Here is a 140,067-nt window from a genome sequence, read left to right as displayed (position 1 = left end):
GCTGTACATAAAACGAAGCAATCCTTTAAGGGCTACCCAAGAGGTCAGATACTCAGATTTGCAAGCTGTAAGACGAATTCATCAGGAAAAAAAAACATGGAACACATATGGGACAAAAGCACAATCTCTCATATCGATACCCTCCAAATAGCGGTAGCCAATATTCCAAGAAATTCAAATCTGGTTGCAGCTTTAACAAAGGAGCAACCTTAAATCATTTAAAAACAGGTAAAGCACCAGGCCTAGACTGGCTGCAGACTGAAATTTCCAAAATATTTCAAGCTCATCACATGATGAGCGCATTCATTCGCAAGCTGTTAATAGCAGCGCTCACGCCGACTAACTCAACACACGGGCTCGCTCACGAGTTAGCCACCTAACAGGCAGCCGACTCCGCACCCTCACTTGCTGACGCCCACGTCACTCACGAATTTAGGCCCCACCTTTTAACGCCACTCGCATTGAAAGTCACAGATACTACAGTGTAGAATGTGAGTATGGCAACCCCGCTGCAACTCGACGGAATATCCAGTATTTCCATGTCAAGCTGAGGTCAATGGAGTCTGCTGAAGTTATTGCGTCATCATGTGCCGGCGTGACCTTCTGTTGTCTCTTCTTTTTGCACAGGAAGCTTCTGGACGCCAGTCTGTCAACGTCCACGCGTCAGAACATGTTCCTTAACCTGCTTTTCAAATCCCTGAAGGCCGACACGGTGCTTCGGCGCATCAGAGCCTTCATCAAGCGTCTGCTCCAGGTCAGCGCCGCACAAGGACCCAACTTTGCCTGCGCCGCCCTCGTCGTCATCTCAGGGGTCATGCAGGCCAAGCCGGAACTCAAGACCTTGCTGCAGGAGGAAGAAGTACGGCCGCCTTCCAAAAGCAACATTACACATGCAACATTTCGTGACGTTTAATGTCCAAACCGTTTTGTTTGACCGAGGATGGAGACGAGGCCTTCATGGACCGCCCTGAAGAAAAGCTTGACGACGACGATGACGAAGCGGAGCGCTTCGCTGACATCGACAAGATGGAGGCCGCGACAACGAGCGAGCTGGAGTCCAAACCCGTGGCATCGTGGATACATCATCAGAACCTGCGAGGTCCGCTTCACGCACACACTCGACACTTCAGTTGCCGTGGGCCCCCTTTGAATTGATTGATTGCCTCGATGTCCGCAGGCGCGCGCAAACAGCAGAAGTACGACCCGTTGCATCGCAATCCGTTATTCTGCTGCGCCGAACGCGCCACGTTGTGGGAACTTCGCCGGGTGAGAAGCATACAGCGCACACACACACGCCATGCTTGCAGTTCTTTGCGATTCAAAAGCGCCAAACCAAACTCGATTCAAGAATCCATTTTTGTCGTCTTTGAAATGTTTTCCTGTTTGCTTCCTCAGCTGGCGCTGCACTTCCACCCGTCCGTGTCGCTCTTCGCCAAAACTCTCCTGCAGGTGAGAAAACAAATTCAGAACTCTCACACAGTGGTACCTCTACTTACAAAATTAATTGCTTCTGGAAGAAATTTCTTAACTAGAAAATGTTGTAAGTCGAGATGCGTTTTCCATGTAAATGCCCTAATCCGTTCCAAGCCCCCCCAAAATTCAGATATAAATGTTTTGTAAAGCATAAAAATGCATCAAAATATGTGACAAATACATGTTACAGTTCGATTATTGCACAACAAATGAGAGTTGTGCATAATGTAAAAAAAAAACAAAGAATAGAGTACAGTAAAGAATAAAAATGATGATCATTTAACTGCGTCCTCATCGTTTTTTTGCCCTCTTTAGTTCATGTTCTCTCTCAGAATTGTTTTTTTCCTGGCGTTTTGTAAAAAACTGATGCAAGGACGTTTGCTTTTGTCGGCTTTTAACAATCCTTCGAAGATGTCCAAGGCAAAAATCAGCAGAGTGAGCGATTGCCCGACTGGTGAAGACTTTTTCTGGGTGATTCACATTTGCGTAAAACTATCTTAACCCCTCATGGCCAAGGGGCGAGTGACAAGGACGCAGCATAGACACATAATCGATCTGTCTAACACATTGACACATTCAGTAGAGGTCCCTCTTAGCCAATGGGATGCCAGGAAGATGCTGGGTAACAGCCAATGGCAGAGCAGCTAGAAGTATGTTGCGTTCAGGAAACTCGGAGCTGCGAGTCGCAGCCCATACTGTATTTTTACCTTTCGTATCTTGACATTTCTTTCGGAACGAGAGGCAATATTTTCCTGTTGAGGCGTTTCGTAACTTGAAAATTTCGCATGAAGACACGTTCGTAAGTAGAGGTACCACTGTATTGTGATTTCAATTTGTTCGTCTCCAGTCCGGCGTAAATTGATGGAAAATGTGTGAAATGCGGACAGGGGGACTTGATCCAGTACTCTGGCGACCCCTTGCAGGACTTCACCCTCATGCGCTTCCTCGACAGATTTGTCTTCAGAAACCCCAAACAGATCAAGCGCAAACGTAATCATCTCAACCATTCAAAAAAATAAAACAACAATAACCGAAGCATGAATTTGAGGGGGAAAATATGTGCCGTTTTTTTTTTTTGTCATGTAGAGAACACGGACACTTCGGTGTTGCAGCCCAAACAGAGACCGCTTGGCAAGTCGTTAGCAGGTGACTCCTTTGAGTATCTTTTCAAATCGAACCACGTTTTGGATTCTGTTGAATAAGCGGACCAGAGAGTCTTTCTTTTCATTTTGTCAATGTTTCTTGTTTTGTTTTGGGGTTTTTTTTTGTGCATGTCAGTGAACAGCAAAGAGTTTCTGCGTCAAGAAGAAAGTCAGATTCCCGTGGACCAAATCTTCTTTTATCGGTGAGTTTGTCTTCTCGTTTGGTGTCAGCGTCAGAAACCCTTCTTCCCTACTTTGATGAAGCCTCACCCCTAAATTTCTTGACTAAATTTACCCGGCAGCTTTTTCAAGAAGCGGCAGCAGGAGAACGCACACCGCCGGCCCAAAATTGACAACGACAACGAGAGCCTGGACGACGTCGACGACGACGAGTTTGAGAAGATGCTCGGTTGGTCGCCTTTCACACACTCCCTCTTTTCCTTCTTCTCATGGTTAACAAATCTTCCTTCAACAGACTCGTGCGAAGGGGACTCGTACTTCACCGAGTTCCCAGACAAAGATTTGGACTTTGCTGGGTGAGCTAAACTTTTTCTTTTTTTTTTTTTCGTGTGTGCGTGCTTAAAAATAAATATGACACAGGAGGGAAATAACTGAAGTCACCCGACAAAATTCTTTGAAGAAGGTTGCGTTTACTTTTCAGAGGTGCACCGATTAATCCATTAACGGATCATCAAGAATAGCGTATTGGCCCGAATATAAGACGACCCCCTCTTTTTCAAGACTCAAGTTTGAAAAAAGACTTTTTGAACACCAAATTAATTTTTATACAGAAAATAATTACAGTACATCTGAAACAAATGATTCTAACAATATATTTGAGAGAAAAAGCATGTTATTTTGCCTCATTCAAATCTTAAGTGCAATCACATCCGTCAATGAATGGCTTCTGGTTTTTGAAATGTAAATGACGTCATAACTTCTCCTCAGCTGCAGGTTAACCTGGCCGATCTTCGACACACTTTTCTCCAGATTGTCGCTACGTTTCTCCATTTTCTGTTATCTCTTCTATTATTTTCTTCTCTTTTCCTTCTTACCGCCATTTTTTATTTTTCTTCTTCGTGCTACCGCTATTTTTATTTTTATTCTTCGTGACAGGGGTTCACTTTGGCCTGTGGAGTCAAGTTCAGAATTTGCTTCATTGATATCTGGCGCCATCTAGCGTCGTGAATGGGTATAATGTCTAGATCCCTAATATAAGACGACCCCCACTTTTTCAGTCTTATTGCAATGCAAAAAACACCCTCTTATATTCGGGCCAATACGATAATTATCAATGAATGCGATAATGGACTATCCTATTCACAATTCACTTTTTTAAAAAACGTTCTTACAAGATGTTGCGCTTATCACGTTGTCCGCCTCTGCCGCCGAGCTAATCGTGCATTACTTGATATGGCAGCAACATGTCGGGCGACCAGAAAAAAAAAGCCGCAAGAAAGGACGTGGATGAGTCGGATGAGTCAGGCGACCTGGACGACGAGGAAGTGTCCCTGGGCAGCATGGACGAGGAAGACTTTGGAGAAGAAGTGGGCGGAGAAGGAGGAACCTTCATGGAGGATGAAGATGAGGACGGTAAAGAGAGATTTGTTTTGCTCTCGCGAAAGATCCAAATTGAGCAGATTACAAGTAGCATTGATTTTGGGGGGGGCTGAAAGACCACTTGAATTGTTCCGTTGTCTTTTCAGTTCCAGAACTTGAAGACGACATCAACGATAATGACAAAGATGTCCCCTTTGGTGAGTTCATGACAATGTTCTATTTATTTCAGCCATTTCGTTCGGTAGTTTCATTGGGTTCATGTGAATCATCCATCCATCCATTTTCCGATCCGCTTTATCCTCACAAGGGTCGCGCGGGCATGCTGGAGCCTATCCCAGCCGTCCTCGGGTAGTTGGCGGGGGACACCCTGAACTGGTTGCCAGCCAATCGCAGGCAATAGACAATCACAATAATACATCGGGACAATTTGGAGTGTTCCATTAACCTGCCACGCATGTTTTTGGAATGTGGGAGGAAACGGGAATACCCGGAGAAAACCCGCACAGGCATGGGGGGTACCATGCAAACTCCACACAGGAAGGCCGGAGCCAGGATCGAACCCACAACCTCTGCACCGTGATGCCGAGGCACTAACCAGTCGACCACCGGGCTGCCCTTAATGTGAATCGTAAAATAAAAAAATAGTTGAGATTGAAATGAAATATTTCGCATATAACCGGCCACCAGTCGCAAAAATCCACAAATATTTGCCGCTCATTCCAAGTGAGCACAGAGGTTTGCCCGCCGCCACTTTCCAAAAGGTCGATGTCTTCCAACATGTCGTCGTCTCCTCTTCCTCAGATGAAGATGAGGTCCCAGATGTGACGCCGCCTTCCAAGAAAGTCAAAAGGAAGTCGAGCCAAATGGAGCTGGACTTCTCGCAGAGTTTTGGTTTGTTCTCATTTGGCGACTTTGGAAACGATTTTAACAGTTGATGTCACCTTGCATTGCACGTTTCTGCGTCTTCCCGTCAGCCTCCAAAGCGGGAAAGAAGAAAAAGAAAGGTGAAAAAGGAGCAGCCATGTTTGCAATGGCCCAGGAGGTCAGAGGTCACACACACACACACACACACACAAAACTCATCACAGCTTCTTGCATCAATAACATTTTTTTTTCTTTTGGGGATGAAGTTTGGCTGCCTGCTGGACGACAACGCCGGCGCCAAGATTGACAACATCGGACTAAACGCCATGGCCAACACCGACAAAGCAGGTAACAACTAAAGGCGAAACCCGAAAATCGTTGAGAAGAATTTCAAACTGGAGCTTTATTGGCCCTTCAGCACCCCGCGAAAAAAATCCAATCTCAACAACCCTATATAACTTATGATTTTAAAAAAAAAATATATATATATTTTATTGCAAAGCTGCTGGTAAGTCGTCTGCTGCACACCCGTGCAGCTCATTGCGGGTTAATGGTTCAAAAGTCGCTGGGAATAAATGACTGGCACAACGCAGACAATATAACAATATTCACCGGCATGTATTTTTTATCCTCTGCACAAAATGAGTAATACGAAAGCAAATTACGGAATACAGTCGAACCCCGTTTCAACATTACCCCGTTTACATTTCCGCCCCCATAACATTCACAAGTCCCGATTTCACGTAATTCATGATCCATTTGCCGATTTTGCTTCCAACGAACACCTTTATATCGACCAGATTTTTCCCAGAACATAGTGAAAAGGCCTTCGTTACAACGAACCAAGGGAAGCTAACTGCCGCCTCGACCTTGCTTATGAACCAAATGTAGATCTTGGGATTCCCCTCCGTTGATTAGCAACGCTACTGATCGGTCCTGAGCACATGGTCTGAAAATATCTTGCCGACTTTGAAGGCTGAAAAGTGTCTCTCACATTCAAAATGTGAGACACTAAATGTGATAACCATTTGCTGACCGAATGTTTTCAGAAATGAAGTAAGAACGCTGCAGTGGTTTCGTGTCTTCTAAAATCATTTTTACTTCACATACACGCATTTGTACCTGACTTGTTTATCCTGTTTTACATGTTCATATTGTTGCACCTGTCAATGTTCATACTGTATTATACATCGTAGTTGGCGGCCATTTTATTGGAAATGGTTAGAACAAACTAGCTTTATAACGTACAGATTCGTTATGTCCCTCGGGGTACGTTGAAACGAGTTTCAACTGTACAACTAGTAGTAGTCGTCTTCTTTTTAGTTTGAGTTTGGATTATTGTACTCTACAGTAGTGCCTCCGGTTGGCAATAAATTTTACTTTCAAGGTCCTTTAAAAATGAACTTCAGAGTAGTAGTGAGCCCAAATTTTCCTCGTGTCGGAAAGTTGATCACAAAATTGGGCGACGTGGTGTGCAGGCGTGAAGCAGCTAAAGTGGGAGAGCCAACGCGACGACTGGATCCACGACCGGGACGCCAAGACGCTGCGCAGGAAGAAGGCCGCCTTCAACAAGAGGAAGCACGTCGGACGCGGCGTCAAGACGACGACGGTCATGATGGGCAACAAGAGGAAGAGGAAGTAGTCGTCAGCGGCCACCGGCGTCGGTCGCCCAATCCAGTTGATCTCTCTGCCGCACACCGTACTCGCCCGCCAGCTCGTTGGACTTGTAGTAAACTATCGACAGGAGAAAACGTAATTGATTGGATCTCAATAGGAAGTGTGCAAGCTGATATGACATTTTCTGCCTACGAACGACTGCTGCCGACATCTTCGTGACCGAAAGGCATCATGTATGTTCTTACCTTCCAGAATGGATGGAAATCTTCGCTTCATTGTGCTCCTGAAATCTAAAAAAAAATCCATCAACTTGTATAACAGAACGAGGATGAAAGACTGATACTGAAATGTGGATTAAAACTCAAGTCATTGATGTTCTATATTTATGGAGGAATAACATACTGTGTGATTTTCTACAGACTGGAATTGATTATTTGTGCGTGTTCGTGCGTGCGTGTCCACACCTTGGCTCGTGTTCATGGCGTGGAAGAGTGCATATGCACCAAAAACGCCAAGTAGTTCAATGACAATGATGCCTTTCATCCACTTTTTGGCCAAAGGTGCGAAAGGTTTTGGAGACATTCTATAGATTCCACATTTCACACCGTGTGAGTATATTTGATTTGGAACTGTAGCTCACCGTTGCTTGAATCAAAAGTTGATGACATTTTTGATGAAGTTGCGTCGCGGCATTCGTTCCGGCTTTATGTCTCAAGTGAATTAAACTCACCTCGCGGTGCCGACAAAAGGGCCAAATAAGCATCAGAAAATGAACCTGCTGGGTTAGTAAAAACAAGCCCCCAGTTTCGTTGGGAAGCTGAAGAGCTCCGTCGGGTCAAATGGACAAGCTAAAAGAAACCTAACACGCTGCACTAACGCTCTTTGCTAACTACGGAAGCCCGCATGGTGACTTTGGGCACACGTCAAGAGAAATTTCCAATTCCGACACTATTTTTGTGTTAGTGCAGTGGTTGTTAACCTTGTTCAGAGGTACCGAACCCAACAAGGACATATGCACGTTCATCGAACCCTTAATTAGTGAAAAATAAAAACCGCATTCATAAAAAACAAACAAACTGAAAAAGTATATAAAATGTCAAGACATGCGTTTTTTTAATCGGATAGACAATGAACAAAATAAATAATGGAGTTTCATGAACTGTCTCTTCCGTTTTGCCGCTGCAAGACTAGAATTGCTCAATTTGGCATGACAAATCATGCAGATTGGACGCTGAGTCCCATCACAGTCCGTAATGCATGTTAATCCATGTTGTACATATTCGTCCGACCACTTTTTTCCCCCGACATAGTTAGCATGTATTAAAACATTTTTCTTTTTTTTTTAAATGACACGACGTACTGTCACGACAGTCACACGTTGACTACTGAGCGAACAAAATGACAATTCTCCAGTCCGGGGTCAACGGAAGCACTGTGCTGCAGTTCCATTTTGAGACAACAGGTAGCAGCATTACTTCACAGTTGAACTTAACTGACCTATTAACTGCACTTCAATTTGATTTTAATGTGGCTTGATTCGAAAAGGTACATTGATACTTTTCAATTCCGTTTTTTAAAATGTTTTTATCTGCCTGTCTCATATTATTCTCGTACAATAATGACGAAATTGTGAAGATTAAGTCTTTCTTAGAAATTGATGCATTATTATTAGAACAATTGTGTATCAAATCAGAGTTAAACAACAAGGGCACATTCATGTTTTCAGTTATAAACGCGCCAATATGTGACACTTTTTTCGATACTTTTTAATTTTATTATCTATTGCATTTTTTTGTATTTCCATTTGTATTTTTAAGTTGAGAATATTAACATGCATTTTCTTATTCTTACAAATGTTGAAATCACCTAGGAGTGTGTGTGTGTGTGTGTGTGTGTTAGTTTGTAGTCATGCAGTCATGCTTCAGTCTTCATGTTCCTTGTTTTCTTTCCATGTCAAGTTAGCGTGCGTGTGCCTGCCTGTAAGTGTGTGTGTGTGTGCCTTTATGGGGTGGGTGGTGTGTCCTCAAAGCCCCTTTTTTATGTCCTTGGCCCTCCCCTGCCATCATGTTTTCACGTAATGAGCATGCTAGGCGTCCATCCGCCCCCTCTCCGCCTGGCCTCTAACGAGACCAACCCAGCTCGTTTGTAAATGAGCCGCTAAAAAGCCTCCAGCTCGCTCAGCGGAGATAAGAGGCGACAATGACGGCTGCCGAGACGGTAGCAGCGATGGGCCTACGCCGAACCTCGGCCCACCCGCCGACAGCCGGCCGAGCTTTGATGCGACGGCTAATGGCGAGCGGTGGCATTTCAAAACGCTCGCCAACGGCGACTCAGCGCGGCTGTCACAAGTTTCTTTTGCTGTACACAAGATCACGATTGAGGTGCTGCATGGTCACTTTTGAAGGTCATCATGGGAAGTGGAAGTCGACACCTTTAAGGTCAAAGGACATGATGGCATTGAACACCTTCTCACTCATAATAACAACTTTATTTGTTCCATATTTGAAAACCAGTAGAAGAAAGTCTGCCCCTTCTTGCATGTACTTAAAACCAGGGACGTCAAACAAATATAGAGAGAATACATTCACTGCAGTTTTTCCATAAAAGTCACAGTTGTTGATTTTGTCCACTCCACTGCCGACCACTTAAATAACCTCTGAGTACCGATACTTCAATAAATTTGATTCTGAAGTTTGCTCCGCATCATTTGATGGCTCGAAGGTGCCACGTTTCAGGAGCAAAGTAAGCCTTCTTAAAATGCCGCTCTGCCACCTGCCACCTGCTACACTTCCCACATGCATATTTTTTTTTTCAAGATATATTCTGTTTTGCCCTTATAGGAGTTCAGTCTGGGGTTGTTGTTTTTTTCTCTCCGACTCCTTTATTTTTTTTTTTCATCTGCGATTTCATGTTTATCCCCCTTATTGAGCATTCTTTTTTTCTATGTTTCTCGGACAGGTTACGTCTGCTGCAATTTGTTGTTGCATTCTGTGGTACAATGACAAAGCGATTTTGATTCTGAATGCCAATTAGAATCGCCACCGATTTCTGCAGCTGCCTGTTTTCAGCTCAGGTCTAGCGGGAGCCAACGACTTTTCTGCCATCACGAAGTACCCAAACCATATTGCAGGGGTGTCAAACTCATTTTTGTCATGGGCCACATTTTAGTTACAGTTTCCCTTGGAGGGCCATTATGACTGAAACCATATAAAAAAACTAAATAATAACGGTTTATTCAATTTGTGTTTACGTTCCTGTAATGAGGGGTTTGGTCACAAGAAAATGCTTACAAAAATGTCTCTAATTTCTTAAATGTGAGAATTCAAAATTTTGGTCGAGATTTCAGCAAGCATCATGGAAGTTGACATGTTTGATTTGCTTTCGTGGGCCACATAAAATTATGTGGCGGGCCACATCTGGTCCCCGGGCCTTGACTTTGACACCGATGCCATATTGGCAGATACCTCAAATCAAGAGGCACAAACTTGGGGTAAAAAAAAAAAGTTGATAGTGACAACCTTAGTAAGGACGAAAATAATCACTGGACCCATTCACGTCGGATTCCGTGCTGCGCAGAATGTTTTCAAATCAGTTTGAGATCAGTTGACAAGCCGTTTGTGACTTTGAATCAAAAAGCTGCTCATCCTACGCTTGTATTTTTTTTATTGGAAACTGCAAACTGCCAAATGGATTGGTTGACCTGCCTGATCCTCATCTGCCCAAAGACAATTGAATAATGAACAGCTTTCGAAGCTCACACCCTTTCCATCTCGAAAGGCGCATACAGGAGTTGCAATGTGAACTTCTTATTTGGCTTTACTAAGCCATCTTGTCTTTCGCTGAAATATCGCTATTTATGGGACTTTAATACAGTGGTACCTCTACTTACAAACGTCTGTTCATACGAAATTTTCAAGTTACGAAACGTTTCAACAGGAAAATATTGCCTCTTGTTACGAAAGAAATTTCAAGATACGAAAGGGAAAAATACAGTATGGTTTGCTACTCGCCGCTCCGAGTTTCCTGAATGCAACGTATTTATAGCTGCTCTGCCATTGGCTAAAACCTAGCATCATTCTGGCATCCCATTGGCAAAGAGGGACCTCTACTTACAAAATTTTGTAGTTAAAAATTTCTTCCAGAACCACTTAAATTCGTAAGTAGAGCTACCACTGTAGTTCCAATAAGAAGGATACATGTAGCGATCCTAATGACCAACTGAAGGTTCATCTGTGTGTGTGCGTGCGTGTGTGACAATAGAAAGCGTGTGAAAGAGTCTCAGATGTGAAGACGCGCTGAGGCCTGCATGACACCATGTGACTTCCTGCTGAGCTTTTCATGTCTCAACTGAAGGGGCGGACTCATGAAAGAAAACCAAGAAAAAGAGTCCATGTTCGGTGTGTGTGTGTGTGTGTGTGTGTGTGTGAGTTTAAATAAGATTAAATGTTGTATGAATACTTAAGCGGCAGCTTTGTGTGAAATGTGTCCCCCACCAGCCTCCTGCTGCTTTGCCTCCATGGAGAGTTGCTGCCTTTGAAATGATCTGAAGGCCATGTGTTGTTTCTTAAATGACCATTTTCCTTTTTTTTATGCCATCCATCCAGCTGGGTTGCCAACCATCAGTTTGACATTATGTGTGATTTGCTTTTTCGGGGTTAAAACTGATAGCAACACCTGCCAGGGTATTGCAATCGGCAAAAAAAATAGTTACATTGTTCAGTGTCAAACATTTGGCTCTTGAAATACATGTACAGTAAGTAATCCCTCGTTTATCGCGGGGGGTTACGTTCTAAAAAGTACCAGTGATAAGTGAAAACCGTGAAGTAGTGAACATTCTTTTTTTACAGTTACTATATAATACTTAACTATACTGTATATACAATGAAGTCAAAGACTACAAAGAAACAAACGTTTTCAACAACTATCATAGTTTTTGGAAATACTGTACTGCCAACACGCGGCACCGCTGATGCGTTCTGATTTAAAGGGTTAAAAGCATTAAAAACACACAGCATTAAAAAATCCGTGAAACAGCGAAGCTGCGGAAAGTGAACCGCGTTAGAGCGAGGGATCACTGTACTGTATAAAGTATGCAAAATTGAAAATACACATGCAGGTCAGACCGCTAACACAAGATGGCACCATTACACTTCACAGCATCCGGCCACCATCCCTTCACATATGTTTTGTTGCAGTTCAAGGACAACGTCAGTGGTCCGTCCTTTGTCAGACATTGACCGTGAGGCAAACGTGCTCACCACTCGGGCCCATTCGTCACTTCCCACCGGAGCAGGATAAGTGCTTTCCATCCTCTGAATGAATTCGCCCTGCGTGGAAAGGCCAAACAATTACGATTGTCCCAAAAGTCAAGTACTACAAGTGTCATGTGCATATTTTTTTCCAAAATGTCATTCATTCATTTATTTAGCTGCAATTAGACTTGGTACATACTTTTGTCACATTAAATATTTGTTGCTATGTCAAAATTATTTTTTAAAATGAAGTTGTAAAATAAAATGTATTCAATTTTGTGCGTTTCAGATAACAGATTTGTTTGTGTCTTGCTTGGTTATCTAAACGAATAAGTCATAGCGTCAGACCATTTTGCAATACCGCTTTTGGCCGGCTCCGTCGCTATGGCAGCACCATGAAGCGTCTCCAAGAATTCCCCGGAAGTGGTCAACAGCGTGACCCGGAAAAAGTACATGATTCCTGACGAGCATGTAGACACGAGCTAGATTAATTTCACACTCGATTATTTTGGAAAGTTCGTGTTTTAGTTAACGTTTTTAGGGAATTTCGTTGCCGTTTGTACAGTTTTTATTGCGGGGAAAGTGATACTTTAGCATAGATGGGAGTCCCGGCATTTTTCCGTTGGCTGAGTCGGAAATATCCCTCCATTATTGTACATTGTGTGGAGGAGAAGGTAAGCGTTTAGCATAGTAGCATCACAGTTTGCGTAGCAAGTCCAAGTTTGTATGAAGACTGTTTTGAATGGAATCTGACTGAGATGTAAACTAGGGTTGCCACGTTTCAGATCTGGAAATAAGCGAAACTCCTCACGACGTCGCGGCGCAAAACCACGCGGCGAAAGAAATATGAGAATTTGGCTCCCCACGACCAAGAAACGCATCGAATCACGTGTATTTTTTTAATATGAAAAAAACAAAATGCTTTGACATGATCTAACCTGTCATATTAGCCCCTGGTCCCTGGCGTCACTTCGTGGTCAGTAAGGAAGGAGAACGTTAAGAAAACATTGAGACGTACTTAAAATTGAAAGTGCTTTCTTAGCAATGAACATTTTTTATAGACTGAAGTAGCCTGAAACTGAAACGCAAAGGGGCTGAGCTGCCTCTGTGCGGGATTTGGTACAGAACAGAGGAGAACGCACCAGACGTAGGCTGAGGACGTATTTTACGGGACGGGTGGCGAACGTCTTGTAAACGAAAGCACCTGGAGCGCGCTTCAGCATTCCCGGGAGATTAGGTTTTACTTTCACTTGGGCTCCAAGTTGTCCAAATATTAACCAATTCAGCTCTGAATTTTTTTAATTTTTTACTTTTATTCGGAGGTTGAACAACAAAGCAGCTGCCTTAATTTGCTCCAAAACATATCAGAACTAGTGTGGTTTTCGCCAGTGTCGTACCGTACCTGAAATCAAGTGTAAAATAGAAGACACATTTCTCCAACTTTAAAATGGATTTGGGATTTAAAGCCTGACTTGCAAGGAATCTAATGCGAATCAGCATCGGATGATGTGTTTTTGTCATAACCCCTGAGGTTCATTGCCTCTTTTGTGATTTCATAATAAACATGTCATGTTTGTGTCTTCCAGGGTAGGGAGTGCAATGGAGTTCGCATCCCTGTCGACACAACCAAGCCAAACCCCAATGAGGTGGAGTTTGACAATTTATATTTGGACATGAACGGCATCATACACCCTTGCACGCATCCAGAGGACAAGTATGAAGTGTTTTTATTTTATTTTATTCTATTTTATTTATTTATTGTGGTGCAATGTGACAGGATTTCCATGAAAAGACAGTCTGTAGTCAAGTGCAAAGAATTTTGAAAAGAGGATGCCGGTTTCTGGAGATGGGGCAGAACAATGTGCTACTGGTTAGCACATTCGACTCACAGGACAGCGGTCCAGAGTTTGATTCCGGACCCCGGCTTTCCTGTGTGATGTTTGCATGTTTTCTCCATGCCTGCTTGGGTTTTCTCCAAGTATTCTGGTTTCCTCCCACATTCCCAAAACATGCACGGCAGGTTGATTGAACCCTGTAAATCAGGGTTGCCCAACCACGGTTCGGATAATGGATGGGTGGGTAGTGGTCATTCCATGTTTTGTTTTTTTGTTTGTTTTTGTGAGCAATATCCACAAAGATGGCGGCCACTTGTAATTTTGCCGTTTGTAGAAATTGTTCCTCTTAAATGTATCAATTGCAATAAGCGTTCGTGGTTGTTCCGTAGCTCCTCCCACGTGTCCGGTTTTTGTCGTAATGTCTCTTTTGATGTTTGCACAGACCGGCGCCCAAAAACGAGGATGAGATGATGGTGGCCATCTTTGAGTACATCGACCGTCTGTTCAATATTGTACGTCCAAGAAGAGTTTTGTACATGGCCATCGACGGTGTGGTAAGTGACTCTGATGGGGCGCAGCGTTTTCTGCTCGAACTGAATGAACCCACCTTTCAACCGAATGATCCCACTGTTGAACTCGCGACCAGGCTCCACGGGCCAAAATGAACCAGCAGCGCTCTCGCCGCTTCCGCGCCTCCAAAGAAGGCATGGAGCTCACCGAGGAAAAGACTCGCATGCGCGAGGAAGTCATCCAGAGAGGTGTGTGTGTGTGTGTGTGTGTGTGTGTCCTCTGCATCACAGAAAAGCGCCTCCGACATGTGACATGCGTGTCTCTCACACAGGAGGTTACCTGCCACCTGAGGAGATTAAGGAGAGGTTCGACAGCAACTGCATCACGCCGGTAAGGGGGGGGAATACTTCTCTTAAAAATTTTGGGGGGTTAAGGGGGCGCACTGTAATTGACTGCGGAGTAAATAATCAAATATCCTCTCATTATCACTGTAATATCGATTAAGGCTTTGACAATAAATGCAGAAAGTGCAATGTTTTAAAATTCACTTTTTTTTTTTTTTTTTTTTTTTGAGGCAACCAAAACTTATTACACAAGTGCAGCTGAAATAACAAAAATGTCAAGTTAAAGGCCTCAGCAAATGTTATGTGTAGCGCATCCTGTGAGTATCAAGAGCAGGTTTGTCAGTTCATTTTTTTTTTTTTTTTTTTAAAGTAAGGTCTCTCGTGTGTTTCTAGGGGACGGAATTCATGGACAACCTGGCGCGTTGTCTTCGCTACTACGTCGCTGACAGGCTCAGCAACGACCCGGGATGGCGAAACATCACGGTGAGCACATCTCCGCTGCTAAATGTGATCCGTTGAGTGTGCGTTGAGTCCACGTCGTCACGAACGGACCTTTCGCTTTGAAGGTCTTCCTGTCTGACGCCAGCGTCCCGGGCGAAGGCGAACATAAGATCATGGACTACATCAGGAGACAAAGAGGTTTGCCGCTCGCTCTCGTGTTAAGATACACTTTTTACATGTTCTACCAATGACAGATTGTGATGAATATGGACAAAAGTATTGGGACACCCAGCGAAGGGGAGAAACGGCTTCTACATGTCTCAGGAGGGCCGTGTCCAAATGCTTTTGTCTGTACAGTAGAGCGGCATTTTTTATTCAATTAAAAAAAATATTATTATTTTTTTTTAGCTATAACATTGTGAGGCAACTTTTTAATACCTATTTCATCTGGGTACATACGTTTTTAAAAAATTATAATTGACCCTTTCGGGGACATCGGTCACTATAGTGAACAGCTTATGCTATCAGGTTACAAGATGACCAAAATATTATAAAATTATTTTTAAAAATAACCTGAAAAATATTGCCATTGCCAGAAGATGCAACAAGATCGTGGCAACGCATTACTTGTTTTCAAAATGAAACTCCTCAACTCAATTTACCACACAATACATCCCGATTTATATAGTGCTTTCACAACAGCTGCAGCTGTAACAAAGCTCTTTACAAAACAGTTAAGGTAAAATCAAATAGTAAAATAAAATAATAAACACAACACATAACATCAAAACACGGACAATCGTCCAATCTTAATCACTTTTCACTTATACGCTTTGTTGTTTGAAGCAGTTCGAGATGAACGAGGAGAGAATCAAAGTGTCTCTCTGGATCAGCGACGTCATGTTCAAAATGTCCACACGTCTGCTACAAGCTAAATTTGAAAGTCAACAAGAAGCTGTAGCGTCCAGTGACGAAAAAAAGCGATTGGTTCACCTCTCCCGTCCCATGTAAATCCGCTTCAATTCTAAGCGCCGACTCTCAGTTCTAAATACGCATCCGTGCACCGCGCCGACGCTCCTCTCTCCTCATCCTCGGTTTCCTCCGTCCAGCCGCACCAACGCAGACTGTCCAACTGCGCCCGCCATCTCCACTGAACAAAACGGAGCTGTGAAAAAAGCTGCCCTTCACAGGCGCAAAAAACACAAGCGCCCTCTGGGGCTGTCCGGCACCGACAGTCAAATGGCGCTGACATTCCTCCTTTACATCTAGTCGTTCCTTGGAACCAAGATCGCGGCAAAGCTCACTTTTCTCTAAACGAATCTCCTCAATTCATTCCTGCCTCGTTCGTCTGTGCCAAAATTAAAACTTTTATTGCACCCACTTGAATGCAAAAAACAGTCTCCTCAATGTAGGCTTTGTATTTTGAGCTCATCGCAAATATTTTCTCTGTCATCCGCAGCTCAGCCCAACCACGACCCCAACACACATCACTGCCTGTGTGGTGCTGACGGTCAGTTTTCAACACACATTGGAGAAAAAAAATTGGGGTGGCGGGGGAGAGTCAAAACAACTTCCCATCAGTAGGACATTTCTATTTTATATATTTTTTAAATAATACCTGTGGCTTTGTCTCTGCGCGGCGGCCAAAATCAGCGGACCTCATCATGCTGGGCTTGGCCACGCACGAGCCCAACTTCACTATCATTCGGGAGGAGTTCAAACCCAACAAGCCGCGGCCGTGCGCTCTCTGCGGTCAAATGGGCCACGAGATCAAAGAGTGTCAGGGTGTCGCCCGAGAGAAGCGAGGCCAGGTCAGATCACGCCTGACCGTCTCCATGCCATCAGGAAGACCTCCAAATTAAAAGCCCGCTGTTGACTTGTTGCTCTCCCAGCACGATGAATTTGCGGACGCCATGCCAGTGTCTGAGCAGGAGTTCATCTTCATCAGGCTGTGTGTGCTCAGAGAGGTAACATGTCAGTGTGTGTGTGTGTGTTTGATTCGATTTGAATAATTCAATTTCAAAGTAAGGTTGAGGTCAAGTCTGCAGTCGGCAAGACACTTTGGAAACATATTAGTGGATAGTTACTGTTGTGTCGCCTTACCTGGCCAGTTAGAACATATCGAACCAAATCGTAATAAGCGCATTCGCTCGCCAGCTGCCAGTCGCCACAACTGACTCAGAGAAACTCGACACTCGGACAGCCAGCCAACTGCACTATAGTTCGCTGACACCCATATCATTCACCAGACCGGGCTCCGCCTTTTAAAGCCATACACACTAAAAGGTCACTGGTAAAACAATACAATTTGAGGTTGGCAACCCCAAGTGGACAAAAATAATAAAAAATCCAGATTGTATTTTTAATGCAAAACCATTTGAAAAATATTTGTGGGCTTCACCCCGAGTGTTTGTGTGTTTGGGGGGGGGTGGTCTCTGGACCCATTTAGCCTTATTTGTGTGTTTTGCTGTTATTTTGGTTGTTGGTGTGTGTTTCTATCACAGTTCCACATTAACGGCACTGTGTTACGTTTCAGTATCTCGCTCGAGAGTTGACCATGGCCAGTCTGCCCTTCCCATTTGACTTTGAGAGGAGCATCGACGACTGGGTGTTCATGTGTTTCTTTGTCGGAAATGATTTTCTCCCTCACCTGCCGTCCTTGGAAATCAGGTCCCAACTGCCGTTCTCGTAATCCATCCGTGTCTGTGAAGATTCAAAAGTCACAACGAATTTCATACATGGTGCTGTTCCATCACCTTCCAGAGAGGGGGCGATAGATCGCCTGGTCCGGATCTACAAAGACGTGGTGCACAAAACCGGAGTAAGTGTGGTCCCAGCCGGCAGTGTGGCCTCCTGGCTGCCGTGCATGCTGGGAAATGTCGCCAAATTGCAGGGCTCTGGTGACAGCTCCGTGTGTGCGTGTAGGGCTACCTGACGGAGAACGGCTTCGTCAACCTGGCGCGCGTCGAGATGATCATGCAGGCCGTGGGCGTGGCCGAGGACAACATCTTCAAAAAGCGCAGAGAAGACGATGCAAGACATGTTTTCAACTTTAAAAACATGACAAGTCACACTTGAGCGATCGGGTTGATTCAAACATTTTTTTCCTCCTCTCTTTTAGGAGTGCTTTAAAAGAAGGATGAAAGAGAAACGACAAAGGATGAAGGCAAGTGACTTGGACTCAGTCATCACGACAATATTCAACCCTTTTTTTTTTTAAACTGAGCACAGAGGGAGCAGCAAGGCCCCGCCTACCTCACCGGGGGCCAGTTCGCCCCTCACGCGCTGGGCAGAGGACTCCAGCCGGACGCCGTGGAGAACGCTCGCCACCAAGCCTACGGCATGAGGATGCAGTCCAATAGGGTGTGTCCTCAAAACTCACAAACTCGCTTGAGTCTCCGTCCTTGCTGCGTGTTTTCAGTGTGTGTGTGTGTGTTGTTCAGGACGCTGCTCAGTCCCTGAAGGCCATGATGAGGAACGGGGGCGGCGGCAACGTGAGTTTGAAATGTGCCGGAATGAACACGCGTTATTGACAAGTGTCAAGGAACAGCATATTTCTGACGGACTGGCAGCAACAAATGAAAACTAAAGATACAAAAAAATACAACTGCACTTTACGCTGACTGTCGTCGTATTTGGTGGGAGCGCCGCACCTTTTTCTTTTCAATGAGCTGGCCCCATCTTGGGATAAGACAATGACCCCTCAAGACCGTTGTCCAGTTTACTGCATTCTATTGTGTTTGCCGTCATTGCAGCTAGCTTTGGAAATGGATGCAACAATTTTTTTCCTTTATGTATATTTTCATATTAGCCAAGGGGGAGGGGATTTCAAATCAGCAGTCGGAAAACAAATCAGGTTATTTTTTTTTAGTTCATGTGGGCCAGTCTTTGATAGTGTCGTAAGACTAGTGAATAGTCATCAATGACCGTTTGTTTATTTGTCGTGTTGATTTGTGGCGTCAGCAGTTTCCAGGCCCCAGCGACGACAGCAACAGCCACGGCGTGAAGAGGAAAGCAGACAGCGACGACGAGCCTGAACCGGAAGACAACGTCAGGTAGGTGCAGTGGGTCGGCATGCAGAGTCAACGGAACACTTGACTGTTGAAGGAGCAGACAGGAGTCTATACACACACACACACACAATTAAAATGGAAAGCAGTCAATTCCTGTGTGACGCGCTTAACAAATCTCCTAAATCCGCCAGAATGATTTGGTATTCATGGCGCGTTCGCCTTCAGGAGGCGGCGCTCCCGGCAGGCCGCGCCAGGCCTCTGCGGTGGCACAGATGCCGCGCGGCCTCCATTATTTGAATTTCCCAAGGTGTCAAAAGCGATAAAAGAATTCCGGTCACGCAGGGAGTGGAGGCATCTTAGAATGGAAGCCATTTGATTGACGCGCCGTTGGCAGGTTGTGGGAGGACGGCTGGAAGCAGCGCTACTACAAGACCAAATTTGACGTGGACGTTTCTGACGAAGGCTTCAGGCAGAAGGTGGTCCAGTCGTACGTGGAGGGCCTGTGCTGGGTGCTGCGCTACTACTATCAGGTGAGACGCTGCACCCGCCAGCAAACTTCCATTTGGTTCGCAATAGGGTATCCCCCAATCAAGATTTCTTAAAATCACAAGTGTTTTCAAATGTCAAAAAGTCGTAAGAGGCGCCGTCTTTCCTTGCGCAGAGGTGGATCAGCCTGGGGAGGAAGGGTGAGGAGAATCAAGGGTAGGGGTGGGGGGGGGGGTTCTTCACATGCTCAGCAATCTAATGCTGGTCTCAGCGGGCCGCTCTGAATTGATTAAAAGGTCCTCGGCAGACGGGACGTGTCTGCGCGGCGCTGCCGCGCATTCACGGTGCCACCGCCGACAGCGTTAGCATCACGTGCGGATCGCCAAGTGACCCGCGCGGGGGAGGAAGGAGGGGAACGAGGGCTTCAGCCAAAACACTGAAGACGTGTTTCACACTTTGCTCCCGAAATCACTTTTGATGAGGACCTTCTATTTGTTTTACGTCTATTGCGGGGAGCTCAAACGGGCTGCCGCCATTTGAGAGCTGCAATTTGACACGCTTTCTTTCACATCCTAAAATAATAAGGGGGGGGGGAGTGTTGGCAGAGAACTCAATTGAACTCGTTATCTTTGTGCTTCATAAACGGTGTTTTGCATCTCTGTGGGGTTTTGGTTAAATGTTTGATAAAAGTCAATGTAAATATGCAAAACGCGGTTGAAACGGTGAAGCGGAAATGTTTGTGTTGGTCTACTTTTCGACCCGTCGATGTGCTTGCAGGGCTGCGCCTCGTGGAAGTGGTACTTCCCCTTTCACTACGCCCCCTTCGCTTCAGACTTCCAGGACATTCAAGGAATGTTCAGTGACTTTGAGAGAGGAACCAAGCCGGTAAGCGAAACATCGATTGATGACACCCGGATGAAGGCAGTCTGAAATTGCTTGCGCCTGTGCACAGTTCAAGCCCCTGGAGCAGCTGATGGGGGTGTTTCCTGCCGCCAGCGGCAACTTCCTGCCAGAAACGTGGCGGAACTTGATGATGAGTCCGGTGAGTGTGCCGCGCGTTTCAGTGCGAGGGTCCGCAGAGTCTCTTTTCATTTCGAGAAAGGTGGACAGCAAAGGATGACAATGAAAGCAGATTTATTGAATGGACTCCGTGCTCATCAAAAATGTTAATTCCATGGCATAGTCAAGGATTTATATATTTTGTTGATGCTTTATATGGCCACAAAATACAGAAGAATCTAATTTCAGTTTCTTTTAAAAAAATGAATGAGAAGACATTGGCTTTGCACACAAAAAAATAGTAGAGCCTCGGTTGTCATTCACCTTTTTTTTTTTTTTTTTTTTTTTTTTTTTTTTTTGCTTTGGATTTTAGATTAGAAGATGAAAAAAAAGAGCAGTTAAGGGACTGTAATGCCCTAGCATGTGGGCAAGGAGAGCCACAGTTGCCGGGACAAACAGGCAATCACCCACATGCAAAATACACTGCTCCTGATATAGTTCACTAGGCCACGCCCCTTGAAGGAACACACCCACACATACAATCATACTTTACATAATTACATATGATAAAACTAGTTTCTTTTCATTCTCATCTTTTTTTACAAGCTTTGTCACAAACCAATAAAATCGAGCTCCCACTATATACTGTCTAAGGATGGTGCCCATATAGAAGTGTAGGGAATAAATATTTGTTGTCATTTATTGATCATTGACAGAGATGTTTCTATCAAGTTCCTTTTAAATGAGTTGAGTTGTAAAAAGAATGAAGACTGATGGAGCGCCTCTATTTTGTAAGTCAGTGTATAAGGAAAGTGTTGTTGTGACACAGGACTCTTCCATCATCGACTTCTACCCTGACGACTTTGCGATTGACCTGAACGGGAAAAAGTACGCATGGCAAGGTGAGACATCCGCCGCCCGCTTCCCGGCTACTCATTGTGTAGCTCCGCTGACTCTTTTTTTTCCCGGTGCGCTTCTGTTTCCTCCTTGAAGGCGTGGCCTTGTTGCCGTTTGTGGATGAGCGGCGTCTGTGGGCCGCGCTGGCCGACGTCTATCCCGACCTCACGTCCGAAGAAGGTCAGTCGCATTTTGGCGCCCCTTATTGCACCTCGCATTTGAACACACATTTTCTCATCCTTGTGAAGCCACTTCCATTCATCAGAGTTGTTTTTGTTCTGTGACCTTTTTTTCCTCATAGTACATTGGATGTGTGCAACATAGAGTAGTGGCTCAAGAAACAAGCGACTTGACTGAAGAGTTTTTTTTTTTTTTTTAAATAGGAGCCGTCAACTTATTGATTTGCTTTGGCATGCGAGTGCAGATGTGAGATGCGCGTGTAGGGTGGCACTGAACACTTTACAATAAGCAGAAATTGGGCAAATCGTGAACTGTTCATCAAAAAGAAGCTTTAAGCGGTTTAAGTCCACTCCCAGTTGAACTTGACTGTCAAACTAAACAAAAAATAGTTCCACCTTGTGTGAACAACTGCCGAAAGAAAAGCCCTGCTGTCCTAATGCTAATGCTGGTGAGCATCCATATTGCAGTGCTTCAACCATTGAAGCAGTCGATTGACCACTAATAGTTCAGTATCATGTAGGCAGACAATATAAAACTCCATGGTCATATCTTCTTTATCATCCACATACAATGATTGATAATGCCGTTCTGATGAGCTCCGAGAGGAGATGTTTATTACATTCTCCTCAAGACCTCCACCGCTGTGATGTGGTTGGCTGCTGCAAGGACGCAAGCACATTCGTGGTATTTTGTAATTAATTCAACGGGTGTTGACGTTCCAATGATGTTGACGTTCCAGTGAGGAGAAACAGTCTGGGAAGCGACTTGGTGTTTGTCGGCAAGTCTCACCCACTCTCGGACTTCATCCAGGAACTCTACCGTGCACAATGCAATGAGGTAACGCCAACATATGTCAGGCTTGAAAAAAAAGAACAAAAAATATGTGTGTGGCGCTCGCATCGACCGGGCAGATGATGTTGCCGTTGTCTTTCAGCCCACTGAGGTGCCTGCAGAGCTCTGCCATGGAATCCAAGGTATATTATCTCTTGATGACGACCCTATCCTACCAGATAAGTAAGGACCACTTGCTCATGCTCCCTCCCGCACATTCCCGGTCAGAAGGCGAGCCGTCCTCCTGTCTTGAGCCACTCGCACGCTCACTGGCCTTCGACCTTTTTGTCCCTCAGGATGGTGAGCTCGCCCATCCCCATGCTGCGTGACATCGGGCAGAACAGTGCCATCGGGTGAGAACTTCATGGCCTTCGACTTGTTTCCGTCACTGTAGCTCCAGTACAGCGCCGATTTTTTTTTTTTTTTAATTACAGTGGTGCCTTGACCACCATCGGCATGACTCAAAATCCTTGTAATCCGTCCAAGCCCCTCAGAAAATACCACCAGAAATGTTTTGGAGCATTTTCTATTGCAAGGAAAATATCACCGCGCACAATTGCACTTTATGGAAATCGTCATCACAAAACGTCATGGACTGTAAAGAATGAAACGGGGCCTTCTGATTTCATCCATGCAATCAATTTTGCGTTGTCTGTCGTGCCTGTCTTGGCCACCAGGGAGCATTATAACACATTGAGATACCAAATAGATTTCATGGGACAGTCACAAGCTTCATGACAGTTTGTCATCTATGCAGAGGATAAAGAATATATGCACGCATGCACTGTGATATCATGTGTCTGCATGTGTTGCTACGCTTTGTGTTCAAATATAAGTTAAAGGCTTATAAAAACAATATCGGCGCTCGTTTCGTCAGCCTCTTGATGGCGTTTCCAATTATGTGTTCGCATGAAGCTAGCCAACTTTCACTCAGTAAGGGTATCTGTTTTTCTTAAATACACAAAGTTTAATTGTCGTTATATTACGTATGATAGTCCACTCCTTGAAAACAAAATTTGGTTCCATTGTAATCGAACACATTTGTGTTCTGTCTTGCAGAGTGAAGTTCAAGGATCCCCAGTTTGCCGAGGGTTTTGTGTTCAAAGCTGTTCTCCTTCCCGGAGCAAAGTTAGTAACACTTTCACATGTAATATTTCCGATTGAAATGTCAGTGTCGTTTGGTACTTTTATTGCCTAGTGTGACAATGCACTGTCTTGATTTTGTGTGCGTGGCCTTCAGGCTTCCCACTAACGTGCTGAAGCCGGAGGACTGGGATAGGCGGGAGAATCAGCCGTGGAGACCTCAGCTTGGCTTCAACCCCAACAGGCAGCAGGCTCACTTGGACCATTCGGGCTTCCGGGCTTTAGGGTGAGTTTTTCTTGACGGACACCACCTGGAAATATCGGTCAAATATGAAATATGAAATGACTTGTGCTACACGGCACCGCTGCTAAGTTACGCAAATCCTACATGCCAAATGTAATGCAAAGGGTTTCATTACACAGTCAAACGTTGCCAGTGTGAGCTTTGCTATGCGTCTGTATAGCCCTTTTGAAAATGTGTAAATGTTTGTCCACCCCCCACAACACCCCCTCCCACACACACACATACACACACACTGGCCATTAAGCAGCCATGCTTGATTATGAGCTCCACTTCCTCCTCCACACGTCCACATTATCATTAAGAAACGGCAATAATTGAACATCTGGCAACCCCCGAAGGCGCCGTGTTTGGAATTCATAATGAGCACCCCCCCCCCCCAAAAAAAAAATTCTCCCCCAAAGTAGAGCATGAATTTGCCAGACTGCAGAAAGCATGTTTGACATCCTCTCGTTCTTCTTGCAGTCACTCGCTCAGAAACCAACATGGTGGGCAGTACAGCAATGCCCCACCGCCCAACAACTACCAACAGCAAGGAAACTACCGCTCACCCCGCACCGGCCATCATCAGGCCTTCCAACGTAAGAGAGACACACACAACCACACACACTTATACACACACACACTCTGCAGTCACAAGTTGGGGTTTAGGTCCAAAATGTTGTGGCAAGCAGGCTTTGGCCCTCCTTCCAAAAGTTACATCAACATGTCAATGGCAAAATACACATGCAATAAGTTTTTAAAAAATCCTATCATCGAAAACGTTTTTTTTTTTTTTTTTACCCATCCCACATTCTTTGAACACATTTAAACATGTTCAACTCAATGAAACTTCTTGAAACACAAAAGTGTTTCTCAGTACCTGTTCTGCAAATAAAGGCAAAACGTTGCTCGCCTCAAGCTTTTTGATTGGTCACTCCCAGGTGAGGTTTACTGGGAAAGTGACACTCAAAACACAGATTAAAGATTTCAGCGACAAAATGTTCCACCAAGCCATATTTATTTTAACCCTGGAGAACCCACGGGGTCAAATTTGGCCCCTATAAATTCTGCTACTCAAATGCTCCCCTTAAATCCCAAAGGGTCAAATTTGGCCATAATCGTAAATTAGGATTAAAGCAATACATTTTTTAACAAACATATAATTTGGTGTTCAGTGAACATATAGGTGTCATTTAATGTATAATTCATCATTTTCCAAAGAAGAAAAGGGTTCTTGGGTTCTCCAGGGTTAATTAATGAGCTTGCTAGCCTCATGCTAACATAGAAAGAGAACTGCCATTGACAAGCTAACTTGTGATTCCAGCCTTCAAACAATTGCTCGTTTAACCCTTTCATGCGCCATGTAACCCGATCACATGATAGGCTGCCCACTATCGTAACCGCTGTCCCTGAAAGGGTTAATACGCAACGCGCTTCATTGACCCCGCCGCACCCCTGTAAGATTCCTTCTGACACGCATGCTCTTCTAAAGACGGCCACTTTTGAATGGCAACAAAATGAAGTGAATAACTCGATGCAATAATTGCGCTGACTGCGCGCCCCATTCACGAGTCAAAGCGACGTTGCCACACGTGGCGTCTCCTAATCACCTCGCCATCCTCGCCACCGCGCTCAGACTTTGATGTGTCAATTTGCAAGTCGATGAAGCCTGTAGTGTGTGCGGGGGTGGGGGGGTGGATAGCCAGCTCCTCTGCTGCTTCTCCACGGAAGGATGCAAATGACCCTCTTTTGGCTCCTCACAGTTTTTGTTTGGATGTCCAATGCCACTGTGAGACCCCCGCGTAACATTTTTTTTCATACATTCCGAGTGAGAAATTCCATTTCATTAGCAGCTCATTTTACCCCATAAATGTTTAATGGCTGAGTTTCAGTTCGTGACGGTGCGGCATTTAAACTTAAAGGGTCACACACAAAATGGCGGCACTACTTAACGAATAACGTTTTCACTGTGTTATGATTTTTTTTAATGTTGTGGATAGACACGACTCTGACGCAGTTACATCATCGCTGTCACATAATTGCGACTTGCTGGAACGACATCAGCCGATGAACCTTCTGGAGTAAATATTGAACAAGTAAATCAGTTATAAAGTCGAGATGCTCGATAGCAATTAGCATTTTCAGACTGATGCTAGCACAAGATTTTACTCTGGAGTACTCACCAAACTTTTAAAACCGTGGTCTACTTTGAAACCGCTAAAGTCTCATTGAAAAGTATCACAAAATGACCACGTGCGCGGAAGTGACACATGCTGACTTGCGAGGGGATGTTGCCGCAAAGCATTATGGGTCTCCCTGCACAAACAGTCTGAAGGACCTTGAAAGCCAAGTTAAGTTTCCCCCTTTTGACGGCGCGTCCACCCCCCGCCGAGAGGCCGGCAGTGGGTCTTTGTGCGCGGGTCGTCCCGCCGTTTTGTGTCCGCGGAGCAGCTGCGCTCGAGCTCTGCTGGTGGCCATTGTGGAGCTCAAGCTACAAACTAACAACTCCGCCCAACCTCTGCCCCTGTCGCACTGAGAAAATGCAAGTCAATTCTTTTCGGCCATCGCGTCCTTTTGCACTTTGTCCACGTTACAGCAAGGCCAGCGGATGTGAGCATATTTGGTTGAATTGGCGTTGAATGAAGTGTTTGCCTTAGCAAACTTTTATCGAGCCATAGCGCTTATTGTCTAGCAAATGTTTTATTGTGATTTAACCTTTTGAGGGACAGCGGTTACTAAAGTGGACAGCTAATCATATTATCAGGTTGCACTCGAACCACCACTCAGCCCACCTAGCTAGCGTCAATCGCTAGTAGCCTCCTTTAGCCGTTTGCGCATTTATCTTTACCCTTAGGATCCGGTCATCTGAGAATACCGTATTGGCCCGAATATAAGACGGTGTTTTATGCATTGAAGTAAGACTGAAAAAGTGGTGGTCGTCTTATATTCGGGGTCTAGACATTATACCCATTCACGACGCTAGATGGCGACAGATATTGAAGCGAATGCTGAACTTGACTCCCCAGGCCAAAGTGAACCCCTACCATGAAGAATAAAAATAAAAATAGCGGTAAGAAGGAAAAGAGAAGAAAATAATAGAAGAGATAACAGAAAATGGAGAAACGTAGTGACAATCTGGAGAAAAGTGGGTCGAAGATCGGCCAGGTTAACCAGCAGCTGAGGAGAAGTTATGATGTCATTTACATTTCAAAAACCAGAAGCCATTCATTGACGGATGTGATTGCACTTTAGATTTGAATGAGGCAAAATAATATTCTTTTTCTCTCAAATATATTGTTATAATCATTTGTTTTAGATGTACTGTAATTATTTTCTGTATAAAAATTAATTTGGTGTTCAAAAAGTCTTTTTTTCAAACTTGAGCCTTGAAAAAGAGGGGGTCGTCTTATAATCAGGGCCGTTTTATATTCAGGCCAATACGGTACTTACCGTCGAGAGGCTGGAGTTCCGAGGTTTTGGACCATTTTAAGTTCATGTCTAGAATGGATAGATTGCCGATTTGAAAGGTTTGTTGATTTAAGAGATAATAGATTAGTCGTCGATTGTTGCACCGCTAGTTGCCGGCAAAGATGGAGATGCAGTATTATGAATGGCAACGGGTAAGTTACATTCTGGCATCCCGGTCAAACAGCATGACATTCTTCTGCACTGTCACTCTATGTCGCTGGCATAGATAGACGAACAAAGTTACATTTGCAGTGACTCATTTTCGGACCAAATTGCAAATTTCGGCTTCATCTCGGAACAGTTTGTGTTCGGCGTTGACTGCATCGCGGACATCTGCAAACAGAACGTCCCCTCCCCACCAAAAAAAGCGCCTCTGTGTTTTTGTTTGAGCTGAGTCAAATAGTCGGCGTCGAAAATTGAAAAGGGGCGTTTAGTTGCCGAGCGGCGCGTAATCCGTCCCTAATGCAGTGGCCAGTGCGCGCTTGTCGGGGATTGGAAGGCGTAATCCTTTTGTTGGCCTTTGTGCGCGTACACGGGAGGCCCAGACGTGCTCAGATCATGGCTAATTAAAGAGATTGACAGGTGTCCACTTGTCATTCCCTCTCTTTTGAGGCGGGCCGGCGCCTTGTGGCGTTCTAATTGCGAGCCGACTGGGTGGTCCACTTGAGCCGCGTTGGTGGAAGAGATCATCAAACGGGAAAAGTCGGACCACAATAACGGCGGGGGCCGAGCGTGGCGCCGCCGCTCGGCCCGCTTGACGCCAAATCTGCCCCGGCGCCAATATTTCCTACTTGACCTCCGATTCGAGCCCTTTTTCCTTTCTCAAAAGATGTGACAAATGTAACCAAAACCGAGAGTTATTAGTTGAAAATTCCATGTGCCCCCCCCCCCCCAAAAAAAATCTGATTTTAATCGATCCTCCCCCGGCGAAATGCAGCTCCTGCGTCACAGGCTTGAACTTCCACAAAAAATAGTACAACCCCCAAAAACCTTGACGGTGTAAAAATAAGCCCTTCCTTTCGAAACACAAAAAAGTCTCAGCGCACCCAAATTGCAAGTGAACGGAAAATCCCCCCTTTTGGTTTTGAAGGACCCGTTTGCCCCCCTTTCCAGTTGTTCAAAAATGACCAAAATTCAGCTCTCGTGTCATGAAATTCGGGGTACGTCTTTCATAAGAGGCCACGACAAAATCTCAAGGCTCCGTGAATGAAATTGACCAAAAAGTCTGCCTTGTTGGACTTGAATTTTGACAAACGGTTATGAAGGAATTTGGCCAAATACGCTCCTTGGGGGATGTGCCGCAGGCTTTTCTCGCTCGCACGGCCTCTGGCGTCAATGTTTGTTATTATTTTGAGGATGAACCACGAAAAAGGAGGCACCGGGGGCCCCTTGATTGCTTCTTAGAGCTTTATTAGTTTAGTTGTCGTTTCAAACTTGTGCGATTTTTTTGGTCAATATTTCGAACATGAAACCGTTTTTCTTTGTGTGAGGATCAGCTCCCTAACATTTAATGATTTTTTTTTTTTTTTAAAAAGGATTTGTGGGCATGTCACATGATGTCCACGGAGGTGCCTACTTCCTGGCGTGCAGGTGGACTGGCTAAACAAGGGCAGCTGGTCATCACCATGGCAACTGCAAGAAGCCTTTGGATACTTTTTCTTTTTTTCCCCCCCATCTCTCAAGTGGCTCTTTGTGAAGGCTGCGCCACTATGGAAGCGAACCACTTGAGGAGTCCACAATGCTGATGGCTCAATGCTTTTTCTTTTTTCTTTTCTTTTCTTTTTTTCCATTTGCTCAACAAAACATGCAAATGTCGCCACCGGCCCTTCCAAGCTCACAAAACCTTGATTTGATCTCCGCTAATGTCGCGCATCGGGTCTGTCGTGGCAGCCCGGGTTGTGCGGACGCGGCCCGTTGTGACGCCTCCTTTTGTTGTGTGCAGATTCCAAATCGGGGGGCCAGTTGGGAACACCGCCGTCCTTCCATCACCAGCCACACTTTCCACGGTGAGTCCACTTTTTGGGACCATTTCAAAACCCACCTGGGCCCGGACCGGAGCCCTGCGAAAAGTTATTTGAGCATTTATTCGACAGCCAGTTTGAGGTCCATCTAATAGCATTCAGTTTGTCCTCACTAGTAAGACAATTCAGGAAACTTATAGGTTAACGATCTTACTATTTTTTTTTCCACTACTAGTGATGACAAAGAGCCTACTAGTGCATGGATCTTAACGCTTTCACCCACCCTGTAACCTGACAACATGATGAATTTTCCAGTCTGAAATGTTTTTCCACAGTGTTACTAGTTTGATATTTATGCTCACGGGTCGTACAGCTGCTTGTTATTAGTGAGGCATAACTGCAAGTTAACATCTAGTGCACATGTGTCAAACTCAAGACCCGGGGTGCCAGATCTGGCCCGCCACATCATTTTATGTGGCCCGCAAAAGCAGATCAAACATGTCACCTTCCATGATGATTTCGAAAATGTCGAACAAAATTTTTTAATTCTCATATGTAATAAAGAAGAGAGATATGGGAAGCATTTTTTGTTGCCAAACCCCTCATGATAGTAACTTAAAAAAAAGTTGATTCAACAGTTATTCTTGACTTCTTTATATAGTTTCAGTCAAAACAGCCCTGAAAAGGAAACGGTAACTAAAACGTGGCCCGCGCCACAAATGAGTTTGCCACCCCTGATCTAGTGCTTCACAAAGAGTACTAGTAGCGTGCTGGTCTACTAGTGCAGAATTTCGCCTGATGAGTAACGTAGCTGTTCTACTAGTCTGCTAACGTTATCCTCCAAGTGGGCATAATGTCATAAAGTTGGGGAAAAAAAACATTAGTAAGACGAGTGTGCTAGTCATTCAACTTGTGAGCTTCACCACCACAACAATGCAGACGAGTATGGATACTAGTACCCGAGTCTTAACCTGGATCCAAAGGCTAAAGATCAATGCTCAAATGGCTAAAGGAGGCTACTAGCGATTGACGCTAGCTAGGTAGTTTCAAAATTACCGGTGGCATTTTTTTTTCCCCAACATACTTGGCAATAATGCCAATTCAGTTTCTCAGGCGAGATTTTGAAGTGGGCGTGATGTTTGGGTTTGCAGGCACCAACAGCAGCAGCAGCAGCAGCAGCAGCAGCAGGGGTACCACGGGAGGGGCGGCGGCGCTCACGGCTGGGACCGGGCCATGCAGTCGCAGCGGGCGGCGTACCAACACAGCGCCAACCGTGGCGGCGGGCCTGGGCCCAGCGGCTACCAGCAGCGCTTCCACCAGCAAAGAAGCGACTGGCGCGAACAGCGGGATGAGCGCGGACAGCAGTACCAGGTACCAAAATGCACTCTGCCCGGAATGCTCGTCCCCTCACTAGTTTCTCTTGATGGGTTCAACTTTAGCAACTAAATTGCAATTTCTTTATTGTGCATCAACTGTCACTCGGAACCAATCTCATTATTGGACTACTAATAATATAAATGCATGTGACTCAGACTCATGTAATCATTTTGATTGTGAATATGGAGTTGGCCCGTGAATTTCAGGTTGCATGTTGAGACCGAATTTACGTGATGGTGAAGAAGATTATAACAAGTTTTGTCTTCCTACTCTTGTTTTGGGAAGGGGGGGGGCCGCCCCAAAAAGTTCAGTCTTCTTACCCCCCCCCCCCCAAAAAAAATCTATAAACACACACATCTTCTGTTTTTAACATTTGGGAGAGTGTCATACTTTTTATATCATTATGGGTTTGTATTTCATATTTGGTCCTTTTAGTTCATGAAAAGTCATCTCTGCCACAGGAGTGCAAAACGTGGAAGAAAAAAATCATTCAGAGTATCCATTGGGGGGAAAAAAAAGTCTCATATCGTGGTACTTGGTTGATTTTGCTGCTCAGATGAAACTTTGAAGCCCTGGCGGAGGTCCCCGTGCAAATCAATCTTATTTTGTACATTAACTTCCTTGCTTGCTGATGTAGTTTTGCATTTTCAGGCATTGGACAGCCTCCCAATTTTTGTTGTTGTCATCTTTTGTTTGTTATTGTTTTCAAATAAATGCCCTGTGTTTAATTTTTAGGCCCACAGCAGCTCCAACAGAGGAAGTTACCCTGCACCACCGCCATCCAGAAGATACGTGTGGAAATGAATTTTTTGTTTTTGTTTTTGTTTTTTTAAATCCTTGTCCTCTTGTAACATGAGTTTCCCCCCCCCCCTTTATCTTCTGCTTGGAAGTAAAAGCTAATTAGAATTTTTAAACACAGTCAATGTTGTAGACCTTTGAGAGATTCTCCAACGTCGCCTTTTACAACTTGTCCAATAAAAGAATAAGTCATGTGGAAAACTTTAATTTCATCCGAAACCTCAAAATGTGTTTTCATGATTTAGAATTGAGTTTTGTAATTTCATTTAGAGTCGGTTGTCTACAATAAAGAATGGATGGCGAGCTAAAAATTCAAATATTTATTGACAATCGCAACGAACTACAAAGAACATTTAATCTTGAAAGCCGAAATAATTCAAGAGTCTGGAATCTTCTCACGTTATCAAGGCAGCCCAAACTTTGCCTCCAAGTCTGTCTTTTATATATACATAAAATGTTAATCCATCCATTCACCCACCCGTGATCTGAAGCGCTTTATATCAAATGAAAACTTGCAGTGTCCTCAGTCCGGTTCTGTCCTACCAAGTTCTGCCGTAGAGCAAAGTGGATCCCACCGAGGAGCCGAGCACGCCACCGGCGTAGTCGAGCAGCGCCGTGTCCGTGTGCGAGCGGCCCCCTTTGCTCTCCCGGTGCTCCCGGCCCTCCGGCTCCTCCCGAGCATCTCGCTCCAGCTGCTGGCTGGCGGTCGTCTTGGCCTCCTCCGCCGCCGGCTCGGAGTCGCCTCGGCCGGGCTTGGCGAGCACCGCGGAGGGGCGGCGGGCGGACGGGCACAGGCCGCCCGCGTCGTGCTGCAGCTGGGCCGCTTTGTCCTTGAGCTGCCGCTTGAGTTTGTAGCGGTGGTTCTGGAACCAAATTTTGACCTGGTTGGGGCTGAGGTGGATGAGGCCGGCCAGGTGCTCCCTCTCGGGGGCCGACAGGTACTTCTGCTGCTTGAAGCGGCGCTCCAGCTCGAATACTTGCGCCTGCGAAAAGAGCACCCGACGCTTCCTCCGCGGGGCCGCGGACAAGGCCGCCTTGGCGCCGCCGTCCAAGGCCGACAGGCCGCCCGGCATCCCGCCGCAGGAGCCCATCAGCCGGGAAACTGGAAAGCGACAACGCACGTGGTCGTGCGAAAAAGTCAAGATCCGCGTGATGTTATTGCAAGATTTCGACAATTAATTGCCCAGCAAAGCATTGAAGGGGGAGAACATGTATCATCGATATTTATTTATTCAAACACGAACAACACGGATCGACTCAAAGGGCCGATCAAAATAATTCAAAAATCTACAATGATTCCACGTATCTTTTTAAATATATCTTTCAGCTGGGAGTATGAAATTATACTAAAACTCAAATTACGACTCGGTTTGAAGTACAATATTACAGTATTTCCTTTTTATGCAACGTAATTTGTCCTATAACCGTAAGTTAAACAAATTCACTACAACGCAGCGAATTGAAACGAAAACGGATTTGTGTCGTAAGAAATTTGACAACTAAAAAGGACTGACATTAAATTTGGGAATAAAGCCGAAAAATGTTGCTGAAATATTGTACGAAATTTGTGTCGTAATGTGAGTGAATGCGGCAACAATTAAGTAACTCACATTTCAGCATTTTCAGTTTTTTTAAACGCCCTCGATGTTGAAGTCTGGTTCGATCACAAAACGATCACCAAATTGCCCATAAGCAAACTGAAAGTAATCAAAGAACCTACGAGATTTTTTGCTTGTTTTTTTACGGGGGAAAATGTAAACAAAACATTTTTCCCTGAAATTTTTTAACATTTTAGTAAGGCATTTTTCAATATTTGTGAACGAACGAATCCTCAGCTCTTGAAAATCACGAAAGATGAATGAAAGTAAGTTTTTGTGACTGCTGAAAATAGTCCGCTTGTTCTTTTCAATACCCAACAATAGTTCTCGAATCTAAATCATGGAAACTAAATATTAATATTCGTAAAAGTGAAAAAAATAGAAAATTAATCGACCTTTGGGTCCTTTGGTCACTTTCAGTTTTGAGTCTTTCCAACTTGTAATCATTTGTCCGTCAAATTAAAGTTGGGTTATTTTTGTGATGCAATTTTAAGCGTGGTTTGTGGATCCGTTTTGCCGTGTCGTCTTCATTTGAAAACAACAAAAAATGCATGAACTGGGAGTAAGTCTCCCGCAATGAATCCCCTCACGCTCATAGTATTTAAAAGGAGTTGCAGTTTGAGTCTCAATCGTATGTGGCAAAGTGGATTGAAATGAACTGAACTAACTTGGTGCGTATCTTGTTTCGGGGCCGCCGTACCAGGCCGCAGCGGTAGGGGCAACACCCCTCAGCGTCTCCTGATAGGCCGGCATCTCCCCGCCGCCTCCACAGAACCCCCCGATCGACCCCGAGAAGGGCGGCACGGCGGCGGCGACGGTGCTGTAGGCCACGGAAGATGCGGAGGAAGTGGACAGGTGCTGTTGCTGCTGCTGATGATGGTGATGCTGCTCCTGCTGGTGATGATGGTGGTGGTGATGGTTGTGCTGCTGCTGGTACCGGTACAGGCTGGTCGGGCTGGGCTCCTGAACGGCGGCGCTGCCACCGAACCTCCGGTAAACGTCGTCCATGGGGCTGTGCTGCAGGATGTCAGTGACCGAGAAGGGGGTGGAGTGTCTCGGGGGGCTCAGGGACATGCTGGACGCGAGGTCGCCTCCCTCCCTCCCACCACCTCGTCCCTCCTGTTGCACGATGAGACCGGGACGTGCTGCATGCGAGACCTTATCCCACCCGTGGAGGGTGGAGGGGGCGGAGCGACGGCGCTGATTGACAGCTTCGACTTGAACGCGCATTCCTCAGCAACTTGACATGCAGGTGAGTCAGCTAAGCTAATTTGTGTTCGATTTGTGTGTGTGTGTGTGTGTGTGTTGAAGCTCATTTAATAATGTGAATAGAAAAACAAGTAGTTCCAACTCCAACAAATCTCAGTTTAATTTATTTACAAATATGTTTTCGACACATTTAAAAAATGTTGTCGTCTGAACAAGAAGTCATTTTTCCGTATCTACGTCATAATTAGATGCCTTACATTTTCTATAGCTTGAAAAAAAAATGGGACGGTTGACAGAAAGTGTTGCCGTGTCCAAAATTGTTCTTGTAGCTCCTCCTACATCCGGTCTTTTACCTGATGACTTCCTGCCTGCGGAGAAGGTTTGCTCGTCTTCCTTTCATTTCCTCAAGCATTTGAAAATGCGAATTGTGATGGTTAACTGAATCGCGAGTGTGTCATGACTGTCACTTGTGTATAAAATAACGTGTCAGTGTAGCCTTTATTCGAAAAAAAAATAGAATGGCCTTCAGGTGTAAAAAGCCTTAAGAGATGAGCTGAAATATCTGTTGGCAATGGAAGCAGCTTTATATAGTCTTTAAAACTAAAAATGATGATAGAGTTGATGAAGATATTAAATGGCCAATGGCAGACTTGAATATACTTGAATATTTGCAAGCCCCGATGCCACCACCCTCCCCTCCCACTTTTCACCTTCTCCCAGCAGCCAGTCGAATGGTCGCACTTTCATGCTCTCTCAATTCGGACCAATAACCTGAGTAGCATTCAAGAGTGGGAGACCACTGTAGTGGTGGTGGGAGGGCGGTCGGGGGGGGGGGGGGGTTGTAAGGACCCCCTCCACACCACCTGTCTCCAGCTGGGAGGCGGGGTCACTGTTTGGACACAATCAAGTCATCGTGTTCGTTTCGATTGATATTACAGCTGCGGTGGTTGTTGTTGTTGTTGTCCTTTGAAGTGCTGTCGAAATGAAGTTGAGTTGAGTTAAATTGTGTTAAGAGTCAATCTCCATCCGCGAGAGAGCCATTTTGTCGTGTTGTGGAAATGTGTAGTGTAGTAGGACGTATTCCCTAAGGGTGTCCATTCAAGTTGGGTCCCCGAGAGCCTCTTTACAGCCTGTTTTAGATGATTCCCTCCTCCAAATACACCTGATTCAAGCCACGCCCCCAAACCAAAACAGACTTACGGAGTCGTCAGTCTTTGCATAAATTATCTGACTGACGGAGTCGTTTTCTGAACCTTCTTCCTCTGCAACCTGCTTGGCCATGTGACCTGGCCTCCGTGTAACCATGGTAACGGCAACCAACATCTTTGTTGCCACTCCGCAGCCATGCGCTCACGCGGGGGCAGAGCCCATCTGCCAGTCCCACTTGCCGACTAGCTGTGAGACAAACCACTGAGTGGTCGCCAGTCAAATGTCAACAAAGGAATGGAGAGGAAACAGATGGCGTGATGTCGTGATATCATTTCCTGTTTGGCCGCTGAGTTGTAATTATTATTATTTACTTGGGTGTCTTCAAAGGCGCTTATAAATAAAATCTATTATTATATTATATTATTATTAACAATAACACCGGTCAACACGTTTTTACTCATTTTTCTTAAAATCATATAAAACTAAACGTTTCTTAATCCCCCCCCCCCTGGTTTCAAATCTGCCCTTGTTTTTTTCCCAGCAGCACATCAAGTTTTTATAATGATTGTAGTAATAGTAATAAGTGAAGTATGTATTAATATTTATGAATGAAAGGGATATGTTCAACAACAGGTGGATTTTTTTTTCTGCAGCGTCACAGCTATAAATAACAACGCGTTGTAGAATGCGTATTTCGAAAGCTTTTAGAGGTCAAACTTAAACATTCAAATGAAAAGAGCTCCAAAACTCAATGTGCGAAAAAAACAATCAAGACCATTTTTAGACCAGCCTCAAAAATCGTCTAGACTCGGATTCAAATTTGATTTGTGCGTGTGTGTGTGTGTGTGTGTGTGTGTGTGTGTGTGTGTGTGTGTGTGTGTGTGTGTGTTTTAATTCCACTTATTGTTATTTGGTCACTGTTGCTGACGACTGTGGAGTTTTGATGGCTTGGTGCTGCGTTTTCAAAGCGAGTCATTGGTCAAGGGGCTGCTGCCACCTTCCGTCAGTTCGGTAAACTGCATGTTTGTGTCGTGCAACTGAAAATACGAAAAACAATAATAAGGAGAATTATGACAGCATGAACGTAACTAAATGAATACGTTGCAATATTTGGTATGACTAACGGCACTTTTTTTCTTTCCTATCGCCCACATGCAATCACAACTGGATGAATCCTCGTGACGTTACAGGCCTACACAGTGAGTCTTTTCAGCGATTGTCTTTTTACAATCAACTTTTCTGAGTCTTCCCTCCTATAGTGTGTTGTATTTCTCTACGTTTACATAGCTAGACTTGCGCATAATTTATTTTAAATTTCAGTGATCATTTTCACAGCCACGTTTTTTTTTCATTTCCACTGTATATTTAATTTTCAAAGAAATGTCCATTGCTGTTGCTGATATTTCGTCTGCACTTTCTACTCACGTTCCTCCCATGAATTGGAGCGTGGAGGTTTGTTTGTTGATGTTGCTGCATTTGTCATTGTGTGTCTGTTAACATAACACGTTCTGACGCATTGTTCCGTGATCTTTAGAAAAAAAAAACACAAAACTACACTGTGCTCACTTCACGATTATTTGTCTTTATTTCAAAAGCAAATTGAGAGTCTCAATTCCCAACCGAGCATTAGGATGCGTGAATGCCTTCAATGTATTTGATTTCATCATGATATTGATCATGTAAGAAATGAAAGATATTTATGAGCTGAGATATGATCAAACGTTTCGGAGTCCTAATGATGGCTCATCTTTTCGTTTGGCCCAGCTCGCATGGAAAGTTTTTTTTGAGGCGGGGGTTGGGGGGGGGGGCTTCCTCACCCCCCACTGTCACCCCCAGTAAAGGCTGACTTCAACCATCCTCCCAACCCACGTACACATGTCGACCACAAAACATGCAACACAACACACATGACACAATAAGATTTTGCCCTCATCAAGAATTCTCATGGACAACATTAACATCTTAAAAGGTCAAATTTCAAGATGGGGTTTCTGTAGCATTTTGTTTAAAAAAAAACAAATGCCATTTTTATTTTAGGGATAGCTTTTACACATCACTCCACATCAAAAAGCAGCTTCACTTGAACATGCAAGGTCGGGTACATAATTGAAATGTGTTCAATTGAAACGCCAGTTGGGTCAGCAACCCTGATCGAATTACTTTTTTGTTCATCACATGAATACAAACATTTTTTTTAAGTACAAAACCGTCTCGATTGATACGTTGCGCAATATTAGAAATAATTTAGAAAAACACATTTACAGTAGACGTGAAATCTACTTTACAATCTGTCAACGTGAAATAAAACATGTTTTTTTATTCAGATTAAAAAATACGAAAAGAACAATGGAATGAAAAGAGTGCTTCAAGAGTGCTTGTATCCGATGACGTGTGCGCGCTCGCGCGGCTCAGGTCCAGTTGCCGTTCCAGCAGGTGAGCCTCGCGATGGCCCGCTGGCTTAGGTGGGCGTGGGCCCATAGCGGAAAGGCCAACCGGAGGTCGAGCAGGCCGCTGACCCGCTCGCTCGGTTTCCCGTCCCGCAGCACAACCGTCGGGATGGCAGTGGAGGCGAATCCGCGATGAGCTTGCCGCAGCGCCTCCAGGCTCCGCTCGGCGCGCTCGGCGCACTCCCGCTTCATCTTGTAGCGGTGGTTCTGGAACCAGATCTTCACCTGGTTGGGGGTCAGCCGGATGCGGCCGGCCAGGTGCTCCCTCTCGGGCGCGTTCAGGTAGCGCTGCTGCCGGAAGCGACGCTCCAGTTCCGACGTTTGCGCTTTGGAGAAGAGGACGCGACGCTTTTTACGGCCACCGACGTCGCGCGGCTCGTCCGGTGACGCGCCCGCACGCTCGTGCACTGCGGAGGACAAAGTCGCCGTCAAACGAACTGCGGTCATTCATCATCGAGTTCATTTGGCAATCAATCAATCGAATTGGAGCACATGCAAACAGAGCCGAGATTCGAACACCGAACTGCCTCAGAACCGGCAAGCGTGACTTGTCCGCCTACAGCTGACCATCATTTGTGTTGTAAATTTGCGCTCACGTGACAAGTTGAGGCGAGACTCGGCGCGGTTCTTCTCGGCCTCGGCCTTGGCGTCGGCCTCGTCTTCTTCCGGGTCTTCGGCACCCGAACCGCAGCACGTCCCCGCAGCGTCCGGCAGGTCCAGAATGTCCCGCACCAAGAAGCCGACGCGTCCCAAAGACATGGCGCGCGCGCGCGCGGGAAACATGACAAATAGCCGAAGAAGAAATTTGGAATGCGGGGAAAAGTTCCGAAGTACAATAATTTGTGTTTGTATTCTCCTACGGGTTCCTGTGTTTTCTTGTTCGAGAAGCGAGCATGGACTGCAGCGCAGACACGAGCACGCACGCACGCACAAACGAGAGGCGCGTGCTCGTTAAAAAGGCGCGAGGCCGAGGAGGTGGGTCAATGTCGTCACTCGGCCACTTCCGCTTGTTTTTTGACCAAATTTGGAAGGCAGGAGCCACCACGCAAGCAGGAAAAAACAACCAAATAGTTATTTTCGAACAAATACATGCATGACGTCGATTCTAGTTGTGAGCTATCAAGCTAATCAATTCACGTTAGACTGAAGACTTGATTGACATGTCCTAAATGCAGTTTAAGGCACCTTCCTTTTCTCCTTTTTTTCTTTTTATCAGAAAAAAAGAAGGCAACCAGAAAAAGAACAACAATATGTGTCATGTTTTGTCTAATATCAAAGTCACAACGGTAAACAAATGTCATAATAAATAACATCATCAATCTTAGTGTAAAAAAAAACATCAGCATTTTTTCTCTTTTTTAATGTGTCACTAGGCAATTGAGTGATAAATAAATGGTTTCATAAAATAAATATAAAAAACATCTTTAGGTAATCTATTACAAACAATTAAGCGGTTATGTTGGTTTGTTGCAGGGTGAACTTGTCTTTGTAGCATCTTTGTTCCACCGCGAAATAAATGATTTATTCATGAAACCTTTTAGGAAGCTTTTCTCAAAAGAAAAACCTCTTACACAGTATGAAAGCAAACGATCACGTGTCTTATTCAGATTTGATTCAATAACATCAGTTGAGGGGTGGTTTTGAAACATTGATAATTCCGTCATTCACATCATAATCATGTCATCTATCAGCCACAAGAAAGATTTTTTCTCTCTCTCTTTTGTTTGCATTTGTCAGCGTTTTGGAATTAATGTTTGATCATGTTTACGTCTCATTGCACTTAGGATAAAAGAAGGAATGTCAGTAAATAATTGTTTTTGATTTTCTGATTCATTGTCAACATTGTGGAGGACAAACGCACACTTTTGCTACTTTTTCTTTCTTTTAATTAAGGCCTATTATTATTATTATTATTATTATGCTTATGCATTTTGACTTTCATGTAAAATATCTTACATACTGTATGTGTACGCGTGCGTGCGTGCGCCCGCCCGCGTGATAGAGAGAGAGAGAGAGAGAGAGAGAGAGTGAGTCGTGTGTGTGTGTGTGTGTGTGTGTGCGTGTGTGTGTGGGTGTGTGTGTGTGTGTGTGAGAGATCTTGCTGGGTGGTCGAACTGTGCAAACAAACACCCGATAACACACAAAGCCACAAAGGCGGCACAGCCTCCACATTTAAAGCATTTATTCCCCCTCAATACTTTTTAATGATCTCTCTCACACAGACACACACACACACACACACACGCATATACGGATACATGGTCACGCGGGCAGTTGTCATGGTATTCTACTTCAAATGGATGATCATTGCTTGTATTCATGACACACTCACACACACACACACACGCGCGCGCACACACACACACACAGACACTATATGTACTTTGTCTATGATCGAGGCCGTGCCATTGTAAGTCAATGTGTTTGCTAACTGGCAACCATTGCATGACTTGCCTGTCATCGACCTAAGATTGATTGGCGACCAGGCCACAGAGTGTCTATGTCTTCTCTGTGCTTGTGTGGAGACTCTCGGCCAAAGTCAGATTGACTTCATCATTCATTGGGTGGGGGGATACTATCGAAAAGGGACGGAGGGATTTCAAGCGTGCCGGTGACATGAAAAGGTAGATTACAAATGCGGCCCATCCGCTTTGGGCTTTGGTGCCGCCTCCCAACGTGTCAACAGCGAGCTTCGCTTCCCGCCGGGGAGCAGAGCGCCAACGCCTCCCGCTGCTCCGCCGCACCGCGCCGCGGGTGGCGAGACAAACAAAAGCACAAAGCCACAATGATGCCGCTTTGTAACCACTGTGGAACATGGAGGAACGATGGTGAGAAAAGCAATGAGTTGAGGAGGCTGGTGACAAGGAGTTGAGGAATGGATGAGGAGTTGTGGAGAGAGGAGAAAAGTTGAAGAGAAGACTCGGATTGGCCCAGGAGTTCAGGAGGTGAACAGGGATGAGGTGAGCAGGCATTGAGAATTGGGTGGGGAGTTGAGAAAAGAAGCAAACAGTTGGGGAGGGAGGTAAGCATTTGAGAAAGAGGTGAGGACAAACAATTTACTGGTACTCGAAAGAACGGAAGAGTAATTCTTAATAGTGGCACAAATGTGCATTCAAATGGTTACAGTGTTTAAAACTCACAATATGAATACATGGATAGAAAAAAGATCACAGACGCACGTAAATAGGAGTAAGAAGAGGCAGAAAAAGTCCCCAACTATGATAATCTCCAGCGTGGAGTTCCCCAAGGGTCAATGCTGTGACCCCTTTTGTTCAATGTGTAAATGCTTCCATGAGGCCAGTTAATATGTAGTTCGATGGTGCCCTACCATAGCTACAGTATGCGGATGACACTCAGATCTTGGCCTGTAGATTTATTGAATTGAATACAACTTTATTGTCAAATGTGCTGTACATATGTGTAACATACAGACTGCTAATTTTCATTTGCGATGGCATTTCACATTTTTTGTTTGCATTAAGTTTTGGTTAGACTTAGAATTATAGAATGAAGGCCTAGACTAAGATAAAAATGAAACAACTTTTTTGCTTGACATTTTAATGGTTTTGTACATTTTTAATTTAGTTGTACGTAACGTTAGTGACTTTCTTTTTTGTTGTTGTTATTGTTGTTATTGTACACTGCAAATTGTTTTGCACATTGTTGTGGACTTTGTTGAAAAATCTAATAAGCATATATAGTAAAACATTGTACAGTACTGTTCACTTTTTCACTGTTCCTTTTAGTCGGCCCAGAGCAGTGACCATGACAGTGAGTTCCAAAATTTGGTATTTGGGCTTCCTCTAGTGGCACTTGAAGAAATACTTAAAATAGTGTACTAATATTTATCCAGTACGGTACATTTGTGAAGATAAATGTAAATATCACTGGCTCCCTATACATTCTAGAGTTCTCCTTAAGATCCTATTATTTGTTTTTAAATCTGTAAATGTCCTCGCACCACCGGCTCCATTCTGTACTGTGTACAGTTGATTTTTTAAATGTATTACTTTGGTTTTCCACTTTCTTCCTTTCAAAGTTTTGCTGCTGTAAATTGCGAATTTTTCCATTGTGAGACAAGAAAGGTTATCTCCTTCTTACCTCTCTGAGCTCCTCTGTTCCTACACACCTGCCCTGCCTCAGGTCTGCGGACCAGACACTATTAGAGGTACGGAGAGCTCAGCTTTACTGTTTTTGTGCTTTCTCCTGTCTTCGTTATTAATTTATTGATTTATTGTTGTGTATATATATATATATATGATGTTTCATCCATGTACAGCACTTTATAAAGAGCGGCGGTTGTTTTAAAGTGCTTTATACATACAGTTGAGTTGATATGTGAACACTTATGTATTATTATTATTATTATTATCATTTCTTTACGCAGAAAAGTTAAATAAATCAGACATTTTATTTTGGGGGATTAGAGGGTTTTATTTCAAAGCCATATCGTGTCATCCTATTTATTTATTTATTTATTTATTGCTTTCTTTTAGTTTAGTTTCAAGTACTTCTAGAGTCAAGTACTGTACTACCTAAATAGAGATATAATTATTTGGGCGTTCTATGATTAACTGCATCAAAACCAATCCAGAGGAAGCCACAATGAAAGTTCCGCCACCATTGTTAGAAGATGTAAAGACACAATTGATCTCCATGTCAATTGGATTCCTTGTTGAACAACATTTACAGCTACAGTAAATACTTTTATTTCAATACAATTAAAGGCAAAAAGTTCACACGCGTTAGGTTGGTACGGTGGATGCTGAGTTGGAAGAACATAAAAGGTTGTTACTTAAAATTGCAGGGAATTTGTGTAGGTACAATGTAAAAGCAAAACAAAAGAAAAAAATATTTGTACGTACAGTATGTAGTTTATGCACGCGCGCAGACGCTTTGTTTTCTGTCCCTTTGGTGCCACCTACTGGTATTGCCATGCAAGCGACACACTCGCAAGATGAAATACAGTACAGAACTGGAGAGCTCGACTTCCCTCTTGTGGCTGACCGCGGTATAGCCCTGGGTCGCACACAGTCCACTTGAAAATGGATGAGCAACTTTCAAAGTGTTTGTCGTCAGTACCGTAATTCAAGTACCATAATGTGAAAGTTAAGCAACACTACTTAAAGTAGTTTTACATGACTTCAACAACAAATATGCTGGTAAAGACAAAGTAAGACAAACAACCATACGCATGGTTTTATAAATAAATAAATAGATAAATAAATACTGTATGTATATATATACACAAACAAACAAAAGAGTGGGTCTGTTAAAATGAAATGTGGTAAGGATGACTATTTTTGATAATGTAAGATATAAAGATGTAAATGTCTAATATCTGTATTATCTCTCCACCTGATCCCTCACAATGTGTACATTTGACACTTTTTTACACGCGTATCAGCCTGCGTGTGTGTGTGTGTGTGTGTGTGTGTGTTACAAAGAGATGGTCCATTGTGATCGTGTTTGCTGACACAGTACATCTGTGCTGTTGTGATCCCTGCTGCAGCACAATGAACAAAACCAGGCAGAGATGCTGAGGCACATACCCTGTTGCTTTCAACACACACACACACACACAAAAGCATGGCACAGATTCAGATTCATGTGCAATTCTGAAATACTTTGTCTAAATCGACTGGAATCAGTTAATTTCTGGGGATAAACAATTTATGAGAGCAAATAGGACCGAATCTGCCCAACTATCACTTTAATCATCAGCACCTAGAAAGAGGAGGAATGGAGGATGGAGGGGAAGCAGAAGTAAAACAGTCCAAAATCTGGATGTCATGGATAAGGAAGAGCAAAAACGGATAAGGAATGCAGATCGCCTGAAGTTTAATAAATGCAAGAGTGTAAAACTAAGTCTTACATTGGCATGAAAACACTTCTTTAGTATAAAACAGACAAATGATCCAGGTCTTTAGGTGAGTTAAAAAAACATGTTTGGTGAGATTCCAACTACAAATTATGTCACTAAATCTCATGTTGCTCAGTGAAATTGGCTTCAGGGGCTGTATTTCCCCCAAATTCCAGATGGGCAAAAGAAATCAAAATTTTGAGTCACACCAAAGACAAAAATATGATCTATCCCAAAACCAGGTGGTGACCCATGTGAACCTAGAAACTGGTTTGACTGGCTTGGCCGACATCTCCGGTTGCCCACGAGCGAACACGCAAAGACTGTTGGGAGGCAATTCGCAGCCTCGGCATAGATACTGCGATAAACAAAATGGCAATCATCGTAAGTGGAATGTATTAAGCCAGTTTACGGTCAGATTTTGGAAAAATCTGTCTCATGAGTCAAAATTTGGCCTTCAGAGCATCATCATGCATGAGGTCGGAAAATGTCGGGAGGCTGATAGTCACGTCTACCAAATTTCTTGTTGCAATGTGAAGTTTTCAAACTCAATAATAATAATGTCATTTTATGCTTTGCCACCGCAACTTGTGAAAATTGGGGAGTTTCGTTTAAGGTAGTACTACAGGCTCAAGGGGAAACGTTACTCAACATTAGAAACTGCCAATTGAAATTTTAGTGACACAAAAGTCTTTGCGAAGACATTTTTAAACAGGCGCAAAGGGCTGATGACCATAACAGCAAATGTAGCGTCATGCAGTCTTGTTTATGTTCCATTTGTGAGGAAATAAATGGCTGGTGCATGACTATCTTTAGATGGTGACATCAGGGAGCACCCGGACGGAACGCCCATTATCATTTAAAAAGGACACAAAGGCCTTGTGGCACCGTAAAATGTCAATTGAATCAATGCAGCGCGACGACAACGTTGCTCAACGGTATTATCCAACATGCATAATTAAGCCTATCGATAGAACATACAGCAGCATCTCTGTGGAGTCAAAACACTACTTTGCTCCGGGCTGCCGTGTGCACCATAACGTTGTAATAGGTGTGAAAAAGGAAAATCAAACCGAAAAATTAATCTGAGATGTGATGGACTGTTTGGGACATGTGTGGCTCATCTGTTATCTATCAGTGCACCTTTTTTTTTTAACCCTTTCAGGGACACCGGTTACTACAGTGGACAGCTTATCGTGTTATCAGGTTATAGGGTGCATGAAAGGGTTCATGATCCGTCGAGCTCTCATGCCGCGTATTCATCATTTATCTCAGGAAACATCTGCTCAGCGCAGGATACGCATGCCAAGAGTTCATCGTAACCAATTTTGAGGTGTGAACAAATGAACACAGTATGCTAAGCTAACAAGCTTCTCCGTCTGTAATTTCGATTTGTCGTGCAGGCTTAATGGTCCGCAGTTTGACAAAGGCCGGCAACGACTTCAGCACCATTAAACAAGCAATTCGACCTGGTCTTTTGTTTGACATCCCCAGTCCTTCGAGCCTCATTGACTTCACGTCGTTAACATCTCGCGAGGACGAGAGCGGGTGCGGCCCAAGTTGGAGTCTTGTGTCCCGTACGTCGCAAACTACAAGCATAACAATAAAGCTTTTCTTTTTTTATACAGATAACTCTGCGATGATGTCACCTTTAGGGGAATTCCACATGGCCAGAAACTCACCAAATTTGGTAAATATGCTTTTGAAAATGTATTTTAACTCATTCACTCCCAAAGACGTTTTTAAACATCTTTTCAGACTTGGTCTAGAATTGGCTGGTCCTGAATGAGTTTTAAGGAGCCCTCATTGTCACTCAGTTATGCCCACAGGATCATTAAAAAAAATAAAAAATAGCCCACCACGTGTGTTTCACCAATAGTCACGCGGCGGCACTTTATGTTCTTCGTTACATTTTGGGCCTTTTTTTGAAGCTTTTATGATGCCATATTAGTATTAGCTTACGATGTCACATGTACACGTTGTTGTCTATGCGTTTGTGTTTGCGTTTGCCTTGCTTCGTTCTGTTCTCGATTGCCTCGTCGTGAGCATAAAGATGAAATAAAAGAACATACATTTGGGAGTAAATTCGGACAAGATATCGTACGTTTTGTGACATTTTGTTTTGGTGGTGTGCTGTGAGATTTTTCAGCTTTTAAAGGGGTGACTTAGCTCTATAAATGTTGGGGAAACATTTGTTCTGGACAGACGGGTGATGCTGAATTAACTTTTTTTACTTTTTCATTTTGCCTATGCCATCGAATATGGACAGGTGTCACATTTGATGATTCCAATGATTTCTTTTCATTGGACGTCACTGGCTTGTGTACCTAATGAGGTGGCCAGCTCTGCATTGTGTGTGCGTGTTTGCGTGTGTGTGTTGTGTCTAGGGTTTGACACAATGCATTTTGTTGTGTGGGAGCTTGTGTTGTGTGGGTGCCTGTCACAGTGCACGCTTGACAAAGGCTGACTTAATGGACTAGTGCTGAGTGGTGGTGGCGGCTGACCCGCGTGCGCACACACACACACACACACACACACGTCTCAATAGAGCCAATGGGATGATGTCATGACCATAATTACTTTTCAAATCTCGAGTACACGACATATGTTGGATGTAATTGTGCTCTGCATTAATGGCACCATTGAAATGAATGTCAAGAATGAAAATATTTTTTTTCTTCAATTCTATGGAGATTGTGCTGCTCCTTGTGGTGTGCACTGCTTGACCACCTGCGGGCAGTCAATAACAGACATACGGGTACGACAGCTGCATTAGTCATTCTTGGCAAAAGATAAGAAAAATAAACGATACGGCTGTGAGTATTGCCGTGTTGGTCGACTTCCTCGTTTCCGGTTAGACGGAGTCACTCAAGTGGCAGGAGGATTACGGTGCTTGATGAGGGCGGGTGGCGGTGAAAAGCAAAATCTGCGATAATCTAAAAATAGAAGTAGCAGCTTTGCTCATGCGTCAAAAGATGAGGTGCTGACTCCTTCTCCTCTTTTCATTGCTGTGACTTCTTTTTTTTTTTTTTTTAACATGGTTTCTTGCACTTAACTCATTCACTCCCAAAGACGTTTTTAAACGTCTTTTCAGACTTGGTCCAGAATTGACTGGTACTGAATGAGTTAATATCTTTGATTTTGATTATTTACAATAACGGATTGAACAACCAATGATTCAGAAAAACATAATAACTCAACATAAAATAAAGTACAAACCATAATTCATTTAGTTACAATGATGCAATAAATTATTTTATATAATTTAACAAATAACGGATGTCTAAAACTGTTTATATTATGAATTTGTTTTATTGAATTATTTTCAATTAAATTAGATAGACCGATAACAAAAATTATTAAATTGTAAATAAATGAAGAAAATGGTTTATCATCCTATTTTTTTTTAGAATTCAGCAACTGTTTAATGGAATAAATGAATTAAAAAAAAAGAATGAAAGGCTTGGTCAGAAATAATCAACATGTTATTATCCAAATGTCCCCAAAATAGTTTGAATGAGTCAAGTGGACGCCCACCTGTTCCCACAGACCGCATTGGAGGGACTTCCCTGAAACAGACACACACGCACCATGAGTGTGTTGCTGACATCATACATGAGTCACAACCTAAAATGAAAAGACGACTTAATGCATATGTCACCCCCTCATAACCTCTTTGTCCTCACTTGTTAAACAATTCCACTACGAGCGCAACTTTCAGCCTTCTCCTATGCAATGCACACACGACTGATTCCAAGCATGTGTCATGCACTAGTAGCCACTTTTTTTTCCCACTACTGCCTTCCCCTGAGCCTTGTAATGTCACAAGGACAGCCTACTCGTAAGTTTTAACTGCATACTAGTAGGCCAAATGCCAATAGCACAATTTCCCCTCTGTGGTACTAAGAAAGGTGGAAAAACCATCCCAGCTGTGATATTCTACTAGTGCACCAAATTATTTTACAAATGCAGACAAAGAGCATACTACCACTGTGAACTGCAGCGCTACTGAAATTCAGAAGTAGCAAAACCAAAAGAGGAAACCAACCCGGTCAGATAACGCTACCACTTCCTGTGTGATTGTCACAGCGTTGCACTGATTATGCGTGTGTGTGTGTGTGTGTGTGTGTTTCTACTACAACACACATTTTGAGTCTGCATAATACAGTAAACGCACCACATTTGCTGCTTTCATCATTTTCCTCACACGGACGAGTATTCCGTGACATTTTGATGTCCTTATCAATGATTGTCTTTCCCTTTGACCGCAGAGTGCCTCTCCTTATCTGTTTTCATGCTCCATAGAGATAGCGTGTTCATGGAGTTTTATTTCTTATCGTTTCACCACCACAGCTGTTGCAGTGTTTGTACATATTTAGCGTAAATATGCCAGCGTTTAAGATTAAAGTGCGTTTATTGTTTTTTCCCCTACTGATAGTAAAAAGCCCGTCGAGGGCACTCTTAAATTTCTAGTTTTGCAGCAAACTTACAGTTGGAAGTATATGATTATTTTTGTTTAATTCACCCCCCCCCCCCAGCTAGCACAGAAAAAAAAGATAAAAGCAATGCGTTTCAGGACTTTCATGTGGTGCCAGGCAGAGTTCACATCAGGCTTAAGCATAACTGACCTAAACACTGCAGTCCAGTTACTGTTGAATATAAAACAGATTGTGCTATATCATGTCTAAACAGGACAGTGCAGTACTTACAGATAAATTACCTTATAGTCAAGTTTGGGTGAAATTTTCCAAATTACCAGTTTTGTTGAATGGGGCAATAGGCCTATGAAAACAGAGTCACGAAAAGGTTTGGAAATTGTTTACAAAAAACAGCTCTATATGGAACAATTGACCCCTTCATGGTCTTTTTGCGCGAAGTGTCCTCGGTTGCCAGTTTCCTTAATTGCGGCAATAATGTCATGGAAAAGTGGCCTCAAATCAGACAGGCACACTCAAAACAGCAGATTCCAGACTTCAATTGCCTCTACTCCGCTTTGCATGCACTGCACTGTAACATTTCCAATAAAAACAGCGACACTTAGTGGTCTCCAATGGACGATTGCTATTTTTATTTACGCGTGAAAATTAAATGAAATTGTAGATACAGTATCTGTAACCGAAATTTGACTAGTCAGAATTGTATTGTAGATATCCCTAACGTTGAACTCAAACTTCAAAGACATGAAAGGCAAACTCGACGTCATACTGTATGTCCGTGGCATGCAGACATCAGACTGGCGATAATAATTAAGGAATGTCGGCAACCTCTATCCACTGTCGCTGTTAAATGTTTGGTCTTGCCGCATTCGCAACACGTCACTTCCCATGTGACGTCATGACTATGGACTTTAAACAGTTAAGCCCAACGGGGCGCGTGCTCGCGTACTGTTGATTCGGGGGCGCGCCTAACCTCACCGCTGCTGGCCAAACTCAAACCCAGCACACACACACGCGAGTACACACACAGACGGGTCGAGGCGGCGAGGACAAAACGACAGGACGCACTCGGACTTTGGAAAACGTCGGCGTCTGGAGCAGCCACCCACCTCCTTGGACTATCGTATTTTATTTTATTATTTTTAAATACACAAATTCATCCAGAGAGCCTCGGAGAGACGGTGCAGCATGTCGGGCAACAGGGAGGAGGAGAGGCGGAAACTGGCCGACATCATCAACCACTGGAACGCCAACCGGCTCGACCTGTTCGAGATCAGCCGGCCCACAGAGGTAGGCAGCAGGCCGGCGTCGGGGCAGCACGATAGGCCGCGGTGCAGCGGGGCCTGGACCCATTTCCAACCCAGCTCGCTCCGCGCCTCGGGAATGCCGAATACGAACCGCGGTCGGCGGCGTGCTGTAGTCGCTGTGCTCCCTGGGAATTCCCTCAAGTTCCACGCTTGGAGGAGCAGAATGTACACCAGACTCCGTTGGAAAACCGGCCATTTACGATGGCGTGCTTTTGGAGTCGTTCAGCTAAATAACGTGAAAGATGTTTTACATTTGAACTTTAAAAAAAACGTAACCGGTCATTTAGGCTTAAGTTTTGGCGTATTTAGAGTCGAAATCACGCGGTAATTGTGATTTGACGGAGCTAGGTAACAGCTCCTTGCTACCGGACACAGCTGTGCGTTGAGGAGGTGAAGAGGGAATAACAGGGACAGCCTTCCCTAAACACAACACAGACAACAATTCCAAACTAAGTCGCTCTGAGAAATAAACGCTGTGTTTTGTGGCAAAAGAAACGGGCCGAATGTGCAGGGAACAGCAGCCAAGTCTTTTCAAGTGTTCAAATGTCATGTTGGACGGTGGCGAGCCGCCGTCGAGGCCACGCAGCTCTTAAAAGTGGCACATTTTCCAAGCTACTCTGGCGGTGTTGTTCTCTGCTAACCGAGGAGACACTGGCTCAGCCGCTAGTTAGCTTGGTTAGCTACGTAAACATCTCCAAACCACACTTACCAAACCCCTTCAATAATATATAATGTAAACGTTCACATTGCCTATAAATGTAATGTTACCGCGAAGATAACAGCGGCTAACGCACTCAGCAAGCAGGAGTAGTAGCAACACAGGCGGGATTTTATTTAATACTCTTGATACATAGATGCAAGTCTGAAGTATTAACCAAGAACAAGAGGTCCCTGTTTATTCGCCGTAAGGTGTTTTTGTCCTGTGAAGACAAGCTAGGCGCAAGACACAAGCGCCCTGCTAGGCGCAAGACACAAGCGCCCTCCTACCCCTCACTTGTCAGTGCATTGTCTGTTCTGACACGATTCACCACTAAATGCAGCATTTTGTCTTATTGGCGCAGTAATACCTGCAACATATGATCTTATTAACTCACTCTAGTGGGCATTTAGGATGATAACTAACAAAAACCATGTAGCATTTGTGTTCCAGCAAGGTCTCAATGCTGCTTCTAACAAGTTGATCAAGAACGTCTACCTAACATGAACTTCTCACGGCTGACTGTTTTGGATTTATGACCGTGATTGTGATTGTATCAGCCGCTGTGTTTTAAGCAGCGCCCCGCCCCCCCAGACCACTCCTTCCTTCCTCCTCCATTTTGGATAAGGAGAGGGGGGTCACGGGGTCCCCTCCGCTCCCCTTGAGCCGATTAATTCATCGGGATTGAAGCTGGCCGTCCAGCCAGCCAGCCGTTGGCCAGAGTTGTGTACGCTGATGATTAACTGACTCGCTGCCAGCTCTCAAGGCCTCTCGTAAGTCTGTTACTATACGTGAGCCAGCACAACAAGTTGCTTACTGCGCACTACGAGGGACACCGCGACAATAATAACATTACTCCTGTACGACTGCACGGCATGGCCATTTCTCAAGCCCTCGTTAAGTCTGTCACTTTTCAAGGGGCAGTAATAAGACGTCAGTTGCTGGACATACAGTATGAGAGGCGGGGGGGGGGCAATGGTAACACCACCACAGCAATATTAGGCAGGGCGAATGTATTTAGATAGCACACTTCGAACACAAGATGACTCAGTGTGCTTCACAGAAACAGAAAGCACCACAACTAGATATCTGAAAGCAAAAGAAAGAATTAAAAAGTATCTTTCTGAAATTCTGAAAAGATCGTGTCGTAAAATTGAATAGAAAATGCTTAAAAAAATCTGAATCAAAGCACCATTTTCCACCTGGATTTAAAGGCATTTACACTTGGGGCTGACTTCACTTCTTTTGGTACCTTATTCCCTTCGCGTGTAGCATAACAGCTAAATGCCGCTTCACCATGTTTGCTTTGAAACCCGGGCTCCATTATTTGACTTGAGTCCGCAGCCCTCAGAGTCTTACTGGGTTTATAATCGTCTTAACGTTTCCTTCATGTATTCAGGACCCAAACCATTCAGTGATTTATCAAAACTTAATCTATTCTACAGTTGGCTGGGAGCCAGCGTATAGCCAGTGCAAGTCTCTTACTGTACCACTGGATAGCACAGCCACTTCTCAAGGCCTCTTCTAACTCTCTTACCATTGTATTGGATGTATTTATTTGTACATGGACAACAAAACAATATAACAATATAAGCAGGAACATTGTAAATAAATGGTCTAGGTAAGATCGGAAAATCCATGTTGTGGATTTATGGGAGCAACCTCACCGCGTTGTACATCTTCATATTCAGTATAGAACCACCCCCAAAATAAATACATGTATAAAAGGAGACTTTGTTCATTTTTGAGTGCATACAAGAAAAGAACATTGCAGGAATATCAATTGAAATTAACGAGGGCCAACGCAACGACGTTAAGTGTCCCCCCCACCCCCACCCAGCAATGTTTCACTGAATGCAAACAGATCCATGACACCGATGGCTGTCAGCTGCTTAATGCCCTGCTGCAACATCACAGCTATTCCTCTATGACCAGAAAATCATTTTTGGGGGGGTTTAAAGCCAGAGTAAAATTATCCATCCATCCATCCATTTTCTGATCCTCTTATCCTCACAAGGGGTGCGGGGCGTGCTGGAGCCTATCCCAGCTGTCTTCGGGCAGTAGATGGGGTGCACCCTGAATCGATTGCCAGCCAATCCCAGGGCACACACAGAACAACAACAATCCGCGCTCATATTCACACCTAGGGAGAATTTAGAGTGTTCCGTTAACCTGCCATGCATGTGTTTGGAATGTGGGAAGAAACCAGAGTACCCGGAGAAAACCCACACAGGCACGGGAGAACATGCAAACTTCACACAGCCGAAATTGAACCCGGCCGATGCACTAACCAGTCGACCACTGGGCCACACCCAGAGTAAAGGCATTGATGATACGTGATAAGCGTTCAATTTGTCTGACTTAAACTTAAATTCATTGACTATATTGGCATTACGAAAAATAAAAACACAGGCTGAGGTTTTGCTTCAAGTCTTGTTTGTTGGTCACTTTTCAAATAATATGGACGTTTTTCTGAGAAATTGGTAGATAAGAGATGAGATCTAAGATTACCAACTAATGGCAGATTTTGGTCCAATTACTCGTCAAACTTTTTAATCTTGCAATCTGGAGGGGGCTCAAGTTCTCAAAGTTTTGCGGAACGGTTCTGCTATTTTCATTTCGGAACACAGAATGTCCAGTGAGATACATTGCTGTTGAAATCTGCCCACAGTCTCCTCACTGTTGCAGCACCCCGCTTTCTTCTTTTTCTTTGATGCTATTTTTAGTGGTTCAAAAACAGCTCGGTGCTGACTCGTTGGTTGTTTTTGCCATGTTCTTTGCCCGATAAGATAAACCTCGTTTCAGAACGTCTTGTTGTCCCGTTTGCTTTTTATCTAGCTCTTGTGTTTAAATACAGTGAGAAGACATTCACACCAAGCCAACGCTTCTTTGGTTTCTACTATGTTCTTATGCGGACAGCGTAATTGCAGCCACAGTGAGCGCCTGTGACGTCTCCTCGCAGTGCGCCGAGTCCGTTTCGGAACTTGAAAAGTGTGTTTCGGAACCGAGGTTCATCAGAAGTCTCTGAGCATGAAAGGAGTTCTGGACCTGAGCAAAATGGGTCAAAAAGTTAGCGTGAATGGACCTGTTGCTCGTTTAACATCATACATGTACGACGGCACAGTTTTGCATAGATGCGGCGGGAAATGGCCTCGAAAGTCGCACAAGATGTCAATTGAGCTCACAAGACTACGCTTCCGCCAGCATTTAAGGCAAACAAGCAGTCCAACTCCTAATTTTACATCAAAGCCATATGACACGCTGGCTTTGATGTAAAATTGCAGAGGTTCAAAATTGAGATTTATGGGACTCGTCTGGAACATGAATGTTCAATTATGCAAAGTGACCGTTAATTTGTCTCTTGTATAAATAGCCCTGCCCACCCACTAAGTGAGAAATTAAAGTCACCGTTCAGCCACAGGAGACGCGTGTCGTTAACAGCGTTGCCAAATGTAAATGATTTCCGAAGTCACCAAGTACCTAAAATGAGCCTTCAAAATGATCAAGCGCCTCCGCCCGCCGAATATGCTGAAAGCACGCCCCGCACAACTGTCATCTGTGAATCGGATACCGCTACTACTAGCTGGGAAAACGGATCCACTTAGCTCCATGTTTGAGCTGCCAAAATATGCCCACTTGAATCCTCCAGTGTCTGTAATGCATCCCGGGGCTTTTCCACGCCGCAACAATCAGGTGCTCTCGAGCAGCCATGCAAGTGCAAACCCCCCTGGCAAAAAACGGACTATTATGTCACACTTTTTTTCTTCCCAACCGGCTTTTGCCTTCTCTCCGTAACTTGCGCGCACTTAGAGCCGACAACGAGGCACTCTAAAGGGCTCACGTCAGCCCACTATGCAAAGGGAAGATCAGTTTCTGGGGTGTAGGGTTAGCTAGCTACCAAGCTAACCAGACATCTTAACTCATTCACCCCCAAAGACATATTTATGTCTTTTCAGACTTCACATGTTCAATCCCATGTACTTTGGTTTTCTTTTTTCCTAATTTTTTTTTTTCCAAGACTGAAAGTCCAAATTTTTTTTTTTAAACGGGTCTGAAAATGTCTGGTACTGAATGAGTTAATTGTGACGGATAACTACTGATGCGAGCAGAGGTGCTCAAGTTGTTCTATAGTTGGGGAGGGACGACTCGGTTTGCCGAAGTGCGTCACCAAGCGCTGCTTTTGCACCCCTAAACAGTCAGCAAAACTGAAATGATTTAAAAAAAATAAATAAAAATAAACAGTTTCACGCCACCACTGAGTGCTTTTCTGCAGTTATCTTTAAACATCTGTCATGTATTCAGAAGCCTCTGAAATCACTTTCCTGTGTTTTTCAAAAACAAATTAAGTCTTGAATAATAATAATAAGAAAAATACCGTGCCTTTGATTTGTAAATGTTCAGAGACTATTTCTGAAAGTGTGTTCTGCACTCCAGGGGCCATTTAACGTAATAAGCAGCCCCACACGGATTTTTGCTGATAGTTGATGAATTATTCACGTTGGCTTTATTTCCGATGGGAAACTCGCTTGCGTCTTTTTCCCCGACTCGTAAAAAGTATTGAGGAAAGCTCAGATCCAGTCTGGTGAATTGAAGACGGAAACTGTCACGCCCCCCCCTCGGTCCTGCACAGGAAGCAGGAAGCGGGCAGGAAGCGGGTGCTGGGCTGAGATTTCCGCCATCCTGTGGTTTGTGTTCACCTACTTTTGCCGTTTTTATGGATTTATTTAGTTTCATACAAGCATGGACCTCTATGTGTGTTGCTGATTGGATGTCTTTGGGTTTATTGGCCTTTTTTGCCCTTAAAAGGACGCAGCCACGAGCTTTTAGAACGTGGTCACGCGACTGCAGGTTTGACAACATGGCTTAGCGATCTGCTAGCCTCAGCTACAACGACAATAGTGCGAGACGTGCAAGCACACACGGTGCTGAATACATTTATCTGTGTTCGCATTGTCCCATGGTGGGCTTTTGGCCCCCCCCCCCCCCCCCGCCTCCCGCTCTGGCGTTGATGCGTGGCCCCCTCGCTGCCGTGTCGCCATGGCAACCCAGTCATTTTGTTTGGTGTTTCGGCGCATCGTTAGCTGGGAGTAGCGGGTGGGTCGGGCCGAAGGCTGATTGAAGTTGCGTAATATATGCAATCTTGGAAACACTCAGATCTGGTGCCTCAGTTCAAATGGGAAACAATGTGGACTCGCCAACTGGGTCTCCATCTTCAGCTTAAGGTGGACAGCTACTTGAACGTCTCTCATCTAAGCATAGTTGTAAACATTATGCTCTATCCTATACACTTCAGATTCAGCATTTTAAATTAGATGTAATATTTCTCACTGTAGTTTTCCTCTGAGTATTTTGAATTCTTTTCTGGCGGTTTTAAACCGAGGGTATGTTTGTTTTTGAAAACTCCCATTGACAGATGACATCACAGTCCCATTTCTGCTTCCAACAATGACTTGCGAGCTTCCATCCTGAGCAAAAGCCGCAAAGCATCATGGGACTTTCTAGGGGAGCACGTCATACTGGAAGACGGCGGGCGCGTCACCAGCCGCTGAATGCCGTCTGATCTTCCCAGTTCAACGGGGGATTATGGCGCACCCCATTGGCCCGCGGGAGAGCCAATCGGTCGGCAGGTGGGGGGAGGCGGCTGGCGTCGGGTTTAACGCGGTGCGACAGCGCTATATCTTTAAAGGGGTGGGTTGCTCTGCTGAGCACACACAATACACTTCTTGTTTTAGCGCAAGAGGAAGGACTGAAAAGAGATAAGAGAGCACAAATCACACAGCAGGAATGCGAGCGCTGCACACAGACGAGGCAGCCGACGTCGCTCGGCTTGCCGAACAAATGGCGAGAGAAAGCTTCTGTCCATGACAAACCATCAGCTTCCTTCAATTCTGTTGCATTTCTGTTGCGCCAGTTCTCTCTTACCATGCGGAGTAGGAGTGAGAAAGGCATTTGGGACACATTGAGACGTGTGCTGTGACACTTCAGTCATCAGGCGTTCCCCGCGAAGCCCTCACGTTACATTTAACACAGTGACTGGCGTTACGACCTGCGTTTCTTGACCCCAAGAATATTGTGTTCTGGGACAGGATGAGCAGCGTCTTGCCCAAGAAAGAGTCAAAAAGTTTGTTTTTCTGTTCCTGAGTAATCAGCAGGACAACATGGGGTTGTTTCAGTGACTACACCGGTTTCGGACCAAACAGAGGAGAAAATACCGCTTTTGTTAAATTCTTTTTTTTTTTTAAAGGCCAAATAGGGTCTTTGATGTACATGTTTTTCGCTTTTGTGATAAACCCAACAAAAATCTGACTGACAAATTCATACCTGTCAACTTGTACGTTTTCCCCATATTTTATACTTTTTTTTTTTATCATTTCAAATCATGTACGGCGTATTACAACTTTTATACGAGGGGGGAAAAAAAACAATTGTGAACCGATCTCACAAAGACCATTTTGGCTCAAATCCAGATCGTCTCACCTGCTGGGAGCCAACAACAATGCCGTCGTCGATCGCTACTATTGTCACGGCAAACCAGCAAAAGTAATCCTCAATTGTATTTTTTTTTTTCATCGCTGCGCATGGTCGGCTTAATACAGCAAGATGTGCGCATGCGCGGTAAGCCGTTGAACGGGTTTTCTTTGCTTTGTAAGGGGAATCGTAATCATTTATAAGGGCAGCTATTAGCCGAGGTTAACAGGTATGCACATTTGAATCAGCAGTGCTTCATTTATTTCTACACATCACTTTGGTGGAGATTTAAAAAAAAAATCTACTATTTGAAGCATTTTCATTTTTATTATTAACTCATTCACTCCCAAAGACGTATTTAGATGTCTTTTCAGACGCCACACATTTAATGCCAGCTCCTCATTTTATATTGACTGTACTTGAAAAGGCCCTGATTCAGGCCCTTTTCAAGTACTGTTGCGCCAGTTCTCTCTTACCATGTGGAGTAGGTAAGAGATTCAGGCCCTTTTCAAGTCCAGTCAATATAAAATGAGGAGCTGGCATTAAATGTGTGGCGTCTGAAAAGACATCTCAATACGTCTTTGGGAGTGAAGGAGTTAAGTTTGACCTCCCAAAACTCGCGCACTACATACGCTTTAATTTATAGCTCTGACGTCTCAGACAACAATTCCACCTGTTCTTCTACTCAAAGGCTGTGCTAATCTGAACTCCAAAATGATGCGACGCTGCCATCTACTGATGTCTCCATCATTCGATGAAAAAAGTACCGAATGAAGATAAACTTGGCTGGGAGTCATGGCTTGCATTCCGCTTTATGAACAGAAACGCGAGTTCGCAATGTTGAAGTCGTTGCTTCCGACACTTGGTCCAAGTTGATAAGTGCAATTGGAACAAGATGACAAGTCAAAGCCGTGTGAATTTTGCTACCTGTGAGGTGTTGTGACGTTTTCAGTCATCCGTCAAGGGACCTGCCGTCTTTATCAGGAAGCAGCCAAACTCCTTTTTGCATTCCAGGCATTCTTTCCACTCCACATGGAAGCGCTAAATTGTGACATATGAGCCCATGAGATCCTGACTCACTCAGACGAGAGTGGGAGGACTGCTTAGGGAGGCCAATTTTTTTTTTCTGCTTCCGCCCGCCCGTATCGATCCCATCAAAGGAAATTAATTGCAGCCTGAGCACAGCCAGTGTTTTCCTCCATGGGCAGTTTAAGTAAGATACTTTGTAAAGCAGGGCCATTGTCTAACGTGTAAATAAATGCGTAACTTTAAAAAAAACTGCAGTCAGAAGTTCAAGAATTGCTCTTGGGAAAACCTTTAGTTTGTAATACAGGAACCTTTTGGAGGTCCTAAACGGTTTCAATCCAAGTTTTCAGGGGAAGGAAAGAATGATCCCCCGGGCTTGCCTAAGCCCTTGTCAAGTCGACAACTAAGCACTTGTCAAATTAATTGAGAATTATTTTTGATAACTGATTCTTCGTTAACCTCTTATAATTTAAAATGGTCTAACTTCTCAATTTCACCATCCTGATATTCACTATTCTCCAATTTCTGTAATGCCTTATAAAAGCAGACTTGCGTAGAAACCGAAACAATTACTTTGACTGTATTTTTCGCACTCTAAGGTGCCTCTCAGAGTATAAGGCGCACCTTCAATGAATGCCGTATTTTAAAACTGTTTTCATCAATCGGGCACACTGCATTCAGTCAGTATAAGGTGCATAGAATAGAAGCTACTATAGTGTCTGCGGTTGCGTTATGCATCCACTAGATGGAGCTATTCTGGGAGAGCGAGAGAGAGATTGCGCTATGCATCTACTAGATGGAGCTATTCTGGGAGAGCGAGAGAGAGATTGCGCTATGCATCTACTAGATGGAGCTATTCTGGGAGAGCGAGAGAGAGATTGCGCTATGCATCTACTAGATGGAGCTATTCTGGGAGAGCGAGAGAGAGATTGCGCTATGCATCTACTAGATGGCGCTATGCTAAAGGGGATATAATATGATCGTACCGCTTCATTCCTGCTTGTCTCCTTCTCCCTTCATTTAGCCAGTAGTTAAGTATCCATTCATCCATTTTCCGATCCGCTTATCCTCACAAGGGTCGCAGGAGGTGCTAGACCCTATCCCAGCCATCTTCGGTCAGTAGGCGGGGGATACCCTGAACCGGTTGCCAGCCAATCGCAGGGCACACAGAGACAAACAACCATCCACGCTTACACTCACACCTTGGGGCAATTTTGAGTGTTCAATTAGCCTGCCATGCATGTTTTTGGAATGTGGGAGGAAACCGGAGTTCCCGGAGAAAGCCCAAACAGGCCCGGTGAAAACATCCAAACTCCACACAGGCAGGCCAGAGCTGGAATTAAACCCAGGACCTGTGCATTGTGAGGTCGACGCACTAACCACTTGGGACCGGGCCACTCTGTAGTATCTAACTATGCTTTTGGTATTATCATCGTTTCATAATGGCTGCGCAGAGCTCACATAGTAGTTATCTGTTTAAATGTGTGTTGGCGAATGCACATGTCAATTAGTGTCGGGCAGAACCCTTTTAGGTTAGAATTGGTTCCCGCTAATAATCACCACCAGACGGCAGATGAACACTAACAGGGAAACAACTCAGTGGGGAATATAAAGAGACTGTGTAACACCATACATAAGACACATCAGATTATAAGGCGTACTGTCGTTTTTTAGGTGTGCCTTATAGTGCGGAAAATACGGTACTTTGGAAAACATTTTATAAAATGTTACAGAATGAATCTGTAACTAAATCAAATTAATTTGTGCATTTTCTCCACTGTCAATGTCCTGTTATTGAGTAATTGGATGGAAATTAAGACACTTTTTGAAAAGCTGATTAATAGACAGATTGATCGATTATTCAAATTGTTTGTTGCAGCCCTACATCTAAAGTTAGCCTTGTATGGCGGCGAAAGTCAAATCTTGATGCCCAAAGAAACGATTAAAGCCAATGGGGGATCTTTTTCATTCCCTGTTTGTCCACCTGAGACACCCGAGAAGTGTGGCGGTTCCACTTGAAACCCGACACCCGGCGGTTGCCATGACGGCGCGACCGGGTCGGCTTGTGCTCATTCCTGGTGGACGGCTCGACTGCTCGTCTCATGCGTGTGGCCGTGCGGCATGAAAGGGCTGATGATGAATTCCCTCACAATGAGCCACTTTGACACCTACCAATCTCCTCATAAGTTATTCAAACTCTCAAGTGTCCCATGTGATCGGCGTTAAGGGGCCTCATTAGCCCGCAGTTAATTATGGCACACCGGCCGACATGATGACGGGTGTCGGGTCAGACAGAAACGGCAAACAAGGGAGTGGAGAGGAACAGGATGTCGGAGGCGCCACCACACGGAGCGCTTAACCATTCAAAAATGATCACATGCACATGGTGGACTGAGCGGGCGTGTTGTCCAAAAACAAAAACTTGTATTGTTTCTAATATCCAGAGTCCCATAAGAGGCGTAACCAAGATTGATTTGCTCATTCTTTTCAGAGGGTTCTTTTCTTTGAAACAGATTTTTTTTTTTTGGTTCCATGGTCCAGACCCCCTTTCACTCTGACTTCACAATCAATTGGCGCCAGCCAGATATTGTGGTTATGTTGGGGAATTTTTTGATAGAACTCACCGTAGCGCAAAACGTTATGTTCACACACACTCGTAGTCACAGATACTACAGCGTAGAATTTGAGGGTAGTGAACACAAATAATACCTACACCACACACACTTATATGGCTAAGGTTTATCAATGCAAAATGCATTTTTATCCTCAAAGGTGGAAAATTGTCAACATCATTATGCCGCCTTTATGTGGGAGGGTGAGGGGTGGTGACACCAAAGTTTCAGCTTTCGCAGCAGTGTTGAGGGGGCTTCACCAGGAGCTTGCATTTTCATGGTTGTGATTCGTTTGGATTGTCATGTTTCGCCTCGCTTGTCAGGCTTGACTGGCCTTGTATATATGTACACACACACACACACACACACACACACACAGCCTTGATCCTTACTCGCTGTTAATGAAGGCAATGACAACAAGTCTGATTTGTGAACCCCTTGTCCCACCTGAGGTGATTTAATGCCGCCCTTCCCACAATGCATTGCTTTGCCAAGGGTGGGCTGTGTGAATCGGTGGTGTGAGTATGCGCCCGTGTGCAGCTTTGTGTGTGCATGCGTTCGATACTGAAGCAGAAACTCACCTGAAACAAAGACACGCTGTGCCTTTTCATTCACTGTCGACAAACAAGCCTCCATTCTGTCCACTCAGCTTGTTGCGAAGCTCAAACGAGGATGGGGAAATGGTGGTGGTGTACCGAGTCAACGTGGGGCATTTCAAATGTTGAATTTTTAACCTGAGAACTATCGCGAGAGTCTTATTTAGAATCTGAGAGTGGAAAAGGGGGCCGTCTCGGTCCACTTCAATAAAAAGAAGAAAAATAGAATTCCCTAGCCCGACGATGGACTATGGAAGCCACTTATGAAGTCGTATGGAACAAAAATCGTCCGGACAAATCGAACAATTCGATTAATCATCAAGCCAAGGGTTAAAATAACTTTTAGCCTCGTGGTTCTTCAACTTTTGACAAGTAGCACCTAAAGATTTACAAAGCTCTCCAGTTACCACTTTAATGTCCAACACTATAAGCATATTTAATCTTATTGTGAGCCACTGTGTAACATTTGGCACACAGTGTGATCAACTCTGCGCTTAAATGGAGGAACAAAAAAACAATGCACATAAAGTTACATGAAAATAGTGCCTAAATAAATGTTTAACTCATTCACTCTCAAAGACGTTTTTAAACGTCTTTTCAGACTTGGTCTAGAATTGTTGAATGAGTTTTAAGAAGCAGCAAGCAATTGTTCACAATTATAATGTACTCCAAAGTTAAAAAAAACCCCTGAAATTGTTTGAGTTTATTTCATGTTTGAAGTGTGTTTTGATATGTTTGTATTTCATGTAACAAGAGCGGCGATAGTATGTTGTATGTTGGGAACTTGGTAAACGGACACACCCTCTCGTCTGGGATTGTTCCCGTGCCGTGTTCGTGTCTTGGGTGCGCCTTTGAAGCCTATGAAGAGGTCTTTGCGCGCATCCGAAGCCGAATGAACTTCCCCTCTGCAAAACTCGCTCCCACTGACCTTCGACTCGGGCTTATGGGCCAATCTCCCCCATGTTGCCGCAGGTGGGGCCACAACAATATTGACTCAGGAACGCACTTCATTTTAGTAAGCCTGCATGTGCGTGTTCTTGTTCCCGTGTGTATGCGCGGAGGCGGGCGAGAAGACCCCACGGCCGCGGGAATCTGTTCTGCTTTTCACCGGAACGGCCATCTCCTCCCATCAATCTCCTCTTCATCAGGCCAAATGAATCCAAATTGACATTTTCTGCATCGGCAATGTGAGCGCCACTTCTCATTTTGTAACACCTGATAACACACAAGCGCACGCGGAGTCACGCACTCTTATATGGACGTAGTCCAGGGTGTTGCTATACCGCCGTCTGGATTGATGTCCCGGCTGTGTGAGAAGTAAGATGAAATGTGAAGCCCGACGGAATTTCATTTCCTGTAGCCAACTTCTCTCAATGCTCGAAAACATGAGCTGAAGGTAAAACGCCAACGATTGCAACGTGGAATTGAAGCGGTGGCTCATCAGTCCTGCCTCGAAGCAGTCAAGTCACAATGGAGTGCAATGCGCAGTTGTGAGCAGTGTAGGCGGCATTCAACAGCCTGATGATTATGAAAGTAGAACTGTGAGTGATTGTTAATTTTCCCTGTCAATTTTCCGAATGGCCATCCCTATTTGTGACAGGTTTTTCCTGTTCTGAGTGATTTATGATTATGAGTTATGATAAAAAAAAAGTTTTACTTGCTTTTCCTTTTTGCTTGGCTGTGGCTGATGACAGCTATCTGCATTGTTGGCCTACTTTTGCCGTTCAAGTGTGATTTAAAAAAAAAATTTTTTTTCTTTGCAGGCATCACTCATGCTCAGTCGTCACAGCGTTTTGCGAATGCGCCTGCGTCGCACGTGGGTCCGACCTGTTATTCGTTGACATCAACACGTGCGCCACTGCTGGAATTGAAAAGCTGTCCTTGTGGATTACCGCAGGGGAAAGCTGAGGCAAAGGATAAACGCAACTTGTTTGTATTTAGACTCCCGACATGTTTTGCAAGCCGACGTCGAAAGAAGCTCCGAGCTCAAATTCAACCTTCCCGAGAGCAATTCCTAAATTGCGTTCCCATTCCGAGAATTTGTTTAGCGTTGTTATTCAGGCGGCAGTGAGGCAGCAGGATTTTCTGAACTGCTGCCTGGTTGGCTCTGAGATTTGAGCGTTGTGAGATTACTTTGTCTTTGCTTGACAGACGGTAATCCCCCCCCCCCCCCACCTCTCCCATTCCCCACTTCTAAAAAGCAGTTGAAAACTCCACACTTGAGCACCAGCTTGTTGTCAGTCTGTTTTCTGCAATTGGAACTCCCTTCAAATATGTATGATGCGCTTCCAAACTGAGAGGGCGATAAAACGACAGGCGCCAAGATGAGTGAGTGGACTTTGCCATGGGAATAATCACAGGCCCGCAGCGTGGCCACAGGAGTGGCGCGGTGAACTTTGACCTTGCAGCTCGGCGCCTCCGCGGGTGCGCGTCGCCCTGCAAATATGTTGCCGTTTGTTTCCGGCCTGGACGTGCCGCACTTCCTGCGCTTGAACATGACTGAAAGGCGTTCAGCGGTGACCTTTGTTTGTCGGTCCGAGTGGGCCGCCGTCTCCGCGGTAACAGTCGCCGCTGGTTACCCAAGCTCGAGAACGGCAACCCTCCGTGACCCACATTCCAGCACTAAATCACAACATGCACGCGCATTCCTGACCCCGCCCTTGTTATCAAAACGGCGCTCAGTATTTCCACTCTGCTCAATTGAGTCACATGTGGCGAGAGGCGCGAGAAGGGAAAATAAGGAGTGGCCTCCGTTCAAGTGTAAATATGCTAAAAATGTTTCGTCCAGTTGTTGTTTGGCAGTTCCTTCATGTTAAAGCCCCAGGTTAATGTGTCATGCTCGTTCTACATGTCACTTGTCACCCCACCTGATGTGTTTCTTATGAAGCAAAATAGCTCTCTATCCAACTCTCATTTGCTGTTGCACGCATCACTCACCAGCATCGGGCCCCGCCTTTTCACGCCACACACATTCACTGTCACAGATGTTACAGTGTAGAATGTGAGAGTGACAACCACGGGTGCACAAAAATGATCCCTGCAGCAAAAAAGTAATGAATAGTTTTGCTAATAACATTGTACTGAAATTCATAAAATGCACACACACAGACCGTGATCCGCGCTGATGTGCGCTACATGTGTGCGTGGCTTGCAGGACCTGGAATTCCACGGCGTAATGCGCTTCTACTTCCAAGACCGCGTGGCAGGCAACTTTGCCACCAAGTGCATCCGTGTGTCCAGCACGGCCACCACTCAGGACGTCATCGAGACGCTGGCCGAGAAGTTCCGGCCCGACATGAGGATGCTATCGTCCCCGCGTTACTCACTCTACGAGGTCCACGTCAGCGGTGGTGAGTGCGCACCAGTGCCCCTTGGACAGAGTTGGTAAACGGCAACTTGTTTGGTGCAAATATTTATTTGTATGTGTGCGTGCGTGCGTGTGTGTTAGAAGAGCGGCAGCTGGACCTGGACGAGAAGCCGCTGGTCGTTCAGCTCAACTGGAATAAAGACGATAGAGAAGGACGTTTTGTCCTCAAGAACGAGAACGACGTCCTCCTCAAGGTTTGCAAACAGGCTGAGAAACCAAACCCATAACGAACCATCACTGTACAACAATCTACCGCAACTTTTCACATCCACCGCGACTGTCAACACTCTACCCCAAGCACTTACACCCACTTTTCATCAATCTACCACATTCTCTTCCATCCACCAAAGGCTGCTAAACACCAGTCTACGCAGGTGTCAAACTCAGTTTTGTTGCGGGCCACATCGTAGTTACGGTTTACCTTGGGACGGCCATCATGACTGTGAATTTTGTGAAACCATATAAATGTTTAACCACTTCCGCATATTACATACACAGCGAACAACAAATAGATGGATAACTAGTTTTGACATGAGAAGTCAAGAATAATGGATTGCTCAAACATTGTAATTATGACATTATATATACAATTTGAAATTTTGGTTCAGACTTCAGCAAGCATCGTGGAAGTCAAATTGCTTTTGTGGGCCTCATAAAATGACGTGGCGGGCCAGATCTGGCCCCCGGGCCTTGACTTTGATACCCGTGCCTTAACCCACCAACCACTACATTCCACCAATCTGCCTCATCCTCTTACACCCACTGACCACGACTGCATGGCAATCTAACTGAACCTCTTGTCGTCGTCGTCCTTTCTTTCGCGTAAAGAAGAGTCAGAGCAACGGGCCCGAGAAGGAGAAAGACGGCGTGATCCAGAACTTCAAAAGGACGTTATCCAAGAAAGAGAAGAAGAAAGAGAAGAAGCGGGAAAAGGAGTTTGCTCGGATAACAGACGGCGACGAGCAGATGCCCAACCGGGATGACGGGTAGAGCAACCCGCTCATGGGGGGTGCAGCATGGGAATGTTTCTGTGGTCTTACATGTTTGCGTCTGCCGTAGAGAGAACAGTCGCCTGGCTGCCGAGGTCTACAAGGACATGCCTGAGACCAGCTTCACCAGGACCATCTCCAACCCGGAGGTGGTGATGAAGAGGCGCAGGCAACAGAAGTTGGAGAAGCGCATGCAGGAGTTCATGAGCAGCGATGGGAGGCCAGACTCGGGTACGACACCGTGCGGAGAGTCAAACCTCCCCAAAGTAGACAAAAGTAGTGCCGCACCTCGTAGCAGAATGCCTACCGGGCCATTGTTTGATGGCGTCGTTCCTAGCACTGCAAAACCAAACCGATACTTTTCAAAAAATCTCCAGCGCTAGATGTTCCAACATGGTTTCAGCAAAGCTTCTTTAAGCACTTGGATTGGTTTGCTTTTGTGAAACCTCTTCAAAAGATTTTTTTTTTCAAATGGATTAATTTATAACAGTGGGTTGCCACTATTTATGGGGGATTGACACCATGCCCTTCAATGATTCGTGAAAATCTGCAAATAAAAAAAAATTGCAAATAAGCAGCAGATTTAGAAAAAAAAAACAGTCACAAATAATCAGGGTGGATAACTGGGGATAGGTTTCCCAAAATAATCCATCACTGGTTTGAAAGTGCAAATGCGAATGTGACGGGACACGTTATAGTTTAACTTAGAATACAAGAAATAAAATATGTTTCACTTTAACTGAGAATCAGAAATACGACAAGGCATATTATGCAATTCACAAACACGGACATTTCTGCTTTTGCGTTTGAACTCTTCAAATCGAGCCCAAAGTATCATTCTGCAACACTTGAATTTACTGCATAGAGACGAGGGAGCAGGAAATGTTGGCAACCATCCACAGAAAGCATAAAAATACACGCACAGGCAAGAACGGGTGAGTTTTTCCAATCAACAGCTGAGGTTAGTTTCCATGGGGAATAAAAAAAAAAAAGTGGTCAAATACAAAATAGGCCTTGAGTCCCTGTTGTCCTGCACGTCCATGAGGCAAAGACTGTCGCGTGCTGGCCTCAGAAATGACTTAGTTGCATGTGAAGTCACCCAAAGTAGTTGCGATGTCCTCCCCCCAGATGCCAGCTGCTTCGTTAGCCTCCAAATGAAAACGTCGACTCGCGTCATGAGTCGTTAAGTGTCTTCTCTACCCTGCTTCTTGATGTTTTAAAGAGGATCATCTTGTTTTTATTTCTGTCGTGGTTCGATACCTGACATGCTAGGAAGTAATGTAAAAAACTTTTTTTGTTTGTTTTTGTTTTTTCTTGGTGTGGCTCCTGGCAGGGGGCACGCTGCGCATCTACGCCGACAGTCTGAAGCCCAACATTCCCTACAAGACCATCCTGCTCTCAACCCGGGACACGGCTGACTTTGCCGTGGTGGAAGCGTTGGAAAAGTATAGCCTGGAGAAGGAGAACCCACGAGAATACTGCATCGCACGGGTAACATTACTATGCTTTAAATTTATTTATTTATTTTTAAAATTGGGCTTCTATAATATATGTACATAAATTCAACAAAGGCTGGAACAAACAATTATTTCGATAAAGTGCAGATTTTTTTTCCCAATTAATTAGATGAAAATAAAAAAATTTCAATCGCCATCATTCCAAAACAGGACAGTCTGTTCTGCGCTTTTTGGACAACAGAAATCTGAGAAAATTTACTGTCGACGAGCTGCAATTCTGAGCGTTTGTCCAGTTTTTATTTAAACAAGGTCCCGAAACGATTCATCTTTTTACATTCAACATGATACTGAATTACAGCATTAAACATTAATTTATTTAATTAATTAAAAATTAAACATTTTGACTTCAAAATGGCGCCGCGAGAGTGGCTGCCTTTCCAGCAGCTCCTATATTTTGTTGTTCTACTTCTTCCTTTCATAACTTTGCTGCTGTGAATTGGGAATTTCTCCATTGCGAGACTAATAAAGGTTTTCTTTTCTTATCTTAAACAAAATAGAAAATCAGGTCACCTAAACAAATCAACGCTCCACCCTCATTTGCCGACTCCGTCATCACTCATCAGGCCCAGCCCCGCCTTTTTAAAGCCACAGACACTCAAAGTCACAGACACTGGCGTGTAGAACACCCAAGTCAACAAAAGAAAGTGATGCCCTGAATGCCGATTTTGTTTCTAGATTATGAAATAAAATTCTTATCCATTGAAGTCAGTACTCAATCGGGTAGTTGCTACAATAACAGAAAATATTTGATAGCCGCAGCCCTAATCAAGGCCAAACAGCAATGCTTGCCAGGGAATGTGCGATAACACTTTAGGCGCTGTCTTTAAACCCCGCATTTTGTCACAGACTGTTGAGGCGGCCACGCACGCACGCAATGGAACACACAACATGAAAAGCTCTGAGAGGAAAGCAATCGAATGACTTTCACGCAGAGAGCAGATGCTGAGGGTTGGCTGTCTTCCACAGCCTCCTGAGAGTCACATCACAGACATGTACATGCACACACACACACACACACACACTGACGCGCATGCACACCACTTATATTTATTTGCTGATGCGGCAGCATCACAACAAAAGTCCATTAGGTTAGTGAGCTCGACAGCACGCTGGCTTGCTCGCATGTCAGCCAGTCTGGGGGGAGGGGCCTGTGTGTGTGTATGCACAGAAAAGCGAGAGAAAGCTACAAATAATAGTCGCAGAGTTTCATATTTTCGAGTCGCCAACCGCTCATCAACCATCGCCCAGACATTGTTGCGCTGTCCCGACGGGAGAATTGTGGGATGAAACGATGCCATTTCATAAATATCTGTGAGAGATTAAAACCTCAAATGTGTCTTGTTGCTTTGCAGCAAGATGACAAGTCGGCTAAGGAGGTCATCCTGGACGACGGCGAGTGTCCGCTGCAGATCTTCAGGGATTGGCCTGCTGACAGAGGCAAGCTGATTTTTGCATGCCCGTACTGCCCCCTTGTGTTGCTCTGACAACATTACAACAGCTAGAATTGAATGTTTTGTGACCAGGCTTGTATTTGCAAGCATTTGTATCTCTTTCCCTTTAAAGTGAAATAGAAATTGAAATGTCCCCAATCTGTTCCAGTTGTGCGGCTTGGCCACCAGGAGGCGTTATAACGCAGTCATGTAGACAGAAACAAAGAAGCGTTTCACTCAAAATAGAAATGTCCTCAATCTGTTCCAGTTGTGCGGCTTGGCCACCAGGAGGTGGTATAACGCAGTCATTTAGACAGAAACAAAGAAGCATTTCACTCGTCTGCTGTGCGACTCGGAACTCAATTGCAAGAGTGGTCGTTTTTTGCAGAGGATAAAGAATATATGCCAGGGAATATTTTGTCTTTATTCGTTTACATTTTGTGCAGACCTTATAACATCGCTATATGCCTGTAAATGCTCCTTGAAAGCCTGTCGATGGAGTTTCCCCATTATGTTTTTGTATTTAGCAAGAAGACTAATTTGAATGGTTTCAATACACGTGTAATTCTCTTTGTGTTATGTTTGCTTTGACAGTAAAATGGAGCTGTGTTTGAAGAACTGTTTATGAGGTCAAGGTTGTTGTGACGTTGAGTTCATTGCCCCCATACAGCCCTCTTACGTCCATTTTTTTTTCATTTCTTCGTTGTACATCTCCAAGCAAATTATTATGTTGCCAACAATTTTTTTTGTGGTGTTGTGTGCAGGTGCGTTGGTCTTCCAGCTGAAGAAGAGACCGCCTGACTACCAGATGAGGAAGATGAGGAAAGCAGATGACAAGGGCCTGCAAGGGAGAGACAGTTCCGGGTCCCTGCCGCCGGAAAAACTGCCTTACCTGGTGGAGCTGAGCCCGGGTACCCGCCCGCCCGCACGCACACACCCACACACGACACACACCCACGCAATGGCCAGTACATCTCATTGAAAGTGAACTAGCACAAGTACCTGGGGCAGGCGCTGACCAGCTGGTGTCACTGTTGCTCGTTTCAAGATGCAAGAGAAGCCGGGTCAAACGGAGGTGAAGTCTTCAAACGAATCACGTGTTGACGAGTCCAGATGTCACTTGGAAGTTTAATCGCACGTGAAATTCATCCTGAGGTCTCCGTATAATCCAACCTACTCCATGCCAACTGCTCCCGTGTAATTTTAGGACTATGATGGGAATGTTCAAAATACCACCCTGGAAAAATCCTCACTCTGAAATGAAGGACATCCCGTTGTGAAATGGAGATCCATACTTTCCAGAATTCCAGCTTCAAAATTGAGGATCCGTTTTTTCACTTACAGTATGTGGGGCGAGGATCTTTCAATCTTTACTGCAACTGTCTCGTTTTCTGGTTATTAGGCATTTCAAAGGGGCCCTTTTTTTTCACCATTTAAAACAGATGCTTGAGGTTGTGATAAAATCTAAGTGGCATTCTCAAGTCCAAAAACGCAAAAGATGATAAATTACAAGGGTCTAAGCACATTCTGCTCGAAATCTCTCTTGACGGACTCCTTCGCTGCCACCGACGTCGAGTACGTTATTCAGCATGGACGCGTCTGCGGAATTCAGTTTTGGAAACCACTGTAATGACCACCAAATCCCTGAGAGGCTCAAATTCTGAGTTTTTGGACAGTTGTAGGTCTCAAAACGGGCTGATTCTTTTTCCTCCCCAAATAATTTTCGATTAATTGTTGCACCTCTAACCTAACGTTGGCAAAATACGTTGAGAGGCTGAAACAGGGAATGAAGCCACAAGGAGAGTTTTGATGTGCACTCGACGGGGAAGCTGCAGACGCATCCCTCTTAAAAAACACAAACCAACCAACTCAACTTGACTTCTGTACCTAACGAGCTTGTTTCTTGCTTCCTCGCCACTCCCTGTCTACCACCCAATCACACTAACCTGCCAGGCCACAAGACTAACATGTGCTACTCTTGTCATCTGATTGCCTAACAACGTTCCCGCTACATTTTCACCCTGAGCTTTGTTGTCTCTTCTCTTCCCTACTTTTTCATGGCATGGTGTGGCACTGCCGCTGCGTGTGTGCGTGCGCGCCCATGTGCATGTCTTGCACTTCCCGCGCCTGCCTGCGATAGGGCGAGGGAATCACTATGCCTACTACGCCTATCGGCATCACGAAGGTAAAAAAGTGCATCTCACAGCCTCTCTACTGTTATGTGTCAGCAGTGTTTGTCGCGTAAATGCAAAAAAAAAAAGAGCTGCAAAGCGCAAGACAGTGTTCGCAATGGACATGAATAATGGCAGAAATTTTGACCATTAACTCTTTCATTCCACAAGATGTACTTAGCCCCCCCCCCCCCACCAAGGACGTACGAGTACGTCTAAATCTTTTTTTTTTTTGCGTCTTAGAAAGGAGGAGGGTCTGATGCCATCTCCCTCCCTTGTTTCTTTCTGACTTTCGGGTTGAGTGAATGCTGGCGCGTTTTGGCTGCCGCTGCTCAACCCGTATTGTTTTGTGTTTTTTGTTATTGTAAAGTGTCCTTGGGTGTCTTGAAAGGCGCTTATAAATAAAATCTATTATTATTATTATTATTATTATCTGTGAATGACAATAAGATGTTTGCATTGTAAATCATGTAAAAAAGCGACCAGTAGATGGCAGTGGTGCCTCACGTGCTTGAAATGCATGCTTTTACAAAAAGCTCTTTTTCTCAGATTTTTGCCCAGGAATCGCCATTTTCATGAAACTTAGCCATTTTGTAATGCCGATTGCTGAAGAATGGAAAAAGATAGAAACTAATTTTTCTGCTGAAAGAAGCGAGTCCAAACTTTATTTTGGTAAGCTCCATGTTTATATAGCATTAGAACCAAATATTCTGTGGGCCTTGCAAGATCAGTCAAAATCCAGTAAAATACAGTGATTGAGGGGGTTGCTCCAGTGAAAATGGCTGGGATTGAATGAGTTAAAAGGTAGGGGAAGGTGTTGATATTTTTTATTTTTTTAATAATGCGGTCCGCTGAGCAAATGACTGGGTATCAGAAAAACCTCAATATTTTTTTGTGTTTCTTCACTACAGAAGTCAACTAACTTTTCCCTTCTCATCATTGTGCTTTGTTCTTCCTTTTGCTCGAACTCAACTCTCCCTTGATCATCTTCGATGACTCACCAGACCCTCCACCCACCAATTTTGATTATTATGATCGTTTATTTCAAAAGTGCTGTGCGTGTGAATATGCGTCGATATGAAATAATACGCTACAAGTACACAGGTGCATTCCAATAAATCCAAAGGTTTGACAAAAACTCATGAATGTCAGTCGCTCAGTTGAAAAAGTCAGCCTCTGTTATTTCTTTCACCAAAGTATGAGTTGTCAATTTGGGGCTTTCGAGAGCTCTAAGCTATGATCAACCAAATTTTATGATTTCAAATCATGAAACGTTTACCATCTTGAAAAGAAGACATTTTGGATGACACTGACTGAATACGGTTTTCACTTCATAAAATGAGTAACCTCCCCAAATTCCCTCCTCCATTCCTACTATATCTAATTGAGTGCCTCCCTGCCTTGCAGATGGGTCGGACTCACGGGACAAACCCAAGCTGTACCGCCTCCAGCACAGCATCACCGAGGTGGGCTCGGACTGCACCGAGGACGGAGCCATCCAGGTAGCCGAGAAGAAATTCTCCTTTCCGTCGCTCGAGGTTGCGTGTGTGCCGCGCCGGTGTGTGACGGTTGCGCGTGTGCCGCCAGCTGTTGGGCCCGGGCGTGCTGCCTCACCACTGCAACCTGACGCACAGCGAGGGCCTGGTGACGGTGACGCCGCACGGCCCCGACGCCGACACCTTCGTGGACGGCCAGCGCATCGGCGAGACGGCCGCGCTGCGCTCGGGTGCCACGCTGCGCTTCGGATCGGCGCACGTCTTCAAGTTCGTCGACCCGCTCTACGACCAGGGCGCCAAGAGGGACCCGGCTGCCGGCATGCGCTCCAGACACAAATCTGGGTGAGGCAAAGTCGCCTTGAGCTTTGGATTTAGTAGCAGCTGTCGTCGTAGGTTTTGATTCAGAAGATTTGCATGAGATTTTGTTGTTGTTGTTATTGAGTGTCGTTTTAGTCAGACTCTGTGGTCTGCTTTTGGATCTGCTTTGAGTTGTGATCCTAGCCGTTGTGGTTGTGGTCGAAAGTGATAGTAAGGGATGCTCCCCATCTGTGAGGGGGAAACCCGACGACGAGGTTTGAGATGAAAGGAGTGACACATCAGAGCAAATGAGAGGAGACACTGAGCAAGGTTTGCTCGAGCCCTCTAATCTCAACAACGTGGTGCAGGGTGGGGCCGCCTCCGTGTCCTCCTCCTCCTCCTCTTCATCTTCCTCCTCGGGTCTCGCATTTGCACGGTCGGTAGGAAACAGAGCACGAAAATGAAAAGCAACAAGAACCTCTGGATTTCAACATCTTGGGAGTGACAGATGATTGAGAGGAGTGGTCACAGCTTGTGGTAAAGTAGCTTCACTCGCGCTTCATTTTTGTCTTGATGACCTCGATTCGCACGCGATGCCGCCATGAAGGCCAATTAGGAATTGTCAGAATTTAGTGGGCTCCATGTTGATAGAGACGTCTGTACCTTCGGATGACTTTTGACATGTCAACAAGTGTCTGTAGTTTGCTTTTTGTGTTGCTTGGCAAAGTGGAGTGTTTGACTTTGTCACTTGAAACACTACTTGGCCCTAGATTGTTTTTCCACACATTTCAAACTTGACCTGCGCTGCTTCTGACAGCTGGAAGTCACGTTTAGCTGCGTGACCTGGACCAGCAGCACACTGGCGACTCCCTTCTTCTCCAGCCAATGCAAACAACATCATGCGTGTGTGCTCACATGTCAGTACCGTGTGTGTACCTCTTCAAACATGACGATTCACGCAGCGCGCTTTGCAGCCATCTTTTCTTGACCCGCCAAACACAGAATTGCGCCAGGCGGCGTGCTTCTGGCGGGAAACACAAGGAAGAGTTTTGTTCTGCTGCTTCATTGCGTTTGGGTCCGGCTTAGGCCATCCTCACGAGACGTCCTCCATCTTGATGTGCTTCTTTTGTTTGTGTGTGCTGCAGCAGCGTTCCCGAAACCACCTTTGACCTCCAGGGAGACATCCACAGCGGGGCCGCCATGCCCACGAGCAAGGTAACGCGCACGCTTGGTTTGAGGGAACTTGACCCGCGTAAAAGTAAGTGAGGTCACACGCACTTGGTGCGTGCAGAGCTCGGGAAAGCTGGAGATGGAGCGCGGGATGGTGAAGCCAATGATCCGAGGCGAGCTGCAGGACGTTCGGACTCAGGACGGCTCGGCCAACCGGTCTGAGTTGACTCTGCCGGCCAGCATCGAGTTCAGAGAAAACTGTGAGTCAAAACTTTTACTTGACACAAACTGGGGCTAGGCCATTGTTTTTGGAGACAGGCAGCAATTTAGAAGACAGGAAATAAATCTTCAAAAAAGAGGCGTCAACCAGTTTAGAGAGAAAACATTCATGTCTTAAAATGACCTCATAAGTCTGCCAGCTTAATGCTAACACATCTTGTAAAACGCCATTGATGGGTAAACAAGTAGCTTTGTTTATGTCACTTTGAGGAACGATGCATTGATACCACTCATGCGTTTTTGACATATGGTGACTTTTGTCTGCAGCCGAAGACACGTTCCTGTCGGCCATCATCAACTACACCAACAGCTCGACGGTGCATTTCAAGCTGTCGCCCACGTACGTCCTGTACATGGCGTGCCGCTACGTGCTGTCTCCCGCCTACCGGCCCGACATGTCGCCCTCGGAGCGCACGCATAAAGTCATCGCCATCGTCAACAAGATGGTGAGCATGATGGAGGGCGTCATCCAGGTGAGCACTTTCTTCCCCCTCTTTCTCCTCGTCGCGCGTCCCGTCCGTTGGCGCCGCCACGCTTGTCAGTTGTCATTTTGCGTGCCACGAGCTGGCGTTTAGATGTCTGTCTGTCCACACTTCACCTTTGTGATGCCGCTCGTCGTATGTCCGTCTGTCTTGTCTTCCGCTCAGGTATGCTAACCGCTAGCGCAAACGCTATTGCGCAAATGTGTGTTTGGAGAATTTATAGCTGGTAACTGAGAGCCCAGTTAGCACAGAAAATGACATGGCTGTTAATTCGCCAATTTCATTCAGTTCAAATCAATTTATTTTTCTTTTTTAAGGTAAACGCTTAATGCTAAATTTCTATTGTTGACACAACGCATTCCCAAAAGCACCTCCCCGTCCCCTTAAAAAAAAATGAAAGAAAGAAATTGACCATAATTGCACGTACGAGAGGCGACGACATAACATGGAGCAGGTTGAGAAGCTGACACGGCAAACTTGTTTTCACACCAACATACATAAATATGACTTCAAAATTTGCCTTTTCAATTTTGCTTAACCTGAGCTGGGCTTGACACAAGAGCAACCTGTATGAGGACAAACGCTCTCAGTAATGGACCGATCCTTAAAGTTATTTCAAGAGCTGCGAGGACCTCGAACAAGATGCTGCTCTTCATCGTTTGGTGTGACAAACTTGTCATTGTCCACCATGAATGTGTGTGCATGTGTGTGTGTGTGTGTGCGTGTGTGTGTGTGCGTGCGTGCGTGCAACCATAGTGTAGCTGTTGACGTGTTCTCTCTCTGTCCTGTGAAATGTGTCCTTCCTCCTCCTCCTCCTCCTCTTCCTCCCATGCAGGAAAGTCCTGAAGGGGATCAGGTAGGATAGCACATCATCAGACTCTCACCTTTTCTTGTGTTCTCTCTCTCGCTCTCTCTCCCCCTCTCAAGTTGGGCAAGTTAATATTTTCTTTAAATGAATGAAAATGCTCCTATAAGTGCACTTTTGTGCACATTAAAATAGCAAACATCCATATGAGAGCATGGTGACAACTGTCTCGTAACTATGAGTCACCAACGCAGAGGTTTCATAGTTTAGAAGTCCAACTGCTCTCCAAATGTCTAATTTAATGCAACGTCACCTGAAGCGGCTGCTGCACGTGATGGCAGAAATAGCTTTGATGAAGCAGCGTGTTTTTGAACGGGAATTGCAGTCATGAGCTGATTTATATTTAGTGGCTACAGCCATGATAGTCAGAAAGCCAGAAAAAATGTTCATCATTCGTAATAATTTGAAAGCAATTCAACACACTTGATACAAATTGCGCCACTTGATTTAAATCGTGCCGATGCAAACCATGCCAACTTTTACAATTGTGTAAACCTTACGGTTTACGGTTGTGTGAACAAAAATCTATGGGACTTATCGTCTGGGATTTTTCTTTGTACAGTTTTTATTTAGTTGTGACTTTTGTTTTTCAAATTAATTTAGCTTTGATGAGTTTTTGAGCAGTTCTGTTTGATTTATTTTGCAAATACTCTGTGTTGCCCCCACCCCCTTTTATTTTTTGTTTTGGATTTTCTTACTTAAAACATTTACTTAAAGTTTTACTTATTACTGAGCTGCGAATCCCACCTAAACCTTAAAAATATAGGACATTTGCGCCAATTTTTACAGTCATAAATATGCTCAATAGGCTTCGTGGTCGCCCAACCTTGTCACATTACCCACCTTTTCCTCCATATTCTTTCTGTCTTTCTCGTGCTTCTTTCACCCCCACTTCCCACCACCCAATTGTTTGTTGCTGCTGTTGCTTCTTTATTTCTGTTACTCTAACAGCAATGTAATATAAAACAAACCAACAATGTACAGTAGTTCCTTGACATACGAGTGCCCCAACTTAACATGTTTTTTTGCATTTTGAGCTCTCGCTTGGTCTTTTTTTTTGTGCTTTAAGTAAAGCTTGGAATTACTGGGAAGCTTGTGAGGTGATTAAAAATGGTGCTCACGCACATGGCGTCACTCATTTGGCAATGCCCCGTAAAGGCGCACATCCAACCCACAAATACACGGCATGTACAGTCCCAACCAATTGCTTTTACTTTACCTTTGCTTTTATTATATTCTATGATTGCCGTGTGCTATTTTCTTGATATAAAGCCACATAACAAGAGCCGATTTGAAGTTCTGATCTTGGTTAGGGAACAAGTTGAACTCGTAAGTCAAGGCACTCGTGTCCAAAAGGCGAAAGAACACAACCTTCCACAGCCGGAAAACTTGACATCATCCCCCGACTAATGATTCCATTCAGCTTCCGGGACCTGCCTGCCTGCCACTAAAACCAACACGAATCGCCAGCGGCCGAGTTGAAAGCAATTCCTCGTGGCCGTGCAGTTGTTGCATCCTTGCGTCTTCTGTGTGACGTGACGCTTGTGTATGAACGACTCTTAACGCTTCATCTGTCTCTCGTTCCTTTTTGGGAACTTTTCATTTTTGGATGCGCTCAGCTCCTTAACAACCCCCGGCTGCTCCCAACAATCATTTAGTTGGTTTTCTCTTTTTGGTTCCTTTGACCCCCCCGTCCCCCTTTTGACCCTCCCTCCCTCTAGGTGGGCAGAGATAGATGAGTGCCCGCTCTGATTGGTGGATCATATTAACCAATCAGCTCTTCAGATAGCAAGCCCAGCCTCCTCCATTTCTACATTAGGACAACAAAACTGTAAAAAAACAAACAAAACTTGTTCAAGGTATAGTGCATCCCGACAATTTTAGCACTGCCTCAATGTTTTTTTTATACCATTTTGCTTTAAAAATATAAATAAAAGTAAATGCTTTATAATAACGAGAATAAATTCATAATTCATATGAATCCAATTAATCACATTAATCAATCACAAAATTTGAAGCCAAAAGTCCGCCTTAAAGATTTGCAGTAATCATTTTTTTCCCCACACGCATTTAACGTCACAGATACTATAGTGTGGAATGTGCGGATGGTAACCTCATGTGGCCAAAAATAATGCCTGCACCTCTCATGCGTATTTTGTGTCGGCATTTTTGTTCAATCACTCTGGTCAACAGCTAATTTCTATCCGAGATGGCTTTTTTTTTGTGTCCCTCGAGATATTTTGGATGCTGTTTCAAAAAAAAAAAAAGTCACATCAGGTTTTTGAGATTTTTTTAAAGTTTAACCTATAAAAGATTGCACATTGTCATTCACAGCTGAGATGTTTCAGCAAAAAAAATCCACCTGTTGCTGAACCTCAGCCTTCATTCAGAAATAGTCACATTTATTTTCAACGTACCCTCTTGACGTTTCCACCCCATAATGTTCATATTTCAGAGTCCCAATTTCACGTGATTCATTTGCCGATTTTGCTCACGACAACCACCTTTATAACGTAAGGTTTATTACAACTAACAGATTTCTCCCACAAAATAGTTGAAAAGGCTTTCGTTACAACGAACCGTTGTGAAGCGCATTGCCGCTGCGCCCTTGCTTATGAACAAAATGTACAGCAATGGACTCCCCTCCGTTGCTTAGCAACGCTAGTGATCAACTCGTACATTGTTGTATTTCCGGATACATGGCGCACATGGTCTGAAAACATGTCTGGTAAACGGAAGAAAATCTCACTTGTAGTCAATTTGTAGTCTCAACCGAGACTACAAATTGGCAAAGTATTTGTAATTGACGTGTTTCTACTGTATTACATGAAAAAATATTCATATTGGTAATGGTTACAATGAACTACTGTACCGTTATACAGATTTGTCAAGTCCCTCGAGATACGTTGTAATGAGGTTGGACTGTATTATTGAATGTATGACGTGTTATGTTCGTGTTATCTTATTATTATTATTAAACCCTGATGTGCTAGAGAAAAGACGCGGGGAGATTCGGAATCAGCGCCAAAAAGTCGTTTTGAATTTAAAGTTTACTTCCATCTCAGAACAATTCCAGGAAATTTTTTTGACCAGCGTAATTATTCCAGTCTTTTTTTTTTTTGTCTGAATGCTTCAATCATCGATGGAGTAATTGCTAGAATAGCCTCATGCGTCATCAAGTGGACTTTGATCCCAAATCCACTTCCATGCGCAGTATTTTGAAAGTCACGGTTGATCCTGAAAAGAAATACAAATGGCCACAAGGTGGTGCTGATGAGCGTAGACAAAGTTGCGCATGTGGAGGAGGAGGTTGCTGTCTGGTGACTTGATATCTTGACTGGACGACTGGTCACTGGTGTCGCCGCTGAGCTCTCAGGTGATTGGCCGATGGTCATAACCAATTCTTTTTGTGGGGAGAGGAAAGGGGTCGGCGTGGGCTGGGCATGAGTCTATCCTTCAAGTAACCAACTCGCTCTTGGCTGCCACTGAAAGCGACTGACTTGTAACACATGGCCGGCGATGGACGCTGTCAGCGTGACGCTTTTCCATCTTCTGTGCGTGTGTTTGCGACATTGCAGAAGCAGAAGAACATTGCGGGCGCGCTAGCCTTTTGGATGGCCAACGCCTCGGAGCTACTCAACTTCATCAAGCAGGACCGCGACATGAGCCGCGTCACGCTGGACGCCCAGGACGTTTTGGCGCACCTTGTCCAGATGGCCTTCAAGTCAGTGTGACTCCACATGTCACTTTCATTAGACAAACACACACACACACACACTCAGCAACATGACTTAATCTTCGCGCGAAGCTCTGAAAGGCGTGTGCTGCGCTCTCGCAGGTACCTGGTGCACTGCCTACAGGCCGACCTCAACAACTACATGGTCGCCTTCCTGGATGACCCGGAAGAGCACAATCCCCAGAGACCCAAGATAGGTAATGTACTGATGAAAATAATACAAATGAACTTTTCTTCTTGTGTAAGCTCCTATTTACTTTTTAAAATGTATTTTTAAATAGAGGACGTCCTGCACACGCTGACGGGCGCCATGTCGCTGCTGCGTCGGTGTCGCGTCAACGCGGCGCTGACCATCCAGCTGTTCTCGCAGCTCTTCCATTTCATCAACATGTGGCTCTTCAACAAGCTGGTGACGGACAGCGAGTCGGGCCTGTGCTGCCACTACTGGGGCGCCATCCTGCGCCAGCAGCTCAGCCACATCGAGGCCTGGGCCGAGAAGCAGGGCCTGGAGCTGGCCGCCGACTGCCACCTCAGTCGCATCGTGCAGGTGAGTGCCGCCGCCGCCGCCGTGCAAGCCACCTGACGGCTGGCGACCTTTTGACCACCATTTGTGTTAGTTTTTCGGGCATGTGATGCCAGTATTTTGACACGTCGACCCCTGACAATATTTTTGTGGATATTTTGAACTGCAATTTCTCAAACAGTCATCTTACTCGTCTAAGACTTGTTTGTGTGTGCGTGTCCTCTAGGCCACCACCCTGCTGACCATGGACAAGTACTCCATGCAGGATGTCCAAAACATCCACAGCACATGCTTCAAGCTCAACTCGCTGCAGCTGCACGCGCTCATGACCAACTACCACTGTGCTCCCGACGAGCCTTACATCCCCCCCGTAAGACCACGACGCCTGCTTTTCGATACAAACTACTCCCAAAAACCTGGGGAGTGAAGTTACCTTTCAGAAACTTAGCTTAACCTTAGCTATTCCGATTCCATGATTGATACAGCATATTGATCCAAATCAAGGCTGCCACGAACCGTGACTACTGTTCAAACATGCAAAACACGAGAAGAAATGTGCTACGATGAAGCGTTTTTCTTCCTCCATCCCGCCAGGAGCTGATCGACCACGTGGTGGCGGTGGCGGAGAACACGGCGGACGAGCTGGCGCGTAGCGACGGCCGCGAAGTGCAGCTGGAGGAGGACCCCGACCTGCAGCTGCCCTTCCTCCTGCCCGAGGACGGCTACTCGTGCGACGTGGTGCGCAGCCTGCCCAACGGCCTGCAGGACTTCCTCGACCCGCTGCTGCAGAGAGGTTACGCCCGCCATAGCGTTTTGAAAGATGAACATTTTCAATGTCCCATCCAGTGTTTTGTGAGCAAACCGAATGTTTCAATTACAAAATACAATACTCATAATTGTGGCAAATAGCATGCTTTTTGTCCTGTTCTGATCAAATCGTATTTTCAAGGAAGGAAATATGGGAAAAAAAAAATCCATCTATTGTAGTCTTTTTTTTTTTTTTTTGGAGATGAAATACTTTGGAATGTTTCGTTGGCTAAGAGTGCTTGAGGTGAAAGAAACCACCAAACATCAAACATTTCTATGAATTTTTGTGGGAGTATTAAAAAACCCCCACCTGTCCTGATCAAATCGTATTTTCAAGGAAAGAAATGTGGGGAAAAAAATCCATTATTGTATTCTTTTTTTTTTTTTTGATGAAATACTTTGGAATGTTTCATTGGCTAAGAGTGCTTTGAGGTGAAAGAAACCACAAAACATCAAACATTTCTATGAATTTTTGTGGGAGTATTAAAACCCCCCCACATCCAACACATCTTTGTTGGCCTTTGATTTGACTGAAAGGAAGAACAACATTTTCTTTGGTTGCGATCCAATCAGTTGAGGATATCACAACTTTCACTAACTTTGTTGTGTTGGACATGAGAGAGACATTGCATAAGTTTGGCTGCGTTTGTTCTGCCCACCAGGCTTCTGCCGGCTGACGCCGCACCCTCGCTCGCCCGGAACTTGGACGGTCCACTTCGAGGGTGCCGACTGCGACAGCCACTTCGCCGCCGTCGACAGCGCCGACATGGTACGTACGACAGTTAACATCGAGAGAGCCGACGTTTCTACCGAACACATGCAGCAAACACACGCGTGAAATGCACGAGTGAGCTTGTCGCGCAAAACGAGAGTGCCTTATAGTTCGAAATTGAGCGCAGACTTCCTCTGCAACTGCCCCGTTTTATCCCTGCCTTGATGCCTATTTCAGGACACCTCAAAATCCCACAAACGCCTTCGTGTAGCTCGGATAGCCAACCATTTTCCTTTGACGTTCATGAAAGCTGGGTGTGACCTGCGCTGCAGCTTTTCGCATCCCAGTGACATTGTGGGAGTTTGTCCCACCAGTGGCCACCTCATAAACACCAAAGCGTCCATTTCGACGGCTGGGATAGTTTTCGCCCAAGTCCGGGAAATGTTGACTCTCGAAGCTTTCCATCAGGCGACGCTTACCGCAAGTGCATTTTAGCGAAAGTGAGTCATTGTGGCGGACGCTCACGTGATTCACACGTCAGGCTGCTCAAAATGTCGTCTCGGGGGCCACACACGATGATGACAACAATGATGAAGAAGGCGGGACACACAACACACACAAACCCACACACACACACACACAAAGTGATTGCAGACATCTTGATTTCCCCTTTGCCATCAGCGTGTTGGTGTTGGACGGCCTTTGAGAGAATATTTTCTCCTGTTATGTGGGAAGGCGCGGCTGCTGCCGCGCACGCTCACTCCGCCCGCTCCGCGCATCTGTGCGCGTGTCTGAATTTGTATGTTGGTGCGAAAGAGTGTGCGATTGCGCATGTGAGTGTGCCTGTGAGAGAATGTATGTGTAATGTGTTTGTTCGTGAGTGTGTGTGTGTTTGTGAGCATAACCGCGTGAGACGGTATGTGAACGCGTGCGTGCGTGCGTGTGTGTGTGTGTGTGTGTGAGTGATTGTGTGTGTGTGTACGCACGCAGCTATGTTGTGGTTTCCCATTCTTGACTTGCAACCAGCAGTTCATCATCGGCCCTCCTCCTCCTCCTCCTCCTCCGCCTCCTTCGTGTCTTCCTTGTTGATGTGCTCCACTTTGATCCAGCCAACACTCACGCGCCTTCCTTGAGGTGCCAGGAGGAACCTCGGTCACTCACTGGTGTCTTTTCTTTTCTCATCTTTCCTCCCGTGTACGCGCGTGTGGCGTCAGCCAATGAGGAAGGAGCCGGAGGTGGTGACGGTGACGCTGAAGAAGCACAACGGCATGGGCCTCAGCATCGTGGCCGCCAAGGTAAGTCCGACCGCTCGTCGGTTGACCCGCGTGCACACGCAGATCCTTTCTTTGAACTTTTGTGGAGCATTTTTGAATAATAAAGAGCTGGTGAGCAGTCCGGAAATAAGCGGAATGCTTGGACGTTGGCTTGAGATGGATTTCATTGTTGAGTCTGACAAAAGTGCAAGAGACTAAACAGAAGAGCGCCACGAGGTTCTGCTTAGTGGCTTTGTTGAAGTGCTGCTGTGGATCACTGTCCACGTGTGTAAATACTCGCCCACCAAACACAACGAGAAATCACCAAGTGGGAGGGGGAAAAAAAACATCATCCAGATGTTCTTTTAGCAAATATTGATGGCTGGAAATGTTTAATTGAATCTGTAACGCTTTCATGAAATTGCAAGCTCCACTCGCGCACAAGTTGTGTCAAACAAAACTCGCGTTATACATTGGAAACAGACGCAGCACTTTGTCTTAGCTTAATGCTCCAACATTATGAGAAATGTCATAGACAGGCTAATGAATAGTTTCTATGTTTATAAAAAAGCTATGTTAAAAAAAACAGCAAATAATTGGCACACTGGATTAAAAAACATAAATGAGCAGGCTTTTCTGAGAATTGAGCGATGGCGAAAAGAAATCCACAGATACAGTATATGAATTTGCAAATAATGTAAATGCAACACCAACAAAAAAAAATGAGTGCCGTATTTTTCGGAGTATAAATTGCACTCGTCAAAAAACGATATGGTGATACAACCATATCGTTAAATTAGCATGCGGCGTCTGCTACGACAGCCATCTGTGCAAGAACCGAATAATTCTACCTTTGGCCACAATGGCACACAGGATTCTTGTTCAAGTAAACCATTTGTATCAAAAAAAAAGAATAAGGTTTTCGTAGTTAGAAGTCGATGTTTAAAATCCAACAGGAACTCATTTGCTGCCCTCAACACAATTTGGGTGCCAGTCCGAGCTCTGATTTCGACATCCCTGATCCTGAAAGGACTCTTTGATCCTCTCCTCTTTCATCTATAACTGCTTCAAACAACAGTGTTTGCAGAAAAGTTGTTAAAATTGAAGGACTGTCTGTGTCGTGTTAAGATAAGAAAACCTTCATTCGTCTCACAATGGAGAAATTGTGTATTATTTTGTTATTATGTTATTATGACTTCAAGCTGCCGCCGCGCGTGTGGCTGCCTTTACAGCAGCTCCTATACTTTTTGTTCTTCTACTTTCTTCTTCATAACTTTGCTGCTGTATAAAGATTTTCTTATTCTAACAAGTCGCACCGCAGTATAAATCGCAGCACCAGGCAAACTTGGAAAAAGACGAATGACCTCCAAGTCCGAAAAACACGGCAATCGGCATTTTACTGAGTCACTTACAGCAATCGTGAAAGTCTTCTTCCTTTGTCTGCATGACGATCTTAAACTTGTTTCTGAAGTCACCACTGAATTTGCCTTTGTCAACATTGCACAGCATAGCTTTTTAGGGAGGGGGGAGTAATTTTGTTTCATTTTCTACGGGATAAACTTGTACAGTACTTAAATTAAGCAACGCTGCCGTTGCCGCTCACGTGCGTTGGGAGTGAGCTGAAGTTTGAATAGAAAACCTCCTTCCTGCTCGTGGTCGCCGATTTCCTGTGTGGGAAGGAAGGATGTTTGGGAGGAAGCCTCCTTTTTTTTGCGCTGTTTGTTTTTTAAGCACTTTGTGTGTACGTGCGTGTGTGCAATGGGAACGGCAGGTAGGGAGAATTTTGTCCAACAGCTGCTTGGATTCTCAGTCGATGGGGCTGGGCTTATGTAACCGGGTGTGTGTGTGTGTGTGTGTGTGTGTGTGTGTGTGTGTGTGTGTGTGTGTGTGTGTGTGTGTGTGTGTGCGTGCATGCGCAAAGCAGTGCTCCATCTCAGTCCAACCAGCCGGCGTCCCGGCTCGCAGCACTTTTGCGGAGGAATTTTGACGCTGCTCAGGAACTTTTTTATTTTTTTTTTTGGAGACTGGGAGCCTTCTGTTTTCTCAGGTGTTTGACCGCCACTGCGCTTCAATGCTACTTTTCAAGTCCACTGAGTTTGGCGTTGCACGCTAACAGGCAAAGACGTGTTTGTGCGTGTAAGTTTGGGAGCAGTGTGGAGCAGGACATGTGGTTCTCCGTGGTGGGCAGGAAGGAGCAGGTATGTTTGTTGTCATGAAAATGTATCAAGAGGTGAATTGAATTTAAAAGGAGTGTGTGAAGAATTTTTTTTTTTTTTTAGTGGCTGAAGCGCGGGCGACCGTTGCACGTGTTGGTTGCCGCCAGCAGCTTTGATGGCCTTCATCTTTGTGGCTTTGGTGTTTGCTTGAAAGGCTGCCTGGCTAATGGTTCAACTTGTACACACGGGCAGCATATGTTTGCGGCCGTCTGCAGATTACAGATGAGCCATTCAGTCACTGCTTCAGTAGAGATGTGCCTTGAGATATTAATTTCACTTGTAATTCAAATTTGGAATGTGTCTCAAATCATCTTTGCACCTTGAAATGATTCAGAATAGCTTTATTCCGTTCCTGATATCTTTTTTTTTTTTTGTGAGGGGCTGTATAAGATAAGGAAACTTTTATTTGTCTCAGAATGGAGAAATTTCCAATTCACAGCAGCAAAAATCATGAAAGGGAGAAGTAGAGGAACAAAAAGTATATAAGTAAATATAAAATTTAAACCATAAATACAAGCATATTCGTAATAGGTGAGTGGGGATGAGTCCAGGTATGATGGTCAGATAAGATTTGCTGCTGAATCACAGTAAATGACTCCTCCGTGAACTGTAGTCATATTCATTTTTTGCAGAGGATAAGGCATATTCAGTAAATCCCCCTCCGTCATTCTAGAGCACGCCTGCAAAAAACAGATGCCACTCCGCAAACATGACTTACAAATAGGCAAAATGTGGAAGTGATCAGCAAAGCAAGCAGTGCAGAACCACAACCACCAATCAGCGGCTGACGAAAAGATAGTGGCACTCCGATTGGCTGAAACAGTACATACAAGTATTTTTTGGGTGGGCGGATTTAAACTCAATCCAATGCCGGGAAATGCTGGCAGGATTGAAAACCACAAATGCGGAACCTGCAATGGAGAGAGTTTTATTGTATGCATGTGATTATTCTTATCTTGTCTGTCTACATGTGTTGCTGGACCATTTGTGTTCAAAGAGCTGTTGCCGATAGGGTTGTAGCATCGCGACTCTCAATTCTCATTTTGAGCCCGTCTATGGGGTTTTCAATTATGTGTTAGCATGAAGCTATCTGGGGGCATTTCTAAAGCAAGGTTCCTGGGTTGTTTGTGAACACGCGTCGCGATTGTCTGGCGTGGCGTGTGCCTTTGCAGATGCTCGTCACCAATACCGAGGGATTCTCGTTTTGTTTGTCCAGTTGAGTGCTGAAACAATAAGAGAGCACCAAAAGTTTGTGTGTTTGAAATCTTGCTCGTGTCTTTGTTTGTTTGTTTGACTGGAGGAAGGCTTGCAAAAGGCAAACAATGGCTTTGAAAAAGCCACCCCCACCCCACCCCGGCCCCGGCCACCAAGTGGTCAGCAACAATGGGCTGGATGTCTGATTTCCTGTGGATGAAAAGTTGCTGCACCATCTCGCAAAATGATTTTGTCAGCTTTAACAGACACCTTGGCACATTTGGGTTTGGTTTTCAGCCGCGTCTGTGTTCAATTAAACGTAGCACTTGCATTTTTAGCGCTTGTCGGGTGAGGCACGAAAATGTTTAGGAAGGAGAAAGAACCCCGGAGGCCCCGAACTGTTCTTGTTTGAACATGCGGGACACAAGGCAAATAGGCACAGGTGCACTTGATCAGCATGAACTTTTGTGTCGGGCAAACCGAGGAATGTGCTACACTTGTGCCAAAATGCTCTCTGCTTTTTTTGCTTCACGCCAACCTGCGTTTTTGCTACTGCAAACTGTTACACGAGTGCACAAAGTGGAGGCTGACAAGTGTCATTTGCTACTGCGCCGGTGCACTCGATTCGACTTGGATCAACGGAGCAAACCTGGCCGATGTTTTTGTGTCTGGACGCCTTCAAGCAAAAATAATAACGTCCAAGTATGTTTGGGAAAACATATTTTTTTATTTCAACTCAAGCTACGCTCATACGCTCATTGACCCTTTCATTAGCCGCTGCTATCAAAAAAACTTTTATTTACAGTGAACAAAGCAGCTTGTCTGAGATTGCAAGCCAGGAAACAAACGAGCCGGTAGGGCCAAAATTTGGACACTGATATCTCTGTGCGTATGAATTATTTTTATTTTTTTAACATTTCATAATTTTTGCAACAATATGTCCCATTTGATTTCAAAGTGAGTGTCTCCATACCCCATAACTTTCAATATCGGTCCAAATTTTAACATTTAACCAAACTCCTTTGCAAGAAGAAAAGTGTCAAAAGCCTTTTGAAGTTTTGCCTTCACTTGCTGCTTGTTTGGGGCTCTTGCGGACTTCACATTTGTCAAACTCCGACTGAAATCCATTTCTGGGCCAATTACAAATAGCTTGAATTGCTTGCTCGGTACACGTGCCTCCTCAGTTCTTTAGCATTTGGTTAAACGCGTGCACACTTTAGTCCCGTGCACCTCACGATACCTCCAGTGTGTTTCGTAAATGCTGTGGTATGCCTTGGATCACGACTGGTTTCCCTCTCCGTGCATATGAGCACATATATGTGCGTGTTTGTCTGACATGCATGAAAATGTGATTCATTGCAGAAAAACAAAAACATTCATTGTCGATTGTTCTCAGAGCTCCTTTCAAGTTATTCAAACGTCCAACATACACAAACGATTTTTTTTTTTTTTGTGGCACAAAAGTCATTGTCTCAAATAGATTTTTTTTTTTTCTTACTTGTTCTAAGACAATTTCGGGCAAGGGAAGTCAGATAACGTCTTATTATGGAAGGAAAGTTTTGGTAAAAACGTGTGATACCGACTAATTGTATCGTAAAAGTCCCAGTAATAACATCTTACAAAGCCAACTTGTACGCTTTAACAGTAATATCCTAAATTAACAAATAAAGCCCCCAAAAAAACATCTTTTGATTGTGATTTTTGTAGACGAAAAGTCCTTGTTTTCACTTTTCTTGGCTCATTCAAGAGCAACGTCCGGCTGCAGGAAGTCAACAATACAACAAACCTGAAACGCACCTTAGGTTAATTTATTATTTTATTTTAGTTAGCAATTTGTTTTCAATGTATGCTATGGTGGTTGTTTTAAAGCAGGGGTCCCCAAACTTTTTCCTGTGAGGGCCACTTAACTTTTCCCTTCTCTGATGGGGGGGCCGGTGTCAGTTTGTAACAGAAAAAGTGTGACGATTGTAGGGGAGCTTAAAAAATGTATTGTTTTCCAGAAAGCCACACATAACCAAATAACCCTTTCCAGGTTCTTTTTTTCTTTCTTTCTTTCTTTCTTTCTTTCTTTCTTTCTTTTTCTTTCATAGAAAGAAAAGCCATGGAACATTAACTTTCTGTTGTGCCATGCACAATCTTAACAGATAAATGTTCAGCTCAGTTGTCAGAGCAGAATCTCTCTGACACATATGAGCAGTCTCTTAAAGTTCTTGTGTTCCTTCCTTATAATCCTTTTGTAGGTTCCAGTAGGCTTGTAGACACCGCTGTTTGCAGTTAGGGTTTTTTGGGGCGTTTTTAACACAGTGACGGGTCATTTTGACCCGAGGACAATAGGAGGGTTAGAGGGCCGGGCCAAATGTGCTGACGGGCCGTATCCGGCCCGCGGGCCGTAGTTTGGGGACCCCTGCTTTAAAGTGTTCTATAAAGTTGGGGTGAGTTGAGTTCTTCATACCTTTTTTTTTTATTGTTATATTTTTAAAAGTATCTTTGGTGCATGTTACATCATACATTTTCGTCTTTGCTTCAAATGTTCTGGGAAGAAAAAAAACACAATAGGTACTTATTTGACATTTGACGTGATCATCAAAAATAATCTTTAGTGCTTATAACATATAAAACTATTGGTAAATAAAATGAAATTCAATTAGGCACCGATTTCATCCTACAAAAACAAGTCGTGGCTACCTTTTGGAAAGTAAAATTAATTTGGGGTGCTTCTTACATATTACGGTAAAATTACATAAAAACATCTCATTTGCATATTGCAGACTAAAAGTAAAATAAAATAAAATCAATTGAGGTGCTTATGGAAGCAAACCCGTTTTTGTCAGAGCAAGGTGCAGCTTTTGCTTTGCAAATGCTTTTCGTTTGATAATCAAATGAAAAACTTGTCCAAGAAATGCCACGAAAAATGTGCTTTTTTTTTTTTCTCCACTCACAAAGCCAATCAACTTCTCTCATGCAGGAGTCTGCATGCATTTTACTCCTCATGTATCCTTTTCTGACCTCAAACTGGTTGAAGGTCTGCTCCCATGCGTTTCCACTTTTAGACGCTCACCAGGTGGCGCCACGCCATTTGGACCACGGCTGAGTTTTGTGTGTTTTTCCGCAGGGCGCTGGCCAGGAGAAACTGGGCATCTACATCAAGTCGGTGGTCAAAGGAGGCGCGGCCGACATGGTCGGTACCGCTGTGACGTTAGATACAACCTCTCTCACACAAACACACACTGAGACACCTCTTTATTTTATTTTATTTTATTTTTTTAATGGCTGCGTAGGATGGGCGTCTGGCAGCCGGCGACCAGTTGTTGAGCGTGGACGGACGCAGCCTTGTTGGCTTGTCGCAAGAGAGGTGAGACATTCCAAAAGTCTGATGATGCCTGTTATAGTCCGGAGTGAAATGTCGGCCTCAACCACACACACACCCGCTGATGCTTTGCGCTTTACTGGTGCTGCACACAAACAAATAAATTACGTGACGTGACTACATCCCACCAACCTCAGGCCTGGGAATGATTTTCAAATGCTGTTTGTCAGAGTCAAAAACATCACATCATTTGGAATGAGACACAGTGCACATTGTTTAACACACACACACACACACACCCAAAATAGTTCACAAGTGTCCCAGCAACACATTATTACCATTTTAGGATGGTCAATATGGCCCTAAAATTAAATCAAAGATATTTTTTCCTGGACAACCGGTGGTTGACCGTTTAGCACGTCTGCCTCACAGTGCAGAGGCGCAGGGTTCAATTCTGGCGCCTTCCTTCCTGTGTGGAGTTTGCATGTTCTCCCCGGGCCTGCGTGGGTTTTCTCTGGGTACTCCGGTTTCCTCCCACATTTCAAAAACAAGTGTGGCAGGTTAATGGAACATACTTATTGTCCCTATGTGTCAGTGTGAGCGTGGATGGTTGTTTGTCTATGTGTGCCTTGCAATTGACTGGCAACCAGTTCAGGGTATCCCCCGCCTACTGCCCGAGGAAAGCTGGGACAGGCTCCAGCACCCCCCGCGACCATTGTAAGGATAAGCTGTTCAGAAAATGAATGGATAGATGGGTGGATTTTTTTCCCCACAATTACCCGATTTCAGATTCGAATCAAAGTTACAATAAACACAAATGGTGCAGCAACGTCTCCTCGGATCCAGGAGCTTCTTGGTCGTTTGTTGCCGCGTTTGACCGCAAACGAAAGTGAGCGATTGCTGATTTGCGGATGCCTGCGCTGTTCCAGGGCGGCCGAGCTAATGACCAGGACGGGATCGGTGGTGACGCTGGAGGTGGCAAAGCAGGGAGCCATTTACCACGGCCTGGCCACGCTCCTCAACCAGCCCAGCCCCTTGATGCCTCGAGGTACCTTTTGCGTCCATTTCATCAAAGCAGCTTCCCCAATCCCACGTTGTCTTGAAAACATCAACTATTTAGCCAGTCCAACCTCCGACGGCTGAATGTATTCATTGCTAAAATCTGACTTGCTCTTTGGGTCCAGTTGGGCCCATTTTTGACATTTGACAGCAATACAAAGGGGCCACATGAGGCTTCTCCGGCTCAAATGTGACCTGAGTCTACTAAAAACGGACTTTAGATAAACCAACGTATTGCGTCAGGAACTAATGGTAAAATTGGCCATCTTGAAACTACAATGGCTGCATTAATTTCAAGGGCAATTCTAACAAGTCTTCAAGAGAGAGCTTGAAACAGTCCCTCGAACTGTCTGTGTGACCACCACATTGCCGCAGAAACCCGCTCTTGAAAGGGTCTTGAAAAAGCGTGAAACGGCATTATAAACACACGTATGAAAAACTACCAGCAGCAGATGTTTTCAACCCTGTCAGGGACAGCGGTTACTGCAGTGGACAGGTTACGAGTTATTATTTGTGCATGAAAGGGTTAATCCAATAACAAGTGGTACAAAAGCATTCAACGCGTGTTCCCTTTTCTCTGAAACATTCATTTCGGATTTATCCTCCATGTATTTATGTCAGACAGGTCGGTCATTCCTAATTTGGTAGAGAGCATTTTTACAATGATATGCTCGGTTCGCAAAATGCATTGTGTTCTTGGGAAAACCTTTCCTTTGTCGTGGAACGATTGAGTGAAGGCCTCGCGTCACTTCCCGTTTGTGCAGCGTCGGACCGCGGCCGCGAGAAGAATGGCAAGATGCGTCCGAAGAGTGAAGGCTTCGAGCTGTACAATAGCTCGGCGCAGAACGGCTCCCCGGAGAGTCCGCAGGCCGGCTGGGACGCTTACCCGGAACCAAAGAAGATGAGCGGGGAAGACCGCCTCCTCAAAAACCGGGCCGACCACCGTTCCAGTCCCAACGTGGCCAGTAAGCACGTCAAAATACTCACCGTATTCAAACATCTTGGGAACGTTTTCCACTTTTCACCAATTCCCTCCAGTCACGCAAATGACAGATTGTCCCTGAAAAGAATTGTCAGACATTTCCCAAACTTAGCACATACCTTCTTATTTCAAAATGTATTCAACCCAGCTAGGCATGTCACAATAAATACTATATCCACTAATGGCTCGACGAATAAAATTTACCTTTACACGGGTCTTTGTTTACCATGCGTCCTTAACTCATCCAGTACCAGCCAATTCTAGACCAAGTCCGAAAAGACGTTTAAAAACGTCTTTGGGAGTGAATTAGTTAACATTCACTCGCAATGCTTCCACATTTTCCACAGTAGAATTCAGCATTCTCCAGTCATCTCCTTTCCACAATGAGCACTCTCTCCTCAGATCAGGGCCAGAGTCCTGCGGGCAAGCCAGTGTATCCCGCCGGGCCCGGCACCAAGATCACCTCCGTCTCCACCGGCAATCTTTGCGCTGACGTAAGTCCTTCGCCGCTTTCGTCTCGCAGCCGACGGCTCCCACCTGAGGAATTCCAGAAGTATGTGAAAGTTGACACCATTATGCCAAGGGAACTATTTTCTGGGAAACCCAGATGGTTTCTTTGCATCAAGAGTGAATGTACTTTTGTCCTGAATTTGACAAAATCGCCTTTTAGTAACAAACACATGAGCACTAAATTATTGTATTAGTGTGGTGGAATATTATGAAGCCTTCTCATGATGGTGATGTTCAATAGGCCCTGTTTTTAGTGGACCCTTGCTTAATCTTGGTTGCCCCTTCCTCAGGATGAACCTTCACCCCCGCGCCCGGAGGCGTATCCCATCCCCACGCAAACCTACGCCCGCGAGTACTTCACCATCCCGGCATCCAAGAGCCAAGATCGCGTTGTGGGCCCCGGGCCGGGATCCTCGCAGCACTGGCAGGCCATGGAGGACAGGGAACACCTCGCCTCAGTGGACAAAATCCACAACAGCATGCAGGTTCAAAACACTCCCCGCCGCTTGTGCTTCCTGTCCCTGAAAAACCTCAAAACAAGTGAGCCCAGCTCAACTCCTTGCTGCAAACCCTTTTGACCTTTTCCTCTCCCGCTTAGCGGGTCAACCACTTCCAGGAGGACATGTACCCTCCGCCCGGGATCCTAAGGCAGGACGAGCGCATGCAGCAGCACTACCAGCAAGAATACCAGCACAGAGATCTGGACTATCAGAGGGGACCTCAGGGTAAGAAGCTTCAGGTCCACAGCAGGACCAGCGACGCGGTCACAAACAACCCCAACTGTCGAATGCCGCACGGGGTTCGGGAACCGCTTTTCATGAATGAGCGATCGTCAACAGAATTTTTAATCGTGGCTGAATTGCGTCCCAGAGTCGATCAAAAATGCACTTGAACATTTACAAAAACTGGATCTGTCCTAAAAATTGTTCTATTGTGATTAATTCACACAAGGTCTTGTGGAATTATCATGGAAAGATTCCACTTTTGAAAAATTTCCTTCATTTTGCAAGCCTGTCAACAACTAACAGCAGTCCAGTTGCCTCGCCAAGTTCCTGCTTCTCATTGTGATGCGGCTCGACGTGGTTTCAGGTGCCGGAGCGGACCACTGGGTTCCTCAGCAGCAGGTTTCCTCCTCGCTGGAGTCGTCCACGTCCAGCCAGGAGCACCTCAACTTCTCGGCGTCGTCCGGGAAGAACCAAAAGACGGGGCCAGGCCGCTGGAAGACGCCCAATGCGCCGCACCCCGCGCATGCCGTGCCGCCGCACTCAGTCCAGACGCCGTCCCGTTCGGACCTGCCGCCGCCACCTCCCCCGCCGCCGGCCCCCTACCCAGACGCCTACGACATGTATGAGCCCCACTCCGAGATGCCTCTGCCGCCGCCGCCCACCGCCGTCAACTCGGCGACGGCCCAGCAAGCCGCCGACCGCAAGAAGCGCGAAGAGCAACAACGTTGGTATGAGAAAGAGAAAGCTCGTCTGGAGGAGGAGAGGTACGCTGCTGCTATTTTTTTTTTTTATCTTTTTTCTCAAAGTTACCAATTTCTGTACCTCAGTCTTCCACATCGATTCAAACCTTTCCAACGTCCGGCAACATTTTACAACATTTCGGTTCTTATTTTGTTTCTGTTCACTTTTCCGCATTCCCACACAGTTCTTCCAGAAATGACATCTTCTTTGTTTTGAAGTTATGAATGATGACGATGATGATTTCAACAGGGAGAGGAAGAGGAGGGAGCAGGAAAGGAAGCTGGGCCAGATCCGGGCCAACCCCGTCATGCCCGTCCCGCCTCACAACAACGGCGGCACCATGCCCCCTCCTGCGGCCCACCACCACCCGCATCCCCACCAACAGCAGCAGCCGCCGCTCACTCCAGGCTCCATGGGCCCCCCTCATGCGTTCCCACCCTCGCAGCCCCCATCCAGACCCGAGAAGCTGGCCAGCCTGCCTCGCTCGGCTGTGCCTCCTGCCTCCAACCCTCCAGGTAGTGCCTCCCTTGCCTGCTCTTCAGAATTTCAAATGTGTCTCGAAAGCAAAGCATGGAGAGTCTCTGTCATCCAAAAAAAAAAAATCAGTCAGCAAATGGCACTATTGATCCTTGCCAACAGCCTCTCAAAATAGCCACTCTCTTCTATGACCGTCATCTTGAGTTTCAACGTTGGGGCTTTGTTTCAGAAATGTCCGCCTTTGTTCCAGCAGGTATGGACACGGTGATCCGGGACCTTCTCCCCCAGCAGCAGCCTCGCACCATCGAGCGACGAGACCTGCAGTACATCACCATCAGCAAGGAGGAGCTGACCAGCGACAGCCTGTCGCCCGACCCGTGGAAGCGGGACGCCCGCGAGAAGGCCGAGAAGCAGCAGCAGCTTCATATCGTTGACCTCTTGGATAAGGAGATCCAAGAACTACAGGTAGGCCAAGAACTGATTTCGGCTTCTGGGGAGTGTTGTGTTGGCGTGTTTTGCGACTGACTCCACCTGAAAGGTTCCTGGGCTGCGCTGAAGCCTGGCATGCCCTGATAAATTACCCCAGCTACAAAAGCTTTTGGTTCTGGTTCTAAGAGGTTTTCTGATGGCGTCACTCCGAAGGTTCGGGGACTTGAATCGGAAGTAGTAAAAAGTTAAAGGCATCCGTATTGTTTTGATTCGTGGAGGATGTGTTTGCACTTTTCCACATGGGCGATCAAGGCTGATGGAAACAACCCAAGTAATGCTTTGGCACCACCTAGTGGAATGTTGGTAGTGTCACACCGTTTGTTTGTCTTCACGAGCTCATTGCAAAGAGCCCAAGCTATGTTGGTTCTCTGCTCACCACGCATGCCACCGCCCGCACTCTTTGCCTCAGGATTTTTATTAACCTCTTTGCTCTCAAAGTCCGCATTACTTGTGGTCACTCTTCTTTTCAAATTTTGGTCAACTTGTCAAACGTCTGCAGCCAGGTCAGCATTGCAGATGACATCCTCTTCTCAGATATCTTACCTGGATAAACAAGGGTCAAATAAACGAATAAATATATGTTGAAGTGAGTTGAGGAGCTACAACCGCACCAGGTTTTGCGTCAGATCCTCCCATAGTTTTGGTTTTCGGAGCACGGCTCCTTCTCTGCCCGCCAGCAGCGAGCAGCGGGGGAATAGTGTACATTTGCTGAATGGAAGTCCTTCATGAAAACACGACGTGCTGTTTTTGCTCAGGCCAAGCCGGAGCGCACGGCCGAGGAGAGCGACCGTCTGCGCAAGCTGATGCTGGAGTGGCAGTTCCAGAAGCGTCTGCAGGAGTCCAAGCAGAGCGACGACGACGAGGAGGAGGAGGATGACGAGGACGTGGACACCATGATGATCATGCAGAGGCTGGAGGCTGAGAAGCGAGCCAGGGTGAGCGCACGTAACTCGTTGTGGGTCTTTGCTGATGAGATGGGGGGGGGGGGCGAAAAGCTGCTAACATTCAAAAGCAAAGCCAGTGAATGTGCATCTGCAACATGCTTCTGCCATCGCTTTGCCATGTATAAGCTGCTTCGACGCAATTGGCTGGAGGGCCGAGTGGGCGGGGCCAGTCAGCAGCTTGGCCAGCCGGGGTGACGTCGCGCACGACAACTTGATATTTTGCCGTGAGAGTATTAAAAATGCAACAGCCGATTGGACCCCCGCAGAGTAGCAACGGTGTTGCAGACAGGGAATGAAGCTTGCTCTTCACTTTGCCCCTTTCACGCCGCCTTTGTGAAAACCGCCAAGCCAGCATTTCTTGGCATATGACAGCGGATGAAGGCCTGTTCCATATTGGCAGCAGGACAGCAAGCCAGGGAAAAGCTGTCTCGGGTCCCAGCTTCCCCCGATCGCCGATACCACCTTTTGGACGGTCAACTTGGCCGGCGTGAAAGGAGCTGGCGATCCGAGCGCAGCCAATGTTTTGACTTGTCTGTATGTCCTCCTTGCCTTCTCATTTCCAGCTTCCTCTTCCTGGGCCCCTCCCTCTTTTCCTTTTTTAAATTTTGTTGTAAATTCACATCCATGTTTTCCTGCACTTACACCCCCCCCCACCTCCCCCCCCCCCCTCTCATGCTATACTCTTCTTCTTCTTCTTCCTCTTCTTGTTCTGCAGCAGCAGACTGCTGTCCCAGCTATCTCTGTTCTAGATTTGGTATGTTTCTTCCTGTTAATGACCAATACCCAGCCTCCCCGTTGACCCCGCCTCACTTCCTGATTCCTACTTGGGTGGGGGGAGGGGGGGCACCCACCTGCTTCATGTCCTGCCAGCCACCCACCCGCCAATCGGGGCAGCCCATCGTCATTGTGGTTGCCGGGACGGTGGAGGGAGGGGCGATGGAAGTGGTGGATGCCGCTTGTTGTTGTTGTTGTTGTTTTTTTTTTTTTTGTCTCTTTGTCCACTCAAAATGTATTTGACGGGTTGCCGTGGCAATGCTTTTGAGTGCGTAGGGAGGCGGCCCCCTGCATGGCTGAGTTGCGGGTCGTGTTTCATGCATGACGGGCAAGGGGGGGAAGGACGTGTCCATTCATACATACGTGTGTGTGCGTATTAGCATCGACTTCGTTGTGCATGCGTTTGTGAGCGCTGGGTAAGATGGCCTTGAAATAAAATCTTGTTTTTCCGCAAGAATCCACTTTGCCGTGTCGATGTTTGACGTTGCCCTTCGTTTGTCGAAAAAGCAAGTGACACAGAAATAAGAGTAATTTTCTTGACAGGTAATATGACAATGGATGCATTTTATTAATATAGCACTTCACAAAATACAGAAAATCACAAACAGACAAAAGAAAATGTGATGAAAAATGAAACAAAAATGGATTCTTTGCCCAGCTCTTTGTGCTGTGCGTTTGTGTGGTCTGCATGCGCACGCTGCTGCCCCCCACACCCCCTCAGGAGTCCCTTCTCACAACAAGTACATCTTTCTCTGTGTGTGTTGCGAGTGAGCGACACTTGACGTTCCTTCTCTCCTTTTTTATGGGCTCGTCACCCCGACGCTCAGCTGCAGGACGAAGAGCGGCGGCGCAAACAGCAGCTGGAGGAGATTCGCAAGCGGGAGGCGGATGAGCGCAACAAACAGGAGGAGGAACAGCGGTGGCGGGAAGAGGAGAGAGCCAAGTGGGAGGCGGCGGAGAAGGTCAAGCCTCGCCGTCTTTTTGTTGGGGTTTTTATTTTTGGGTTTATTTCACAATGGATTTATGTAGCCAGCCTTAAATTTGCTCTACTCTTTGGACACCTTCAAAAATCGTCATGTGGCCTTATTTATTTATTATTATTTTGTAACTTTTGCTAAAATACTTCAGTCTAAGAACCCTCCGCCAAATGAGTTGTAACATGCATGAAATACTTATTTGGTATCATTTCTTTATTATATGCATTCAAAGTGAATGGCTTGAACGTTAGACGGTCAGCTGGAATCCCAAACACTGACTGCCCCAGGGTTTTACTTTAGCCCCCCCCCCCCTCCAAAAAAGAAAAAAAAAATCCCGGAAGGCAATTTAGTAAAACTGTTCTGGCAGGCCAATCCTCCAGATTTATATTTCCCGTGGCGCCTAATCACTTAAGCTGCCTTTTAGTTGACCAAAAATTGACTTTTTTTGAAAACTTGTCGATTTTGAAGGCACTTCTATTTTTCAGTCATTCAGAACGTATGATGATTCTTTTTTTCCCGATTTTCCGCAACGGTTGAATCGAGTCAACCTGACTTGCTTTCGTTTGTGGAAGAAGTTTCACGTTTCGTCCAAATGGCTTCATCAGTTTATCTTTCCAGGAAAGACCACAAAAACAGTAGAAAATCCCAACAACAACAACGACAAAAAAAAGTCCAGTTGCCATTCAGTCTTTGCGGATTGTTGTGACCTGAATGGAAGCGGAATCGACAGACCTTTTTTTTTTGTCCTCCATTTTCGATTGTTGTGTGTGTTGCTTTAGCGTACGGATTTGTTTTCATATCATTTGATCACATTTGTACTTGTGTTTGTGTGGACAAAGCCTGTTGTCGTTTTCATGTGAATTATGAACTGCATGTTGCCCACCCACGACTACCCTCGAAGACCCGCCCCCGACGTCCCCCACACCCCCGCCGTTGCGCTCACCTCCAGCATGTTTGTCGTCACGTCAGAAGTTCTTAAGTTATTGTCATCGTCATCGCCTGTCCACCCGCCAGCCCTCCCCACACAGGCACACACACACACACACACCCCCACCACCTCCTCATGATCCATTTTCTCAAAAACCCTGCGGTTCTTCACCTGATAAGTGGTAGCAGTTTGGACATTTTCACGCCAGCCCGCAAAGGTTATTTAGAGCGATCCCCAACCCGACAAGGGAAACACAATGTCGGCGGGACGTGGGCACCACCCGGAGCAGACGGTCTGCCACCCGATGCCGGGAATCCAAATGCCTTCTTCCTGCAGCACAACTTGTTGACTGACGTCACAAAGTGCCCCACAAACCACACCAACGCACACACACGCACATAATGGGGGCAGTGGTGGACATGGGCAGGATTTGGAGTGTCTAGCCTGAGTTTATGTGGGCAGCCGAGTGGGCGGGTCAACCGCGGGTGTCCCAGATGATTGAGGTGAGTCTTACGAGCTTGAGTGAGGGGCCCCTGTACGCTAACAGTCAGCGCTAAGTGCCTTGATAGAGGCGTGTCCCCCGATAATTCCCTCAAAAGAGATTCCCTTCAAGGTGAAGGATGCTTAGAGTGGGTGTCACCTGATGACAAAATGTGAGGTGCCTTTCCAAGGGGGCTCCCTCAGACAATCACAATGAGGCGACAATAGCAGGGGTGTGCCCATTTGACAGCAATGAGACTGAAGTGAACTTCAAAGGGGGGGGGGGTTTCCCCCACATGACAAAAAAAAGGAGATCCTGTTATGATATAATGGTGAGCCCCCCCCCCCCCCCCGCATGTTGCAATTGAGTGCTCACGAGAATGAAGAAGGTGCCCCCCCCACATGGCAGTGATAGTGAGTTGCACTTGGCAGGAGACGCTCCCTGGATGATAGCGCCAGGTGGTGTTGAAAGGGGGGCGCCCCAGATGATGAAAGTGAGGCCCCTTTAAAAGCGACTGTCCTCGTTTGATTTGCTGAGCTTGAGGAGGTGAACGTAAACAAGGTCAAAGGTGTGCCCCCGGGTGATTGCGGTGCGAGCGAGGCCCTTGCCCCCCACATGATGGAGGTGAGTGCGAATGTGAGCAACGGGGGCGTTCTGACACGGCTGGGTAGGCGCCAATGAGTGGGAGGAGGCGCCTCGAGGAGGGCCCGTCCCCCGACGGAGGTGAGCGTTCACGAGCCGGCATCACTAACGGCTTGTCGTCCCCCCCCCCCACCAGAGGAGGCAGGAGGAGGAGTACTACACCCGTCTGGAGGCCGAGCGGCGCCGGCAGCACGAGGAAGCCGAGCGCAAGCTGCTGTCGCCGGATGAGCCGGCCGGTCTGTATCGGCCCCCGCTGCCCAGGGACTACCAGCCCCCCGCCCCGCACAACCCTACTAACAACCCCCCGCCACCCCCGCAGAGAAACACCTCCTACCTCAAAACGCAGGTGGCCTCACCTGACACTCTCTACACGGCCAAGTTCATTGCCTACGCCGGCGACGAGGAGGACGAGGAAGAGGGCGGCGGCCAGTCAGGTCAGCTCAAGCTGTCGGCCACCCGCAAGTCGCACGGCGACCTTCCGGCCGCCGGCGCCGCCCCCCCGCTGCGCCGCGGACGGCAGCAGCCACCGCCCACTGCACGCAAACCCCGGCCGCTCTCGGACGGCATCTTCCTGTCTAGCTCCTTCCAGCCGCCCAGCGCCAACAACTCCAACAGTACAGGGCCACCCCCCCTCCCCAGCAAGCCCGGCGTGGGCCCCCCAGGAGGTGTGAAAGGTAGAAGCAGAGTAATAGCGAGAGGGAGAGAGAGCCCGCCACAGCGCCCTCCGTAGGCCTTGGACCTCCCTCTCAATCGCTCCCGCCCTTCTAGTCGTCTAGAACTTCTTCTAGTTCATCCTCCACTTTTTGTCCTCTTTGTACGTCCTTCATCCAGCCGTGTACGCACACAAAAACACTCTTACCCACTCAACTGCTTGCTGTGGTTAGTGACCAAGTACCGGCGCAGAATCTAAAATTGGCAAATCATGAACTGCCCTTGGAAATCTGTTTGCCTCCAGCCCTGATTTTGTGGGCTCCCTCTAGTGGGACGAGAAGGAATAATTGCCAAAGCACAATTAATTTGAATGAGACTTTTGAGTTTTAATAATGTTAAAAAAATTATTTTCAACATTTATTTCTATTTTTTAATGCACAATACATTTTAATTGGAATCATTTTAACTTTATTTTTATAGTTGGTACTTAGTGTAAAATGTTTGAGAACCAGTGGCCGATAAAGCTTAAATCCAAAAAACAACCATTCACGCTCACAGTCACACCTCGGGACAATTTAGAGTCCTCCATTAACCTACCATTGCATGTTTTTTTGGAATGTGGGAGGAAATCGGAGTCAAACTCACAAAATAAAAAAATCTGTGACCTCGAGAACTTTTGTAAGGTAGTGTACAGTGTATTGCAAACAACTCAAATTTTGCTTGAGCATTGACTGTACCCTAGCCGTTAAAAGCCGAGTCTATGTTAACTTCCACCGCCTCAAAAAGGATTCAGGGCCTTTCTCTCTCTACGTGGGGGATCGGCTTAAAAACAAAACAAAACAACATGAACAAAAACGCACATTAGAGATGCCTTAGGGACTTCGGACAGGTTAGCAAGAAATGGCATAAGCCAAAAAAACCCCCCCAAAATTGCTGAATTTTTTTGCAGATTTTTTTTTTTTTGCTGAATTTTTCTGTGAATTCCATAAAATCAACCAAAATGCGGCAGAACATATGCATATGTCGAACACATTTGGGAAGAAAAATTCCAGCGGAACTTTTTGTGTGTGTATAGCGTGCTTGGGTTCAAATTTCCCTCCCTCTCCACCAGTCAATCAGATGGTTTCTGTCGGTGTGGGTTGTTTTCTCCCCCTTCTTCACATTTTGGGGGTTTTCCTTGTCATACTCATGAGACCTCCAAACCCCACCCCAGCCACGGTCAGCCAACAATAAGGGGGAAAAAAAAGAAGGAATCGATAATAACGCCTCCACCTTTCGCCATAGATTGACACCCATGACAACCAATCAACTTCTCGACCAATCATAGTACTGTTGGTGTTGTCGCTTTCGCCTGCCGCTTGGGGCCCTGCCCCTTTTTCCTGCCTCATGCACCTGCTGCAAACCCAAAACGCTTCTCTTTGTCTGCTTTGCTGCCACCCGCTGGTGATGACTTGCGATTGCGGGGAGGAGTCAGGGCGACCGTTCAGACCACAGCGCCTCCCGGTTGCCCTTTAGGTGTCAACATTTGACACAGCTCTTTGTTTTCAACCATACGTAGTATCGATTGTTTAGTCCCCTACAGTGACTTTCTTGTACAGGCAAAACCTCGAGGGGGGGTAAAAAAAAAAAAAATCATTTTGCGCAAAGTAGACTCGAAATATTGCAGTACACATCCATCCATTCACCATCGATTATCTAGCTAAAAAATAACGCCCCTTTTTTTCCATTCGTGGGACTGGTAGGATTGATGTTTTGGTGGTTGCAGACAAAGAGAAGCCTGGCGGCGTGCTAGCTGCTTTTTGGAGGCCAACTTTGCTTGTAATACACTCGGGCGAGATCCCGCGGCCACTAACTCCACTGCGAGCTCGCTTCGCCCGCATGCGCGTTGCATGTGGGCACCGCGCCGGCCACCGATAACGCTCACCATGCGCTCAGCGGCCTTGGCATCTTTTTCCCGTTTGGACACTGGGCATACGGGGCTTTTAGCGGCTGCTACTTGCCGGCGCCTCTTTCTTTTTCACGTCTTCCGCCGTCCTGTGAGCATCAAAACAATTGCTCATACTCAAATTGGCTTTTTCCGGAAAAGCGATCACGTGGCGAGCATCTGCTGGCTGCTCGCCTGTTCACTGATGAGGAATGAGCGAGCAGGCCGCTCGGCATGTCGTCATGTCCTGGTGAAGCAGCATGTGGCTGAAAAAGACCCAAGCTTGTTTACTTGCAAGTCGGTTTAAAACTGGGTTGTTGAAATACAAATTAAAAAAAATTCATTTGTAATATTAGCATTCTTTTTTAAAATTATACATAAAGTTTTTTTTTGTAAATAATGTAGAATTCCTCTGCAATTTCTCCTTCCTTCGAGGGAATAAACTAGAATAGCAACTTTTTGCAATTTCAACTCGGGACAAAAGTTCAAAGCAGGTTGAAGGTGACCTGGATGTGGAACCGGCCTGCTTCTTTGTTCTCTTAACTCTTTAGTGAATGTTTGCTACTTTCCAACTTGACGTCCTAGCTCTAGAACTTTGTTGACTTCCTCCTTCCTTGCGCTTGGTCTGCTCTGTCTTCTCAATAATCTCGAGCGTTTGACATCGACGCGGAACCCGAAGAAAAGGTGACGGCTACGTTGCAGGCCAGCATACGGCGGCTTTTCCGCGGGTTCGCGTGATGTCACAGTCACATGCGTGAAACGGTTCTGACCCGCTCATGTCACCTGACAGGATTCAACTCGTACACTGGAAACTCGGCAGGAGTTGTAGGATCCGGAGAGTTCTACAAGGACCCAAGGGACAAATGGACCAAGAGGTGAGTTCCTTCCTTCCTTCTTTCCTTCCTTCCTTCCTCTGCCGCCGCTGCCAAAGTCCATCAAGACTTCTTGAAGGCAAGATTGTTATTGTGGCTGCCAAATCAATTACTTTAAGGAAAAGACATGAAATATTTTCCTTCCTTTTAATCTGTTCACTCGCAAGAGGTTTTGAAGGCTCATACGTATGAAATCTATTCTTGCCAGGATCCAAACAGATTAAAGGGTTTGTCGAGCTTCTTTCCATTCTTTAGCATCCGCTGTCAATGAAAGGGTGGTCCGGTGTAGGAGTGGTTGGCGCGTCGACCTCACAGTGCAGAGGTCGCGGGTTCGATCCGGACTATGGTTGTTTGTCACTGTGTGCCCTGCGATTGGCTGGCAACCAGTTCAGGGTGTCCCCCGCCTACTGTCCGAAGACAGCTGGGACAGGCTCCAGCACGCCCGCGGCTCTTGTGAGGAGAAAGCGCATCAGAAAATGGATGGGTGTAAATGAAAGAAAATGAGCTTTTTGTAAATAGTGATCTAAATCTGACGCCAATATTTTTTTTTTTTGTCATTGAGACTATATCACAACAAAAGCAAGTCTGAGAAAAGTGTTTGGATGGCAAAGTAAAGCTGGCTGTTCACTTTGCTATTTACCGTGACACATCCGCTATTTAGAGCAAACATTTACATCATGCGTTGCGAGTATCAAGTACCTCAACTTGTCCAACTTCCAACATGTTGGCATTTCTGTCCCTCGTAATCTTGATCTTTGACTCAAAAACTGCACGGGTGTCCGTTTATCATTGACAATAAAGTTGTATCCAATCCAATCCAATCATTGGTTTCATGAAAACTTTCACAGACAAGCCAGGTGACACCCTCTTGCATGCCCCGCTGCTGAAAAACATACGAGGTGGCAGCGAATGAGGTGAAGGAATAAATCGGCGAGGGCGTTAAATGGAATGTCGTTGTGATGTGCAGTCAGGAGCAGGAGAACATCCCGAGCGGCGGCGACGGCGCCCCCCCCGAGAGTTTGACGTTCAAGGAGCGTCAGCGTCTGTTCTCCCAGGGCAAGGAGGTGTCCAACAAGGTGAAGGCGTCACGCAAGCTTATGGAACTGGAGAACGAGCTGAACACCAAGTAGTGAGACCACACCACCTTTTATTTTTATTTTATTTTTTTAATTGAAATCATTGGAGCTGTGGATGCTTGCAGTGACTCTTTTTTACCACTTCTTGCCCTTTCCCACCACAACCACCACACTTGTACGGAGAAGCACTGTAAAAATGTTGTAATTCTATCAGCATATTCTATTTTTTTGTTGGTAAAATGGTGCTGGAAGGAGGGAGGGTACCGGCTGGGAAATAAGCAAGTTTTATGCTCATTTAAAAAAAAAAATTAAATAGCTTACAGAGATTTTAAGTGGTTAGCTTTTTTTTTTTTTTTGCCTCTCAACCAACAGATGACGTTTTGACTTTTTTTTTTTTTTTTTTTTTAACTCGACACTGTTACTTCATTCCATATCGAAGGCAGACACCACCATGTTAATGTTTTCTTTTTTTGGGGGGGCGTATTTTATGGAAATTGTGGATCTCCAAGTGCACAACTTTACTGTAAATAATTGCCACTCGGACTACTGTACAAGCCCAAAAATGACACGAAGGTGACAAAGGACCAACAAAAGTCTTTGAAATGTTTCTGACCTTTATTTTAACGAAATCTGTCGTCTGTTTTTTTTTTCCCTGCGGTGAGACATTAATTTGACAGAGACGTTCTTTTGTGCAGCATACGCACACGCAGACAATAAGGCCATTTTCAGTGTTTTCATGGCAAAACTGGTTTCACATCCGTTGTTCGCACCTCACTTGCTCCTCCTGGTTTGGGTTTGGCGGATGAACAGAATCACTAAACGGTTTTCATGTTTAGCCTTGTTTTATAAATCATTATTAATAAATACAGATTTTCCAACAACTGCAGCCTGCCAAGTGTTATCTTTTATTAGAAACACCAGACACTTCATTAGGTACACAACTCCAGTACTTTCCAATACAAATTGTTATTTATTTGTAAACATTTTATAAGGAAAGGACTATTCAATTTTTTCCAACTGATGTAATTAATACCTTAATTTCCCCTCTGGGTATCAATAAAGAATGTCTAATGGGTTTTCAGTACAATCAACAAAGCAGGCGGTAATTTAAAGTCTTTTAATGAATGGTTTCATACGAACATACAATGCCACTTCTCACATTTTAAATAAAATGGAAACATGAGTATGAAAATAAAATGAAATAACTGTAGCTTGACTAATCATAAATCCAACCAAGATTTTACCAGAACGAGTGAAAGCACATATAAATTTGTTAGCTGAAGCTTTGCTGTACGACATAACGTTGACGCTCACTTCCATGTCGTGTTGTCACTGCAGAATGCCTGAGCCAAAAGAGAAAATCAAAAACGGTAAGTCAGAAATCTGAAATAATTGAACTTTCTGAGATGAGGTGTCACAGTGTCACAATGAGGAAGAAAATGAGAAACTAATCCTACGAACAAGACATTTCAAATTTGGGAGTGATTTTCTTACATTTTCTCCTTTCCATCTTCATGGCTTCACCAGAACCTTCTGAAGAGTCCCAACTAGTCGCTTCAAGTTCTGGACAGTGTTCTGCCTCCGCGCTGGCATATAGTCTATGTTGACTCTGCTCCTGAAACCTGAACATGTGCAAAAAAAGTGTGACTTTTTTTGTAGGATGAAGCACTTTAGACGACAGTGATTACCTGAGGCCCAGTCTGGCGTCCGTATACCTGCCGTGTCCAGCGGTCACCAGCTTTCCGGCAGCATGGACGCCATTCACCAGAAGGTCCGCAGCCCAACGCGTACTGGATAGTACCTCTCGAAAGACCACTTTAAGGCTGCAGTTCAAAAACTCTTGGAAGTAGATGGTGGCATCCTCCCTCCAGTGGTCGTCATCTCTGGCGGGGCTCACCCCCCTCAGAATGCAAGGATACACCATTTTGGGAATGTTGAGCAGACCCTCTGGGATTACCCTCAAGTTGATGTGATCTTGAGGAGCAAATTGTTCACAGATGCCGTAGTCAACGAGGTCCAGGACCCCACCGGATGAGTCCACATGTCGAACTTCAGCACGCCGCCACTTGTTGGGATCTGATCTGACCAAGCAGCTGGCACCGGTCGTGAGGGAAGACTTCGGAAGAAGAGGTAACTCTGACTCAGAGAGGTACTCCAACGTGATGGCCACTTTGTTCATGACAGGTAGCAAGTCCTTCAGAACCACGCAGAACTCTGAGGGAGTCGTCACCGAGGCGACAAATGCCGAGTATTCTTTATTGAGTGAGATGGGAGCAAAGACGAGCTTTCGATGGGGACTTGAGTTTGGGAGAAGTTGCTCATTTTGGCTTTCACACGGTGGCGGCAACAGTTGTTGGTTTTGCTGCAGTAACGGAGTGTGGGCTAATGGCGCGTTTGTACAGTCCTTCTTTCTGACACTGAATACCGATTTTTTCTTTGAAAGCTTCTTCCTTTTTGACCTCATTTTAATGGGCCTCTTACTTTTTGTTTTGAAGGTTTCACATAAGGCCTCGGTCGGTTTTGTATCCGTAACGCGGGTCTCAAATGTTCCTTGTTCATTTTCTGTGACTTTCAGGACAGTCCGATCCCAGATCTTGACGTTGTCATTCGTTTCCAAAGTACATGCAGGAGCATCTACTCCCTCCGGGGGTTTTAAACTTTGTTCATTGGGTGCATTGTCATCGTCAATTATCTCCATCTCTACTTCCCAGTGAGTTTCCCATTTTCGGACAAAGTGAACCATGAGGGGTTTGCCCATGACGGCGTCGGTGAAAGCAGCATCGTCATCGTAAAGGCTGAAGTCCACTAAGCTACATCGGATGCTGAATGCCGGCAGAGAAAAGTATTCCTGAGGCAAGGTGTAGATCTCATCTTTCTCGACGACTGCAGAGTTTCCGTAGTCCAGGAAATCCACCTTGAATCTGGACTGGCCCTCGTAGGCCCTGACGACGGCACGGTAAAGAGCCGCGTCCTCATCGTACCGCGCTAGGACGAGTTCGTCGAATCGCACCGAGACGGCGGCCCTCAACGAATGCTCGCTCATCGAGTTGATTTCTCCAACCATTTTTAAGATGGCTGCCTCCTCCTCTGAGAGCTGCAGAAAAAAGCGACTGACCGAGTCGATGTGGGAAACAAAACATAGCAAACTGCAATCTTCTTTCTCCTTCCTGTCTGGCAAACGTACGAGTGGAGGCTCCTTGCGAGCCGCAGGCACTTTGGTCTTTTCAACCTGCCGTTTTACATGGGAGACCTGCTCTTCTTCACCAGGTTTCAAAGTACAGCTTTTCGAGTTTGGTGTCCTCGCTGGAGTTTCATTTTTGGGATATCGACGTTGACGCCTGTTTTCAAAGGACTTAACATGCTCCTTCTTTGGCCGTGGTCTCGGCCAGTCATGAGCGCCTTTGTGTCGGGTGACTCTGGGAGAGTAATCAGCCGGCCTTAAATTCTTGCTCCTGGGAGCTCTTTTGTGATTTTTCGTCTCGTAGGTAAACCTCACAGTGGGCCGCGGTTTCGATGAAACTCTGCCAATGAGCTCCTTGACCTTCTCGTTGATGTTCAGATCACCATCAAAGAGCTGCACATCGAAGGAACCGTCTTGAGACTTGCCAAGGAGAATGGCTCGCACCTGCTTGTTGAGGACCGCTCCGTCCAGCCATTCCTTGACTTCCGTGTAGAGCTCCTTCCTGGACACAGAGGCCAAGTTGAACTTCAAAGCTTGAACGGGGGTGGATAACAAGTGATCGCAGCCTCTGGGAATGGACACCACATGCGTTTTCTCGGCAATACCTCGATTCCCGTAATCTACAAAGAAGACGCTGAGATGCAGCGGAGACGGTACGGTATGAACCAGTGCCCGGTACCAATTTCCGTCCAAATATTTTGCCAGGCATATTTTCGCCGGAGCATCTTCCCCACTGGCCCGCTTCATTTTCGCGATTGCCTCGGAGATGTTCACCTCAAGGTCCACGATGGCTTCGGTGTTGCGCTGGAGTTGACAGTAGATATCCCACTCCCCGCTGACATGAGTTACATAGACTTCTTCCTCGTCATTAGGCATTAAGCCAAAGGACGAGTAGACAAACTCCTCAGGACAGTCCAGCTTCTCTTTTGCCAGATGTTGGTTTGTGACAAACTGCTGAGTTCGGGTGTTGAAGAGCTCCACAATGTTCAAGGGTTCGCTTTTGTCATTCCGTTGCGACACGACTTTACACCTCAGGCTGCCATCGCCGTCGGAGATAAACCTCCTCAAATGGTCCGAAAGCTCCTCAGAGGTTCCAACCAATTCAGTCCACTTTCGAAGGCTGCATCGGAAAGCTTGGCCTTCTAGCTTGGCAACGTATTCGGGCATTATTCTCTGTAGCTGGTTGACCTGAACTTGGACGCTGACGCCGTAGTCTACCAACAGCACCTTGGCGTGGTCTTTCTGTCTCTCTTGGATGGAGGCCCTGTACCATCTCCCATCCTGTGGTGACTTTGCCACGCAACACGACTCCTCATTTTGGAGGGGAACCGTATGCAACGTATAATAGCGCTGAATTTTCCCCATCAGGTCCTCCATATCTGGAACTTTATCCTGCATCTGGCACCAGAAATCTGACGCCGAGTTGATGCAAGAGCACCGGACTGGGAACTCATAACCAGGTCGGACATCCAAGATCTTGAAGCTGGTAGGCATTGATGACTTTTGGACACATTTGTCCTCTTCTTCCTCGCAGGCTTCATTTCCACTGACATGTGATTCTCGAATCCCTTTACTTGTCTTCCCATCGTTCGGATTTTGCTCCATAGGTTTGACTGGAATGATTTTCCAGTATTCAGCTTGTCCGGAAGACACCATAAGCTGGCTGATGCTCCGACCGTTATCGCTTCCCGACCGATACAAATCGATGACGCACTTGTGTCGTGCGATCTGGACGATGTGGATGCGCAGTGCCTTGTCGAAGAGCGCCGCTCTGAAGAAGTCACAGTTCAAATGCGTCCACACGTCGTCCAAAGGCATCACGTTGACAAGAGTGCAGCAAAGGGCAAACGCGGAAATGCCGGCAAACGTCTCGGGAATCTTCTTGATCAAAGCGCGAGGAACCTTCTCAACATTGCCAAAGTCAATAAAGAGAACTTCGGCGCCATGCTTGAGCTCGTTTGTGACCACGCCTCTGTAGAAATGCATGTCTGCCTCATACAACGCGCAGCACAGCGTTCCGGGCTGAGGGTTCAGCAAAACATCACCTTCGAGCTTCACGCCGGCAAAGTGATCGGACATTTTGTTCATCATTTCCTGGAACTCGCCGTTTCGTTTTGTGGTTCGGATCCAAAAGTTGCTTGGATTCTGGGCGTATTCGAGGAAGCCCTCAAACACCGAGTGCACCTGTAGCTCCTCCTCTTTCAGGGTTTTCACCAGCTCTTGCCCTATGATGGTCTCGTACAACAGGTTGGCATCCTGAATGGCCGCATCTTCGACAGTAGAAAGGGGCTCCTCTTTTATTTGAGGAGGGAGCTCTCTCGTCACTTCTTCTGTCACATATTTATCCAAAGCACCGACTCCTGTGATCAAATAGAGGCACTGCTCCTCATCAAAACTATCGATCTGCACTTCTAGGACACCTCCGAGCAAGCCCGCCTTGAGGTAACTCAACTGCTGACCCACAAGCTCCTCGTCCTGAGACTTCCGAGCAGAGAGCGAGCACGGGAACGCCATGATGGGTGTCAAATACAAATCGGGTGGCAAGCTGTGGACATCCTCGACTTTGACCGATTCGGAGAATCCAAAATCCACAAACAAGACTTGCACTTCTGAGTTCATCGGGAGAAACTGGACAAAGCCTCTGTACCATTTGCCACTTTTGCCTTTCGCCGAGCATAGAAGCCCCACATTTTCTCGAGGGTGATATTTGCTTCCGCGTTCACTGACTGCAGCCAGCTTCTTGGACATGAGCCGAAGCTCGGATTCCTTACTCGCCATCTGACAGTAAAACAGGCTCGAGTGAACAGCGGCCGTCACCCGGACTTTAGCGCGGGTGCCGCAGCTCAGTCTGGGCCCGCAAAAAGGCAGTATTTCCTCATAAACCTTCAATCCGCTCAACTTGGGGCGATACATGTGTCCGCCCTGCTCGTTGACAAGCAGGTCGGGAAAGGGGTCGATGTTTTGTTTGAGCGGCACCCCGGTCAGCAACTCCACCAACAGCAGGAAGGTGTCTTTGTCCATATGTTTTCCAAGCCCTTGCCTGACCAGCTCGTTGTTGATGTCAGGAATATCCAGCAGGAGAACTCTATGCGGCAGGATGGTTTGGATGCAGCCGGTAAAGCTTTTCCCGATCAGGCTCGAGAGGAAGTCCACCACGCCAGAGGAATGGCAGGAGCTGGCAGGCACCAGCACGTTAGCGAGGAAGCCGCAAACAATCTTTGGAGGCCGGCTGAACAAATCGTTGGAGGATGAAGCTATGTGGGCCACGTCCACACTTAAGACGCTGCCGTGGTCAATGAGGAACACGTCCGACACGCAATCATTGCACCGCTGAACCCTTCCTCTGTACCAATGGGCTGTGCTCACGTCTTTGACCAAGCAAAACTCGCCGACGTCCACCTTTGCATTGGTCTTGGGCGTGTTCTGGATTTCCTGCTGAAGGATGTTGTAGTCCAGCTCGTCTGTGGTTAGGTATTGTCCCTGGAAGTGGATCAGGGTGGCTTCGGGGCTCCAGTCCAAGTGGGATAGCTTAAGGTCCACTGTCACCAGGGCACACGGCCCAGGTGGACCAGAGTCCAGAGACCTGGATAGAAACATTTTGATTTTATTGAAGTATGTTACCCATTCATATGTACCCCAAAAAAATGGTAGGAAGAGGTGGGGGAGCACTTCACAAACAAGCTAAAAATGTATTCATTGTGCTATAAGTCAATTTCTGAGAAGCAGTTAGAGAAACTAAACTTGATCTTATCAGTGACACAGCAAAACCGGTATTTGTGTGTATCAATGTTTTCCAAAATAGTGGCAGATGATTGCAAATGTCTTATTTTGATCACATACAAAAGATAATCAGTCTGATTTCATGAATGACTACAGAAAGCGGCGAAAAATGACTGTTGTGTGACAATTTTAAGTTAAACAGGGGCTCTGAATGACTATTAAAATAGATGACTCAATTAACTTTGCCTCCTCTAATATCAATGAACTGTTTATAATAATAATACATCACATTTGCAAGCGCCTTTCATAACACTCAAGGACACTGTGTTTGTCCGTCTGTCTTGTACAGCCCCCAGTTGGCCAAAGCGAGCACACCAGAAGGACCAGCAATTTGGCCATTCAATTGCAATTTGACAAAAATGCTTGTTTAATTCCATTTGATGTCATTAATGGGTGTGTTTATAGCAATGCAATAATAAAGTATAACATTTTGGAACACTTTTTCCTCATTAAAATACACATTTCAGCATTTTTTTTTAGAGAAGGCGGAAAAGGATTATCGGAATTTTCATTCATTTCAATAGAAAAGAGGATTTGCAATATGACTGTGATCAGGGGACGAATTAACATTGTATCTCAAGGCACCACCATATACTATTTGGGGTATTTATAAGAAAACCACAATTGTACTCAATGGATGAATGAAGTAAATATCTTTCTGTAAAATTCTGTTCACATTTTAGTTAAGGCATGCATCACTTTGTATTCGTTTTTTTTTAACCTGTGATGTTGCACGTTCAACAATGACTGCATGGCTGCTGATTCGGGATGCTTCTTTCCCAAAGACAACCTATTAAAAAAAAAAGAGAAAAATATTCAATCACAAAAATATGGGCTTCAAATCAACATTAATTTATGAGCATGCCATTGAGCAGAGAGCAGATCTCTGCCAAGGCCAAACAATCAGCGCCTCATTGTACACATTCATTGATTTCTGTCTGCTGTACACGTCTACTCTGAACTTAATTCAGTCATCATTCTTTGATGGGGAGGAAAAACGTTCAATCGTGTTACCAAGAGTGAAATTAAAAATTCCTAACATCTCAATGTAATAACCTTTGACATTGTTCATTAGGGGTGGAAGATTCTCAACTGTGCAAACCACAGCAGCAACTGTAGTTAGCCACAATGCTAAACCTAAGCTAAAGTAACGTGAAATACAGTACTCCTACCTCAACCTGATGCTCTTTTTAAGAGAAACTCTCCTCCAGCGTTTAATGTGTGCCACTTGATAATTTGGTCGTGTTTTGTGTGCACTTTCCAACCTTTTATGTGACCATCACGAGCAAAGATTGACAGATAGCGAGTGGCTAGCTAGCTGAGGCTAAAACGACGACGAGCAGAACACGACAGGATGATGTTGGAACCGCCACCCGATTGGCCGGCGGATGTTTTGAGTTGTGACGTTAGAACCAATCAGGTGTCAGTGTACTAATTCGTTACCGGTAGCTTTGAGTTCCCGGGCCTCACCAAATTGTCCTCCATGACAGGAAGGAAAAGATCACGTTCAAATCAAATCAGGTAACTTTGATCATAAATTACGTATTCGGATATTTGATCGGCACTAGCACAAGCTGTTATTACGACGGCTTCTAATATATATTTTTTGTTTGCCGAGCGAAACATCGCACTCGCTTTACAAATGTAACAATCAGATTTTTTACAGTCATATAAATAGAAAGTGCACCTGCTACTCCACCCAAATTATTACCACGGCTAGATAGAGACATACTGTATTTTATATAATACTTTGTATAATACTAGAATGAAATTAACTACATTCTAATGACATGTCACAAAAGTTTTGCCCTCTAAATATTTTTAATCACCAACCACAGAGAGGAATTCATATTGTACTAAAACAAATAACCACCTGAATGTTTACCCAGCTGCGTCTTTGTGTTGTGCGCAAGGTAAAATTCTGTTTCCAGCAGACCGTAAATTGAATGCCCCTGTAAATGGCATGTCCTGCATATCATTTTTTAAGCAGTCACAAAATGACCTCTTTCTGCTTGCCAAGGGGGCCATTCTGAGATTCAAGACTTATTCTGTATGTCTTCTCTAGGTATATCTGCTTTTATACATTACATTTTATTATTGCTGTCTTTATTTTTCCCATAACTCAACTAGTTTTCCCTTCACATTTTGTACTTAAGGCAGCTTATGGACAAATGCTTCTCGTTCAGAGTGCCTTGTTGTCTTGGCGTGGAAAACCCTTGTAATGGCCAGTAGGGACATTATCCATCTGCCGGTGGCTTTAATCTGATACATTTAATGTACCCGGCCCAAACATGTATTAGAACAAAGTAACATCTATTTTTAAAGTTCATAGAAGTGATATTTGATTGACAGTTAATTATCAAGGCATTGAGCTGACATGCTTGTCGCCCACAGCATTTGAGCTCACTTTATCTACTTAACACCCCTTGAATTGTTCCCAACACTTTCTCTGCGGTGTGTCAAATTTGCTAAAAATGTATTTTCACATTACAGTCTTTCAGAATAAATTTCAAATGAGGGAAATACCTTAATTATTGGAAAATCACCTATAAGGATAAGGTTTGTATCTCCTTGATTTGTAAATGTTTGAGTGTGAAAACTGGAGGTGCAAGGCGTGTGGGGAAGCTGATGGTGCTGGAAAGACAGATGGATGAGTCTTTTTTCTTTTCCCCCTCCTCCCTGTTAATGATTAAGAAGCTGTTCTGTAAATATGATGCTCGCATGCGCTGGGCCTGCTCGCTCATCTCCTCACGGTACAGCACCTCCTCGACCTTCTTCCTCGTCTTCCTCCTGACAAAAGATCCACCGGCTGCTTCTGCTCCGCTTTAGGCCTTCTTCAGGACCCAATGAGCAGCTTCTTCCTATTTTTTATTTTTATAAAATAAAACTCCAAATGTCCCCCGTGCATGGTATGACTATGGCGATGAAGCGCAGCCGTGAGAGTTCGGCTGCTGATAGGCTTTTACCTCTTCACGCTTTCAACAAAACTTTGTGCGGCTCACAAGTGGACACAGCCTTCCGTGGACGCTTAAACCAGGACGATGATTCTGCCATCAAATCAGGTAAAAAAAAAAGAAAAAAAAAGAAGGAAAACTCCCAAAACACTAAATATAATTACTAACATTACTTTGAGGCTCAAATTAACGAGTATGCATTGCTATTTGTACATGTACAGTTTTGGTTCATTCTCTACTGCTTTGCTTTTAAGTGCAGTATGTCTTTCATCGTCTCTGATACTGTATTGGATTTACTTGAACAAAAAAAAATGACGCTGATTGGCCACGAGGTGGTGGCGAAAACAAATAAAAAGCCCAAACTGCAAAATGCCACAGTGTGGTTTCCAATTGTGATGTTGGGAATGGGCCCAGAACTTGTGCAGTGTTTATAAAGGTGCTTCAAATTGCTTGAATTTGAACCATCAGATTTTGGTTTAAAAAAAATAAATCCAATCTTTTTTAAAATAGAAGTACTATTGGCAGGGAACTTCAGTCACCTTCACAACAAGCTGTACTTGGGCAGATATAATAACTAAATGTTCACAAAAGAGGCTCCAAGATGTTTATTAACTGAAGCTTACTATTAAACTAAACATAAAACCAAGATGTGTATTTGAAACAACTACTTAGCCTCCACTGGAATACAAGGGGAAATATCATGGGCACAAGGGTTAAAAATGAGCATTTAGGTGTTGGTGTAACCCTTTCAGCAAGAACTATCGGAACATAAACTTTGCAGCAACACATGCAGAGAGAAAATAAAACAATGCTCACAGCCATGTATTCTTTATCCTCAGCAAAGAACAGCTCATAATTCTGGCGTACTCATCAACCGAAGACTTCAGCTCTTTATGTTGTTAAATAAAAACATAATTGTGAATTTTTGTGATTTCCTCAGAGGCGGAGGACAGCAACGAAATGGCGTCCTCAGAGGAAGACCAGGACCCGGACCAGGACCAGAATGAGGAAGTGAGTGCCAAAGCAAACTTGGCCTCCCCCACGAAAAGCATCAACAAGATGAGCAAGGACAAGAAGAAGCAGACACAGCTCACACTGCAGTGGTGAGCACCAATGTGCTATATATGAATGATGATGATGATGATGATGATGATTGTTGTGGTGCCCCCTATCAGGCTGGAGGAGAACTACATTGTGTGCGAGGGTGTGTGTCTCCCTCGCTGCATCCTCTATGCTCACTACCTGGACTTCTGCAGGAAAATCAAACTGGAGCCCGCTTGCGCTGCCACTTTTGGAAAAGTACAGTACCTTTTGTTCATCTTTTTTAATCTTCCCGAATATGCAAATAATTGTCTTCTTACGTCTGTGTCAATTGAAATGGTTTTGGGGGCTGATTTTTAATTTTCTGTCCTTAAACTGCCAGTATTGAGTGAGTTTTGGAGGTTGGTTATAGGGCTGACAAAATTGGTAAAATCATACAAGGATACCCACATATGTTGAAATTGATTGGTTATAATAATTTGTTTGACAAAAATAACAGACGCTGGCGCATTTTGGCTGCCGCTGCTCAACCCGTATTGTTTTGTGTTTTTTGTTATTGTAAAGTGTCCTTGGGTGTCTTGAAAGGCGCTTATAAATAAAATCTATTATTATTATTATCAGTATCGATTTGTGAAAAGAAATTAGCCATGTATAAAATTTCCACTGATCTGAGATGGAAAAAAAAGAAAACGAATTCACTCCTCTACAAGCAGCTTTTTAACATGATCGCTGATCATAAAGCTAAAAAAATAAAATAACATAAAATACCTGTACATGATAAAACTAATAAAATTACAAACCCTTTGGAGTACGCCTGAGAAACTGCCTCATATTTGAGTAATACTGTCAACTCATGATTTTGCTGTATTATTTTTTATTATTAGTATTTTTTTTATGTGTATGAAACATTTGGATGTTGTCATCAAACTTGTTAAAAAAAAATTATTATTTTTTTGCCTCAATCAGACCATCCGACAGAAGTTCCCTCTCCTCACCACTCGGAGACTGGGAACCAGGGGACATTCTAAGTAAGCACCACTTTTAAACCGTCATATTTTTCAATCCTCATTTTCACAAAATTGTTTTTAGTAATTGGTGTTACATGACAGGTATCATTACTATGGCATCGGCATCAAAGAGAGCAGCGCTTACTATCATTCCGTCTACTCTGGGAAAGGTTTGACCAGGTACTTGATACACGTAATGACCAAAACGATAACATTCGATGTCAAACACAGCAATTAACATCAATGTTTAGATTCTGTGCTTGGATGACTTTCCTTTTCCTGTCGGCAGATTTTCTGGAAGCAAGATGAAGAATGAGGTAGTGTCTTCTATGCGCCACCTTTTGGAAACGTTTGTATGTTACTAAATAAGTCACTGAATGATGCTGACGCGCATGTTGTGTGCAGGGAGGCTTCACCAGGAAATACTCTCTTAGCTCCAAAACGGGAACGCTGCTCCCGGAATTCCCCAGCGCCCAACACCTTATTCTACAGGGAAACATCTCCCGGGAAAAGGTTCTGTATGGGGGGACTGGGCACTTGATGGACCCCTTATGTGACATAATAATTCTAATTAAAATAATAGGTGGACACGCTGATCATGATGTACAAGACGCACTGTCAGTGCATCTTGGACAACGCCATCAATGTCAACTTTGACGAGGTGACGTCTCAGTTTGGTACGGACGGCCTAGCGAGCGGTCCGGCGACGCTCACGTGTCTTCTCGCGATGCTCTTCCAGATACACAACTTCCTGTTGCACTTCTGGCAGGGCATGCCCGACCACCTGCTGCCGCTACTGGACAACCCGTTGCTGGTGGACATTTTGTGCGTGTGCGACTCCATTTTGTATAAGGTAAGCCGCCAAAACCAGCTAAACTCTACTCAAGTCAATACAGTGCATTTCCCACACATTTAGAATTGTCAATCAAGTGTCGAAAGTGTAATTTAAAGTCATCTCAAACCACCTCCCTCTGCTTTTTTATTTCACGTTACTATTATCATAGCTAGATTTTGTGATTGACAGATGTGCTCATCACTCCTTTACTGTGCTGCCGGTTGGAATAATCATAATTGTGAATTTTAATGAAATATAGAATGAATCAGATGACATTTTCTTTTTAATCCGCTCAGGTTTTAACTGATGTCCTCATTCCCGCCACAATGCAAGAGATGCCTGAAAGGTTTGCTTTCTCTTTTAAGGAATCGAATCATTGTTCTATGCCATTGCCATTTTTTAATGTCATCACATCAGTGCTGGTTTAGACATTTGATGAGGTACCCCATCTCAAAATATCACCAAACAACAATTTCTGCCTTTACATTAAAATGAGGGATTGAGTTTGGGTAAACGCACAGTTTACCCATCCATGAGTTTTGTGTACCGCTTTTTTTTCTTCATTTGGGTCACGGGTGAGCATTGCAAGGCACATGTAGACCAATAGCCATTCACACTCTAATGCACAGTTTAAAATCTTGACCTACGAGGTGTGTTGTCCTTTGGCTGTGACAAAATTGTGTGCCGAATAAAATGATGTATCGTGTCTTGCTAATCATGGCGTGTTTGATATCTGTCAGCCTGCTCGCGGATATCTGCAACTTTGCCAAGCACTGGGAAATGTGGCTGGCCTCCTCCCTGGACAACCTCCCACAATGCCTTGCTGCCAAGAAGCTGCCCATCGCGCGCCGCTTTGTGTCCTCCCTCAAGCGGCAGACGTCCTTCTTGCACCTGGCGCAGGTAACGTGACATCCATGTCGGCACAGAAGTACGTATATTCAGTGACGCCTCACTCAGCCGGATGGCCTGTGGCTGCCATACGTTAGCACGTCTGGCTAATTGGATGAGAGAATGTCCCAAGAGAAGATTTCAGTCCCGAACTTACCAAGATAAGTTTCAAGTCCTGAGTACAGGTTCTAGTCCAATTGGAAGGTTCTGTGCTTGTCCCAAGTAAAAATTCCAGTTCAGAGAGAAGGTTCTAGTCCCAAGAGCAAATTCTTGTCCTCAGGCCCGTATGTATTTTTCTCACGATAATCCTTAGTGTCGACAGCTATGTCTGTCTGGCTGCACTTCTCAAGATTTGAAATATTCCGTATATATACTGTGTGGGAGTCAACATTTAAAATAATCCGATTACAAATGACAGAAATAAATTTTGTTTCCAGATATATTAATGAAGGAGAGGCATTAAGTTTGTACACCGAATTCTCCGCAATGTAAGGTGCTTTGAAGTATAAGGCGCACCTTCAATGAATGTCATATTTGAAAACTGTTTTATAAGACGCATAGAGTCGAATCTACAATCGTGGTTGTGTTTACCTTATGCATCCACTAGATGCAGCTATGCTAAAGGAATACAATACAATACAGCTTTATTTATATTGAGCCTTCACAATCATTGCAGCTGCAACAAAGCGCGTGACAGAACATTTAAAATACTACGTCCAAGAAATTAGCTACAATAGTGGTTGTGTTTACCTTATGCATCCACTAGATGGAGCTACGCTAAAGGGAATACAATACAGCTTTATTTATATTGAGCTTTCACAATCATTGCAACTGCAACAAAGCGCTTGACAGAACATTTAAAATACTACGTCCAAGAAATTTGAATATTGATCCATATATAAGGCGCATCGGATTATAAGGTGCGCTGTCGGGAGTTTGAGAAACTGGAATGCTTTTTGGTGTGCCTTAAATACGGTGCTTTATTGGTTGTCACTTTCTGAATTTTAGTTCATTTACTTGCATTTGTTTACTGGGCAGACCTGCCACATGCAATATGGCAGACGCATTGACATAACGTAACAATGGGCCGGTGTGCTTAATGGGACTCCTGTGTAAAGCATGTCGATGACTGTCTATGTGTGATTTTGCCGCCGGCGTCACACCTGGGCAGATCGCCCGTCCGGCGCTGTTTGACCAAAGCGTGGTGAGCAACATGGTGGCGGACATGGACAATGTGGACCTGAACAGCATCAGCCTGCACTCGCTGCTCAGCATCAACGCCAATGGCGAGCAGCTGCATGACGCCCACTCCGACTGTAAGTCGGCGTGTGATTGATGACCCAAATGAGGATCTCTTGGACTTGGCCTAGATATACACAGCCAGACTTAGTCCTACTTGCTGAACACATGTGTTTCCCCGCAGACGAGGCCATCGCCGTCTTCCAGGAGCTGAAGGAGCTTCTAAGGAAGAATGCCACCGTCGAATCCTTTGTCGAGTGGCTGGACACCGTGGTGGAGCACAAAGTCATTAAGGTCCCATTTCAAGTGCTGTACAGTGGACCCTGCGATTCTGCGGAATCACAGATTTGATTTTATCAATGCATTTATAACTTAATTGATGCCCGAGCGCTAAAAAGTGCGCACGTGAGAATATCTTTTGGCGTAAGTTTTTATTTGTTATGTGTGTGATGTTAATGTCATTTTGGCACCTCTTAATTGTAAGTCACCGCTTAGTAATCGGCAAACAGATGCAGTTAGCTTTTTGTGTTTGTGTTTTGCTGTTTGCTCAGCCGGGTAAACAGGGCGGTCGCTCGGTGAGGAGGCGAGCTCAGGACTTCCTGCTGCGCTGGAGCTTCTTCGGCGCCCGCGTGATGCACAACCTCACACTCAACAACGCCGCCAGTTTCGGTGAGCTGACGCCACCACGCGCCCGCCGTCGTCTTCGCGCTATTAGGACTCCCATGAATCATTCCGAGGCTCCATTTTGCGCCCGCGCTCTTCTTTACACAATGCAACCATAAATAGTAATCATTAAACAGTCTTATCTCGGGTTCGTGTGCTCGCTGTTTAAACACACTGTGTGTGAATAAACATGCACGCAGAGTCACGCACGCACGCAGAGTCACGCACGCACGCACGCACGCGTACTCCCAACAGCAAAGCCCTGCTGGACAAACAGAGCAATTGAATGCTAAGCACCATGTTTCTCAATCCAATACAGTACGTTTGGTTTTATATTATTATATTCTTGAAGTTGTTATCGTATAATGTTTCATACATTTGGTGTTTGTGTATTACTTTAATGTTACTTAGATGTTTCTATATTGTTTCCTTTTTATTTTATTTCATCCATCCATCCATCCATTTTCGAAACCGCTTATCCTTACAATGGTCGCGGGGGTGCTGGAGCCTATCTCGGTTTTCCTCGGGCAGTAGCCGGGGGACACCCTGAACTGGTTGCCAGCCAATCGCAGGGCACACATAGACAAGCAACCATCCGCGCTCACAATCACACCTAGCGACAATTTAGAGTGTCCAATCAGTCCGCCATGCATGTTGTTGGAATGTGGGAGGAAAACGGAGTACCCGAAGAAAACCCACACAGGCACGGGGAGAACATGTAAACTCCACACAGAAAGGCCTTAGCCGGGATTCTATCCCTGCACCCCTGCACTGTGAAGCGGATGTGCTAACCAGTCGACTGCCGTGCCGCCCATTTTATTTCATAATATTTTATTCTGTTCTTATTTTTCTATTATTACAAAGTTTATTCATACTGTATTATTTTAGTAATATTTCATTTTATATCAAATATTTTCTTTTCATTTCACACATTTGCTATTTTTATATAATTTTCATATGTTTTATATTATATATTAAATTTGTAGTTTTATTTAGTTTTTCATTAAAAAAAATCTTTTGAACAAATATTAAAAGCACCCAATGTCATACAAACACAGTTGCGCCTCATTTTCTTTGGCATGCGAGCCTTTTTAGCAGTTTGAGTGTGGAACTGAACTGCGGAAAAGCGGGGTCTTCTGTAATCAGCATTGTAATACTCATAATAATAAGTCTAATTTATGTATGAGAGCGTGCATCTAATTGGACACAACAGGAGTTTCTTCATGTTTCTCCACAATATCGTTTCACTTTCTTCCCCAAAATAGACAACTCCCACCAAGTGCATGCCTTCCCCATCTGCAGTTGAGTACATAACTACAGTATGTGGATGGTGTTCAGGTTCCTTCCATCTGATCCGGATGCTTCTGGATGAGTACATCCTACTGGCGCTCGAAACCCAGTTCAACAACGACAAGGAGCGCGACCTGCAGAACCTTCTGGACAAACACATGAAAAAAGAAGGTAGGCAGTGATTGCACACAGTGGATCTCAGTTTTTATCTTGCATAAATGGCCAACTTTTTCCATTCTCTCAGGGGCCAGTAAAGCAGCCTTTTTGGCATGTCCCAGCTCCTGCTTCCTAGCCAATCGCAACAAAGTCAGCAGTGCGCCTGTCGTCGTCGACCAATCGGTGAAGAGCGAGTCCTCAGGACAGGATGCCTCTGTGTCTCTGGCGGACAACTGGCAGCGAGAGGTGGAGACGGGCGCTGCCATCGTCATATCAGTGACGGATTCTGTTAGCTTCCCTGGTGCAGGTACATTAAAAAAAAAAAAACCTGATTATTGTTTTGTTTTGTTTTTTTTGGAAACTTTACTCTCCAAGTCTTGGCACATTGAGTTGCCCAGTGTTTGAAATGTGCTCTTACTGTAAATAAAACTGCCTTGCCTAGCTTTATGGTTAATTACCGGTACCCAAAATTATTGTTGTACAATTTACCTGATTTCAGTTTCATAAGATTGCAGTTTCTTCCCAAAAATGTTTTTCTCATAAAATGATAACTTTATTCTGAATTTTAAAAAAATTAAGACTTTTATCTCATACCATTATGATTTATCTCCCCACTCCTGTTATGTTTTTTCCCCTTAAAGTAACGACTCTGTTCTTAAGGGGAAAAAAAACCTGTGTGTGTGTATATATATATATATATATCTCTCTCTCTCTCTCTCTCTCTCCATGGAGGATATATGTTCTCGAGCCTCTTTCAAAAAAAATAAAGACCAGCTTTTGCTTTCCAGGCGGTCCCACAGACTTTTGTGCTTCAGTCATGACACCCCCTATCTCTCCGGCGCCGCTGGTGCACAGAGGCTCGGTCATCAACCAGGGGCCACGAGCCCCGACTTCATCCTGCTCCTCTTCGTCTTCCTCCTCATCCTACCTCTCCACGTTGGGTGCTGTAAACCAGCCCAACCTCTGTGCCGCCTTCCCGGAGACTTTGTACCCCTGCTCAGCCTACTTCCCTACGCCCGCATCCGCTTACCAGCCTGGACTCAGGTCAGCTTCAACTCTCTTTTGTACAGCGCTCCCATCAGGTTTTTAATTGGATTTATTGTAAGTTAATTAGTGTTCTTTTTAGTATGTAATTGTTAGTGCGAAGGCAGCATGGTGGTCAACTGGTTAGCAGGTCCGCCTCACAGTTCAGAGATGCAGGGTTCCATTCTGGCTTTGGCCTTCCTGTGTGGAGTTTGCATGTTCTCTGTGTGGGCTTTTTCTGGGTACTTCGGTTTCCTCCCACATTCTAAGAACATGCATGGCAGGTTAATGAAACACTCTAAATTTCCCCTAGGTGTGATTGTGAGCACGAATAATTGTTCGTCGATGTGTGCCCTTCGACTGACTAATCCGCTTCATCCTCATGAGGGTCGCGGGTGTGCTGGAGCCTATCCCAGCTGTCTTCGGGCAGTAGGCGGGGCACACCCTGAACTGGATGCCAGCCAATCACAGGGCATACATAGACAAACAACCATTCGAGCTCGCAATCATTCGAGCCAAACTTCAATCGCTGGTGCAAAGATGGACAAGTGGGCCGGACCATTAAAAATTATACCATACTCTGCTATAAATAACCAAAATAATATGTCTTTCCTTTGTTTTGGTCTAAAGAAGCACAAGAACACGAGAAAAAATGTAATGAACATACCTTTTACAAAACATTTCATGAAGCACCTAAGATTTCCTTAGACAAATGTGCAATTTACTTTTATCATTCACATATATGCATTGCAACTGATCCCACTGACTGCACAAAGGCACAAAACCTTAAGAAGTAATTGGTATTGAAAAATATAGTAATTGTTGGATTAACCTGGCACTTTAAGAGGGGCGGGGCTGCCACTGACAGGTGACCGTTCGCGCGACGTATAAAAAGCAGGATCGCAGTATGTTACGTTAGTGAATACACTCGCTTCGTCGTCGGCATGGCCCAATGATAAGCTACGCGTGTGCTTTTCTTTACCAGATATCTAAAGTTAGCTTTAGATTCGGTGATGATCGGTTGCTTTGTTTGTCTGTTTTGCATTGTGTCCGTTGTGCTTTATGTTTGCCGCATCGCTATGCAATACAGTCAGTTACCGTTCGCAATCGGCAATGTAAACAGCGTGGGCTAGAGTGTTGCTCGAACAGTGGTGTCTTTATTTAACTCATTTTGCATAGTTGTCATGTTTGTCCAGCTGCAATTTGATGTTTGAACGAAGTACATTGCGTTGCAGCTGGGTTTAATCATGCCGGCGCTCCACTTCCGGGTTGGACCTTTTGGGACTTGTAGTTCTTTTATTCGAGTCGACTTGATATGTTTGTGATGTATGGTTTCTTACGTTTAAAATAATGACGATAATAATACATAGTGAAATCATGGTTGATTAAAGTACTTATTAAATGTATTGTTAAAATAAAAGTATTAATTAATGTAAATTCTATACATATTTACATCGTGATGCAGAAAGATAGATGTATTCATTTTTTACTGCATTTATCTGTGCTTTAGGTTATTACCTGCTTCTGATACTGCTACTGCAACTACTTCTGTTTCATCTACGACTACCTCCGCTGCAAAGTGTTCCAATAAATGTATCAAAAAAGTACAGAAAGAGTGATCCTTCCATGCTGGCCGACGATCCCTATTCAGAGGGCCGTGAAAAAACGGAATTAACTGAACAGTAATGCACTTTTAAGATTAATCGAGATTTATAAAGAAAGGAATTTTTAAACCATTTACACGAGCATATAAAATCTAAACGTAATCCCTGCCTACACCTTACAAACTAAGGAGAGTGCTATAATATGTGTAAAGAAAAAAGTATTGTATATGTCCTTGATAGCGTCTGTGGTGTTGGGTCTGTCTCAGTGACAGACGGAGACTGCTGTAGTCTTCTTCTCTGATCAAAACAATGTTGTCTTGTTTTGATCCTCTAATAAAAATAGTGTGTCCCCCTAGCGGATATTCCACGAATTGCACCTTATTAAAATATTCATTCCGTGTCTTTTATGCATTTTTTCACTTTTAAATTATCCTGCGGGCCAGATCAACCCTCCTTGCGGGCCGGTCTCGGCCCGCGAGCCGTACGTTTGACACCACTGTTTTAGAGTGATCTCTCAATCGAAATATTTTCATTTTGCAGATTTTGCAAACAAGATTTTACTTACCGGTATGTCATTATCCGTTAATGACTGTTAAAATAGTAGAAGTAGAAAAATGCAATTCATGATGAAAAATGGTGCGATTATTCATCTGACAGCACGAGATTATTTTACGTCCATTTTGATGTGGTATTTTTTTCCTGACTGGAGTGTAGTCAAATTTAGTTTTTTGTGTGTTGAGGCCCGAGGCGGAGAGCACATTCTCGTCTTGTGTCAAGACATCCTCCTTGGCCTACCAGCTGTGTCGTTACCCCGCCTTGGATGACCAGCAGCCTTCCGTCAAAGACGTCTTCTACGGAGATGGCCATCATTTCTCCTCCGCCGTGGGTCCCGCCTGCTCGCTGAGCCCTTACGCATCTTCCGCCCACCCGGCTTCCGGCTACGGCTCGAGCTCGGACGCCATCCTGAACGATCCCGGTCTGGAGGTTCAGACGGCGGCTCACATGCTGGATGCCGGCGATGGATTCGGTTTTGGACTCAACCACTCGACCGGCAACGGCAGCAGCAGTGGCGGCAATGGGACGGGACAAACGTATTCTGCTTCGGGACAAAATGGTAAGAGTAGCGTCACTGGAAAAGCAGGAACGCTGACCGGCCTCTCACGTTCCATAATATTTCAATTTATTCTTTTATTGGATTACAACTTTATTTAAAAAAAAAAAGACAACATCAAAAATCCAACATGAATCCCTGATGTAATGTGAAGTTTTTTCTTGACCTTCCTCCACAGATTATTTTGGAAACGGTACCTACCTGGATGGCCAGCGGATGGCGCCGGCGGTGGAGCAGCATGTGTCGGTCATCAGCAGCGTAAACCCCCTCCTCCTGCTTCGCTCACCATACTCCGACGTCCATGACCCGCTCAACATCCTTGACCGGCCCTGCAGGAAGAGTGGAACCTTCTTCAGTGACGGCCACAATGACACAGGTGAGCTACCAAACGTTTTGCATGACTGCCGCATTTTAATCACGGACAAGATTTGGCTGCTGCTTTGTTCCTTATTTACTGTTGTTTTGGTTTCAATAGTCAGTTCAGTTGTTTTCATGACTGTAATTCGATTCAGGAAACAATTTGGTTATTTTTAGGTTGTGTTTTGCAGTTCTTTGGTTTTATTAGTTGCAGTGGTTAATTTTCAATGTCAATTGGTTTTAGTCAGTTACTGTGTACGTTTTAAACACTAGACAACTTCGTAGTTAAGTTCATTTTTGCTGGATTGTTACAAATTAGATTTTTGATAGTTGCGGCGATTCATTTTTAGTAGTTAGTAGGTAATAGTTGTTTGTTAGTCAGTCTGTCAATCAGTCAGCATAATCCGTCCGTCCGTCCGACATGCTCCATCATGACACGCTGGCTATGTTATGACAACGCACTTTTTTTTTATCGCTGAGCCTCAGTTCAAACAGCCTTCAGCTGCAGCGGCGCTGTGTGGTGGAAACATGACTTAAGTGAGCCAGCAGGCAAAAGTAGGCTGAGCATGAAGGCAAACAAGATGTCCAGCCCGTCATCCGTCTCATATGTTGTCTTGCTAGGCTCGGCCCCCTGCATGTACGCCATATCCTCGTCGGCCTTCTCCCCCCAGGAGGCTTCGTTGTCGCAGCAGCAGGACCCAGTCTCTTCGCTGCCCCCCATCGACACTGTCTTCATGGGCGCCCCAGGGGTACAGTGACACAAGCAAGACCCATCGGTTCCCCTTCAAGGTAGGCCGACCCCACCTGCAGACGACGGCTTAGTTACGGGGATGTGGTGGCCGTTTTTCCATTCCCGCCTGCAGCAGCTTTTTTCTTTTTTTTTAAATAATTTATTTATTTTGGGCGAGGAGTGCTGCACTTTCCACAATAAAGGTCAAAATATTGAGGACTTGCCAGTCATTTTCTGTATGACAATAGTATTTTACACTTAAATTCACAGATATGTAATTAGACTCAGTGATACTCAGCAAAAAATGTCTTTTGGCAGTTTTTTCATCTTGTCTTTTTTTTTTTATTAATGTATATATTGCCACAGTGTTTCTGCAAATAATAAATAATAAAGCAATAGGGTTAAAAATCAATGATCGTTGGAGAGAACAAGTGACAATGCTGCTGGAGTGCCCGCCGTCGTTCTTATCTGCCGCGCCAGTGACAGATGGCGGCGCGTGTGCCTGTTACAGCGTGTTACACCTTAAAGTACTTTTAATTACACAGTCAATAATGGTGGGCCACAATTGGCCCAGCGCTCGTGTGGAAACAACAGAAGGCCCAAGGCAAACTTTGGGACAATGTTTAACCACAACATGGCCAGCCAACAAGCACCCTCCAGATGGCCTCACTGACTTCTTTTGTCTTAATGATGAATGAGTCAAAAAATGTCATAATCAATGCAAATTCAAGTTAATGAAATGGTAATCAACAATTTGTGTTTTTATTTATTTATTTACTGTATATCTATCTATCTATATATATATATATTTTTTTTTTCTATCATTGTATATCGTAACATTCAAATTGAGGCAAATTTCCCCATTGGTGACAAATCTTATTTTATGTTATCTTATAATCCAAGTAAATAGAATTCCCCAAGATTCCAAATACTCTACATTGAATATAATCGTGGCGGTGCCAATATTTATTGTAAAAATTAAGGTGTGATTTATTCCCTCTATCATTTTAGCCTGTTGATTATAGATTTAAAAAAAATCAACAACAGTGACATTTATTTAGTAGGGGTGTTCACACGGCAAGATTTGGTCCGGTGCTACACCGGGGCTGCCCCAGTAGAGCGTTCACACATGCAAATTAGCTCCGGCGTAGCCCCGGAAAAAGGCTTACACCGGACCAAATTTGATCCACCTCAGGGAGGTGGTTTAAAAATTTGCCCCGGAGCAAATGCTCGTTTGCGAAGCAGCACCGATGTAAATTTGCACGTGTGAACGCAACTGGGTTAAATTTGCTCCAGAGCAAATGCTTGTGAAGAGTTTACGTACGGCGAAAATGTGTTGCTTTCGTGCTCTGTCGGACTTCCGTCATGTGTTTGTTTAATAATGACACAAGACTTGGCTGGTAACATCTTTCCTTTTGTAGGAGACTGGACTGTCTCGGAGTTGTTAGTGTAGTTTGTTCCTTTGTTGTGTGTTCACAATCCCCCGCCCCCCATATAATTTATTTAGTGATTTCCTCTCTTGATTTTCTGTTTGGCGCATGATGTGTTTGCTTTTCTGAGTGTCATTGAAGTCATCGTTGATTTACGTTTTCGGGGGCGGTCACTCTCAAGCAGAAGGCACGGAGACCGAGAAGGAGAAGGACGTGCCTGTCCAGTAGTCGTTTGAGTTGCGTATACGTTTTAAAAAGAACCAACACGACAGCTCATTTGTTTTCTGTCGTTTTGCTCCGCTGCAGAAACTGCCGTGTGAACGCAAGTGGGGCTGCACCGACGCTGTGCCGTTGCAGACACGCTCAGCAGCTTTGTACGTGTGAACGCTCCACACAATTTGCTGCGGTGCAAAATATATCGCAACAAAATACATCGGTGCAGCGCCGCAGCAAATGTGTGCCGTGTGAACACCCCTAGTAAGTAGAGAATTGCACTCAATGCTCCACCTGACAATTTAGGCTAACAGCAGCTTTGTGATACTCATCATGAAGGTCACAGTATTGGGAACACTCGCTTCACCATAATGTACCCATTATTAGTCAGTCATTTTCACCCCACGTTTTTTTTTTTTTTTGTATGGAGCTCAACTGAGAGAGATCGCCACATTCCAACTACACTTAATTGCTTTGGCCCTTGAGAGGAAAAAAAAGTGCTTCAAGGTTGCAAAATAAGAAATGATGAAATAAATACAAATAATGAGAAAACCAGTGCACGATCATCAATTGACTTCAGGAAAGTCAGCGCAAGTCAACTAGGACTTCGCAAAGTTTAACGAGGTTCTGCTTCAAAAACTAGACATCAATTTGTCAAGAGTCCTTTACATCTTCCTTTCAAACCACTTAGGCTTCGTCAATAGCTGCTGATTGTGATTCCAATTTGATTCACGTGTTGATTGTACGGCGGGGCAATTAATGGAAATGTAATTGTAATTTTGATACCTTCTGATGATAAAAACATTCAAGTTGAAGAAAAGCAATTAATAATGCACTACAGCTTTCTTTGTATTCACAACAGCTGCAACTATAACAAATCATATCTACTGCAACATAAAATTTGCGATTGGCTGGCAACCACGTCAGGGTCCACCCCGCCTACTGCCCGGAGACAGCTGGGATACGTTCCAGCACACCTGCGACTCTGGTGAAGAGAAGCGGCTCGGTTAATGGACACATGGTTGGATGGATAAAATAAAACAACAAAAACTGTGAAAACAGTAAATCCAAATAAAAGCGAATGATACTAACATATACAGTAGACACCAGAAAACAATAGAACAGTGTTAGTCTCGCGTTGGGTCGAAAGCCAAAGAATAAAAATGTTTCTTCAAACGTGTTTTAAAAAAGGACACAGGGCTTGCCGAACAGAGGGAAGGACCGGCAACAGGAAACGCTCCGGTTAGTCCAATAGCGTCTCATCCACAGACCTTAGGCGGAGGGGTGGAGGAACTCAAAGCGGAAAGCTGAGGTGAGGCCATTCAAAGATTAGGAAACAAAAGTATCTTAAAATTAACTCTGAAATGTACTGGAAGTAAATGAATGGAAGCCAGAATTGGGGTACTGTGCTCCCTCTTACGAGCTCCAGTCAGGAGGTGAGCCGCAGGATTTTGGCCCAACTGGAGACGCTTGAGGGAGGACTTTAAATGTATGACAGTGATTTAGCAGAGATTACTCTTGAGAAAGGAAGGGCTTTACCCGAGTCCGCTGCCTAAAATGAAAAGCTAGATTTAACAACAGCACTGATTTGCTGGTGCAATTTCAGACTGCTGCCTTTTGATGAGACGCCAGGCCAGCTGAACACTAGGATTGTACAAGGACCACAGGGACCAAACACCATAACTTCTGTTTTCTTTTCGTCAAAATTAAGAAAATCACTGACATTCGGGCTTTGATTTCCTCCAGGGAGGACAAAGCGGTCGTCAGTTGTGAACACACTGTGGTTGTGCGTGACGGACGTTGTTCGACCTTCCCTGAGCGTGCTTTACACCAATAATGATAACCTGTAACCCGATAACACGATAAGCTGTCCACTGTAATAACCAGTCCCTGAAAGGGTTAAAATGTTTATTGACAGCCCAGTTTGGATTTACTGCCAATCTAAACACAACAAAAAGAATGACATATTTGTTTTAATGCAATTTGTACTTCGTTTTGGAAACCTCACTAGCTTAATGCTCACTGTGAAAAGAAAACCCCATTGACCGGCTAGTAAAAATTAGCATTAGGACTTCTACAGCTAACAAATGGGCACAAACAAACATATTCAGACATCTAATATGAAAACGATACTCACGGGCATATATTTTTCTGAATCTATGAAATAAGAATTTTATTAAGAAATTTCAAATGCAACTTTCCTCTTCCACACGACTGAGTGTGTAGCTCCAAGGCTGCGCCGCATCACTCTGCCTCGCAAAGCCTCAGGCGATAATTTTACGTGACCTATGATTTTCTGGTAGTTATTTGGAGTGATATTTAGTTCCGCTTTGGTCACTGAAAATTTTGAAATTGATGAATAGTCATGTTTATTAATCGTGATTTCAATATCAGTCAAAGTCATGGTGATGATTATTTTTTTCGTTTTGTTTTATCGTTCCTGACTATGATAGCTCATCCATAAACTTTGCATTGGTTTTGGTACTACTTTATAAAGTCTTTACCTTGAAAGTTTAACATGAGGAAAATTCTCCTCGTCTTGATCATGACGGATGTGTACAGAATGTTCATTGTCTTCTGTCGGCATTCAACTTGGTGATGTTTAGCTATGTGTTCCCAGTACATCGTTTCCACTTGGACACAAAACGAATACACATGTCTGACCTACGCCGGTGTGCAACGCTGCGTTCCGACGTTCACAAAAGAATTCCATTGCCGCCATTGAGGTGTCAAAAGTCTCAACTGGGTGCCGTCTCCGCCGGCTTCACCTTGGCAAGACCGGCGCAAAGTTCTCACCGACCTTGCACTTTTTTTAAACAAGCTTTCTCGAGTGCGTCTTTTAACAAATTCCTGGCCGCGTAAGCCACAAAGCGCCGATGATTATTCACTGACAAGTGTTTGTATTGGAGTCGTCCCGCGTGTCATAGAAAGATGATTATGAATACATTTCAAAAGAGGCAACATTCCCTGCCTGGCCGCCATTGTCGTCCTCGTCCTTGTTGCTGTTTACTGTTTGACTTGCAACAACTCGCTGAGCATAAAAGGGCCTCTCGAGTTCACTCGTTCTTTTTACTCATTGGCGGCCACAAAAGCTCTGCCTTGGCAAACGGCATAATGTTCCACACAAATCACGAAGAGAAAGTTTCAAATATTCTGCAGTGCCCGTGTACTAGAATCAACAAGCAGCGACTCCCTCCCCCCCCCCCCCCCCCCTGCTATTCTTATTTAAATATATTTTTAAAGCGGTTACTTTCCATGACCACCTACCGTAGGTGAAAATCAGCCTTGTAGAGAAATTGTACGATTTTTAAAAAATAGTTTCTTTCACCCCCTTCACCTACTTGAAACACAATTTAACTTGTTCAAAATTACCTTTTTAAATCATTCCTTAGTGCTTGTTCTCACTCCCTCGCTGTCAAAAATTGCATCTCATCGCTTTGGGGAAACCAAAAGAAGACTCTGTCGCACATTTATCCAAATAAGAGGCGAAGCTTGCTTGCTTGATGCGCGACACTGTCAAACCTGTTGAGACATCCATCCATCCATTTTCTGATCTGCTTAATCCTCAAGGGTTGCGGGGGGGGGGGGTGCTGGAGCCTATCCCAGCCGTTTTCGGGGGTCACCCTGTACCGGTTGCCAGGATGTGGAAGGAAACCGGAGTACCCGGAGAAAACCCGCGCAGGCCCGGGTAGAACATACAAACTCCACACAGGGAGACCGGAGCTGGAATTGAACTCGGTACCTCTGCACTGTGAGGTCGACATGCTAACCACTGGACCACCTGGCTGTCCCCCAAACAACCTGAATACTGAAAATCGCTCTAATTCAATTTTGTTGTTGTTTTTATAAAGATGTACTGTGGCTTTACAGTGGATTGTTGTACCCGAATGTGGAGGTATAGCGTTAAAACTGCTTTCACTATTTCAGTTGTGTTGCTATTTATTTTTCTTTTTGTGCTTTGTGGCTAAAATGGTGCCTAGCGACGCTTCAGCATCCGGAAGGCATCTTACCTTGAGAAAATCCATTGGCTCGGCCGCATTAGAGCGCCTCATTGTGGGCCATGAGTGCACACGTCACGCAGAGAGAGATAAAAGAGCAAGGCGGGGCAGCAATCACTTTTATTTTCTTAAACAACACCAACTTGGCAGCCACCATGTTAACCGGGTCTTCACTGTGGCGTGGTCAATTTAGAACGCCTCATTGTCATGGCCCATAATGCCTTGGCGGTTTCGTATTCCAACCTCTGGAGGCCTTAAGCAGATATATTTTTGCGTCTCAATCATGTTGTTATCTGTTGGCATAAGAAAGATGCTTGACAAAGAATCAACCGTTTTCCCAGCTCGTAGAAATTTGATTGGCAGTCGACAGTTGAGTGCGGCATGGTTTCAGCGCCTTCAAGAGTGGAAGGAACGGCTGTATTTTTTAAAGACTTGGAAGCCTCACTTCTTACACTCGGCAAAATGTATCTACATTTTATAATCATTCAAATTGGACCAGGTTGTTGACCACAGTTTTTTCTTCTGGTGTGTCAAATTTAGAAAACGTTGTTGCTTTCACTTTACACGGCCTGATATCATTCGACACATTGTCGGAAGGGACAGCGAAGTGAATGCAACAAATGACAGGAGTCTTGAGCATGTAAATGTTCAGGAACTTGCACCTCTGGTCCGTCTACGCCCCAGTTTCTTCATTTAACCTCTATTTATCCGGGTGAGGCGATGGAAAACAGATGATCATTTGCAAAGCTGACCTGGCTGCAGACGGCAGTGCCGAATAGCGGTGCGTCCACCTGTGCTCGAAGAAAGGATGATCTTGTCATTTCAGTATTGTCGTCTGAGTCTCCTTCCTTTTCTGCCTCTGGCTGACCTTCTATTGTGAGTTGCTTGGAGACTGGTCGCCCGACTCTCCAAAGCAGCATCCCTCAACGTACCCCCCCCCCCCCCCCCCAAGCGCCCCCATTTGCCTTACCCCCTTCACGCCGGGCCCTCCTTTTATTCCGCTCGCATATCAAACGCACCCTCTGTGTCTTGTCGTATTCATGTCTTGCTGCTGCTGCTGCAGTTTTGGTGGTGTCAGGGTAACGAGAGAGAGAGAGCGACACCCGCACCTTTATTTCCAGTATTTTCATTGTCCCCCCTCGTTCATTCATCCATGTCTTTGGCCTTGGGATGGATACTTCTTGGTGCATTGTGCTCCTTCATGCATTTTTATCATCGATCGGTCGCTGCGCCGGGTTTGTGTCCACACGCCACAAAACAAAATGGCGTATCGATCAGGCAGGCCCTGCTCCGAGTTGACGCCTGCCTGCGATTTTTTTTTCTTTTTAATTAGTTTTTTTTTGTTTTGTTTTTTTAGGAGGGCTGGGGGAGGCTAAGGCGAGCGGTTTGACTAGCGCTGCACCTGTGTCGCGGACGCTGAATACAAGCGGCATGTCACTCTTAATGAGCCAATTTATCCAGTGGCGGCGAGGTCCTTGGTGAGTCCTTTCATCTAAGCGCCGCCTTGACAAGAAGAGCTCGCAGGAGCTGAAGGAGACATCCTGGTTGGGGGAAACAAAAAAAAACTAAACAAAAAAAAAAAAAGAGGCTCGCTGGCCAAGCATCCATCCGTCTGTCCAATTTCCTGGCGCTTGTCGTCATTAAGGTGGTGGCTGAGCTGGAGTCTGTCGCAGCTGACTTTGGGGCGAAAGACACGATACACCCTGGAATGGTCGCCCATCAATGTGAGGGCACATAGTGACAAACGTGGACTAGTTGCCAGCATACCATTCAGAAGTGTGGCGGCCACTCATAATAGGTTTGATATCTAAAAGCGCTTTTTGTTACCTCATCTGGAGTATATTTATGAATGTACTTTGGCTGCCGCTGCTCAACCCGTATTGTTTTGTGTTTTTTGTTATTGTAAAGTGTCCTTGGGTGTCTTGAAAGGCGCTTATAAATAAAATCTATTATTATTATTATTATTATTAACTTTATTGAAAGAGGACGTCCTTTTTTTCAGAGGAAGATGTGAAAGGACACTTTGATTCGCTCCTCTTTCATCTCTAACTGCTTCAAACAACAAAGTGTATGCAGAAAAAAAATGGTTAAGATTGGACGACTGTGTCTTATGTGTTGTGTTGTACTATTTTGTCATTTTGTGTTATCTGTTCTTTTGACGGCGGCGTGGGCACCCGCAGCGGCTCCGCTCTCTTGTTGGGGGAAAGCGGCCTCCTTTCCCCCGCGTCTTCGTTGAATTTCGGACGAGGAGAATGTTGGTTCTTCAAACAAAGGCTGGAATCGATGAACAGTTTCTTCCTTAATAACAGAATATTGGAAGAGAATCACATCATTTTTATATTATCCGAAGGGCGGTACCGAGGCACAAAGTGTGACATCATAACTTTCGTTTCTCCTAAACCGATTCGCAGCTTGGTGCATTCCAATGTTTGTTCGTCTCTGGCAGAGAGTATTTTAATTTTAAGTGATGATTGTTGCAAGGACGTCAAGCTACACTGCAAGCATGGGAAAGTTATATAACATGACTAAATATGAGCAGAATATAGACTTCATTCTCCTGAGGAATGGAATTTCATCTGTGCTGTATGTTGCACATGTAGCACATTTGACAATAAAGTTGACTTGACTTGAAAGATATTTCTAATGCACTGAGTACTAGTCAGTGTCAGGGCACATATCGACAAACAATCGACTAGTTGGAATGCAATCAGGGGACATAAATAGACAAACAAGCATTATTTGTACGATTTACAAAAACAAATATGGCGATTGTGTTGTTTGTTTTAAGAGTAAATCAGAAATGGTAGGAGGGGGGAAAAAGTCCAACATGATTCCCGTTAATTAAGGCACGCGCAGACGAGCCTAATGAGCCTCCTCTCATGAAGGACCTCCTTCAAGGTGACCGCAACATCCGCACAGGCCGGAATGTTCATCAAGGGCTTTTCACCCGCCTTGACTCCCCGGCGACTGAGCGCATTTCCCGCAACAAGTGTGGCGTCGTACCCGAGGCGAGCGCCGGGACAACGAGAATGCGCCGGCAGCCTCTTGCTTTTTGTTTTGTTTTTTTTCTTCCTTGGCATCCATTCAATTGGTGCCGGCGCAGCCCCCCCCCCCCCCCCCCCCAGACGTGATGATCATTAATCCAAAAATCAGCGTTGGCTAATTAGGACAGCCATCCACACATTCTGCCTTCACAACGACAATGCGCTGTCAACAGCGTCTTAATTTCTTCACGACTGAATTTGGCCCCCACCCAACAGCGACGGTGGTTCATTCCGTCTCTCTATCTGTTGAACACCCTTTTGTTGCCCCTTGACCCCCTTTTGCCTTTGATCTCTTTTGGTCCTTTAGGTGTCCATTGATTTCCTTTAGTCAACTTTTTCTTCATGATTTGTCTGTTTTTGTTTTGAGGTCGGCTGGCCTGGTGGTCGGCGCGGGCACCCGCAGCGGCTCCTCTTGTTGTCTGTTGTCTGTTTAAGAGGGAGGAAATTTCATCTGTGCACAATAAAGTTGTACAGTCATACCTCGGTTTTCGACCATAATCCGTTCCAGAAGGCTGTTCGAAAACCGATTTGTTCGAAAACTGAAACCACGCTCTTTAAAAAAAAAAAATCTTTATTGAACACGTCTGCTCACAATAGAACGCTGCACGAGGAAGCATCACTTCCTCGTGTAAGGAAGGCGAGAGGAGTCAAGTGGCGCATTCAAGTGCGCTCCGTTTAGTCGAGAACCGATTTTCGGTCGTAATCCGAGGCATAAAAAACTCCAAATTTTTGGTCGAAAACCGATTTGGGAAAGAACAGAGACGTTCGAAAACCGAGGTTTGACTGTACTTGACTTGACTGGTTAGCGCGTCGGCCTCACAGTGCAGAGGTGCAGGGTTCAATTCCTGCGTTGGTCTTCCTGTGTGGAGTTTGCATGTTCTCCCCATGCTTGTGTGGGTTTTCTCCGGGTACTCCGGTTTCCTTCCATATTCCAAAAACAAGCGTGGCAGGTTCATGGAACACTCTAAATTGTCCCTTTAGATGTGATTGTGAGCGCGGATGGTTGTTTGTCTCTGTGTGCCCTGCGATTGGCTTGCAACCGGTTCAGGGTGTCCCCCGCCTACTGCCCGAAGACGGCTGGGATAGGCTCCAGCATGCCCTGCGACCCTTGTGAGGATAACGCGGATCAGAAAATGCATGGGTGGATGTTTTGAGGTCCAGCTGAGTGATGGGTGTTTTCGTTCACCCGCACAGCTGTCATACATCGCAGTCAAGCCACTATAGACGGACTCTCCTGCCGACTGTCGGATAATTTGCTTTGCTCAAGCCATTGTTCACGTGCAGTTTTCTACACATTCCTATTCTTCCTGTTTTTCTTGTTCCTCATTTTTTGCTCTCCGGTTCCTAGTTGGAGTCATTTTTGGTTTTGGGAAGTTCTTCTCGGTTTGTATTCCTCGTGACTTGGTTTTCTTGTCCTTTTGTGACAAGCTATTTTCGTTGATGTTGCCTTTTTGCAAGCGCCTTTTGTTTCTCCCGTTTTATCCTGGTGTGTGGCTCAGCGTCTTTATTTGTATTTTGTTGGCTTTGCGCCACTTTTTCTGTCATAAGTATTTGTTGTGTACAATTTTTCTGAGTCTACATTTTGAGAGTCCACTTCTGTCCCGCTCTTCCGGACCCTGACAGTTTTAGTTGGTTTCCCCTTTATCATTGTTGGACCCTGCATCATCAAATGGTCTCTTTTGGTCCCCTTCATCCTCAAATGTGCTCCCCGGGGACCCTTCGTCCGACTACGGTCTCCTTTGGTGTCTCTTGGTGTCCTATTTTTGAAACACAAACCTAAAGTTGCTCCCACTTTTATTTTATTTTATAAAAGCTGCGTAGTCTATTCTATCTGCAGGGCAAAGATAAAAATTAAGAAAAAGAAGATGCAAAGAGCACAAACCAGAACAAAAACAGACATGTAAAAGGGAACACAAAAGGTTCGCTGGGATCTTTTTTTCTAAGCATGTTAAAAGCGAGCGTGCCGTGATTTAATTAAAACAAAAATGGCTCGATAATACAGACACTTGCGAAGCTCACAAAGAGTCAACTTTTCACTTGGCAGTGTCAGAAAAGGAAGGTCAGAGTCAAATGAGGACTCTTTTTTCGGGTCACTCTTCACATTGATTTTGGCCTCGGCTCAAGCGTATTATCAGACGCAAGGGCAGCGTGCTCAAAGGCGCTCGCAATAACCATTTTACAATTTTCTTATTCACCGCTTTCAAAGAACAACATTTTCAACAGAAAAGATTCAGGGTCTGCTTGGTGGCGGCAATCACGTTTTTGGTCAGACACATGGGGAAAAGCCAATGTTGCAATGCCGCAATTGGCAAAAGAGAATTCAAAACCATACCGAGGATCATTTCATTCAACAAAGTTAATTGGCTGATTCTACCTGCAGCTCGTTGAGGGTTTGACAGTTAAAGTAATGATTCTCTTTTCCAAAAGGGGGGAACAATTGGGGGATGGATTGGTTGGGTGAAGGGGGAGGGGGGCAACGATAACTAAAGGTGACCAAAGGGGACAAAAGGAGAAAGTCGGAACCAAAGTGGACAAAAGGAGACCAAAATGGAATTAGATAGACCAAAGAAGACCAAAGTGGGGGCAAAGAGGACTAAGGGGGTGAAAGATTGCCAAAGGAGACCAAACAGGGACTGATTGGTATGCAAATAAGATCCGAAGAGAAATGAAGGAAGCCAAGGGCAACAAGTGAAACCAGAGCAGTGTTGAAGGTGACCAAGGGAGGACAAAGAAGGAGAGATTATTGGGTGGGACCAAAGGTGGCTGAAGGTGACCAAATAAATTGATGTTCATATAGAAAAACAGAATCGTTTTTATGATTGTCAAACCCTCATCAATTCATTTGGTTGTCTTTTACCGCTGTCAGTCCTCTTTGCCCCCCTTTGGAGTCTTTTGGTCCATCCAATCATCTCAGTTTTGATCTCCTTTTGCCTCCTTCTGTCCCCTTCGGTTGCTACTTTCTGCTTTGTCTCCTTTGGTCACCTTTAGATATGGAAAAGGCTCGATCCCCTCTGAGCCTTTGCTTAATTCTTTGTACCTCTAATAATGTCTGGTCTGCAGACCGGAGGCACCGGGCAGGGGCGTAGGGGAGGGAGGAGCTCAAAGAGAGGTAAGGTGGGATGGGATTTGAAAACAATAACATGTTAAAAAAACTCTAAAATGTTTAGGGAGCCAGTGAAAAGATGCCAAAGTAGGACTGATGTGGTCCCTCTTACGGGTATCATTCAAGAAGCGAGCAGCAGCATTTTGGACCAACTGGAGACGCTTCATGGAGGATTGGCTGACTCCAGAGTAAAGTCCATTACTCTTGACCTTCTTAAGTCCTCTTCAGCTTCCTTCCATCCCACCAGTCTTCCTTATTCGGTTTTCCTTTGGCCTCCTCCTGTTCCCATTGGCCCCGCTTGTCCTGCTTTTGTCCCTGTATGTCCCCTTCAGCTATCTTTGGTCCTCCCTATCAGTCCTCCTTTTGGTCTACTATGGCACCCTTTTGGCCTACTTGGTCCATTTGTTACTCCCATCAGATCCACCTGGTCTCTGTCAATCCTCTTTCAGCCCCTTCTGCTCCCGTTAGTCTTTCTATCTTCCCTTTGGTCCATCATGTCCCCCTTTTGTCCCCCTGTAAGACACTTTAGGCCCCCTTCAGTTCCTCTTTATCCCCGTTTGGGTGCTGCTGTTGCTTCTGTTGCGGCTGTTGACAGCTCCAGCTGTCTCCTCGCCTGCGTGGCCACCACACACACACACACACACACACACACACACACACACACACACACACGGACAGTGCAGCTTATAATGTAGCAACATAGTTGAGTACAATTAACGCTTACAAGGAAGTAAGCATGAGTCAATAAAATGTCAATGCTATTCAGGGTGTGTGTGTGTGCGTGTGTGTGTGTGTGTGTGTGTGTGTGTGTTTAATTAGATCTGTTAATGAGTATTTCTTGTCGTCGCGCCCGCCTCGTATGCCAAGCGGGCTGAGCGCAAACAAACACGGCGAGAGGCATGCCAGGCATCCTCTCGTCTTATCGAGCCTCACAAATGACTGTTACGCCCGCTATGCCGCTCGGAATCTCGACAATCCTCGCCCGCTCGCGCCCACCGCCTTCCTGTTGTAAACGCACTGATTAACGCTGCCAGCCAACATCACTTAGAGGGAAATGAAGATGATAGCCAAGAGTGGCATTTTCCTTTATTTTTTTATTTTTTTAAAATGATTCGAACGCCGGTACGCCACAGGGACAAAAGTATTGGAACGCCCGCAGGAAGTGAAGCAAAAGTGGAGATAAGCACTCAAAATATCTTACGCGTCCCTGGGAAGACTTTGTGCAATAAATGGGATCAAAGAGGGGATAATGGCAGATGGAAAGGGGCCAAAGTCAAGTCAAGTCAACTTTATTGTCCTAAATGCATCTGAAGGATCCTAAAAGTGGACGAAGATGACCAAGGGAAACTGAAGAAGGGTGCTGAGGGAGACCAAAGGGCCCAGATGGGTGTGCCAAAGGGAAACGAAGGAGACCAAAAGGGGTCGTAAGGAAACTGAAAGGAACCAGAAGAGGCAGAAGATGGTCATAGGTGACCCAAAAAAGACAAAAATGGACCAAATGGACCCCAATGAGGACAAAAGAATACCAACGGAGACCAAAGGGTGCCAAGCAAAATCAAATGTGACCAAGGTGGGATAAAGAACCCGAAAGGGACCAAAGAAGGCCCAATACTAAAAGGGGCCAAAGGGGGCCAACATTGTAGAAGCTGAAGGAAACCAATGGCAAATGGTGGGTCATGGTCGGGTCTTTGCCATCATGCGGCTGAACAAAAAGAAAAACAAGAATGAGGATGAGCGCAGCGTGACACAACAGTGGTACACGCCTGCTCAGGATCTTGACAATGGCGCACTCTCAGTAACGTGCCGGGACGGAAGGAAGGTGAGGAAAGAAGGAAGGATGGAAAAGGGGTGGAGGAGCTAAGACGCCGGGCGGGGGGGGGGGGGGGGGGGTCAGCTGAGCAGACGGAAGACAATGTCGAAGGATGTGGAAAGGAAGGTGGACAAACCACAAGCTGAGAGACCAAGTGAGTAAGACCGTATTTGCTCCCGGGTAGAAAAACTGCATTACCCATAATCCTTAGGACAGTTGAACGATTAATCGATCCATCTGTCTGTCTTTTCTTTACATTCGTCCGTACATTCATAAAATCTTATCAGATCTGTCTGTCCTTATGCCTATCTGTCTTTCTGTCCGTCCGTCCCTCCACCTGGCCACCTGAAAAAAAATCTTACCACATCTGTCTGTCCATCTGCCCGTCTGTTCGTCCGTCCATCCACAAGATCTCATCAGACCTGTTTGTTCGTCCGCCCACCAAGTTTTGTCAGATCCGTCTGTCAGTAAAAACGTAATCAGACTCATGCCTGTCTCTGTCCGTCACTCTGTCCAATCTTGTGGCAGGGGTGCCCAGTAATTAGGCTCGTGAGCTAAGGAAGTGTCGGTAGCTCTCATGGCATTAACTCAAACACTGCCAGCCCCCCAAATTTTAGGCTGTCAATAAAACTGCCAGTCAACGGCATGGAGTCAGTTAAAAACAAAAACAAAACAATCACCCGATCGTCTGTTGTGAAATTTGTCACTTGATTGACATACAGGGCAGCCAGTAATATACCTGTAGCATGCCTCACCACACATACATATACTATATACAGTATACTGTGTATGTACTGTATGTATGTACTGTATGTACCGTATTTTCCGCACTAAAAGGCGTACCTAAAAAACTTCAATTTTCTTAAAAGCTCACAGCGCGCCTTAAAATCCAGTGCGCCTTGTGTATAGTCATTACGGTAATATTTCGACCCCAAAATGGCTCCTTGCTCGAGACATGCTGACAACGCAGAGTTCAAACTTTAGGCGATCAGGTTACGCAGTTGAACACGGAAATAGAGCAGCGGCAAGAGAGTTCAACGTTAACGAGTCAATGTTATAACTTGCTGTTGGTTAAGTGAACTGTGTTGCTGCTTTATTAAATAGGTTTTACTGACATCTGATCGTTGTGTTGCCGTTTCCTTGAGCGTAGCTCCATCTAGTGGATGCATTGTAGATTGCGTCTTATAATGCGGTGCGTCCAATGTATGAAAAAAATTGGCCATTCATTGAAGATGCGCCTCATAATCCAGTATATATATATATATATATATATATATATATATATATATATATATATATATATATATTTAGATCATTTGGACTTTTTGTCATTTTAGCCCTTAAACCGAGGGCAACTTTGCTGAAAACGCCCGTGGAAAGGTGCACCCAAAGTCAGCTATTCTTGAACCATTTGGATTATCAGCATACTTTTTGTCACTTTTTTAAAATATTCAAAATGTCACATTATGAATATTTCTCCCATACAGTAAGAATTTGTATAAGTGCTCCTGTCTCGGAACTATGGATGTTTGAAAACTGAAGAAAAAGGCGAATCTTATGTTCGTCTAATTTTCTTTTCTCAATATCCACCTTGAAAATGGATTTAGAATGTTGATTCGGACTTGAAAACACTACAGGATCAAAGCTTAAGTCTGCCCAAGCTTCGGTTCAAATTTGACAATTGTAACAAGTAGGGTACCATTCAAAACTCCAGAAACTCAGCTT

At 45.0% G+C, this 140,067-nt stretch overlaps 9 protein-coding genes across 29 annotated transcripts in view; 5 read left to right on the top strand and 4 right to left on the bottom strand.

Annotated features, from left to right (window-relative positions):
* Positions 1–7,074, top strand: part of cebpz (CCAAT enhancer binding protein zeta) — a 9,329-nt gene extending 2,255 nt beyond the window's left edge. The window contains exons 3-17 of the mRNA XM_086100616.1: positions 628–859; positions 940–1,099; positions 1,178–1,266; positions 1,396–1,449; positions 2,361–2,463; positions 2,560–2,619; positions 2,752–2,818; positions 2,918–3,024; positions 3,091–3,151; positions 4,036–4,208; positions 4,322–4,372; positions 4,977–5,066; positions 5,150–5,217; positions 5,306–5,387; positions 6,518–7,074. Of these exons, the coding sequence (XP_085956742.1) occupies positions 628–859; positions 940–1,099; positions 1,178–1,266; positions 1,396–1,449; positions 2,361–2,463; positions 2,560–2,619; positions 2,752–2,818; positions 2,918–3,024; positions 3,091–3,151; positions 4,036–4,208; positions 4,322–4,372; positions 4,977–5,066; positions 5,150–5,217; positions 5,306–5,387; positions 6,518–6,681 (1,561 nt within the window). The 3' untranslated portion in view covers positions 6,682–7,074. The remainder of the gene's footprint in view (positions 1–627; positions 860–939; positions 1,100–1,177; positions 1,267–1,395; positions 1,450–2,360; positions 2,464–2,559; positions 2,620–2,751; positions 2,819–2,917; positions 3,025–3,090; positions 3,152–4,035; positions 4,209–4,321; positions 4,373–4,976; positions 5,067–5,149; positions 5,218–5,305; positions 5,388–6,517) is intronic.
* On the bottom strand, positions 6,111–7,554 carry LOC147187978 (protein CEBPZOS-like). The gene is made up of 4 exons (XM_086100618.1): positions 7,387–7,554; positions 7,121–7,239; positions 6,902–6,946; positions 6,111–6,773 (listed from the first exon to the last, which is right to left on the bottom strand). The coding sequence occupies exons 2-4, from the start codon at positions 7,236–7,238 to the stop codon at positions 6,685–6,687; spliced, it is 252 nt and encodes an 83-aa protein (XP_085956744.1). The 5' UTR covers position 7,239; positions 7,387–7,554; the 3' UTR covers positions 6,111–6,684.
* A 4,816-nt stretch (positions 7,555–12,370) lies between these two features.
* xrn2 (5'-3' exoribonuclease 2) lies at positions 12,371–31,621 on the top strand. 2 transcript variants are annotated; one of them, XM_086100625.1, is made up of 31 exons: positions 12,371–12,582; positions 13,495–13,622; positions 14,186–14,297; positions 14,390–14,501; positions 14,585–14,643; positions 14,991–15,080; positions 15,164–15,236; positions 16,498–16,548; positions 16,692–16,849; positions 16,931–17,005; positions 17,575–17,708; positions 17,802–17,859; positions 17,964–18,071; positions 18,160–18,204; positions 18,270–18,401; positions 18,482–18,532; positions 19,005–19,093; positions 19,446–19,581; positions 20,315–20,422; positions 20,490–20,579; positions 21,366–21,438; positions 21,530–21,613; positions 22,353–22,450; positions 22,548–22,627; positions 22,741–22,797; positions 23,504–23,572; positions 23,685–23,813; positions 24,294–24,409; positions 29,221–29,284; positions 30,391–30,610; positions 31,352–31,621. In XM_086100625.1, exons 1-31 carry the CDS (start codon positions 12,508–12,510, stop codon positions 31,418–31,420), a joined length of 2,943 nt encoding a protein of 980 aa, XP_085956751.1. In that variant the 5' UTR covers positions 12,371–12,507; the 3' UTR covers positions 31,421–31,621. The 2 variants fall into 2 exon arrangements, with proteins under 2 accessions (XP_085956751.1, XP_085956750.1); XM_086100624.1 differs by having other exon boundaries at positions 19,002–19,093.
* LOC147187976 (homeobox protein Nkx-2.4-like) lies at positions 31,622–34,123 on the bottom strand. The gene is made up of 2 exons (XM_086100626.1): positions 33,681–34,123; positions 31,622–32,516 (listed from the first exon to the last, which is right to left on the bottom strand). The coding sequence occupies exons 1-2, from the start codon at positions 34,084–34,086 to the stop codon at positions 31,954–31,956; spliced, it is 969 nt and encodes a 322-aa protein (XP_085956752.1). The 5' UTR covers positions 34,087–34,123; the 3' UTR covers positions 31,622–31,953.
* A 2,809-nt stretch (positions 34,124–36,932) lies between these two features.
* Positions 36,933–38,782, bottom strand: LOC147187975 (homeobox protein XENK-2-like). Its single transcript, XM_086100694.1, has 2 exons — positions 38,414–38,782; positions 36,933–38,224 (listed from the first exon to the last, which is right to left on the bottom strand). The coding sequence occupies exons 1-2, from the start codon at positions 38,598–38,600 to the stop codon at positions 37,779–37,781; spliced, it is 633 nt and encodes a 210-aa protein (XP_085956820.1). The 5' UTR covers positions 38,601–38,782; the 3' UTR covers positions 36,933–37,778.
* Positions 38,783–49,099: 10,317 nt separating this feature from the next.
* afdna (afadin, adherens junction formation factor a) lies at positions 49,100–103,766 on the top strand. Of its 19 annotated transcripts, none has more exons than XR_015097719.1 (38): positions 49,100–49,406; positions 63,977–64,172; positions 64,271–64,383; positions 65,018–65,175; positions 65,249–65,409; positions 66,512–66,669; positions 68,048–68,132; positions 68,890–69,036; positions 70,266–70,310; positions 71,704–71,798; positions 71,884–72,134; positions 73,235–73,304; positions 73,381–73,519; positions 73,806–74,011; positions 74,856–74,876; positions 78,464–78,609; positions 78,724–78,818; positions 78,903–79,168; positions 79,371–79,514; positions 79,739–79,937; positions 80,614–80,720; positions 81,878–81,958; positions 88,439–88,504; positions 88,605–88,678; positions 89,563–89,681; positions 90,457–90,657; positions 91,077–91,168; positions 91,475–91,669; positions 91,783–91,909; positions 92,274–92,673; positions 92,900–93,165; positions 93,378–93,592; positions 94,372–94,551; positions 95,276–95,314; positions 96,162–96,296; positions 98,499–98,598; positions 98,682–98,796; positions 101,728–101,812. XR_015097719.1 is itself a non-coding variant. In XM_086101016.1 (38 exons), the coding sequence occupies exons 1-38, from the start codon at positions 49,305–49,307 to the stop codon at positions 102,937–102,939; spliced, it is 5,877 nt and encodes a 1,958-aa protein (XP_085957142.1). In that variant the 5' UTR covers positions 49,101–49,304; the 3' UTR covers positions 102,940–103,766. The 19 variants fall into 19 exon arrangements, 18 of the variants coding, with proteins under 18 accessions (XP_085957142.1, XP_085957143.1, XP_085957140.1 ...); XM_086101016.1 differs by adding an exon at positions 102,777–103,766 and having other exon boundaries at positions 49,101–49,406; positions 64,274–64,383; positions 98,499–99,036; XM_086101017.1 differs by adding an exon at positions 102,777–103,766 and having other exon boundaries at positions 49,101–49,406; positions 65,021–65,175; positions 98,499–99,036.
* A 260-nt stretch (positions 103,767–104,026) lies between these two features.
* On the bottom strand, positions 104,027–110,625 carry tdrd15 (tudor domain containing 15). The gene is made up of 4 exons (XM_086101034.1): positions 110,568–110,625; positions 104,574–109,649; positions 104,380–104,507; positions 104,027–104,228 (listed from the first exon to the last, which is right to left on the bottom strand). The coding sequence occupies exons 1-4, from the start codon at positions 110,597–110,599 to the stop codon at positions 104,215–104,217; spliced, it is 5,250 nt and encodes a 1,749-aa protein (XP_085957160.1). The 5' UTR covers positions 110,600–110,625; the 3' UTR covers positions 104,027–104,214.
* A 2,114-nt stretch (positions 110,626–112,739) lies between these two features.
* Positions 112,740–125,059, top strand: rfx6 (regulatory factor X, 6). Its single transcript, XM_086100439.1, has 20 exons — positions 112,740–112,908; positions 113,741–113,903; positions 113,976–114,099; positions 114,808–114,869; positions 114,951–115,028; positions 115,138–115,165; positions 115,254–115,361; positions 115,432–115,509; positions 115,588–115,701; positions 115,980–116,029; positions 116,424–116,583; positions 117,743–117,887; positions 117,995–118,104; positions 118,362–118,479; positions 119,812–119,934; positions 120,008–120,226; positions 120,708–120,963; positions 123,287–123,660; positions 123,836–124,033; positions 124,636–125,059. The coding sequence occupies exons 1-20, from the start codon at positions 112,740–112,742 to the stop codon at positions 124,770–124,772; spliced, it is 2,814 nt and encodes a 937-aa protein (XP_085956565.1). The 3' UTR covers positions 124,773–125,059.
* Positions 125,060–139,843: 14,784 nt separating this feature from the next.
* The window catches only part of vgll2a (vestigial-like family member 2a), a 6,406-nt gene continuing 6,182 nt past the window's right edge, over positions 139,844–140,067 (top strand). For both annotated transcript variants that reach the window (XM_086100569.1, XM_086100567.1), the window contains exon 1: positions 139,844–140,067. This exon is cut by the window's right edge and continues 768 nt beyond it. The gene's annotated coding sequence lies outside the window, so the exon portion shown is untranslated.

Source organism: Hippocampus guttulatus, chromosome 20 (assembly GCF_054856545.1).
Source record: "Hippocampus guttulatus isolate MCC_2025c chromosome 20, RoL_Hgut_1.0, whole genome shotgun sequence".
NCBI classification, from domain to species: Eukaryota; Metazoa; Chordata; class Actinopteri; order Syngnathiformes; family Syngnathidae; genus Hippocampus; species Hippocampus guttulatus.
The sequence above is the reverse complement of the archived record's forward strand: the minus strand, read 5'-3'. Positions and strand labels throughout refer to the sequence as shown.

Excerpts from the sequence above, each read along its gene's own strand:
- afdna (XM_086101014.1), top strand. The coding sequence starts at position 49,305 with ATGTCGGGCAACAGGGAGGAGGAGAGGCGGAAACTGGCCGACATCATC. Across the intron at positions 93,593-94,371 it reads AGGAGATCCAAGAACTACAG|GCCAAGCCGGAGCGCACGGC; the intron begins GTAGGCCAAGAA and ends GTTTTTGCTCAG. Across the intron at positions 101,813-102,776 it reads AGGGACAAATGGACCAAGAG|TCAGGAGCAGGAGAACATCC; the intron begins GTGAGTTCCTTC and ends TGTGATGTGCAG.
- tdrd15 (XM_086101034.1), bottom strand. The coding sequence starts at position 110,599 with ATGCAGTCATTGTTGAACGTGCAACATCACAG. Across the intron at positions 109,650-110,567 it reads TTGAACGTGCAACATCACAG|GTCTCTGGACTCTGGTCCAC; the intron begins GTTAAAAAAAAA and ends GTTTCTATCCAG. Across the intron at positions 104,508-104,573 it reads GACGCCAGACTGGGCCTCAG|GTTTCAGGAGCAGAGTCAAC; the intron begins GTAATCACTGTC and ends GCACATGTTCAG.
- LOC147187975 (XM_086100694.1), bottom strand. The coding sequence starts at position 38,600 with ATGTTTCCCGCGCGCGCGCGCGCCATGTCTTTGGGACGCGTCGGCTTC. Across the intron at positions 38,225-38,413 it reads GTCTCGCCTCAACTTGTCAC|TGCACGAGCGTGCGGGCGCG; the intron begins GTGAGCGCAAAT and ends TGTCCTCCGCAG.
- rfx6 (XM_086100439.1), top strand. The coding sequence starts at position 112,740 with ATGTCCCCCGTGCATGGTATGACTATGGCGATGAAGCGCAGCCGTGAG. Across the intron at positions 115,166-115,253 it reads GAAGCAAGATGAAGAATGAG|GGAGGCTTCACCAGGAAATA; the intron begins GTAGTGTCTTCT and ends TGTTGTGTGCAG. Across the intron at positions 124,034-124,635 it reads TGACGGCCACAATGACACAG|GCTCGGCCCCCTGCATGTAC; the intron begins GTGAGCTACCAA and ends TTGTCTTGCTAG.
- xrn2 (XM_086100624.1), top strand. The coding sequence starts at position 12,508 with ATGGGAGTCCCGGCATTTTTCCGTTGGCTGAGTCGGAAATATCCCTCC. Across the intron at positions 20,423-20,489 it reads TTGAGAGAGGAACCAAGCCG|TTCAAGCCCCTGGAGCAGCT; the intron begins GTAAGCGAAACA and ends GCCTGTGCACAG. Across the intron at positions 23,814-24,293 it reads TCGGGCTTCCGGGCTTTAGG|TCACTCGCTCAGAAACCAAC; the intron begins GTGAGTTTTTCT and ends TTCTTCTTGCAG.
- LOC147187976 (XM_086100626.1), bottom strand. The coding sequence starts at position 34,086 with ATGTCCCTGAGCCCCCCGAGACACTCCACCCCCTTCTCGGTCACTGAC. Across the intron at positions 32,517-33,680 it reads CGAAACAAGATACGCACCAA|TTTCCCGGCTGATGGGCTCC; the intron begins GTTAGTTCAGTT and ends GTCGCTTTCCAG.
- LOC147187978 (XM_086100618.1), bottom strand. The coding sequence starts at position 7,238 with ATGTCTCCAAAACCTTTCGCACCTTTGGCCAAAAAGTGGATGAAAGGC. Across the intron at positions 6,947-7,120 it reads CGCCATGAACACGAGCCAAG|ATTTCAGGAGCACAATGAAG; the intron begins GTGTGGACACGC and ends ATTTTTTTTTAG. Across the intron at positions 6,774-6,901 it reads ATTTCCATCCATTCTGGAAG|TTTACTACAAGTCCAACGAG; the intron begins GTAAGAACATAC and ends TCCTGTCGATAG.